The sequence below is a fragment of the Papio anubis genome, chromosome 2 (assembly GCF_008728515.1).
Source record: "Papio anubis isolate 15944 chromosome 2, Panubis1.0, whole genome shotgun sequence".
In the NCBI taxonomy this organism is placed as follows: Eukaryota; Metazoa; Chordata; class Mammalia; order Primates; family Cercopithecidae; genus Papio; species Papio anubis.
In genome coordinates this window covers 94,353,725-94,497,903 of record NC_044977.1, presented here as the reverse complement: position 1 = coordinate 94,497,903, position 144,179 = coordinate 94,353,725, and the positions used below count along the sequence as shown (strand labels likewise).

Sequence of the window (144,179 nt, the reverse complement as noted above, 5' to 3'; positions counted from 1 at the left end):
CTAGGGCCTCCTGGGGTGGTGCTAAGTCTGCCTCTTGCCATGAATCATGGATTTATTACATATCTGGTACCAAACACTTTGCCAGACACCTTGATGGATACAGATAGGAATAAAATGTGGTCCTTGAGAGCACAGAGCTTAGTGGAAAAGACAAGCTGCTCACATGCACACTCATACACACTCAGATACACTTATATGCATATATACTTACGGATTCACATACACTGACATACACACATACATATACACATTCATACATACCATAAAATACAAACACATGTTCATATGCACACTCACAAACACACATATGTATATTCACAAACTTTCATGCATGCACACTCATACACAAATGCACTTTTACTCATTCATACAGCACACACTTACACATACATACACTCATAGATTCACACAAGTTCACACAAGCATCCACATATACATGCTAACACCTATACATATACTGACACACAAATACACACTTACCTGTACACTCATACTGGTACATGTACACAAAGACATTCACACGCACACAGTCACACGAAAGTACAACCATATACATAACACACACTCTTGCACACAATTATACACCTACTCGTACAAAACGCACACATACACACACATCCATACACTCACATGTACATGCACACAGTGGTATGTATTAAGTGGCAAAATAAAGTCAAAGGAATCCGAGGGAGCTTTTAGATAAATAGAAACTAATATTTATTGAACATCTCTTATATTCCAGGAAATTTACATTAATTATCTGTTTTAAATCTTAAAATTGCCCTATGAGATACTGTCACAGGGAAAGGACATTTATAGAGGGGATACTGAGACTCAGAGAGATTGCCTCTGCAGAGTGAGGATTTGAAGCCAGTCTGCTTGATGTCCAAGGCTATGCTCTTTATTCCAGCTGAGTCTGGGGCTGTAGGGGCTGCTGAGGGTGGTGGTGTAGAAGATATTCCACGAGGGTGAGGGAAGAAAATAGGACTCCTATTTATATTTATTTGGATAGAATACTTTTATTTTCCTTTTTTATTTTCGCTTTTTTGGAAGTTAATTTTATTATATGAAAATGGTATGCAAAATATATTCATCATGACTAGAAATATAGTACCAAACCACATCTGTCTTATATCTGTAGCATATATTCTTGGTTTGTATAAAAGTAGCTTTAAAATTTCAGTTTCCTTAGTTATGCACAAATCACACACACACACACACACACACACACACACAGTTGCACCACTGTTGATCAAAGATGCACTCCTCCTTAAATCAATTTAAATGAGGCTAGCGAGTGTCTGTTTGATGTTTGCATTCTTATGGGCTAGGAAACAAGGCACACATCCCTAAAACTAACATCTAGATGTCACTTCTTGGACTGATAAGACACAGACTTGCATATGGTTTCAGCCCCATTCCACTCACACTGTTCCGCGTACATTATCTCAGAAACCCTGAAAGGAAGTGCTTGTTCTTTGTTAGTGCCAACCATTTTTGTCATAAATGGCAAATGATTGGAATATTATCATCAGTTAATTCATGTTTCAATTTTCAGTGCTATTTTAATGAACAAGCACTGTGTAACTAGATAGCTCATTATTACAAACCTCCATTTTTCTTTCTACATGAAGACTCCAGATGGAACCATTCTTTGACTGATGGACTCATGCATGCTACAAACCTGAGTTTGAAGAAGCGAAGTAACAGAATTCTAACAGTTTTTCTTTTCTCTTGGAAAGGAGTATTTATTATGGTCTCTTAATGATTAAGAATTAGATTATTGAAATCAAGACATTATATGAAAAGCTAAGGTTTTCTTTGTTATCACTATTTGCTGGGTTATTATCTGATTTGGAAAAGTAAGTAGAGAATTGCTTGAGGCCTTCTTTTCTCTGTGTTTAACCTCATTCCACTTACCTGATTTATAATACTGCCAGCTGTCACAGGTACTTTTGCGTATGTAAAGATGAGGAAGAACAAAGATTTGTCCCCTCTTCTGGCTCTAGACTGGTTTTGTTTGGAGGCTTTTGTGGAGCCTGCTTAGGAATGTGCTGATGACAGTCCCATCTCTACATACAGAAAGGCTTTAAACAAGAATGTGACACAAAAGAACGGAAACATACATTCTTCGGTTACTCAGAGTTCAGGTTTTAGAGTTCAGTTACATGGGTAAAAGGAAGCATACTCTTCTTCCCTAGAAGCAGCAATCCACTGTTGCTCATCCAGCTTCTGATTGGCTGCAGAAGGTGCAGACATTCTAAATACATAGACCCTAACTTGCATAAGTAGCATCACAGCCAGCTTAGCAATCCAAGGCCCACCCTGAAGAGTAGGCATTCTTTCCTACCCTGTCTCCCTATTCCCATCATGCTCAGACCCCAGGCAAGTTTCAAAGCAGTTGAAAATGGGCTTTTCTTCTCGTGATGGCTCATTACCTAATATCCTGTGTCCCAACTGTAGAAATATCTTGCATAAATTACATACCACCTTTTTTCTCAAGAAGCTTGAAGTGCTTAATATGCATCAGCTAATGCTCTTCCACACCTTTCCAGATTAGTATGAGACAGTGGAATCCCCATACAATGAAAAGGAAAAATGACTGACTTCCTGTGTTTCGGGTCCCAACTGTGTTGGTGAATTGGTTTGGTTGGTATAGAGACGGGGTTTTCCCTCAACCTTATTGACCTTTTTCCTTCATCAGTCCTAATTTTGGTATAGATAAAACCTTCCTTAGGACTGCATTTTCATTCTTCTCAGCTTTCTTTCACAACTAACTGTGCAAAACAGGATAATACCAAGAAATTGAGTTAAGTGTCTGGACTATATATTAATACTTGAAATAGAATGTGACATTTTAAGTGTAAGACCATCATGCCATGAAGACCACATAGCTCTGGATAAGTTTTCAGTGCATCTTACTAGAGGAGCCAAAAGTATGGGCTCAGAGTTGAGCACCACCCTCAGTGCTATAAATCAAATCATGCCACACATGGGAATAGACATAGAACCAGTTCCGTAGGTATAGTTTTAAAATTTGTTTTAACTCCAAAAAAGATGTTTATCCTTTTCTTGTCTCCCAGAATCCAGAAAATGTCCCCTCTTCTCTGTCCTGTCTGCTCCTGGCTGGGCCCTCAAATGTAGAAGGGTCAGAGCTGGGAAGCCTCTGAAATGGCATTGCCCTGTCCCCCTCCCCGCCCACATGGTGCGTCTCAAATTCTTTCTCATGCCTTCTCCCGGTTTCTCTTTTCTCCCTTGTTTTCTGCTTTTTTCCTTTTCCTCCTCACGTGTCTTAGGCCTGCTAGAGGACTCCTGAGCCATTGCTCAGGCCAGCCAGAGATCCCTGGGGCTAAAGGGCTTGTTGCCCTGGGTTTTGGGCTGCAGAACTGGCCCAGTGGAGTCCATGATGCATTGCGTGATCAGTGCAGTTCGTGAATCACACTGGTCCTACATGCCCTGAGGTCTCGGGTGTTGGAGCAGGGAAGTCATTGGGCTTAGAAAGGATTTCTCTAACGCTGAGTAACATGAGGATTTAGCAGTAGTGTTCTTCACTTGTCACTATTTCTCTGTCTGGAGTTAACATTCTTGTTAGTCAAAAAAAAAAAAAAAAAAAGCACTGTTAAAAAATTACAAAAAGCAGCTGGCTCCCATGGAAAGGTAAAGGTGTAAACTTATATATGCATAATACTGGCAAAAGCTAGTTTTCTGGGGGTGTAAATACACATGTGCTTCTAGAAATAAGACTTTGTGTCAAACTCTAGATGAGTGGAATACAAGACCACCGAGTTGTAGCCAACTACAACTCCCAGAGGGGCAGGGAGCAGCACGCCATCTTCCTTTCCAGCTTGGCGTTGTGGTAGGTGAACCTGCGCTTGCCTTCACGGATGTGCCCACTATTGGAATGGCGGAACTGGGCCTGCTGACATCAGAAAGCCCCAACTCCTGACTTTTACTAGTTAGTCTCAAGTCAATCTTGAGCGAGGCCTTGGGTTTGCTGTCAGTCCTGGTGAAGCGCTTCAGCATGGGAAAGTCCAGCAGAGCCCTGCTGTCCCCCTGGTAGTCATCAAACATGGAGGTGGCATTTGGTAAAAGTTCTTCAAAGGTTTTGATTCTTTCCAGGCTCATGAACTTGAAAGTATTTACATATCTGACATCATCAGAGCTTCCTGAATTAAACTTCAGAGCTGAAATACCTTCCTTGAACAAGTCCTCAGAGAAGGCAGGAGTTCAGTATGTAAACCAACTATTTCCTGTCAGTATGGCATTGAGTGGGATGTAGTTTTTACCATCCTGTTATACATTTGCTTGAAGCAAATCACCTGGTTTTTCCACAAGTTCTGCAAACCTTGGCCTTTCTTTTGGGTCTTTGTGCCTGCAGTCCAGCATGATCTGATAGATTTCAGGAGTGGAGTGCTCAGCAGCTCTCATCCTCATGCCTTCCCTCAGGCAAGTGCAGAAGTGCTCATCCATTTGCACTCTTGGGTATGGAGACCCTCCTAAGGAGATTTCCCACAGCAATACTCCGTAAGACCACACGTCGTTCTTGGTGCTGTAGATTTTGTCAAAGATAGATTCAAGAGCCATCCATTTCAGAGGAAGTCAAGTACCTCCTTTTCTCACATAATCAGGGTTCTTACAAATATCCTGGGCAAGGCCAAAATCACAAATCTTCACCACATTTTTCTCAGGTAAAAGAATGTTTCTCGCTGCCAGGTCCCGATGAATGCACTTTCTGGAAGACAGAAACTTCATGCCTCTGGCCACTTGAAAACTGTAAGAAATCAGATCTTCCATAGTGATGAGCCCATCCTCTTCTTCATCAGCATCACTCAGATTTTTACTTCCTGAAACCTGGAGCTCCCAAAGCTCTTGCTGCTGGTGATGCTATCTAGTTTTGGTTTCTTGCCTTGTTCCAGGCCTGGCTCCATTTTTTTCTTTCTTACGCTCCATGTGTAATGCCACATCCTTGTTGAGAAAAAATAAGTCATGTTTGCTCTTGAGGTAGTTGGATAGATTTCCATATTTGCAGTATTCAACAATCACCATCAGAGGCCCTTGGTTTGCTGACCTGACCCCGGTCTGAAGGAAGCAAGAGGGTTGAGAGGGAAGTCCGGCTGCACTGTGGGGCCCGTGTGGTGCCCTGAAGGCCTCCTCTCCCTGCCCTGCATTTCCACTGCATCCCCGGGCTGGGCACACAACCCCTTATCTTCTTTTTTGTGTTTTATGCTACACATAAGATACTACCACAGTAGAACACATCTGTAAAAATAAACAAATGCATATTCATATGTCGGAGGCACCTGTCCAGAACTGTTGTTGACGGCAGCGTGCAACTGAAGGTGCAGAGGCCTTTGCCTCCTACTCCATCCTGCAGCCTCCCTTGTGGGGCAGGGGCGCTGTGCCAAAGGAGGCTCCAGGCAGCACCTGCCTCCCTCCACTGCTTTGGATTTGGCCCACATTGAGCTTTCACTGCCTCTGCTTCCTCTTGGCAGAGATTCTTCCTCTTCTCCTTCGCTCTGCAGGATCTGAAAGGACACAGACTCCTTTCCAAATAATACTATGTATTGAAATGCAGAGAAACAGAAAGCAGATCACAAAATTAACTCTGTGGAAGTGGTTACAGGACATCTCAAGAGGTCTTGGCATCAGCTGTCCCTGGTCTCCACTCAGTTCTGCCCTCCTAGGTCTCCTTCCTTCTGTTCTTTCTTGATGAGACCCACAGAAGTCCTCTTCCTTTTTCCCTTTTGCACACCCATGTACACACCCACGAGCACACCCCAGGCTCCATGACCCATGACCCACCTCTGTGCCCACTACTGCCAGCAGTGATGCCCAGGCCGGGGAACGTTGCATTACTTTGATCTTTATGGCATTGATCTTTGGCTTCCTCAAAGGAGGGGAAGTGGGCACAGCTCAAGAATGCCAGTTAAATTTTTAGTTCTCTTACAGAGATTACTTTATAATTGATTACAGAATAATGTTCTATGCAACATTTACTGCTTAGTCAATTTTGAGGAAGAAAACACAGGTTAGGATCGCTAATGTGAAGGTGAGTGGCAATGGTGAAGTTTCAAATGGATCTTGACAGACTGGGTCACTGAACTGAAAATAACAAGATGAAATTTAAGGAGAAAGAAAGTAAATCTGGGAGTGCTCTGATACTTTAAAAAATAGCCACATACAAAAATGAGATGGTAAGAGCTGTTGATGGATATCAGTTCAAGGGAAATAACTACTTTGTGACTAGGTCATAAGTAAAAAAGGCCTACTTTACAAATAGGCTAATAAGAGCCGATCTTGAGACACTTGCTAGAAAACTGATTGTGAAGAGCTGATTATTCCCAGGCTTAGAAAACAAATGTAGTCTACTCTCCTACCATCTACCCAGCACTTGGGAAGAATCAAAGCCTCACTGTGGATAGGTTATCTTTGGGCGGAATGTACAACTGGTTTTGGAATATATACAATGATCACCACACATGTAATTCAGCAGCCCCATTACACTAAGTAGTTGGCCAACTCTTTTAGATGTGGAGGGTTAGAAATAAGGTCTCAATTCTGATTCTGGTCTTTTTCCAGATGCTTTTATGTCTTCAGTATCTGCTGTTCAGTTATTAGGTCTTGGGCTACTCAGATGTTGGCTGACTCAGAATAAGGGCACCTTGTCCTTGTGAACAAATGGAAAAAAGCGAGGTCCTAGTTACTGAAGGGGAATGTGAAAGGGGCTGAATGACCTTCCGTTGACCCATTGCAGAGGGTATTCCTGCACTAGAATTAACATTCTGCAGAGTGTTTTAGTCTCCAAAGGGGTCAAATGTGGAACCGAAAAATTGAGAGCATTTTGACTCTAGTCTTGTAACGTCTTGCTCAACAGTTGCCAAACAATTCGGAAATGAAATTTTATTTTTCTATTTTTTATTTTTTATTATACTTTAAGTTCTAGGGTACATGTACACAATGTGCAGGTTTGTTACATATGTATACATGTGCCATGTTGGTGTGCTGCACCCATTAACTCATGATTTACATCAGGCATATCTCCTAATGCTATCCCTCCCCACTCTCCCCTCCCCACAATAGGCCCCGATGTGTGATGTTCCCCTTCCTGTGTCCAGGTGTTCTCATTGTTCAATTCCCACCTATGATTGAGAACATGCAGTGTTTGGTCTTCTGTTCTTGCGATAGTTTGCGAGAATGATGGTTTCCAGTTGCCAGGATGTCCCTACAAAGGACATGATCTCCTTTTTTTATGACTGCATATTATTCCATGGTGTATACGTGCCACATTTTCTTAATCCAGTCTGTCACTGATGGACATTTGAGTTGATTCTAAGTCTTTGCTATTGTGAATAGTGCCTCAATAAACATACGTGTGCTTGTGTCTTTATAGCAGCATGATTTATAATCCTTTGGGTATATACCCAGTAATGGGATGGCTGGGTCAAATGGTATTTCTAATTCTAGATCCCTGAGGAATTGCCACACTGTTTTCCACAATCGTTGAACTAATTTACAGTCCCACCAACAGTGTAAAAGTGTTCCTGTTTCTCCACATCCTCTCCAGCACCTGTTGTTTCCTGACTTTTTAATGATTGCCATTCTAACTGGTGTGAGATGGTATCTCATTGTGGTTTTGATTTGCATTTCTCTGATGGCGAGTGATGATGAGCATTTTTTCATGTGTCTGTTGGCAGTATGAATGTCTTCTTTTGAGAAGTGTCTGTTCATATCCTTTGCCCACTTTTTGATGGGGTTGTTTGTTTTTTTCTTGTAAGTTTGTTTGAGTCCTTTGTAGGTTCTGGATATTAGCCCTTTGTCAGATGAGTAGATTGCAAAAATTCAAATTCTTAAAAGAATTTTCAACCCAGAATTTCATATCCAGATAAACTAAGCTTCATAAGTGAAGGAGAAATAAAATCCTTTACAGACAAGCAAATGCTGAGAGATTTTATCACCACCAGGCCTGCTCTAGAAGAGATCCTGAAGGAAGCACTAAACATAGAAAGGAACAACTGGTATCAGCCATTGCAAAAACATGCCAAAATGTAAAGACCATCGATGCTAGGAAGAAACTACGTCAACTAATGAGCAAAATAACCAGCTAATATCATAATGACAGGATCAAGTTCACACATAACAATATTAACCTTAAATGTAAATGGACTAAATGGTCCAATTAAAAGACACAGACTGGCAAATTGGATAAAGAGTCAAGACCCATCAGTGTGCTGTATTCAGGAGACCCATCTCACATGCAGAAACACACATAGGCTCAAAATAAAGGGATGGAAGAAGATCTACCAAGCAAATGCAAAACAAAAAAAAGGCAGGGGTTGCAATCCTAGTCTCTGAAATTTTAAATGCTAAAAAATCAGATGCTGTGAGGACATCGTGGTATCAAGTGTCTGGATGGAAAAAGAGGAGTAAAGCGCTGACTCCTAATAGATTGGATGGCTAGCTCTAGGAAATTGTGACCATGGTGTCTGTATTATTTTCCCATTGCTGCTGTAACAAATTAACACAAATTCAGTGACTTAAATTAGTACAAATGTATTCTCTTACAGTTGTGGAGGCCAGAAGTTTGAAATGAACCTCATGGGACTAAAATCAAGGTGCTGGGAGGGCTGTCTCCTTCTGGATACTCCAGAGGAAAATCTATTCTTTGTCTCTTTCAACTTTTCTTGGCTGATGGCATTCCTTGGCTTGTGGCTGCATCACTCCCATCTCTACTTTTGTTGTCACATTGCCTTTTCTTCATTAGTAGTCAGATCTCCCTCTATCTTCTTCTTATATTCTTGTGATTGTGTTTAAGGCTTAGCAGGATAATCTCCCCATCTCAAGATCCTTGACTTAATCACACCTGCAAGTCCCCTTTTGCTATATAAGTTCACAGGTTCCAGGGATTAGAGCCTGGGTATACTTGGGGGCAAGCATTCAGCCTCCCATAGTGTCTTTATAAGAGGTCTCTTTCCTTTAAGCAGAAGGTGCTCATTCTTGGAAGCACTTGTGGTTGTCTTTCATCTTGAGGGTGGCAGGAGTCTCTAGTGCAGCAGTTGTACACTAAAGCATCTATGGGGGCCAGCAGGGGTACATGTGTGGTTACAGACAACAAAGAGAAGTGGGGCCTATGGCTATATAAGGAGTATAAGGCATCCAAATACGATGGTATTAACATTAAAACAACTCACATCACTGCTGCTAGTCAGACACCATCGTGGACTAAAGTTTAATGGTTTCTTACTTTGTACATGTTCACTTTGTGTTTTCTATTGTATTGAAACTCTTCAAAAAGTCCAGAAAAGAAATTCCTTAAGGAATATTAACCTACATTTCTTTTAATTGAGAGAAGCCAGGGCTGGCTTCTAAAATCTACACACTCATAAGCTCAGATGGAAATAAAAATCAAATTCCAAATACAGGAAATGAGGTTTACCACTAAAAGATCTTAAGTAATTCTTCCATCATTCAGTCATTTATATATTTAAAAAACCCCCACGAGTTCCTTATTAATCAACCACAAGATAACTTTAGTCTTATTTGACCAAGCACATATCAGACCATCTAGAAGGTGTTCACCTTTTGCAGAGCGAGTTCTGTGCTGGGGAGTTCTGAAAAAAGTAAAAGAGAGAGTTGCTGCCCTCTACAAAAGCCGTAATATGACAAGAGGATGCAGTTTTTAAAGATTATACACATGTACCCTTAGCATTTTGGGCTTTACCAATGGGCATGAACAAGTGTGCTCTTGTTGACATTCATGTCCATAATTTGATGACCTTGAGCTCCTGCCTACTTGTCAAAAAGCTACTAAATCTTCTACCAAGTCTTATTTCACAAGATTTCTGGCACTTTCCAGGGAGGTTGCAGGTGTCCATTCATCAGGCCTGGGCTTTGTTCCCTGACACAACCAGCAGAGCAGTAGTCCCCAGACACAACAGCTCTCAGAGCTGCCACTCCAAGCCAAACTTCCACTCCTGGGGGTAGAAATTTGCAGGGCCCAGTGGGGGTACAAAGAGCCCTGATTTATCCACTGGTATGAGTGAGGGAAGGAGGGTTGGATGTGCATGCATGTCAGCTTAGTCATTCAGCAATGTCTGTGGTGATGGGAACAGCTGCCTGCTGGTGCCCTTGACACCTTCCTGGATCATGGTATAACAACAAAACCAATGAAAATCAACCCCCTTGTGGACAAGTTGGCCAAATGGTACAAACTTTCAGTTAAGAGTAAGTTCTGGGGACCTAATGTACAGTATGGTGATGATCATTAGTAATACTGTATTGCAGCAGTTCCCAACCTTTCTGGCACCAGGGACCAGTTTCATGGAAGACAAATTTTCCAAAGACCCAGTGTGGCAGGAACGGTTTTGGGATGAAACTGTTTCACCTCAGATACCAGGCATTAGATTCTCATAAGGAGTGTGCAACCTAGATCCCTCATATGCACAGTTCACGATAGGGTTAAAGGTCCTATGAGAATCTAATGCTGCCACTGATCTGACAGGAGGCGGAGTTCAGGTGGTAATGCTGGCTTGCCCTGCTGCTCACCTCTTGCTGTGCGGCCCAGTTCCTAACAGGGCATGGACAAGTACTGGTCCATGGTCCAGAGGCTAAGGATCCCTGCTGTATTGTATACTTGAAATTCATTAACAGTGTAGATCTTAAGTGTTCCCACCACAGTGATAAGTATGTGAGATGATGCATATGTTGATTAGCTTGATTGTGGAAATCATTCACAATGCATATGTATATCAAAACATCATGCTGTATACCTTAAATATAAACAATTTTTATTTGTCAATCGTACTTCAAAAATCCACTTCGGGGAAAAAAAGAGTACTTTACGGTGAAGAATCTTGAAAAATACTACCTCAGCCAGATGACCAGTTGGTATTAACAGGCGTGAGGGATGTTGATTGTCTGTGCTCTTGATATCATGTGATGAGATGGGCACTGTGCTTTGTGGTCTTCGTCCCCAAAACCCATGCCTCCAGTCTGATTATGAGAAAAACATTAGAGGAATCCCACTTGAGGGATATGCTACAACATACCTGACCAGCACTACCAAAACTGTCAAGTTCACCAATAGAAGGAAGGTCTGAAAAACTGTCACAGCCAAGAAGAGCCGAAAGAGACACAGCTACTAAATGTAATGTGGCATCCTGGATCTAGGGAAAGGAATGCTAGGTAAAAACTAAAGAAATCTCAATAAAGTATGACTTTAATTAATAATAATATGATCAGTGTTGGCTCATTAATTGTAACAAATGTATCATACCAATGTGAGGGGTTAATAATAGGGAAAACTGGGAGTGGTCTTATGGGAACTCTCAATACTATCTTTACACCTTTTTTGTGACTCTAAAATTGTTCTAAAAATAGTTTATTTATTTATTTATTTATTTTTATTTTTTGAGACGGAGTCTCGCTCTGTCGCCCAGGCTGGAGTGCAGTGACACAATTTTGGCTGACTGCAAGCTCTGCCTCCTTGGTTCATGTCATTCTCCTGCCTCAGCCTCCTGAGTAGCTGGTACTACAGGCGCCCGCTACCACGCCCGGCTAATTTTTTATATTTTTAGTAGAGACGGGGTTTCACCGTGTTAGCCAGGATGGTCTCGATCACGTGACCTCGTGATCCGCCCGCCTCGGCCTCCCAAAGTGCTGGGATTACAGGCGTGAGCCACCGTATTTATTTATTTTTTAAAATTAATCCCCAACATGCAGGCTGTGTGTTTGCCTGTTTCTGGACTACTTTCCAGATCGAAGACTAGCTGAGTGATTCATTTGTCAGCGCACAGGAATGGACATTTAGTTGGTGGTTTCAAGGTTTCTTCAAGCTTCATTTTATAATTGGTAACCCTGACCCCAGCACCCCTCTGTGGCTGCCTGGTGGTGCAGGCTTCTATTCTGCACACGTCCTCCCTCTCTGCCCCTCCCTCCAGATTGGCCCGTCTCCTCCCACCTCTCCCCTCCCTCCTGACAGGGTCTGGTCCTTCCTGCTGGAACTCTGTGGGTCATGAAGAACAGGGGATAAAGTGTCAGGCCCCAAAGCAGAGGCTGGATCTGGGGCAACGCTGGGACAGGAAAAGGAATCAAAGACAGAAGCACAGGGTGGCAGAACCGAGGTCCTTCAATAAGGATGGACACATGAGAACTTTTAAGTTGTTTATTCAGTCACTCAAGAAACATTTTTAGGTGTCTACTATGTGCCAAACCCCTAGGCTGGATGCTATAAATACAATAGCAAGCAAATTAAATCTACTCCCAAATAATACAATAATGCTCATTCTGGGTTACCTGGACAACGAGTATATTGGAATTAGGGATACTCCTTCTTCCCAGAGGAGGGGCTGCCCTAGGAGTCTCCTACATTAGAGAAGTAGCATGTTTCTATGGTCTCTGAGGCCTCCAAGTGCCCAGCAGTGGGCATTTCTGGACACTTTCTTTTCTTTTTTTTTTGTTTTTTTTTTTTGTTTTTTGAGACAGAGTCTTGCTCTGTCGCCCAGGCTGGAGTGCAGTGGCACGATCTCCACTCACTGCAACCTCCAATTCAAGCAATTCTCAGGCTCCTGAGTACCTGGGATTAAAGGTACCCGCCACCACACCCGGCTAATTTTTTTTTTTTTTTTTGTATTTTTAGTAGAGACAGGATTTTGCCATGTTGCCCAGGCTGGTCTCGAACTCCTGAGTTCAGGCAATCTGCCTGCTTCGGCCTCCCAAAGTGCTAGGATTACAGGCGTGAGCCACCGCACCCGGCCTTCTGGACACTTTCATAAATAACTGGCATCCACATCCAGACTGCCAGACTCCCATGCATTCTGACCAGCTTGCTCTCCTACCTGCCGCACAGGAAGTGAGAGCAATGGGCAGCATGGTCTTTCTGTGGAATCCTCACTCATGCTGCCCAGCCAATGGCTTGGCCAGGCCTTCTACACAACTCTCTGTGGTATGAGGGAGGTCCAGAGGAGCCACCTGCTCTCTCTTGCTGACACTGGCTTGAATATTTCCCCATTTCCCGATAAAGCCTATTCCTTAACCCTTGCATATGACACTGCAAGCTTTATTTTATGTTTTGCTGCCTGATAGTGGCATGACAGATGGCCACCACAAAGGGATGCATTCTGCAGGACCTGGCTAGGGCCTTCTGGAAACCATGGAAGGGGTCAATTGGACCACTTCAGGAGTAAAAGAGAATCTCCTGGAATTGAGAGCCGGAAAATCAATGGTTGGGAATGGCCAAAGAGTCCACAGGTCACTGCAGCTCCTGAGGGCAGACATTTGGGTAGCTGCTGTCCTGATGGCTGCTTTGTCTGGCTATAAGCTGGAGTGGGTGTCTGGCTAGTAGCTGGATTTTTCAGAGCTCCCAGGGCAGTAGATTTAGAAAGAGAGAAAGCCCAGACCTGAGGGTCCACAGACAGCAACATCTGCATGCCCTCTAGGAGGAAGACCGGGAGTCTGTGGCTTGATCCCTTGGATTCTCCTGCTTGGTCTCTCTCCTGGAATACTAACTACCTCTACTCCCATTATCCTTCAGCTCTCAGCTTAGATGACACTTCCTACAGGAAGTCTCTCCAACCCCACCCATCAGAGCATTTAATCTCCTTGTGCTGTAATGGGCTGTTCATGTCCCACCAGCTACCTGATGGTGGAATACCATGCCCTGTTCCCTGTAGTGTCCTCCAACATTAGTGCTCGGCACACAGTAGGTCCTCTATAAATATTCACCCAATGAGACAGTCAGGGTCCCACTCTAAGACCTCTTGGTTATGCTGTAATGATTCAACTTCCACTTGAAAGCCTGAAATCATGCAAAGGCTGCAACCTTGAACACGGAGTCCGGAGGCCTAGAGTCCATGGGGAAACCAGAAGGCAGGCTGATTGTGGAACCACAGTAGAGAAAGGACAGCAAGCCTTTAAAAGTACATTTCCCGCCTGAACTAGGTCACCAGCGTGTATGGGGCAGCTGGCCTGGACACCTGGACAATCCTGTCACACTCTGAAGGCTGATGGAAGTCTGTTTTGCCTGCTTAGAGGTGGATAGGTAGAAATCAGAAGGTATAGCAGCTCTCTGCACCCTCATCTATGGGGACATTTTAAAATCATCCCAAAGAAAAGCGTTCACAAGGTTCTGGGGACATTTGAAACCCTCCAGGGTCCTGAAATGGGAAGTCATTTTTCTTGAACGGAAAGGGAGACAAGTTCTATAACCAACCCTTGTTCAGAACTCCTGGCTCGCTTCCTAATTTCCTTGTTGCCCGTATGACTAAGTTCAAGAATTTCATATACATGGAATCGAACAGTATATAAACATTTGAGATCAGCTTTTTCACTGCATGTAATTCCCCTGAGATTCACCCAAGTTGTTGCAAGTACCAATGCTTTGCTCCTTTTTATTGCTTAGAAGTATTCCATGGTACGGATGTGCCACAGTTTGTTTAACCATCCATCTATTGAAGAATATTTGGGTTCTTGCTAGTTTGGGGCTATTATAAATAAAACTGCTAAAAATCAATTGGCCATATGTGTATGGGTCTATTCCTGAATTTTCTGTTCTGTTCCATTGGTCCAGGTGTCTGTCCCTCTGCCAGTACTGCACTGTCTTGGTGATCGTAGCAATATAGTGGACCTGAACATTGGGCAGAGTGATTCCTCACACTTTATTTCTCTTTTTCAAAATTGTTTTAGCTACTCTAGGCCCTGTGTCTTTCTATGTAAATTTAACAATAAGCTTCTCTACAATTGTTGTCTGTAATTGTTGTAAAAAAAAAAAAAAAAAAAAAGGCCGGGCGTGGTGGCTCAAGCCTGTAATCCCAGCACTTTGGGAGGCCGAGACGGGCGGATCACGAGGTCAGGAGATCGAGACCATCCTGGCTAACACGGTGAAACCCCGTCTCTACTAAAAAAGTACAAAAAAACTAGCCGGGCGAGGTGGCGGGCGCCTGTAGTCCCAGCTACTCAGGAGGCTGAGGCAGGAGAATGGCATAAACCTGGGAGGTGGAGCTTGCAGTGAGCTGAGATCTGGCCACTGCACTCCCGCCTGGGCAACAGAGCGAGACTTTGTCTCAAAACAAAACAAAACAAAAAAAAGCAAACAAACAAAAAAAAACCTTTTCTAGGATTTTGGTATAAATTGCAGTAACATGAGGCAATTGACATCTTTATAATGTTGAGTCTGTTGTTGAGTTTTCTGACTCATGAATATGACATGTCTCTACATTTCTTTAGGTCTTCTTTGATTTCTTTAATCAGCATTTTGTAATTTTCAGGATATAGATCCTGTACATGTTTTGTTAGATTTTGAGTATTTCATTTTCTTTGGAGCAATTCAAAATTGCATTGTGTGTATGCATGTGTTTTTTAAAGACTTAATTTGTTAAGAACAGTTTTAAATTCACAGCAAAATTGGAAGGAAGGTACAGAGATTCACCATATTACCCCTGCCCTGACACATGCATAACGGTTCCTGTTATCAACATCCTCCACCAGAGTAGTGCATTTTTGACAACTGATGAATCTACACTGACACATCATAATCACCCAAAGTCTACAGTTTACTTTGGTGTTCACTCTTGGTATTCAACAATTTTGGGTTTGAACAAATGTATAATGACATGTATTTGCTATTATAATATCATTCAGAGTATTTTCAATGTCCTAAATTTCTCTTTGCTCTATGTATTCATTCTTTTGTTCCCTGCCAACATATTGTGTTTTAATTTTTTCTTTTTGTATATTTGTTAGTATATTAAAATGCAATTGATTTTTTAAACTTCTATTTTAAATTTAGGGGTACATGTGCAGGATATGCAGGTTTGTTACATAGGTAAGGATGTGTCATGGGGGTTTGTTGTACAGATTATTTCATCACCCCGTTATGAAGCCTAGTATTCATTAGTTATTTTTCCTGATCCTCTCCCTCCTTCCACCCTCTGCCCTCTGGTAGGCCCCAGTGTGTGTTGTTCCCCTTTGTGTGTTCATGTGTTCTCATCATTTGGCTTCCACTTGTAAGTGAGAACATGTGGTATTTGATTTTCTTTTCCCGGGTTATTTTGCTAAGGATAAGGGCCTCTAGCTCCATCCATTCCTTGCAAAGGACATGATCTCATTCCTTTTTATGACTGCATAGTATTCCATGGTATACATGTACCAGATTTTCTTTATCCACTCTATCATTGATGGGCATTTAGGTTGATTCCGTGTCTTTGCTATTGTGAATAGTGCTACAATGAACATACACATGCATGTGTCTTTATAATAGGGAAACATTTATACTTCTCTTGGTATATACCCAGTAATGGGATTGCTGGGTTGAATGGTATTTCTGCCTCTAGGTCTTTGAGAAATCACCACACGTCCTCCAAAATGCCTGAACTAATTTACACTCTCATCAACAGTGTAAAAGTATTCCCTTTTCTCCACAGCCTCACCAGCATGTGTTGTCTTTTGACGTTTTAATAACAGTCATTCTGACTGGTATGAGATGGTATCTCATTATGGTTTTGATTTGCATTTCTCTAATAATCAGTGATGTTGAACTTTTTTTCATATGTTCATTGGCTGCATGTATGTCTTCTTTTGAGAAGTGTCTGTTCATGTGCTTTTCCCACTTTTTAATGAGATTGTTTGTTATTTTCTTGTAAATTTTTAAAAATTCCTTATAGATGCTGTATATTGGACCTCTGTCAGATGCATAGATTGCAAAAGTTTTCTCCCATTCTGTAGATTGTCTGTTTACTCTATTAATAGTTTCTTTTGCTGCACAGAAGCTCTTTAGTTTAATTAGATCCCATTTGTACATTTTTGCTTTTGTTGCAATTGCTTTTGGCATTTTTGTCATGAAATCTTTTCCTGTGCCTATATCCTGAATGGTGTTGCCTAGGTTTTCTTCTAGGGCTTTTATAGTTTTGGGTTTTATGTCAAAGACATTTAGGTTTAAAGGGATTTAGGTCTTTAATCTATCTTGAGTTGATTTTTGTATATGGTGTAAAGAAGGATCCAGTCTCAATTTTCTGCATATGGCTAGCCAGTTCTCCCAGTACCATTTATTAAATAAGGAATCCTTTCCTCATTGCTTGTTTTTGTTAGGTTTGTCAAAGATCAGATGGTTGTAGGTGTGTGGTATTATTTCTGGGCTCTCTATTCTGTTCCATTGATCTAAATATCTGTTCTTGTACCAGTACTATGCTGTTTTGGTTACTGTAGTCCTGTAGTATAGTTTGAAGTTGGGTAGCTTGGTGTCTCCAACTTTGTTCCTTTTGCTTAGGATTGCCTTGGCTATTTGGGCTCTTTTTGGGTTCCATGTGAATTTTAACATAGTTTTTTCTAATTCTGTGAAAAATGTCAGTGATAGTTTAATGGGAATAGCGTGGAATCTATACATTGCTTTGAGTAGTATGGCCATTTTTATAATATTGATTCTTCCTATCCATGAACATGAAATGTTTTTCCATTTGTGTCATCACTGATTGCTTTGAGCAGTGGTTTGTAGTTTTCCTTGTAGAGATCCTTCACTTCCCCTGTTAGCTATGTTCTTAAGTATTTTATTCTTTTTGTGGCAATTATGAATGGAAGTTCATCCATGATTTAGTTCTCTGCTTTGCCTGTTATTGGTGTAGAGGGATGCTAGCAATTTTTTGCACGTTGATTTTTATATCCTGAGACATTGCTGAAGTTGCTTATCAGCTTAAGAAGGTTTTGGGATGAGACAATGGGATTTCTTAGATACAGGATCATGTCATCTGCAAACAAAGATAATTTGACTTCCTTTCTTCCTATCTGAATACTTTCTTTCTCTTGCCTGATTGCTTTGGCCAGAACTTCTCATACTATATTCAACAGGAGTGATGAGAGGGGTATCTTTTTCTTGTGCTGCTTTTCAAGAGGAATGCTTCCAGCTTTTGCCCATTCAGTATGATATTGGCTGTGGGTCTGTTATATATGGTATGTTCTTATCATTTTGAGGTATGTTCTTTTTTTTTGGAGATGGAGTCTCGCTCTGTTGCCCAGGCTGGAGTTCAGTGGCGCAATCTCCACTCACTGCAACCTCCTCTTCCTGGGTTCAAGCAATTCTCCTGCATCAGCCTCCTGAGTAGCTGGGACAATAGGCATATGCCACTACAGCCGGCTAATTTTTTGTATTTTTAGTGGAGACAGGGTTTCACCATGTTGCCCAGGCTGGTCTTAAACTCCTGAGCTCAGCCAATCCACCCGCCTCAGCCTCTGAAAGTGCTAGGATTACAAGCGTGAGCCACTGTGCCCTGACGTCTTTAGTTCTGTTTATGTGATGATAAACAGCATTTGTATATGTTATTGATTTGTATATGTTGAACCAACCTTGCATCTCAGGGACGGAGCCTACTTGATCATTGTGGATAAGCTTTTTGATGTACTGCTAGATTTGTTTTGTCAGTGTTTTGTTGAGGTATTGTTAATTGTATTGGCCTGAAGTTTTCTTTTTTTGTTTTATGTCTTCTAGGTTTCGGTATCAGGATGATGCTGGCCTCATAGAATGAGTTAAGGAGGAGTCCTTCCTTTTTGATTTTTTGGAATAATTTCAGTAGGCATGGTACCAGCTCTTCTTTGTACATCTGGCAGAATTCAGCTGTGAATACTTCTGGTCCTGGGCTTTTTTTGATTGGTAGACTATTATTACTTCAATTTCAGAACTTGTTATTGTTCTGTTCAGGGATTCAATTTCTTCCTGGTTGAGTCTTGGGAGGGTGTATGTGTTCGGGAATTTATTTATTTATTCTAAGTTTTCTAGTTTGTGTGCATGTAGGTGTTCTTAGTAGTTTCTTATGGTTATTTGTATTTCTGTGGGGTCAGTTGTAATATCTCCTTTATCATTCCTGATTGTGTTTATTTGAATCTTTTATCTTCTTTACTAGTCTAGGTAGTGGTCTATTTTATTAATTTTTTTCAAAAAGCCAGCTACTCTATTTGTTTAACTTTTGAAGGTTTTTTGTGTCTCTATCTCCTTCAGTTCAACTCTGATCTTGGTTATTTCTTGTCTTCTGCTACATTTGGAGTTTGTTTTCTCTTGGTTATCTAGTTCTTTTAGTTGTGATGTTACGTTGTTAACTTGAGACGTTTCTAGATTTTTGATGTGGGTAGTGAGTGTTATAAATTTCTCTCTTAACAGTGCCTTAGCTGTGTCCCAGAGATTCTGGTATGTTGTATGTTTTTTCTCATTAGTTTCAAAGAACTTCTTGATTTCTGCCTTAATTTTACTAATTGCCCTAGTCATTCAGGAGCAGGTTGTTCAATTTCCATGTACTTGCATGGTTTTGAGTAGATTTCTTAGTCTGGAATTCTAATTTGATTGCACTGTGGCACAAGAGATTTGTTTGTTATTATTTCAGTTCTTTTGCATTTGCTGAGGAGTGTTTTACTTCCTGATTATTTGATCAGTTTTAGAGAAAGTGCCATGTGGAGATGAGACGATCATGTATTCTGTTGTTTTCAGGTGGAGTGTTCTGTGGGTATTTATCAGATCCATTTGATCCAGAGCTGAGTTTAGGTCCTGAATATCTTTGTTAATTTTCTGTCTCAATGATCTGTCTAATATTGTCAGTGGAGTGCTAAAGTGTCCCACAATTATTGTGTGGGAATCTAAGTCTCTTTCAAGGTCTCTAAGAACTTGCTTTATGAATCTGAGTACTCCTGTGTTGGGTACATATCTATTTAGGATAGTTAGCTCTTTTTGTTGAACTGAACCCTTTACCATTATGTAATACCCTTCTTTGTCTTTTTAAATCTTTTTTAGTTTAAAGTCAATTTGTCAAAAACTAGACTGCGACCCTGGCTTTTTGTGTTTTCCATTTGCTTGGTAAATTTTTCTTCATCCCTTTATTTTGAGCCTATGTATGTCTTTGCATGTGAGATGGGTCTCTTAAAGACAGCATACTAATTCTTTATCCAGCTTGCCACTCTGTCTTTTAATTGGGGTATTTAGCCCATTTACACTTAAGGTTAAGGTTAATATTGTGTGTGTGAATTTGATCCTGTCATCATAATGCTAGCTGGTTGTTTTGCAGACTGGTTTATGTGGTTGCTTCCTAGCGTCACTTGTCTGTGTATTTCAATGTGTTTTTGTAGTGGATGGTAACAATTTTTCCTTTCTATGTTTAGTGCTTCCTTCAGGAGCTCTTGTAAGGCAGGTCTGGTGGTAATGAATTCTTGAAGCATTTGCTTGTCTGAAGAATCTTATTTCTCTTTTGCTTATGAAGCTTAGTTTGGCCACATGTGAAATTCTGGGTTGGAATTTCTTTCCTTTAAGAATGTTGAATATTGGCCTCCAATCTCTTCTGGCTTGCAGGGTTTCCACTGAGAGGTTTGCTGTTAGTCTGATGGACTTCCCTTTGTAGGTGATCTGGCCTTCCTCTCTGGCCGCCCTTAACATTTTTTTTTTTTTTTTCATTTTGACCCTGGAGAACTTTATGATTGTGTCTTGGGGATAATCTTCTTGTGGAGATGAGGTTCTCTGCATTTCCTGAATTTGAATGTTGGCCTGTCTATCTAGGTTGGGGAAGTTCTCCTGGATGATATCCTGAAATATGTTTTCCAAATTGGTTCCATTCTCTCTGTCTGTTTCAGGTACCTTAATCAACCATAGATTCGGTCTCTTTTTACATAATCCCATGTTTCTTGGAGATTTTGTTCATTCCTTTTCCTTCTTTGTTTCTCTATTCTTGCCTGGCTGTCTTATTTCAGAAAGTCAGTCTCCAGGCTCTGAGATTCTTTCCTCTGCTTGGTCTATTCTGCTTTTAATACTTGTGATTGCATTGTGAAGTTCTTGTAGTGTGTTTTTCAGTTCTACCAGGTTGGTTATGCTCCTCTCTATACTGGTTATTTTGGCTGTCAGCTCCTGTATTGTTGTACCATGACTTTTAGCTTCCTTACGTTGGGTTACAACGTGCTTCTTTAGCTCAGTGAAGTTTGTTTTTATCCACATTCTGAAGCCTACTTCTGTCATTTCAGCCATGTCATCCTCAGCCCAGTTCCAAATCCTTGTTGAAGTGTTGTGGTCATTTGGAGGAAAGAGGGCCCGCTGGTTTTTGTAGTTTTCAGTGTTTTTGTCCTGATTCTTTCTCATCTTTGTGGGCTTATCTACCTTGGATCTTTGAAGTTGCTGACCTTTGGATAGAGTTTCTGTGGGTTGTTTGTTTGTTTCTGTTTGTTTGCTCATTTTTCTTTTAACAATCTGGCCACTTTTCCATAGGGCAGCTGTAGTTTGTTCTGAATCTGCTCCAGACCCTAGTCACTTTGGATTTTCCAGTACCTAGAGGTATCACCAGTGAAGGCTGCAAAACAGCAAAGATGGCAGCCTGCCCCTTTCTCTGGGAACTCCATCCCAGGGGCGTATGGATCTGTAGGAGGTGGCTGGAGACCCCAGTTAGAAGGCCTTGCCCAGTCAGGAGGAACAGGATCAGGGACCTGCTTAAAGAAGTAGTTTGGCTGTGTTTTGGTAGAGCAGCTGTGCTTTGTTGGGGGAATCCCTTCAGTCTGCAATCACTTTGGGCTCTCCAAGGCTGAGATGCCCAAACAGGAAAGGTGGTAGCCCACAACCCCCTACCACCCCCCCCAGCCCCTGCTGCTGGGCACTCTGTCCCAGAAAGAAAACAGAAAACTGTCGGCCGTAGAACACTGGTAGGGGTGACCGGAGGCCCTGGCTGGGAGGTCCTGCCCAGCTAGGAGGAATGGGTCAGGGTTCCATTTAAAGAAGCAGTCTGGCCATGCCTTGGCAAAGCAGTCATGCTGTGTGGGGGTGTTGCCTCCTCCCCAGTCTGTTTGCACTCTCCAAAGCCCACAGGCTAGAATACCCGAGTGACACAAACAGCAAAGGGGGCAGCCTTCCCCTCCTAGTGGTCAATATGTCCTAGGGAGAAATCTGAACTCTGTCAGCTATAGGATATGAGTTGGGGTGGCTGAAGGTCCCAGATGGGAGGTCCTGCCCAGTGAGGAGGAATGGATCAGGGTCCTGCTTACAGAAGCAGTCTGGCCACATTTTGGCATACCAGCTGTGGTATGTCGGGAGATCCCTTTCTTGTCTGGACCATTTGTACTCTCCAAAGCCCACAGGTTGGAATGTCTGAGTCATCCAAACAACACAGGTGGTGGCCTGCCCCTCCCCTCAGGCACTCTGTCCCAGGAAGAAATCAGAATTCTTTAAAATATGGGTGAGGGTGGCTGGAGGCCCTGGATGGAAGGTCCAGCCCAGTGAGCAGGAGTGGATCAGGATCCCACTCAAAGAAGGAGTCTGCCCACATTTTGGTAAAGCAGCTGTGTTATGATGGGGGAATCCCTTTCCTGTCTGGTCCATTTGGACCCTCCAAAGCCCGCAGGCTGGAATGGCTGAGTCATCCAAACAACAAAGGTGGAAGCCCATCCCTCCCCTAGGAGCTCTACCCTGTCTCAGGTAGGTGCTACCCTGTTGCTGGTGGCTAGCTGGAATTCCAAGCCAGTTGGTCTTATCCTGTGAGGTCCCTTGGAAGTGGGGCCTACAGACTGATCCTACAGACTGATAGGCATTTAGTGCTATGAAATTCCCTCTTAATAATGCCTTAGCTGTATCCCAGAGATTCTCATATGTTGTGTCTTTGTTTTCATTGGTTTAAAATAACTTCTTGATTTCTGCCTTGATTTTATTACTTACCCAAGAGTCATTCAGGAGCAAGTTCAATTTCCATATAATTGTATGGTTTTGAGCAATTTTCTTGGCCTCAATTTCTATTTTTATTGTGCTGTGGTTCAAGAGTGTAGTTGGTACGATTTAAGTTTTTTTGTTTGCTAAGGATTGTCTTATGTCCAACTAAATGGTCAATTTTAGAGTATGTACCATGTGGCAATGAAAAGAATGCATACTCTGTTGCCTTTGGTGGAGAGTTTCATATATGTCTATTAGGTCCATTTGTTCAAGCATTAAGTTCAGGTCTTGAATCTGTTAATTTTTTGCTTTGATAATCTGTCTAATGCTGTCAGTGAGGTTGAAGTGTCCCATTATTATTGTGTGTGAATCTCAGTCTCTTTGTAACTCTCCAAGAAATTGCTTTATGAATCTGGGCACACCTGTGTTGGATGCATATAGAGTTAGGATAGTTAGATCTTCTTGTTTAATTGACCCCTTTACCATTATGTAATGCCCTTCTTTGTCTTTTTCTTTTTCTTTTTTTTTTTGAGATGGAGTCTCACTGTGTCGCCCAGGCTGGAGTGCAGTGGCACGATCTTGTCTCGCTGCAAGCTCTGCTTCCTAGGTTCCTGCCATTCTCCTGCCTCAGCCTCCTGAGTAGCTGGGACTACAGGTGCCCGCCACTATGCTCAGCGAATTTTTCTGTAATTTTAGTAGAGACAGGGTTTCACTGTGTTAGCCAGGATGGTCTCGATCTCCTGACCTCATGATCCGCCTGCCTCGGCCTTCCAAGGTGCTGGGATTACAGGCGTGAGCCACCGTGCCGGGCCCCTTCTTTGTCTTTTTTGTTCTTTGTTGGTTTAAAGTCTGCTTTGTCTGAAATTAGAATTGCAACACCTGCTTTTTTGTGTTTTCCATTTTCTTGATAGGTTTTTCTCCATCCTTTTATTTTGAGACTATGGGTGTCATTGCATGTGAGTTGGGTCTCTTGAAAACAGCATACTATTGGGTCTAGTTTCTTATCCAGTTTGCCACTCTGTGCCTTTTAATTGGGGCATTTAGCCCATTAACATTCAAGGTAAGTCATTGATATGTGTGGTTTGATCCTGTTATCATGTTGTTAGCTGGTTACTATGCAGACTTCTTTGTGTGGCTGTTTTACAGTCACTGGTCCATGTACTTAAGTATTTTTGCAGTGGCTGGTAATGATCTTTTCTTCCATATTTAGTGCTTCTTTCAGGATCTCTGGTAAGGCAGGTATGATGGTAACAAGTTCCTTTAGCATTTGTTTGTGTGAAAGGAGTCTTATTTCTTCTTTGCTTATGAAACTATTTTGGCCAGATGTGAACAAATCTTGGTTACAATTTCTTTGCTTTAATAATGTTGAATATAGGCACCCAGTCTTTTCTGGCTTATAGGGTTCCTGCTGAGAGTTCTGCTGTTAGTCTGATGGACTTCTATTTGTAGGTGTCCTGTCCTTTTTCTTTAGCTGCCTTTAACATTTTTTCTTTCATGTCAATCTTGGAGAATCTGATGATTATGTGTCTTGGGGAGGATCCAATTGTGAAGTAACTTGTAGAGATTCTCTGCATTTCCTGAATTTGAATCTTGGCCTTTCCATCTAGTTTGGGGAAATCTTTATGGATGATATTCTGAAATGTTTTCCAGGTTGCTTCCTTTCTCCTCATTTCTTTCAGGAATGCCAGTGATTCGTAGATTTAATCGCTACATAATTCCATATTTCTTGAAGGTTTTCTTCATTCCTTTTCATCCTTTTTTCTTTATTCTTGTCTGACTGTCATATTTCAGAAAGCCAGTCTTTAAACTCTGAGATTCTTTCCTTAGCTTGATCTATTCTGCTTTTAATACTAGTGATTGCATTATGAAATTCTTGTAGCATGTTTTTCAGCTCTATCAAGTTGACTACATTCTTTTCTATACTAGCTATTTTGTCTGTCAGCTTTCGTATCATTTTATCATGACTCTTCATTTCCTTGGATTGGGTTTCAATATTCTCCTGAATCTCGATGATCTTGGTTCCTACCCATATTCTGAATTCGATTTCTGTCATTTCTGCAATCTCAGCCTGGTTAAGAACCCTTTCTAGAGAGCTATTGCAGTTGTTTGGAAGAAAGAAGGCACTCTGCCTTTTTGAGTTGCCAGAGTTGTTGCACTGGTTCTTTCTAATGTATGTGGGCTGATGTTCCTTTGGTCTTTGAAGTTGCTGTATTTTGGATGAACTGATTTGCTTTTTTCTTCTTTGATGCCCTTGGAGGTTTGATTATGGTATAAGGTGTGTTTGGTTGACTGGCTTCAATTCTAGTCTGCTCCTGGGTCTTGGAGGAGTCCCCTCTGATTCCTACCTCTGTGTCTGCATTTCTTTCTTGGATATTCTGGTCCACAGGGTTCCCTCAGGTTGAATATGAAGTTGGCCAACAAGCCATTGTTGGCCCTAATCTACTGTCATGTGCTTCCTGGGGAAACACAAGTTTGAATCTGCCTGCAGAGTTCAGGTGGAAGCAGGACTGCTAGGTTGAAAACTCTAGCAGGTGTGGCCTATCTGGCTATGCTGTTGGGGGAGTTGCCAGTCCTGCTATCCAGATGTTTTCAGAACAACAGGCGGCTGCACTCCTTGGTAAATTCAGGCAGATGTAGGACCACTGAGCTGGAAACTGTCAAGCTAGAGTCTTGGGCTCTACTTTTTTATTTCGAAGGGAAGTTTTCCAGGGAGTGTATTCTCCTGGGTTTGGTGATAACTGCAACTCAGTCTTTTATTTTTAACACAATGTTTCTGCTGACTTCTGAAAAATTTTCACTTGAATGTGTAATGAAGGGGCCGCAGCAGCGGCAGTCCTCGTCCCGAGATCCACCGCAGTGCCCAGCAAGTCTTTGGCACTACTTGCCCCACCCTCTTCTTGGTGCCCAGCTCCCTCCCTGGCCCTAGTCCCTGGGTTAGGCCACCCCACCCCTACTTAGCACTGTGTCTGCCCTGGCAACAGCTGGGCCTGCTGGGCTACTGCCTGCCCTCTGGGTAAAGATGGAAGGGGTGGGGGATGTCACTGCATGGCCTGTCCCTGGACACAGTCTCCCCAGGCCTGGCCCTGCCATGTGGAATGGCCCGCAGGCTGGATGTGAGTCTGCAAAGTGCTTGGTGGGAGTCTGCAGCAAGCAGCAGGGCCACAGTAGCTGCTGCAGAAGCTCAGCTTGGCTCAGGCAGTGTGGTGTGAGTGATGCTAAGAATGTTGGTAACAATCACACAAATGAAATAAACCACATTTAATTTTTGTACATTGATTTTGTTCCTGCAAACTTGTTGAACTCATTTATTAGTACTAGAAGATTTTTTGTTAGATTCCCTTGGGATATTCTATGTAGACAATGATACCATCTGCAAGTAGAGACAGTTTTATTTCTTCCTTTCCAATCTATATGCCTTTATCTCAGTTATATGTTGAATAAGAATGGTGAGAATGTACATCCTCCCCATGTTCCTTATTTTAGGGGGAAAGCATTCATTTTTTTCACCATCAAGTATGTTATCTCTAGGCTTTGAGGATGCTCTTTATCATGTTGAGGAAGTACCTGTCTGTTCCTACTTTGCTGAGAGTTTTTCATCATTAACAGATGCTGGATTTTGTCAAATGATTTTCCTGTACCTAATGGTATGATTCTACGGTTTTCTTCTTTAGCCTGTTGATATGGTGAGTTACATTGGTTGACTGTCAAATGTTGAAACAGCCTTTTGTACTTGGAATAAATCCCAGTTTTTGATGGTGTACAATTATTTTATACGTTGTTTTATTACTAATGTTTTGTTGAGGATTTTTGTGTCTAAGTTCATGGCCTTTTGTGTTCTTTGTTTATACTGTCTGCCTCTCTGATTTTGATAACAGGATAATACTAACCTCAAAAAGTGAGTTAGGAAGTGTTCCCTCTTTTAGCTTCTAGAAGATATTATGCAAAATTGGTACTAATTCTTTTTTAAATATTTGGTAGAATTCGCCAATGAAGACTTCTGGTCCTTGAAGATTTCTTTGTGAGGAGCTTTTTATTTACAAATTTATTATCTTTAATGATTATTATACTAGTCACATTATATATCTCATATTGGTTGAGTTTTGGCACTTTGTGGTTTTTAAGGATTCAGTCCATTTTTTATATGTTGTTGAATTTACGACACTAGAGTTATATGTAGTATCCTTTCAGTATTCCTGTTTCATTTCTGATATTGGTTATTCATGTCTTTTTCTCTTTTTTTTTCTTTTTTGAGAAAGATGCTTGCTCTAGTGCCCAGGCTAGATAGTGTGAAGTGGCATAATCAGGACTCAAATGATCCTCCTGCCTCAGCCCCCTGAGTAGCTGAGACTATAGGTATGCACCACCACACCTGGCTAAATTTTTTTGAATTTTAGTAGAGAAGAGATCTCACTATGTTGCCCAGGCTGGTCCTAAATTCCTAAGTTCACACAATCCTCCTGCCTTGGCCTCTCAAAGTGCTGAGATTACAGCACTAGAGATTTATCACTATTATTGATTTTTTTGAAGAAGTAGCTGATTTTTCTCATTGATTTTTTTCTATTGTTTTAATTTTCAATTTCATTGATTCTGTTCTTATCTTTATATTTCCTTATTTTAAAATATTTAATTGACAAATAAAGATTGTATATATTCAAGGTGTACAATGCGATAATTTGATATACATATGCATCATGTAATGATTACCACAATTGCATAAATTACACATTCATCATCACCCATGCTGTACCTCAGACACCTGGAACTTGTTCATTTTGTAACTGAAAGTTTGTACCTTTTGGCCAACATTTCCTTTATCTCCATTACCTTAGCCCTTCATAATAATTTTCTACTCTCTGTTTCTTTGAGTTCAACTTTTAAAAATTCCACATATAAGTGAGATCATACAGTATTTGTCTTTCTGTGTCTGGCTTATTTCACTAATCCTAATGTCTTCCAGCTCACTCATGTTGCTATAAATGGCAGAATTTCCCTATTTTTTTAAGACTGAATAATATTCCATTGTGTTTATATACCACATTGTCTTTATTCGTTCATCTATTGATGGACAATTAGTTTGTTTCTGTGTCTTGGCTATCACGAATAATCCTGCAATGAACACGGGGTTCCCACTACCTCTTTGAGATACTGATTTCTTTTCCTTTGGATATATACCCAGAAGTGAGATTGCTGGATCATGTAGTAGTTCCATTTTTAATTTTTTGAGGATCCTCCATACTGTTTTCCATAACGGCTATACCAATTTACGTTCCCACAAACAGTGTACAAGGGTTCCCTTTTCTATGTACCCTCACCAACACTTGTAATCTCATGTCTTTTTGAGAATAGCCATCCTAACAAGTGTGAGGTGATATCTCATTGTGGTTTTAATTTGCATTTCTCTGATGACTTGTAATATTGAGTGACTTTATATACTCATTGGCCATTTGCATGTCTTCTTTGGAAAAAATGTCTATTCTTGTCCTTTGCCCATTTTTCAGTCAGGTTATTTATGTTTTGCTATTGAGTTGTGTGAGTTCTTCATACATTTTGCATATCAATGTCTTATCAGGTATATGGTTTGCACATTTTCTTCCCATTCCATGGGTTGTCTTTCCATTTGTGTTGATTGTGCTCTTTGCTCTGCAGAAGGTTTTTCATTTGATGTAATCCCCCTTGTTTATTTATTTTTGAGATAGAGTCTCACTTACTCTGTTGCACAGGCTGGAGTGTTTATTTTTGCTTTTGTTGACTATGCTTTTTGTGTCGTATCCAAAAAAATCATTGCCAAGATCAATTTCAAGGAATCTTCCCTATGTTTTCTTCTGGGAGTTTTATGGTTTCAGATCTTACATTTAAGTTTTTAATTCACTTCAAGTTAATTTTGTATATGGTGTAAGACAAGGGTTCAATTTCATTCTGTTAATGTAGTGTATCATATTTATTGATTTGTGTATGTTGTAACACCCTTGCATCCCAGGGATAAATCCAGTTTGGTTATGGTATATGATCCACTCAGTGTGCTGTTGAATCTGGTTTGCAAGCATTTTGTTGAAGATTATTGCATCTATGTTCAGGGATATTGGCCTGTGATTTTCTTTTCTTATAGTTTTCTTATCTGGCTTTGGTATCAGGGTAATGCTGTAATGAAATGAGTTTGAAAATATTCTCGTCTCTTCAATTTTTGGGGACAAGTTTGAGAAGGACTGGTATTAATTCTTCTTTAACTGTAGAATTAACCTGTCAAGACATCTAGTCTTGGGCTTTTTGAGGCTGGGAGGTTGGGAGGTTTGTGGATACTGATCCAATCTTCTTACTTGTTATTGGTTTGCTCAGATTGTCTATTTCTTCATAATTCATGCTTTGTAGGTTGTATTTCTAGGAATTTATTCATCTTTTCTGAGTTACACAGTTTGTGGCATAATTGTTCATAGTAGTCTATTATCATTATTTTTATTTCTGTGATATCAGTTGTAATGTCTCCCCTTTATTTATACTTTCACTTATTTTAGTCCTTTCATTCTTAGTCTAGCTTATTGTCAATTTTGTTCACAAACTCAGTTTCACTGATCTTTTTCTATTATCCTTCTAGTCTCTATGTCACTTATTTCTGCTCAATCTTTATTATTTCCTTCCTTTTTCTGATTTTGGGCTTAGTTTCTTCTTTTTAAAATTTTTATTATTTATAGAGATAGGTCTTGTTCTGTCACTCAGGCTGGAGTGCAGTGACACAATCATAGCTCACTGCAATCTTGAACTCTTGGGCTCAAGCAATCCTCCTGCCTCAGCCTTCCAAGTAAACAAGACTACAGGTGTGAGTCACTGTGCCTGGGTGATTTTTAAATTATTTTTTTGTAGAGATAGGGTCTTCCTATGTTGCCCAGGTTAGTCTTGAAGTCCTGGTCTCAAGTAATCCTCCTGCCTCAGCCTCCTGAGTAGCTGGAATTACAGGTGTGAGCCACCATGCCCAGATAATTTGTTTTTCTTTTTCTAGTCCTTTGAGGTGTGAAGTTAAGTTTTTTATTTGAGATCTTTCTTTTTTCTTAATGTAGGCATACATTGTGATAAACTTCCCTCTTAGCACTGCTTTTGCTGAATCCCATAAGTTTTGGTATGTGGTGTTTCCATTTTCATTTGTCTCAATAAATTTTTGATTTCTTTTTTGATTTTTTTTCTTGATCTATGGGTTGTTCCATAATATGTTGGTTCATTTTCATATATTTGTGAGTTTTCCAAAATTCTTCCTATTATTGTTTTCTAGTCTTATACCACTGTGGACAAAAAAGATACTAGCTAAAATCAAGTATCTTATTATTTCCTTCTTTGTGCATGCTTTAGGTTTATTTTGCTCTTCTTTTTTAGTTTCTTGAAGTAGAAATTTAGACTGTTTATTTGAGACCTTTTTAATTTTTTAATGTGTTCAGTGCTGTAAATTTTCCTGTCAGCAATATTTTAGCTGTCTCACTCATATCTTGATAGACTACTAAATTTTTGTTTTCATTCACTTGTATATTTTGCTTTATTTCTTTCAAAACTTCATCTTTGATCCATACATTATTTTGATCAATCATGGATTGATTCTTTTATTATTATGTCATGTCCCTCTTTATCTCTAGAAGTGTGCTGTTTAATTTCCAAGTGTTTTCCTGTTGTCGTGGTCAAAGAACAAATCTCGTAATCTTATATAATTTCAATTTTTAAAAATATGTTGGGATGTTATTTTTGGCTCAGGATATTGTCAATTTTGGTAAATATTCCATGGGCACTTAAAAAATGTGGGTTCTGCTGTTCTCAGGTGGAATGTCCTATAAATGTCAATAACTGCTGATGGTCGATTGTGTTGTTCATTTCTTCTATATCCTTGCTGTTTTTCTGTCTAATAGTTCTACAAGTTGCTGAGAGTAGGGTGTGGAAGTTCCCATATAAACTTGTGAATTTGTCTATTTTTCCTTTCATGTTTATCACTTTTTGCAGCATGTATTTTTATGCTGTACTGTTTGGTGCATATACCTTTAGGATCATATGTATTCCTCATGGATTGATTCTTTTACTATTATGTCATGTCCCTCTTTGTCTCTAGTAATTTTCTTTGCTCATAAGCCTGCTTTGTATGATATTCACATAGTCACTCCTACTTTGTATCAATTATTATTAAGACTTGCATAGTATATCGTGTCCCATCCTTTTACTTTTGACTTACCTATGCTGCTATATCTAAAGTGAGTTTCTTGTAGCAGCATGTTCTTAAATAATGGTTGTTTTATTCACTTTGCCAATTTTTGCTTTTTAATTGGTATATTTCAACAATTTACATTTAAGGTAATTATTGATATGTCAGGGCATTCTAAGTCTGCCATTTTATTATCTATTTTCTGTTTGTTCCCTGCATTTCTTGTCCCCTGGTTTCTCTTTTCTTATCTTCCTGTGGGTTACTTGGACATTTTTAATAATTTCATCTTGATTTATTTATAGTGTTTTTAGTATGTCGCTTGGTGTATTTATCTTAGGCATCGTTCTATGTATAAGTATGTTCTTAGCATGGATACACATAACTTATCACAGTCTACTGGTATTGATATTTTACCAGTCCAAATGAAGTGTAGAAATTTTATTTCCATTTAGGTCCTTTTATCCTCCTCACTTTTTTTTTCTTTACTCTCTTTCTCTCTCTCTTTTTTTTTTTTTTTTGATGGACTCTTGCTCTGTCGCCCAGGCTGGAGTGCAGTGGCTTGATCTGGCTCACTGAAAGCTTCGCCTCCTGGGTTCACACCATTCTCCTGCCTCAGCCTCCCGAGTAGCTGGGACTACAGGTGCCCGCCACCACAGCTGGCTAATTTTTTGTATTTTTTTAATTTTATTTTAGTAGAGCCGGGGTTTCACCATGTTAGCCAGGATGGTCTCAATCTCCTGACCTCATGATCCGCCTGCCTCAGCCTCCCAAAGTGGGGGGATTACAGGCATGAGCCACCGTGCCCGCCCAGCCCTTCCTCACTTTTCAATAATAATTGTCCTAAGTATTTTCTCTCTGTACATTAAATACTACGTCAGATGGTGCTAAACTTTTTGCTTCAACTGTCAAATGTAATTTTAGAAGCTCATGAAAAGAAGGTCTACAATATTTACCCATGTATATGTGTGTGTGTGTGTGTGTGTGTATATATATATATATTTTTTTTTTTTTTTTTTGAGACAAAGTCTCACTCTGTCACCCAGGCTGGAGTGCAGTGAGGTGATCTCAGTTCACTGCAACCTCCACCTCCTGGGTTCAAGCCATTCTCCTGCCTCAGCCTCCCAAGTAGCTGGGATTATAGGCACCCACCACCACAACAAACTAATTTTTATGTTTTTAGTAGAGATAAGGTTTCACCATGTTGGCCAGGCACATCTCAAACTCCTGACCTCAAGTAATCAGCCCACCTGGGCCTCCCAAAGTGCTGGGATTACAGGTGTGAGCCACTGCACCTGGCCTACCCCTATTTTTAATAATTCCATTCTTATTTTTTTTTCTGAAGTTCCAAGTCTTCTATTATAATTTCCTTTCTGTTTAGATAACCTCTTTAGCTATTTTTACAGGTAGGTTTACTTGCAATAAATTCTCTTGACTTTCCTTTGTTGAGGAATGTCTTTATTTTCTCTTTATTCATAAAGGAGATTTTCATAAGATTTAGAATTCACAGTTAACCTTTATTTTCTTTCAGCCCTTGAAAAATATTGTGCCATTTACTTCTGGTCTCCATGGATTCGTACATCAAATATGCTGTCATTCATGTTGATATTCATCTATCTGTAAGTAATGTGTCATTTCTCTTTGGATGCATTCAAGATTTTTTTGTTTGTTTTTAGTTTTCAGGAATATAAGTATTATGTGTCTTTGCATGGATTTATTTAGGTATATCCTATTTCAGATTTGAGAAGTTTTCAGCCATTATTTCTTTGAACACTTTTTTCATATCAATTCTTTTTCTCCTCTTCTTTTGGGACTTTGATAATATGAATGCTATCCCTTTTGTTATTCTATAGATTCCTGAGACGCTGTTCATTTTTTTCAGTCTATTTTCTCTCTGTTCAGATTGTGTTTTCATCTCTCCTCAAGTTCACTGATTTTTATCCTCTGTCACCTCCATTCTACTATTAAGCCCATCCAGCAAATTTTTTATTTCAGTTATTTTAGTTTTCAGTTATATAATTTTCATTTGATTATTTTGATAAGATCTATGTCTGATGAAATCATTTGTTTAAAAATATTTCAAGCGATCATTAATTTCTTGTTGAAACATTTTTATGATGGCTACTATAAAATCTTTGTCAGATAATTCTAACATCTGATTCATCTCAGTGTTGGCATATGTTGATTGTGTTTTCTTATTAAAGCTGTGATTTTCCTGGTTCTTGCTGTGGCAAATGAGATTTTTACTGTATCTAAACATTTAAATATATTTTAGTAGATTTTAAGTCCTGTTTAACTATCTTTTTTCTTTTATTATTATTATTATTTCGCAAGTAGTCCCTCTGTTGAAGTGTAGTGTGAGGAGCAGATTAGTGTGTGTGTTTATTTTCCAGCTAGGCCCCACTAACATCACTGACAAAAATAGAGGATTGACTCACACTGCCTTTTTAAAGGTGGGTGGGGTGGAAGTTCAACTCCCCATTGGGTCTCCCTGATACCTTGGGTCTTGCTGCTACCTCTGGGTGAAAGTGGGACACCAACAGACACTGCCTCCCTTGAGCGGAGGTGTAAGCTCTGCTCCCTGCTGGGTAGGGGAGGGACTCCCTGACACTGGTAGGGGAGATGGAAAGTTAAGCGGCTAGCCCTACCTCACACTGTTTTATTCAGTCTCGTTTATGCTGGGCAGGGTGGAGGATCAGTTCCTGGTTGGGTCCCCACTGACATCAAGAGGTGGGGAGACAAGACAGCCTACCAGCTCTCCTTCATGCCATCTTGTTCAGACTCTTTGCTGCTGGGTAGTTGGGGAGGTTTAGTTCCCCATTGGGCCCTACTGAGACCAGGCCTGGGGGGAAAGTGGAGCACTTACTAGACCTAATTTGCATTGCTTTGTTCAGTCTCATTAATGCTGGGTGAAGGTGGAGGCTCAGGATACTGCTGAACCCTGCTAACATGGCTACCTTGGTCCTGGCAGGGGATCTCAGGGCACTGCCTGCTTCCACAGAGCAAGATGTGGTAGATCAGCTCTCTGCTCAGCCCCTCTAAACACCACCCAGTGGAAGAATTGGAGCACAGCCTGCTTCTGCCATATGGGGGATGGAAGGTTAGCATCCCGGTGGGCCCTGCTGACACTGGCACCATCGAGCAGAGTAATCAGAGAAGCACTGCTGCCCACTTCCACACATGTGGGCTGGGCAGGATGGAAAGCAGCTTCCTGCTTGGCCGGGTTGAAATTATGTGTGTGTGTGTATGCTGCAGAGGAGGGAAGGTTGTGAGATTTTGCTGTTGGTATTTGGCTGGAGTACCACACATAGTGCCACAAAGGTTTTCTCTAGTTTGGCCACCCCTTTCCCAGGCTTTGGTTAAGGGGAAGAGGCTTTCCTTATAGTTTTTAAAAAATCTGTGCCTATTGGCAGTTTCAGATTGGAGGCTCCTGCAGCTTCCTGTCCAGAATATATGGGAGGAAATAAGGAAACCCAGAGAATTCAGTGCCACATCATTTCTCAAGTCCCAAGGTTCTTTGGAAGTCACCTTTCTCCCCACTGTTCAGTCTTCCTATGCTTTGTAATGTTCAGGGTTTTTTTAAGTTGTAAGAAAAGGGACCTGGGACGAAACAACGCTGCTTCATCTTGGTCACAAGCAGAAGTCATAATTCATAGCGTTTGAATACTTCAAGGAGCACTGGAGATTATCTACAGAATTTATGGAGTTTTATGTCATTCGGTACAACTCTTTAGTCTTAAAAGTAAGAAACATGTAGGTTGGGCACAGTGGCTCACGCCTGTAATCCCAGCACTTTGGGAGGCCAAGGTAGGCGGATTATTTGAAGTCAGGGGTTTGAGACCAGGCTGGCCAACATGATGAAACACCATCTCTACTAAAAATACAAAAATTAACCTAGTGTGGTGGCGGGCACCTGTAATTCCAGCTACTTGGGAGGCTGAGGCAGGAGGATCACTTGAACCTGGGAGGCAGAGGTTGCAGTAAGCTGAGGTTGTGCCACCGCACTCCAGCCTAGGTGACAGAGCAGGACTGTGTCAAAAAAAAAAAAAAAAGAAAAGAAAAAGAAAGAAACATATAAATACCCATTTACAGTTATTCTCTGTTCCCAGCTCCAGTCAACTATTGATCTGCTTTCTGCCTCTATAAATGTATTCTTTTCGGACGCTTCATATAAATGGAATCATACAACATGTGGTTTCTTGTGTCTTACTTATTTTGCTCAGCACTTGCTTTGAGGTTCACTCATCACACAGCATGTGTCAGCGATTCACTCCTTTTTATTGCCCAACAGCATTCCATTGCATGGGTATACATTTTGTCTATTTATTTTCCATCTGATAGATATTTATGTTTCTGCTTTTTGGCTTTTATTAATGTGTTAGTTGGTTCTCATGCTGCTATAAAGATACCACCTGAGACTGGGTAATTTATAAACAAAAGACATTTAACTGACTAACAGTACCACATGGCTGGTGAGGCCTCAGGAAACTTGCAATCCTGGTGGAAGAGGGGAACCAAGGCAAGTCTTACATGGTGGCAGGCAAAGAGAGTACAAGGTGGGAACTGCCAAACACTTTTAAACCCATCAGATCTTGTGAGAACTCACTCACTATCATGAGAACTGCAGGGGGAAACCACCCTCATGATCCAATCACCTCCCACCAGGTCCCTCCCTCCACATGTGAGGATTACAATTTGCGATGAGATTTGGGTGGGGACACGGAGCCAAACCATGTCAATGAATAATGCTGTTGTAAGCATGTGCAAATTTTTTTATGAACATGTTTTCATTTCTCTTGGATATATCCCTAGAAATGGAATTGATAGGTCAGATGAACACTCTATATTTAACCTTTTGAGGAAATGCTAAATTGTCTTCCAAGCAGCTATACCATTGTTTGTCCCCACCAGCAATGCATGAGGGTTTAATTTCTCCACACTCTTCCTAACACTTGCTGTTGTGTGTCTTATTTATTACAGCCCTTCTGGTGTGTGTGAAATGACATCTCATTGTGGCTTTAATTTGCAATTGCATTTCCCTAATGACTAATGATGTTGAGCATCTTTTCATACTTTAATAACCTTTCATGTATCTTCTTTGGTGAAATGTCTGTTAATATTTTTTGCTTATTATTTTTATTTTCATTTTGTAATTGTAAATTGACAAACTATTGTACACAAAGTTTTGTTATAACGTATAAATACAATGTGTAATAATCAAATCAAGCTAATTAACATATCCATCACCTCAAGTACTTATATTTTGTGTTAAAAATATTTGAAATTTACTCTCTTAGCAATTTTGAAATGTACAACATATTATTATTTACTATATTCACCAAGCTGTGCAATATACCTCAAAGAAAGAAAAAATTACTCCACCATGTAATTGAGGCTTTGTGGCTATTTTTTTTCTTTTAACTTTTGTTCTAGGTTCTGGAGTTCATGTGCAGGTTTGTTATGTAGGTAAATTTGTGTCACAGGGGTTTGGTGTACAGATTGTTTCCTCACCCAGGTACTAGGCATAGTACCTGATAAGTATTTTTTTCTGAACTTTTCCCTCTTCCCACCCTCCACCTTCAAGTAGGCCCCGGTGTCTGTTGTTCCCCTCTTTGTGTCCATGTGTTTTTATTATTTAGCTTCCACTTATAAGTGAGAGCGTGCGTCCATTTTTGATTGAGTTGTTTGTTTTTTTACAATTGAGTTGCACAAGCACTCTCTAAATTCTGGTACCAGTTTTTTATCATAAATGTGTTTTGCAAATATTTTCTCCCAGTGTTTTTCCTGTCCTTCCATTTTCTTAATAGTATCTTTTGAAGTGCAAAGGTTTTCAATTTTGATGAGGTCTATTTTATTAATTTTTTTCATTTATGAATCACATTTTTAAAAGAAATCTGTCTGGCCCAAAGTCCTAAAGATTTACTTCCATATTTACTTCTAAAAGTTTAATTGTTTCAACTCTTACATTTAAGTCTATGATTTGTTTTGAGTTAATTTTTGTGCACAGTGTGAGGTGAGGGTCCAAGGTCATTTTTTTTGCATACACATAGTTATATTATGAAATGTTTTTCTATAAGTTTATATGATAACAGCTTAATATTTCATTTTATGAATGTACTGTAAGTGGTGGGGTCCTGGTAAATGTTTGACAATCATCTCTTTAAAAAAAGCCCGGATTTGTAGTATTTGCCAATTTCCCTGTGTAAATATTTCAAAAGTGTTCAATTTAAAGCTACTACATGACATAACATATGGAGTTGGGAAGAAGTCATACCATTGGTTCTTATGAATTGCTACAAGCTGGCTCTAGCTTATCACTAAATCAATTTAACCAGTCTCCTGGGTTTTTGTTTTATTTTGTTTGCTTCTTGTTTTTCTCTCTTTTTACCCCCAATAGACACAAAAGATGCAAAAAAGAAACAAAAAGCAGGAAGAAACAGTCTATTTTATTCACTGCTATAAATGAATGCTGTATCTTTAGGGAGTTTCTAGTTCTCCCTCCTTAGGAACACAGCTGTGGGCAACATCCTTGAAGCCTTTCCGTGGTCACATTTAGTAATGTCTATCACATTTACTTTCAGACAACTCCCCCACCAGCCTTGCTTCCTTTTAATGATAAAGAAAATCAAGTTTTGACAAATAGAGTATAAAGCAGCTTGAACTTCTGCAATTTTGCAAAGACACATATACAAAATGTAAATTATAGCGGTGACTTACCCCCTTTTTTTCTCCCTCTCAAGAACCAAGTATAGAATTAAGCAAATGCTGAGGAGCAAAATAGTTGTCTTGACAGGCAATGGAAGTCAAGTGTGAATGGCCACAATGTGTCAGCTTCCTGAAGGTGTCTTGTACATGAGAGTACTGCAAAGAAATCACTAGAGTGTGACACTGTTTCAGATAAATATATCTGATCTTCCTTTCGAGGAAATCTTGTAAGAAGTGCAAATAAAACTGGGGGGCCACTTTGGAGCAGATGCTTTTTTTTTTGGAGGCAGGATCTAACTCTGGCACCCACGCTGGAGTGCAGTGGTGTAATCATGGTGCACTGCAGCCTTGACTTCCAGGGCTCAAGCAATCCTCCCATCTCAGCCTCCTGAGTAGCTGGGACTACAGGTGTGCACCACCATGCCTGACTCATTCTTCTATTTTTTGTGGAGACAGGGTTTTGCCATGTTGCCCAAGCTCTTCTCAAACTCTTGGGCTCTCAAAATGCTGGGATTATAGGCATGAGCCACAGTGCCTGGCCAATAGATGTTTTTAATAAGTAGTTATTAGATGCCTGTTTGTAGCTCTGTGGAACCCACATAACTTTATTCACATTGTTACAAATGGGAAGCAGCAGAGGCCTGGGATCTGGGAGAGTGGTGAGCCATGGGGGATTTGGAGGAGAAAGGGCACTGAGTTATATGGGGACAAGAGGGTTTTGAGCAACTGTCACTACTTGGCAAGACCTTTATTCAATATAATTATAATTACCATTATTTAAACTACCCCTTTCTATTACTATGAAAAGTGAGGCTCAGAGAGATGTTAAAGCACTTACACAGGGACTCCCGGCTTACAAATACCTGTTTTTCAAACCCTGTGCTCAGAGTGTGGATTGGGAGTCACCTCATGAAGAGGAGACTCAAGCTCAGTGTCTCATCACGACCTCCCGCTCTGGCCCCATGTCTCAGTCAGCCCACTCACTGCCCCATGCTCCCCTTCTCACCCCTGCTCCCCTGCACATGATGAAAGTCATACTAAACTTTGTGCAGGTCCCAGAGAGAGTCACGCTTCTGGTCTTCATTCACGCTACACCCTCACCCTGGAATGCTCATCCCACTGCGTTCTTCTAAGAAGCACCTGCTCATCTTTTTCTTTTCTCTGTCTCCTTCTCACTCTCTTTCCCCAACTTTCCCCCATTAGACTTCTTCTCTTTCATTCCCTTTCCCCTTCCTTTCTTTCTTTTCACAAAGAATAGTTTTTCTTATGATGTGGTCATTTTAAAAGTTGGATAGGCTGGCCCGGTGGCTCACGCCTGTAATCCCAGCACTTTGGGAGGCCAAGGCAGGAGGATCCCTTGAGACCAGGAGTTCAAGAACAGCCTGGAAAACAAAGCGAGATCCTGTCTCTACAAAGGATAAAAATAAAGTATTAGCTGGGTGTGGTGGCATGGTCCTGTGGTCCCAGCTACTGAGGAGGAACTCTTGGGTCCAGGAGTTCAAGACCGCAGTGAACTGTGGTCACCACTGCACTCCAGCCTGGATAACAGAGTGAGACCACCCTGCTCTAAAAAATATATGTATTTTTTTTCAGTTAGATAGCACTGAAAGCGTACAGAAGAAAATTAACATCACTAATTTGCGATGACTTTATACAATGTCAGTCTAAACCGGAACTACATTTCCCAGAATCACTGTCAGTAGGGTTCCAGGTTAGCACAGGCCAGGGGATCTATATACCTAACCTGAGATTCACAAGAGAATGGAGCAACAGCTGTAATGCAACGCTGCGAATGTGCCAGTTGGTTCCGGGGCCCTGTGGTGGCTTGTGCACACTGTAGTCTTATCTGTGGGCTCACCTTGGGGTAGGACAGTACCTGGACCCACTGGACTCCAGCTCCCATGCTCCCCTCTGGAAGTACAAGTCCTGGGCCAGGCGCATGTGAACCTCCATGGTGAAAGCAACAGCTTCCTCTGCAGATTCCTAGTGAGGTAATGGCTGGATGCTGCGAGAGACAGAGGAGCCTCCTGTTTGTCCTCAAGGCAGGTAGTTGTCCGTGTGGGATCTGGCCTGTCCTTACAGGTGCCATCTGATCCTTGCTCACATCTTCAGCTGGCGTTCCTTCCTGACTGCTGTAGTGGCTGACCTGAAGAGACTTCCCACTCAACACTGCAGGCAGAGGGGACGGCACAGAGGAACTTCCCCGCCAGCTCCCACCCTGCATATAATCTCACTCCTAAATAAATCCCTCAGCTCAGGGGTCCCCAAACTTTCTCAGTGTGTGATGCCCTTAATTTCTCAGTACTCTCTTCTTAGTGCACCTGGGCCAAAAGGAATACCAAAAAGTTCCATTAATTAAGTGGTTAGCTCCAAATGATGTAGGTATGTTTGTAATAGCTGTTTGAAAAGAAAATACAAATACATTGAAAGAAAAAATAATATTTGATTTTCTTCTTAAATAAGCAGTGCCAATGGGATATGTGCCTGTTGGACAAGGCCCAACTTCTCCAACGTTGGAATCGGGTTGGACGCTGTTGCCCTCATTTTCTGTCCCACACCACTTTATCTCAAAGCAATCATTGAAAACCCAGCGTTGGAAAGATATGACAACTGTGAAAGGAATATACTGCAATCTAATGTTCAAACTGTGAACTTCCTCAATCGAATAATTCCCAAGGTGTCCAAGAACGGTCAGCTATCAATGTATATCCCCTGAAAATTGGAAATATTCCATGGCACCCCTGTGAACTCACTGTGGTCCCTACAGTTTGAGAACCATGGCCTTGTCTCGTATTGCTTCTGATACACACAGTCCCATGTGGATTTGGATATATTTCTTTCCTGTCTTTGTGCTCTTCACATATATTATAAAATGTGGACCAGAAGAATTCTATATTTCTGTTTTTAAATTTGACAATGTTATGAGTATATTCTCATGTCAATAAAAATTCTTTCAAAAATTATTATATCTGAATCATATCCCAAATTTACCAATATCAAATTTAATCTTCCTCCAGTCATTGAATTTTCCAGCTGTATTCCATTTTGCTATTATCTGTCAATATTCCTTAAAATGGATTTCTAGAAGCAGTATTACCAAATGAACTTCTTAAACAATCTTGATAACTATTATCAAATTACTTTTCAGAAATAATGCACTAATTTATATTCCAATCAAAAATACATGGCAGTGACTATTTTGCCACATTCTTAACTGCATTGGGTATTTCCATTAATAAAATAAAGTCTCCTAACTATTTTTAACAGGCAAAAGAAATATTGCATTGTAATTGGCATTTTGCTTTATTACTAGTATGATTAGTATTAATGGGTATTGCATTTATTCCATGACTGTTTGTATCTTTGTTTATTTAAATAAATAATTGGCCTGTAATCCCAGCAAGGTGGGAGACAGAAGCGGGTGGATTACCTGAGGTTAGGAATTCAAGACCAGCCTGGCCAACATGGCGAAACCACATCTCTACTAAAAATACAAAAATTAGCTGGGTGTGGTGGCACGCACCTGTAATCCCAGCTACTTGGGAGGCTGAGACACGAGAATCACGTGAACCCGGGAGGCAGAGGCTACAGAGAGCCAAGATCATGCCACTGCACACCAACTTGGGGCAATGGAGTGAGACTCTGTCTCAAATAAGTAAATAAATAAATAAGCAAATAAATAATTGGAATATTATTAGTTTTCTTATTGATTCTCAAAATTGCCTTATATGTTAGGAGAGTTGATACTTTGGCATCTTTCTCTTAATCTTTAGTTTATTACACTTTAAAATTTTGGTACAGAATCTTTATAGTTCAGACTGTATAATGTATGTCAGCATACAAGCAAAATTCTCCCCCATTACAATACTTTTTTTTTGAAACTTACTTAGACTGTCTCATCTGATTATTCTACAAATGAATTTTATATTTGCTAAATTAAAAGCCAACACATATGTTTTTGTTCAACACTTTCAAACAAAAGCCATAACCAACCTTTGTTGGTCAAGAGGAGATTCTTGAAAGCTGGGTAAAGTTAGACACAGCAGATATTCTCTACAAGAGAGAGCAGAAGCTCAAACAAATTCACTGGTGTGTGTCCAGGGCCAAACAGCGAGTCCCTGACAGTCTAGGGAATGCCGTGACCTTATTCCAGCAACTCCTCTGGTGGCTCCTGCCCACCATGGCACAGGGAAAGCTTCAGTGCATGGTTCTTCTTCAAGTGGCCTTCATACCGCTGATGTCTGATTCAAGGGGCTTGTACCAAATGAAGGGATGAGTGAAAAAGTGGGTGGATGAGTGACATTTGAATGGATGAATAAACAAATCAATGGATAAGTAAAATTTACAGGAAAATTCTCCTTTTCTCCTTCCAGTGCTTGGCTCCCAGAACTCTGTTTCCTCTTGTTCTCTTGGGGGAACACACTTAGAGGTTTCTATAATTTAGTTGTGTCCAAAAGGTCTGCTGGCAGCTTCAGAACATCACAGTTCCTGGCTTGCAGGTTCCCTGTGCCTTAAGTCATCTCCAAGTCTTGGCACAGGGCAAGCAATCCCACTCACTCATGAGAGTGGGACACTGAGATGCTCCAGGTGGGTGGAGCAGGGCTAAAACTGGATGGAAACTCTAGGTAAGGAAGTGCAGATGGGCAAGGCCTCCAGTTATGGAGGCATAGCAGGGGATCAGGAGCATCCTGGATAGCACCCTGCCTGCTTCCAGGAGTTGCAGCACCCAGGAGTGGGGTCAGAACACAAGCCTGAGGCTCTTCTTAGTCACTACCCTTATTCCTTTCATGCCACCCAAGTTTCAGTCTTCTCACTCTTCCTCAGCTCCTACCACAGAAAGTGAGAATGGGAAATGAAAGGACCAGAAATAAATATTGGGCAACTTCAGAAAAGAATAACCCTGTCAAGCCCAGATTCTTACACAGCATTAGGATTTTATTGTACCGAATAGGTCTGCACAGAGCAACAGCTGTGGAATTAAAAATCAATTTTCTTTTTTCAAAAATGTCCCCAAGAATTTCATGGTAAAAGATGTTACTTATCAATGGGGTTAGTGTATCATTTTAAGTAGCTAATTAAGGGCAGAAATGAATGTGAAGAGAAGGAAATGTAAAATCAGCCGACATCAGGATTTCTTATTGACTTGATGCCGAGTCCTTCCATTCTGGAAAAATCAAAATGTATTTCTTCTGGTTCGTGTTTCTCAAGCTTTAGTTATTAGAATTACTTTTTTGATTTTTGCTATATTTTCACATACTGCATTGTTACTTAAACATTATACTTAAATATATTTATTTTAATTATAATAGCAATCACTTATATGGCACTATGTGCCAGGCAGTCTTCTAAGCACTTTACATGCATTAAGACATTTCATCCTCATGACAACCCCATTAGGTGAGATGCTACTATTACCTCCATTCAATGATGGAGACAATGAATCTCTGAGAAGTGAAGTAACTTGCCATAGTTACACACCAGAATAAAGACCTGAATAAGAAGTGAAATACTATTACGGTAATAGAAGAAAATATAGGACAAAATAGAAAAACAATTGTTCTTAAGGGTGAGAAAGGAGCCTTTAAACTACGTTGAGCTAGTATAAGCCAAAAGACAAAATTTAATGAATTTAAATCTAAGTTTTATTACATCAAAATTAACTATTTCTATTTAATGAAGGTTACCATAAACAAAGTAATATACATATAAGACAATGATGAAAATTATTTGCAATATCTTAAAGCAATAAAAAATTAAAATCCAGAGTATATAAATAACTCTTGCTAATCAACAAGGAAAAGCAGTAAACCCAATAAAAAATGGTCAAAGACATGAACAGGTAATTTATAGGAGAAACTCAAAAGCTTATAAAAAGATGTTCAAACCCATCAGTAATCAGAAAAAAACAAAATGAAGCAACTATGAGAGTCACGTTACTTGTTCAACTAGCAAAGATTAGAGAGCAGCATAATGCCAAGTGTTGGTAAAGATGAGGAGAGAGGAACCTTTGTGCACAGTTAGTGGCTACGTAGATTGAACTCATTTACATCTCCCTGTGATCTAGCATTTCCAGTCCAACTCTGTACAAGAACGCTGCAATTTTATTTGCCAGAGTGGAGAGCTGGTGGCAATCTTGGTTCCCATGCCTAGGAGAATCAGTAAGTAGAACGTGGAAGATATACTCTATCTGTCTTCCACAATGGTTGAACTGTGAAGCAGGTGAAAGAAATGGGTTGAATATTCTAAATAGCAACATAGATGATCTGGTAAGCCAGGTACTATGTAAGAAATGTATATATTTACCTAAATTAAAAATACCACATACAAAACAATACTTATATTTTAGGACACATTAAAAAGAAAATGACACACATTAAAAAATCTTAGAATAGGACTTCTGCTTTTGTCATGACAGAGTAACTGGTGTCAAATTTGCCTTTCCACTGTAAGCAACTACGAAACTGGACAAAGCATGAGTCAACTATTTTCAGGCATTGGGCAACAGGAAATAGAGGACTCTTATCCTTCAGAAAAGGAACAGTTTCCTGTGATAGTGCAGGGAGATGGAGCCCAGGCAGAGCAGAGGGTTCACTGAGCTGAGGAGGCAGAGATTAGACCTGGGCTGCTGAAGCACCCACAGTTTTCAGGGCAGAGGACTGGAGAGAAGGCAGCTCTATAGAGAAGAGGCTCAGAAGTCTCCACAGGGATTTTCTGTTGGGTCCTTGGCTGAAGGAAGGATTGCACTAGAGGAAAGTGAGACTCCTTGAGGCATAAGAGTGTGGCTGCTGAAGAGCTGAGAACTGAAAAATGGGATACCAGGATTTGCACAATGCTGAGAGATGATCCCCAGCCAGGGTGGATAGACTACTCTGCTACCTCTTGTGAGCAAAGGCTATGCCCTACAGCAGTGGTTTTCTTTTATTATTATTATTATTATTATACTTTAAGTTCTAGGGTACACGTGCACAACATGCAAGTTTGTTACATATGTATACCTGTGCATGTTGATGTGCTGCACCCATTAACTCATCATTTACATTAGGTATATCTCCTAATGCTATCCCTTCCCCCTGCCACCACCCCACAACAAGCCCTGGTGTGTGATGTTCCCCTTCCTGTGTCCAAGTGATCTCATTGTTCAATTCCCACTTATAAGTGAGAACATGTGGTGTTTGGCTTTCTGTTCTTGCGATAGTTTGCTGAGAATGATGGTTTCCAGCTGTATCCATGTCCCTACAAAGGACACAAACTCATCCTTTTATGGCTGCATAGTATTCCATGGTGTATATGTGCCATGTTTTCTAATCCGTCCCTGGCCGATGGACATTTGGGTTGGTTCCAAGTCTTGCTATTTAGTCAGTGCCAATAAATATAGTGCATGTGTCTTTATGGCAGCATGATTTATAACCTCTTGGGCATATACTCAGTAATGGGATGGCTAGGTCAATGCATTTAGTTCTAGATCCTGAGGAATCACCTTCACACCGTCTCTCCATAATGGTTGAACTAGCTTGACAGCCCCACTCAACAGTGTAGAAGGTTCCTATTTCTCCCACATCCTCTCCAGCACCTGTTGTTTCCTGACTTTTAATGATCACCATTCTAACTGGTATGAGATAGCATCTCATTGTACTGATTTGCATTTCTGATGGTGAGTGATGATGAGCATTTTTTCATGCCCGTTGGCTGCATAAATGTCTTCTTTTGAGTAGTCTTCGCTCAATATCCTTTTGCCCACTTTTGATGAGTTGTTTGTTTTTTCTCAGAATTTGTTTGAGTTCTTTGTAGGTTCTGGGTATTAGCCCTTGTTAGATGAGTAGATTGCAAAATATTCTCCCATTCTAGGCTGCCTGTTCACTTGATGGTAGTTTCTTTGCTGTGCAGAAGCTCTTGAAGGCTCTAATTAGATCCCAATTTTATTAATTTTGGCTTTTGTTGCCATTGCTGGTGTTTTAGGACATTAAGTCCCTCACCGCATGCCTATGTCCTGATGGTATTAACACGCAGGTTTTCAGGATTTTATGGTTTTAGGTCTAACGTTTAAGTTTCTAATCCATCTTGAATTAATTTTTTGTATAAGGTGTAAGGAAGGAATCCAGTTTCAACTTTCCACATATAGCCAGTTTCCTAGAACCATTTATTAAATAGGGAATCCTTTCCCCATTTTGTTTTGTCAGGTTTGTCAAAGATCAAATGGCTGTAGATGTGGTAATATTTCTGAGGCCTCTGTCTCTCCATTGGTCTATTATATCTCTGTTTTGGTACTGCTGTTTTGCTTACTGTGGCCTTGTATAGTTTGAAGTCAGGTAGCATGATGCCTCCAGCTTTGTTCTCTTGGCTTGTATTGTCTTAGCAATGCAGGCCTTTTTGTTCCATATGAACTTTTAAAGTGTTTTTTCCACCCTGTGTATGGCCATAGCTTAATGGGATGGTATTGAATCTATAAATTGCCCTTGGCAGTATGTATTTTATTTTCATTAAATATTGATTCTTCCTATCCATGAGCATAAATGTTCTTCCATTTGTTTGTGTCTCTTTTATTTCCCACTGAGCAGGGTTTGTAGTTCTTGAAGAGGTCCTTCACATCCCTTGTGTTGGGACTTTTGTATTTTATCTCTTGAAGCAATTGTGAGGGAGTTCACCATGATTTGGCTCCTTTGTTTGTCTGTTATTGGTGTATAAGAATGCTTGTGATTTTGCACACACATTGAGCCTGTATCCTTTGAGATTCTACAAGTTGCTTAATAGCCAAGGAGATTTTGGACTGACACAATGGGGTTTTCTAAATATACAATCATGTCATCTGCAAACAAGGGTAATTTGACTTCCTCTTTTCCTAATTGAATACCCTTTATTTCTTTCTCCTGCCTGATTGCCCTGGCCAGAACTTCCAACACTATGTTGAATAGGAGTGGTGAGAGAGGGCAACCCTGTCTTATGCCAGTTTTCAAGGGGAATGCTTCCAGTGTTTGCCCATTCAGTATGATATTGGCTGTGGGTCTGTCATAACTAGCTCTTATTATTTTGAGATACATTCCATCAATACCCAATTTATTGAGAGATTTTAGCATGAAGGACTGTTGAATTTTGTCAAAGGTCTTTTCTGCATCTATTGAGATAATCATGTGGCTTTTGTCTTTGGTTATGTTTATATGATGGATTATGTTTATTGATTTGCATATGTTGAACCAGCCTTGCATCATGGGGATGAAGCCCACTTGATCATGGTGGATAAGTTTTTTGATGTGCTGCTGGATTTGGTTTGCCAGTATGTTATTGAGGATTTTTGCATCAATGTTCATTGGGGATATTGGCCTAAAATTCTCTTTTTTTGTTGTGTCTCTGCCAGGCTTTGGTATCACAATGATGTTGGCCTCATAAAATGAGTCATGGAGGATTCCCTCTTTTTCTATTGATTGGAATAGTTTCAGAAGGAATGGTACCAGCTCCTCCTTGTACCTCTAGTAGAATTCAGCTGTGAATCCATCTGGTTGTGGACTTTTTTTGGTTGGTAGGCTATTAATTAGTGCCTCAATTTCTGAGTCTGTTATTGGTCTATTCAGGGATTCAACTTCTTCTTGGTTTAGTCTTGGGAGAGTGTATGTGTCCAGGAATTTATCCATTTCTTCTAGGTTTTCTAGTTTATTTGCATAGAGGTGTTTATAGTATTCTCTGTTGGTAGTTTGTATTTCTGTTGGATTGGTGGTGATATCCCCTTTATCATTTTTTATTGTATCTATTTGATTATTCTCTCTTTTCTTCTTTATTAATCTTGCCAGTGGTCTATCAGTTTTGTTGATCTTTTCAAAAAACCAGGATTCATTCATTGATTTTTTGAAGGGTTTTTTTGTGTCTCTATCTCCTTCAGTTCTGCTCTGATCTTAGTTATTTCTTGCCTTCTGCTAGCTTTTGAATGTGTTTGCTCTTGCTTCTCTAGTTCTTTTAATTGTGATGTTAGGGTGTCAGTTTTAGATCTTTCCTGCTTTCTCTTGTGGGCATTTAGTGCTATAAATTTCCCTCTGCACACTGCTTTAAATGTGTCCCAGAGATTCTGGTATGTTGTATCTTTGTTCTCATTGGTTTCAAAGAACATCTTTCTTTCTGCCTTCATTTCGTTATGTACCCAGTAGTCATTCAGGAGCAGGTTGTTCAGTTTCCATGTAGTTGAGTGGTCTTGAGTGATTTTCTTAATCCTGAGTTCTAGTTTGATTGCACTGTGGTCTGAGAGACAGTTTGTTATAATTTCTGTTCTTTTACACTTACTGAGGAGTGTTTTACTTCCAACTATGTGGTCAATTTTGGAATAAGTGCGATGTGGTGCTGAGAAGAATGTATATTCTGTTGATTTGGGGTGGGGAGTTCTGTAGATGTCTATTAGGTCTGCTTGGTGCAGAGCTGAGTTCAATTATTGGATATCCTTGTAAACTTTCTGTCTCATTGGTCTGTCTAATGTCGACAGCGGAGTGTTAAAGTCTCCCATTATTATTGTGTGGGAGTCTAAGTCTCTTTCTAAGTGTCTAAGGACTTGCTTTATGAATCTGGGTGCTCCTGTATTGGGTGCATATATATTTAGGATAGTTAGCTCTTCTTGTTGAATTGATCCCTTTACCATTATGTAACGACCTTCTTTGTCTCTTTTGATCTTTGTTGGTTTAAAGTCTGTTTTATCAGAGACTAGGATTGCAACCCCTGCCTTTTTTGTTTTCCATTTGCTTGGTAGATCTTCTTCCATCCCTTTATTTTGAGCTTATGTGTGTCTCTGCATGTGAGATGGGTCTCCTGAACACAGCACACTGATGGGTCTTGACTCTTTATCCAATTTGCCAGTCAGTGTCTTTTAATTGGAGCATTTAGCCCCTTTATATTTAAGGTTAATATTGTTATGTGTGAACTTGATCCTGTCATTATGATGTTAGCTGTTTATTTTGCTTGTTAGTTGATGCAGTTTCTTCCTAGCATCAATGGTCTTTACATTTTGGCATATTTTTGCAGTGACTTGTACTGGTTGTTTATTTCCATGTTTAGTGCTTCCTTCAGGCACTCTTGTAGGGCAGGCCTGGTGGTGACAAAATCTCTTAGCATTTGCTTGTCTGTAAAGGATTTTATTTCTCTTCACTTATGAAACTTAGTTTGGCTGGATTTGAAATTCTGGGTTGAAAATTCTTTTCTTTAAGAATGTTGAATATTGGCCCCCTTAAAGAATATTCTTTAAGAATGTTGAATATTGACTCTCTTCTGGCTTGTAGAGTTTCTGCTGAGAGATCTGCTGTTAGTCTGATGGTCTTCCTTTTGTGGGTAACCCTACCTTTCTCTCTGGCTGCCCTTAACATCTTTTCCTTCATTTCAACTTTGGTGAATCTGACAATTATATGTCTTGGAGTTGCTCTTCTTGAGAAGTATCTTTGTGGTGTTCTCTGTATTTCCTGAATTTGAATGTTGGCCTGCCTTGCTAGGTTGGGGAAGTTCTCCTGGATGATAACCTGCAGAGTGTTTTCCAACTTGGTTCCATTTTCCCCGTTACTTACAGGTGCACCAATCAGACATAGATTTGGTGTTTTCACAGAGTCCCATATTTCTTGGAGGCTTTGTTCATTTCTTTTTACTCTTTTTTCTCTAAACTTCTCTTCTCACTCATTTCATTCATTTGATCTTCAATTACTGATACCCTTTCTTCCAGTTGATTGAATTGGTTACTGAAGCTTGTGCATTTGTCACACGGTTCTTGTGCCATGTTTTTCAACTCTATCAGGTCATTTAAGGACTTCTCTACATTGGTTATTCTAGTTAGCCATTCATCTAATCTTTTTTCAAGGTGTTTAGCTTCTTTGCAATGGGTTCTAACTTCTTCCTTTAGCTTGGAGAAATTTGATCTTCTGACGCCTTCTTCTCTCAACTCGTCAAAGTCATTGTCCTTCCAGCTTTGTTCCATTGCTGGCGAAGAGCTGCGTTCCTTTGGAGGGAGACAGGCACTCTGATTTTTAGAATTTTCAGCTTTTCTGTTCTGTTTTTTCCCCATCTTTGTGGTTTTATCTACCTTTGGTCTTTGATGATGGTGATGTACAGATGGGGTTTTGGTGTGGATGTCCTTTCTGTTTGTTAGTTTTCCTTCTAATAGTCAGGACCCTCAGCTGCAGGTCTGTTGGAGTCTGCTGGAGGTTCACTCCAGACCCTGTTTGCCTCGGTATCAGCAGCGGAGGCTGCATAAGAGTGAATATTGCTGAACAGCAAATGTTGCTGCCTGATTGTTCCTCTGGAAGCCTCGTCTCAGAGGGGTACCTGGCCATGTGAGGTGTCAGTCTGCTCCTAGTGGGGGTGCCTCCCAGTTAGGCTACTCAGGGGTCAGGGACCCACTTGAGGCAGTCTGTCCATTCTCAGATCTCAAACTCCATGCTGAGAGAACCACTACCTCTCTTCAAAGCTGTCAGACAGGGACATTTAAATCTGCAGAGGTTTCTGCTGCTTTTTGTTTGGCTATGCCCTGTCCCCAGAGGTGGAGTCTACAGGGGCAGGCAGGCCTCCTTGGGCTGTGGTGGGTTCCACCCAGTTCAAGCTTCCTGGCCTCTTTGTTTACCTCCTCAAGCCTCAGCAATGGTGGGCGCCCCTCCCCCAGACTTGCTGTCATCTTGCAGTTAGATCTCAGACTGCTGTGCTTGCAATGAGGTAGGCCCCGTGGGTGTGGGACCCTCTGAGCCAGATGCGGGATAAAATCTGGTGTGCTGTTTGCTAAGACCCTTGGAAAAGTGCAGTATTATGGTGGAAGTGACTCAATTTTCCAGGTGCTGTGTGTCATGGTTTCCCTTGGCTGGGAAAGGGAATTCCCTTATTCCTTGTACTTCCTGGGTGAGGCGATGCCTCGCCCTGCTTCAGCTCTCGCTCATTGGGCTGCATCCACTGTCCTGCACCCACTGTCTGACATGCCCCAGTGAGATGAACCCAGTACCTCAATTGGAAATGCAGAAATCACCCATCTTCTATGTTGCTCACACTGGGAGCTGTAGCCTGGAGCCGTTCCTATTCAGCTATCTTGGAACCCAAGAATCTACAGCAGTGGTTTTCTAACATTAGCATGTACCAGGGTTGCCTCTTGTTAAAATATGGATTGCTGGGTCTCATCCCTGGAATTTCTGATTCAGTAACTCTGAAGTAGGGCCTGAAAGTTTGTATTTTTAGTAAGTTCCCAGGTGATGCAGTAGTCGTTGAAGACCACAGCCCTAGAGTAAAGGCAAGCAAAGGCAAGCCCTAAAACTAAAGCCAAACCTGAAATAGACACATCCTAACAAAACATAAAACTAAGTCTGATGGGACCAAAAGGAAGTACCAATGATTTTACAAGCTTGACAAAATGACACTCAGCACTTTTTAAAGGAAGATAATAGTCCAGACTCCATGCAACATATCACCCGTAATGCTTGACATGCAATAAAAAGTAATTGATATAAAAACAATTATAGCCATAATTCTAAAAAAAAATCCAAGGTAACAGACTCCAAGATGACTGGGAAGTTGTAATTAGCAATTAGGGACTTTAAATCAACTATTATAATCAAGGACTTAAAGAATTAAATCGTCATAATGAATGAACAGATGTGGAATTTCAGTAGAGAAATGGAAACTATATAAAATAACCAAATGGAAATTCTAGAACTGTTAATTACAGTATCTGAAATAAATTGGAGGGTCTTGGGTCTTAACAACATAGTAGAGACAACAGAAGAAAGGTCAAGAAATGAATATAAATTGCTGTAAAAAATGAGTTTTAAAAGGAGTTTTGAAACAAAATTAAGCAGTCTAATAAAGGTAAAGTACCCTTATCCGTGGGTGATAAGTTCTGAAATTCTCAGTGGATGCTTGAAACTGCTAATAGTGCCAAATACCAGTCAAGGAACACCAAGGTCACTTTTTCATTTAAGGAAGCACTTTCAAGTTCCTCTTTGACATATCCAGATTGCCAGCATTACTACTCTTAGGGCCATTACTAAGTTAAAAAAGAGTCCTTTGAACACATGTACTGCAATACCACAAGCGTCAACCTGATAACTGAGACAGCTAAATGACTAAGGGGCAGGTAACAAATAAAGTGTAGGTATGTGGGGAAAAGGGGTGATTCATGTGCAGGCAGGATGAAGCAATACAGTGTAAGATTTCATCATACTACTCAGAATGGTGCATAATTTAAAATGTATGAATTCCTTATTTCTGGAATTTTCAATTTAATATTCTTAGACCGTGGTTGACCAGGGATAACTGAAACTGCAGAAAGCAAAACGGCAGTTAAGGGGGGCCCACTGTAAAACTGGTATATATGAAGGTGAAGAGAAAGAGAGAATTGAGCAGGGAAAAAACGTATTTGAAGAAATCATGACCCCAAATTTCTCAAATTGGGGGAAAATCAACCTAAAATTCAATGTTTCATAAACACCAAGCATAATAGACACAAATAAAGCAAAAAATGCTAAAAAAAAAAAAAAAAAAAAAAAAAAGGCGGGGGGATAGGGACAATATTAAAGGCAGCCAGAGGAAAAAAAAAAACATGTTTCACAGGAGGTAACAATGATACAAGTAATTGCTAACTTTTTATCAGAGATAATGATGTACAGATAACAGTAGAATGATTTATTTAAAGGACTGAGAAAAAATATTGCCAATTCAGAATGCTGTTTCTGGAAAAATACCTTTCAAAAATGAGGGTAAAATAAAGACATTTTCAAATAAGTGAAAACTACCAGATTCTTTGCCAACAGACCCATGCTCAAGATATAGTAAAAGAAGTTATTCAGACTAAGGCAAATTGACACCAGATAGAAACTTGGATAAATATAAAAGATTATATTTTTTGTCTTGATATTTTTAAAAAATGAATTTGTTTAAAATAAAAATAATATCATTGTATTATGAGGTTTTCTATATATGTAAATGTAAAATACATGATAACAATAGAGAGAATGAGAGGAGTTTCTTACATTTTATATGAAGTGGCACAATTTTAATCCTAAATAGTCTGTGATATATGAAGGATGCATACTGAAATCCCTACAGAAAATCACTAAAACAATAATATAAAGAGGTATAGCTTAAAAAGTCAATAGAGGGACTGAAATAGAGTATTAAACATTTTTCAAATAATCAAAAAATAAAAAAAGAGAGAAAACAAAATACAAATAGGACAAATAGGAAACAAAGTGTACCATAGTAGACTTAAACTCAATAATATCAATCATTATATAAAATGTTAATAGACTAAATAATTCAAGTGAAAGGGGTTGCCAGACTGGATAAGAAAGAAGATTAAGCCCCATGCTTTCTATGAGAGATTCCCTTTAAATTAAAAAACAAAAACAATGTATATTTAAAAATAAAAGTGCTGAAAAAGATATACAGTCATGTTCTGCATAACGACCTTTCAGTCAATGATGGATTGATTATCCCAAGGTTGTCCCAGGAGATTATAATGGAATTGAAAAATCCCTATTGCCTGGTGACATCAGAGCTGTTGTAACATCATAGCACAGCTCATTACTCCCGTGTTTGTGGTGATGCTGGTGTAAACAGACTTACTGCACTTCAGCCATATAAAAATAGAGCACATACAATTATATACAATACATAATACTTGATCATAATAAATGACTATGTTATTAGCTTATGTATTCAGTATACTGAACTTTTTATTGTTATTTTAAGATGCACTTCTTCTACTTATAAAAAGAAAGTTAACTGTAAAACAGCCTCAGGCAGGTCCTTCAGGAGGAAGTCCAGATGAAGGTATTGTTATCCTAGGCTATTCCAGCTCCATGCCTGTGATTGCCCCTGAAGGCCTTCCGGTGGGAAAAGATGTGGAGATGGAAGACAGTGATAATGCTGATCCTGATCATGTGTAGGTCTAGACTAAAGTATGTGTTTTTGTCTTGGTTTTTGACAAAAAAGTTTAAAATATAAAAATGTTAAATTTTTTTTAAAATAGAAAAAATCTTATAGAATAAGAATATAAAGAAAAAACATTTTTGTATAACTGTACAATGCGTGTTTTAAGCTAAGTGTTATTACAAAAGAGTCAAAAAGTTTAAAATTAAAACGTTTATAAGTAAAGTTGTGGTAAGCTAAGGTTAATTTACCACTGGAGAAATTGTTTTTTATAAATTCAGTGTAGCCTAAGTGTACAGTTTATAAAGTCTACAGTAATGTACAATAATGTCCTAGGCCTTCACATTCACTCACCACTCACTCAGTAACTCATCCAGAGCAGCTTCCGTCCTGCAACCTCCATTCATGGTAAGTATCCTATGCAGGTGTACCTTTTTAAAATCTTTTATACTGTATTTTAGATGTACCTTTTCTATGTTTAGATACACAGATACTTACCATGGTCTTACAATTGGCTACAGTATTCAGCACAGTAACATGCTATACAAGGTTGTAGTCTGGGAGCAATAGGCTATGCCATGTAGCATAAGTGTGTAGTAGGGTATACCATCTAGGTTTGTGTAAGTATACTCTATAATGTTCACACAATGACAAAATCATCTAAGAGTGCATTTCTCAGAATATATTCTCATCATTAAAGGATGAACAACTGTACCATGCTAAGAATAAGCATTAAAAAGTTAGAATGGTAGTAATATCGGAAAAAGTAAACTTCTAGACAAGAACTATTACCAGGGATAAAGGGATATATTTCTTAATGACAAAGGAGTCAATGAGAAGACAGAACAGTCTTATATGTCTTTCATATAATAGAGTTAGGACAAATATGAAGAAAAAACTGACAGAAATAAAGGAAGATGCAAACAAATCCATAATCATAATTAAATATTTTAACAAGGTAGCTTATTGTTCTATTGAGCTAGCTGATATAACAATGAGGCAAAAAATTAGTATTGAATAGAAGATATGAGCAACACTATTGGCCAACTTGTCCCAATTGACATTTATTAAACATTATAATGCAAGACACATAGTCTTTTCAAGTGCTCATGGAACATTAACCAATCTAGACTACATACACACAGAGCATTTACTAATATAGCTCATTCTCTGAGCCATAAAAGGAACCTCAGTACATTTAGAATTATTCAAATCATGTAAGTCACAGCAGAATTACATTAGAAATTAATAACAAATATATCTGAAAAATCCACAAATCTTTGGAAGCAGACAAACTTTTAAATAACATATAGGCAAATAAATATAAAAGGATATTAAAAATTATTTTGAACTGAATGAGATAAAAAGATAATATATGAAAGTTTGTTGAATGCAGCAAAAGCAGTCTTTAGAGGAACATTTATAGCTCTAGGTGCTGATACTGGAAAAGGAGAAAGGTTTAAATAAATGATCATAGCTGCTTCTACTTTAATAAACTAGACAAAACCAAAATAAAACAAAATCAAATGAACCCAAAGTAAGCAGAAGAAAAGAGATAAGAAAGACCAGAAAAGAAATCAATGAAACAAAAGCTGTTTCTTTGAAAAGGTCAATAAAATCTTTAAATTGTGCCTATGATGTTGGGGTGGGAAGCAGATCGGGGATATGTGGATTTTTTTAAAAGGAAGAAATGAAAAATTTAAGAAGGTAAAAGGTCTCATCCTCACCCTGGTGCCAAGACTGTGTAGAGCAGTTCATATGCTAGAGCCTGAGCCAAAGGACTGACGGGTACTCAACTGGTGTAGAGTCTGTCATCATTGGCAGCAGTTAGGCATTAGGCTGGCCTATTCAGAAGAACTGTGATTACTCACTAAAGGATTATGTAAAAAGAATACATTGACAGCAATGAGAACCAGGTTTCTTGTTGCAAGAGAAGCCAGTTTCAACTATGAAAAGATAGAAGAGGCCGGGCATGGTGGCTCATGCCTGTAATCCCAGCACTTTGGGAGACCAAGGAGGGTGGATCATGAGGTCAGGAGTTCAAAACCAACCTGGCCAAGATGGTGAAACCCTATATCTATTAAAACTACAAAAATTAGCCAGGCATGGTGGCAGGTGCCTGTAATCCCAGCTACATGGGAGGCTGAGGCAGGAGAATTGCTTGATCCGGGAGGCGGAGGTTGTAGTGAACTGAGATGGCACAATTGCACTTCTGCCTGGACAACAGAGTGAGACTCCATGTCAAAAAAAAAAAAAAGTAGAAAACTAGAAAGAACAATGCTATGCAAGATTGTCATTGAAGGTATTGGTGTGAATGCATGGCTTTACATGTGATAGATTAGATAGATAGATATGCTTGTGTGTGTATGTGTGTGTTTTACTGTATTTATGCATACATACATATTTTTCCTAGCTCTGCCCACGGAGAATACCCAAAAACAATAGTACTCCACTAACAATGAGCACATCTAGCTCTCAAATCTTGGTTTCTAAATATTAGTTTCCACTACAGAAAGACAGTCTGCTTGGAGATGTGTCTTTCTGTGACCATGTAGCAGGACAAGCCTCAGACAAAACTCCTCAGACACCGAAATGAAGAAGGAAGGGGTTTATCCGGCCGGGTGCATCAGCAAGACTTCTGACTCAAGAGCCGAGCCCCTCGAGTAAGCAATTCCTGTCCCTTTTAAGGGCTCACAACTCTAAGGGGGTGCATGTGAGAGGGTCGTGATTGATTGAGCAAGCAGGGGGTACGTGACTGGGGACTGCAAGCACCAGTAATTAGATTGGAACAAAACAAGATAGGGATTTTCACAGTGCATTTCTATACGATGTCTGTAATCTATAGATAACAACCAGTTAGGTCAGGGGTCGATCTTTAACTACCAGGCCCAGGGTGCGGTGCCGGGCTGTCTGCCTGTGGATTTCATTTCTGCCTTTTAGTTTTTACTTCTTCTTTCTTTGGAGGCAGAAATTGGGCATAAGACGATATAAGGGGTGGTCTCCTCCCTTAACCGGGGCAGGGAAAATACAAGACAGATGTGGAACCTCTTTGCCAAAGAGGGAGGGATTGCTCAAAGTACAATGGAGACAGAACAAAAGGATATAGGATCCAGCTCTCATTAGATAAATTTGGGGCAATTTGTGCATCAAAATAAAGACAACATTAAACTATATTCCACTGAATTAAAAAGAACTCCATGAGATCCTGCTAATACAAATAATAAATAAGAGGAGGAGAAGAGAAGCTCTCACTTTTCAGAAGGAAGTGAACTAATAATTCTCACTCATTAAGTAATAAGTACAAAATGCTTTACAGTGGCGAAAACTGGTAGACACCTTCTTAAGAAACTGATCAAGTTTAACATCACCAGTTGTGGGGAAGATTGGCATCAGGTGTGTTCTGATATTATGCACTGAGAACACAGCAACCATTCTGTGAGATTTCTGCCCTAGTTTCATAACCTGGAACTAAGGAAACATCAGTCAGTCAAATTGAGGAATCATTGTCTATCAGGTAACTGTAGTGTTGCTCTTAAATGCTGAAGTCTTGAAAGACAAGAAAAGCCTGAGAAACTGCTCTTGAAGGAGACTAGAGGAGCAGACAACTGAGTAAAACAAGCGTTTCTGGACCCTGGGATTATAGAGGACATTATTGGCAAAGTGGGCAAAACTGGAAACAGGGGTACAGATAATATGGTGATATTGTGTCCGTACCAGTTTCCTGTTTCGGTTATGTGGGAGAATATCCTTGTTGGTAGTAAAAACATTCTGAGGGTAATGATGATAATGAGGCATTGTATTTGCAACTTGCTCTCAAATGATTGTGGAGAAAAAAAAATAGCATTGTATGTCTATTTATCTATATCTAGCATCTAGATCTAGATACGTATGCGTGTATGTATCTAATCTATCATCTAGAGAATGATGAATTTAACGCAAACATGGGAAAATGCTGACAACTGGTGAGTCTGGATAGGAGAGAAGGGAGTTCTTTGTGCTCTTCTGGCAGTCTTTCTGTAAGGATGAAATCGAAAAAGCAATGGGGACAACAAGAGCGATGAGTCTGGGGCTGCACCCCATTAGCACAGGACCAGGGCATGGGAGGGGTGGGGGAGGCAGTCAGGAGGAGTTGGAATGTCTTGAGTGACCAAGGAAAGGTGCTGGCAGGAGTCTTATTGGATAATGTTGGAGGAATACTGCCCAATTTCCCTAACTTTATGTTATTTAATCCTCAGAACAGCATGAGGTAGATACCAGGCTCCTCTTCACTTTATAGATGAGGAAATTGGAGCTCAGAAATTGAGCTTCACTTAGCCAGCATTTACTTAGTGCTTACTATGTGTCAAACATTAACGAGGTTACAGGCACACAAAATATTAAGTGTGATTGTCTATGTATGTGTGTGCATTTAGAAAACAGTACTAGAAGGAAATGTACTAAAACAGTAGTATAAGGGAGGTTATATTTGGGGAGGAGAATTGCAGTTGCTTTCATTTTTCTCCTTTGTGTTTTTTAGCTATTTCCAGTTTTCTACAACTAGAAATTCCCTTTGTAATAAGGGGAAAAACAAGTATTACTTCAAAATGGAACTGGAGGATCTTGTGAAATATTCCACATTATGATTTCACTGTGGACTAAATGTTTTCTGATGCAGTTTTATTTTACTAAAGCAGTAGACAAATATGTCTTAATTCAGTTAAGCCTCCTTTCTACACGCTGAGAGAGCTGGTGGGTTTACAACTGGAAAGCTGACATCCACCTGGACCCCATAGCCTGTATTTGTCTATATTTTCTGTGTGGGGGTGTAAGCCCAGGTAGCATGACCTCCTCTATCCCAGACAAAAGTTTTCGAGACCATCATGACACCAGCTTCTTTGTACAGAGACCACATGTGAACATAATTCCCACTAAAGGGGGTGGGTGGTTTGGTAAGAGTACAGCTCTAGTGTCCACAAAGGGGGAAAGTCAGTCCAATGGTGTTACTGTGTTGTAAGGTGGGACACCCGTCAGCTTAGGGTGCCTTCTGACTGATAATTCCTTCTTCCTTTTTACTGCCTTGGCACCCTGAGCTCTGTAGTCCCCCCCAACCCCCTGCCATGCTGCCTGGGCCCTGTTGGCATCCCTGTGTCTGTCTGGCTCACTGAGCTGAGCACCCTGCAAGAACAGACATTCCTCATGCATCAGTGTCTCTCATGGCTCAAGAGCTTGCTTTGAATGGAGCCCACAGTCATCACTGCTGTGTTAAATTGATTTGTGCAAGCAATAGCGTGGAAATGGGTGGAGTAAATTAGGGTGCATCCCTGCCATAGACTTCAGTGCAGGCACCAAAAACCATGCTTTGAAATGATTTATTGACCTGGGAAAGTGATCACAACTTGCTGCTAATTAAAACCAACAACAGAGCAGTGGGTACAATTGAAGCCCATCTTTGTTATTATCATAAATATGCACTGAACAAAAAACAAACTAAAAGAAAATGCACCCAAAAGTGCATAGTGGGCAATTTTGTCTTTGGATAGTGGCAGTGTAGGTAATGTCAGTGTTTGGGACTTTTTCTTTGTATTTTTAAGCTGTTTTAGAAATAAGTTTTGTTATTAGGAAAAATATTTTTAAAGAAATATACATCTGAGGGAAAAAAGAACAAAGGCATGATAAATAGGGTGTCCTTGGTTAGAGATGACGCATCCAGAACATTTTGGATAAATAAGCTCCTTTGAGTTGAGGGCCCTCTCAGACTCCTACATCAGCACAGAATCTCACCCCACCCTCCTGCAAGGGCAGGCATCTTCCTAGTAGACACTTTCCGCCCAACCCCCATCAGCTACAAATACTGTCAGCTTACACAGCAGGTCATTTTTTTTTGCTGACAAGTCCAAGGTGGCAGTCAGAACTCTGACCCATAAAACCAGAAGGCTTAGATGAAGAACAAACAGAAGGGAAACCAACTCTGGTTCCTTTTGCCTGTTACTAATTGCTGCCATAAAGCCGTTAGAATCTACCAATATATGACCCAACTTGAAGAGAAGGGAGATTCAGAAAAATAGTCAGAAAAGAAGGGTAAATGGAAATGATAAGTCCCTCTCCTTTATGGCTATTTTAAGAAGCACATCATGTTATTCATATGGCCCATGCTTAGCCCACTCCCTGAATTGTTTAATTTTAGTGGATATAAAAATTTTTCCTAAGGGATTTCTTAGTTCCACTGCCAACAGTAGTTCCCCATTTCTATTTCTCATTAGGTCTCAATTATTCCATCATTAGTTCTTTGTTCCCCAGGATTCCAAGGGCCCAAATCCTGCAGTGGGAGTGGAGGGGAGGCAGATTCTGGCTACTGATTGGCTCTGGGACTCAGAGTGGAGTCACTGTGGAAATCACTATTTCCAAGATCTTTGGCAGTGGGAGGGTAGGGGGGTGATGGCAGAACAGAAATTCCTCATGCATCAGTGTCTCCCATGGCTCACGAGCTCACTTTGAATGGAGCCCACATTCACCACTACTAGGTTTAATTGGTTTGTGCAAGCAATAGTGGGAAATGGGTGACTTTGTTGACAAATGCTAATGGTCACAAATCTGAAATCTTGCTTGAGTCCAAGCCCTTCTCTGGTATGCTTAGTCCCAGTCTCTGGAATATTTGGTTTTGCTCATTCATCTCCTTTCTACCAGGGAAGTTCATGGAAGAGACTGAAGCCCCAGAAGCCCCAGGCCACCATTACTTTCCCTCTCTATCCCAAGTGGCTGTGACTCCATGCTGTGCCAAGTGTCAGAACCTGGCTGGGAGAGCCAGGCTGCTGGCTCAATGTGCCTGGCAGGTCACTCCTGCTGGTTCTGGGTTGGCCTCCGGTAGTCTGAGTCAGAGTCCAGCAGAGAGTTCATGCTCCCCTGTGGAGGGAGACGTGGAGCTGACCCTCTCCAGCCTGTCCCCGGAGAGGAAGGGGAGCCATTTAACCAGGTGCACGGCCACACGCCTGTGGAACAACTGCCGTAGGTACTTCCGGAACCTCTCACCGGCGAAGGCGTAAATCACTGGGTTGACACAGCAGTGCATGTTGGCGATCACCTCCGTCACTTCCATAGCCAGGTCCAATTGTCTGTTCTGCTCACAAAGATGAGTGAACAAGAATTCTTGGAAAACAGAAATAAGTTCAGTCAAATTGTACGGGGTCCAAAAGAGAAAGAAGATGATCATGATGACAAAAATCAGACGGACAGCTTTGGATTTCTTCTCATTTGGTCGTCTGAGCAGAATCTTTATGATCCCTGTGTAGCAGACAATCATGACCAACAAAGGCAACACCAGCCCAAAGAGGTTCAGTTTCAGAGCCTGAAACAGCTTCCACTGTTGAAAGCTTTCGTAAGGAAAGTGAAGGTTGCAGCTGTGGCGAACGATGTTCCACTGGGTCTTGGAAAAGTACATGAGTGGCGAGGAAGCCAAGATGGCCAGGGCCCAAATGATGATGCTGGTGATGACACCAAAAGTGACGGTCCGTGCCCTCAAGGCAAACACGGCATGGACGATGGCCAGGTACCTGTCAATCGTCAGCAGGATGATGAAAAAGATCTCGCTGTACAAGCCTGTGTAATAAAACCCAGAGAGGATCTTACACATGGCATCACCAAAAATCCAGTCATCCGTCGACTTGTAGTAGATCAGGAAGGGCAGTGTGAACAGGAAGAGCAGGTCAGAAATGGCCAGGTTCAGGAGGTAGATGTTGGTCATGTTTTTGAGCCTCTTGTATTGCACAAGGACCAGGACCACCAGGAGGTTTCCAACCACGCCAATGACAAATACCAAGGAGTACAGAGGGGGCAGCAGTTGGGCCAAAATGGCCCTCTCATTCACCTTGTGGCATGGAGTTGCATCCCCATAGTCAAACTCTGTGATCATGTCATAGTTCTCTGTGGTGTCTGGAGTCTCCATCCCGGCTTCTCCTACAGGTTTAAAAAAAAAAATTGTCTTTACTCTGCTATTAAAGGCAGTGGGCACTGGACAGTAAAGACAAGGGAGTGGGGACATTTCTTCAGCCACTCAATACATGTTTATTGAGTGCCTTCTGTGTACCATGCCTTGGGGAGAAAATGAGTGTTAGAGAAACCTAGGTCCTCTCTGCCTTCTAGGAAACTGCAGTCTAACAGAGAGTGGAAGCAATAAGCAAATGAATGTACAAATCATTGATTCAATCATTTTGGCAAAGTGTTTTGTAAGAGATAAGTTCAGTGGGTGGAAAGCCAGAGGGAGACCTTACCACACTATTCATAACCAACACTTCCTAAGCACCCCCATGGGCTAGGCATTGGACTTAGGGTTAAAGAGCCCTGGAGGGGTCCCATTATTGTTCTCATTTAAGAGGTGATGAAACAGAGGTTCAGAGTGGTTAGGAAACATATTCAAGGACACACCTCTTGTGAGAACAGAGCTGGAGCTCAAACCCAGGTGTGCATCACTCTTATGCCCAGCCCTGACACCACTACGCTTTCCTGTCACTGTCACTGAGCGGTGACTTTGCACTGTGGACTCTGTAAAAGAAAAAAGGACTCTGAGAAAGAAAATGGTCCTGGCTCAGAGTAATATACAAACAGATCTTCATGGCTTTTGGTCTAAAAAGATTCTCAGCCAAGAGTGACCTAGTACCCTTGAGGCACTTGGAAATGTGTGGGCATTTGTTGCTGTTGTCACCAAAACTGGGGGACGCTACTGTCATTTGGTAGGCAGGGCCAAGGATGTCCTACAATGCAGAGATCATTCTACCCCAAACACCAGTGGTGTTGCCATAGTGAAATCCTAGTAGGTCAATCCCATTATTTTGGAGATGAGGAAACTGAGGGCACCAGAGTGGGCTGAGCCTGACCCACATTGCACAGCGCTTAGGTGGGACTAGGTCTAAGGTCACTCTGCAGACCTTCTGAAAGGAGAGGAAAGTGCAGGCAGAGAGGAGGGAGATAACGTGGTCAGAAAAAGAGAAAACTGGGCGTCAGGGGAGGAAGAGTTCAGAATGATCTGGAGCTATGAGGTGATGTTACACAGCGACTAGCTGAATTCTGCTGAGATAAGCTCTTAGATATTTTTACCCAGGGATGCCTTAAAGCAAACAAAAATGAAACAAAAAAGAATCACTCCGTAGGTTGCCTTTGTAGGACTTCTCCCAGTCCCTGCTTTTTCGGCACACTTTTTGAATCCTGTCCAATTGCTTATTAAAGATGCCTCCCCAAATGAAGTATCGGCTTTGGTGTAACCTACGAGCTTTGTGACCTTGGATAAATTATTTTACCTCTCTGAGCTTCATTCCTCATCTGTAATGTGGGAAAGCAACTCTTATCTTGTAGGGCTGCTGTGAAGTAATGTATGAGAAAAGTGCCACCATCATCCCCACCACCACCACCTGGCAAGGGCCAGGCCAGGGCACTTTTCTTGGGGACCTTCCCTGAGAGACCTCCTTCCCTGCAGGAGCCCTTCCCTGAGGCCTGTCACCACCAGTGCGTGCCAGGCACCAATGTCCAGGATGTCCCTGGCTGGCTGGTATACCCTGTCCCCCACCCCCCCTGCCAAATCTCTTTGTAGTTAATCTAGAAAGTGATTTTTCTTGGTAACGGTGGACAATGATGGTCCCTTCCATGTGAATGACATTTGAAATTGTCAATCTATTGCCACCAATCTAAATTGATTTGACTCAAATACCGATCAGTAAAGTAAGTGGCACCTACTTTATAATTTCTATCTTAAACCTGCGTCTCTGGTGTTCTTCCTTCTACTCTCCTTAAGGAATGTTTCCTGCTTACACAATTCACATTTTTTCAATAGCCATTGTAAAGGAGATGAAGGCACATGGAGGGTATAGGTCACCCTGACTGGAAGGGGAGATACTCTATTAGGGTGGGAAGTGAGGAGCTTTAATTTTTCATCAAACCCATCCCCTGGCCCACTCCTCCATCTCCAGAGAGATCCAATCAGCCTTCTTTCTGGAGAGAGTCAGGCTAGCGGTCACTAACAAAGCTGTGTTGGCACTTTCTAATTTCTGTGACCACAGCTATTGCTGATGAGGGCAGACAGTTCAGTTTGGTAGTCAGCACTTTTCCGTGGGCGGGCAGATTAACAGTGGACATAAGCAAACAGCTTGGAAAGCATGAAGAGCAGCTAGTGTGAGGCTGACCCCATGAGTTCAGTTTCTGGGAAGGTTTGGCAAAGTTGAAGGCAAGTGGGGTCAACATTGTCAGGTGGCATTTTAAACCGAGTCACCTCCGTACTCCCCTTACCTCCAACCCATTTGTTATTTCCCCAACTTGTTAAGCACCAGGCAACCACTCCAAGGCATGCTGTTCCTAAAGGGAGGTGATCTGGGGTGCGGCCCCACAAGAGAAAGCAAAGGACCGTGTTGCCATCTAACCTGCTAGCCCTGCTGTATTCTATTGCAGAAGTCTGCCTCAAGGCCACTGCACAGTGGTCAGCTATAGCCCTGGATCCTGGACCCTCCACTGCCAGTGTCCTCCAGCCTGGGAGTTGGTGAAGTCTCTGAGCAGATATAGAGCAATCGGTGATGGTGAAAGACACCCAGGCCGATGGTGTGCTGGCTGGCTTGTACTGGTTCATAAATGCCAATCGCGGGCATCTCTTCCCCACTCCACATTCAGCATGTTGGTAGCTTGAAACTGACCACAGTGGGAGCATTTATACCGTGAAAATCAACAAATGTTATAAAGCAGGGATCTTTTCTTCAAAAGAGTCAGTTGTTGAACATTTACAAGCACATCACTGCCCAGGCCCCACATTCTGAACAGTCCAGCCAGCACTGTCCCACTGCTCGGTGCGGGAACTAAAGGATCAGTGAGTGGCACATAGCCTGGTGGTAGGCTATGCAAACTTCTGGGAGTTTCCATCTCTTCTTTGAAATCTGGGACCCACCAAGATCACCTATGAAGTAGATACCTGTAAGGAGCCACCGTGCCCCTCTATCTTCAGAACAAAATCCTGACCTGTGTCTTTGTTAGTAGAGCAGAACAGATGCCCCCCAAAATCACCTAGCCAGCTCCTTGCCTTTGGGTGAGTGAAAGCCTACTTCCTCCAAAGACAGCAGTGCCGATTTTGAGGATCCTTGGTTCTAGTCTTCTTAAGAGATAGGTTCAGTATCAAATCATCCTTGCATCTGCCAAGATTTTTCTAACTAATATTTCCCTCTTGCTTTAATTTCTTCATACACCATGTTTGGTTTTCCTTTACATGGAGGGATTTGGCAAGTAATTTTTTTTTTTCTTTAGACAGACTCTTGCTCTGTCGCCAGGCTGGAATGCAGTGGCATAGTCTCAGCTCGCTGCAATCTCCACCTCCCGGATTCAACTCTTGACCTCGTGATCCTCCCGCCTCGGCCTCCAAAGTGCTGGGATTACAGGCGTGAGCCACTGCGCCTGCCCAAGCAATTTCTTGTTGGATAGGTTTCCACAGAAAACACCTTTTGTCCCTTAGTACTGACTGACTTTCTTAATCAGTAACCAACAGCCAATCCTTCAAGTAAGCTTCCTTTTTAGCAAAAAAAGCCTATATTTCATCTGAGCACCCAGCTTTATAAATCCATCATTCTCAATATTGCTACAGTATTAATTGCCTTGGAGATGCATCCATGGGCTACTTAGACATTTGCCCGGCCCTCAAAGAACTCCCCTCACCTTTGAGGAGCCCCTAGCTGCATGCATGTCTTTGAACAAGACTGCCCTCCACAGTAACAGATAAGACAGGAAAACAAGTGCCACTTACTCTGGTTCCAAGGGACTTTGTCCGTGAAGTCTTTGTTTCTGGGGCTTTCCGAGTTTTTATGAATTCAAGGTCCTGACTGAGTAGGAAGTGCTCAGGTTCCTGTGTGATGATGGAGAATTGACTCCAGTTTCACAGTCTTTCAAAATGACAAGAAGGGGGACAAAGTTCTTCTTTTTGTGTGGTTGGGTGCTCATGAATGGCCACAACGCCCACCAGTGGCCACTTCCTGGAGGCCAAGTTAACTGCGAGGATTTTCTCTGCTCACTCTGAGGCTCTTGAGTCTTGGCCCTGGGAGCTCAGCCTTAAGGGAATTGGGGGCAGGTGAAACTGAGTTGGGTGAGGTGGGTGGCAGTGAGATGTTCCCAGAATGTTTGGAGCAATTGAAGTGTGGGATGCGTATATGTGGGATGGGGGCAGGGCATAGAGCTCTTGCAGTCAGCGGCAGACTTTTTTTTTCTTCTTCCTTAAAGATTGTGAATGGAAGGATTTAAACTGCAATCCTGAGTCCTGTTCCTCAAAACCAACTGACATGGGTGTACACAGAGGCAGCAGCTTCTCTTTGACACCCCATACCCCTCAGCCTCTGGGAGCTCACTGTCCCTCTGCTCTGTGTTCCCCACGTCCCTCCCCACCAAACCTCAGAGAGTGGTTTTGCCTCAGGAACCTCCAGCATGGAGGGAATATAGGTCTGTTGGTTATGTTTTGATCTTCCCTTTCTGATGCCCCATTCCTGCTTTATGCGATGGTCAAACATGGGCCAAGTTCAAATCCCAGCTCTCCACCTGTGACATGGGCAGATCACTCATCTTTCTAAGTCTCAGTTCCTACTCTGCTAAATGGGAGTACTAAATGCTTACCTCAGAGGAGAAGCATGAGGTCACCTTGTACTTGAAAAATGTCAGAGTGCCTGGAACAGTGAAAAATGTCTGACAAATGATGAGTACTGTGACTCTTCTCACAACTGCCAATACCTACTCTGCCACTGCCCTTGTGTCTTCTGTAATGTGGGGACACCCCTAACCTTCCTCACTGCATTGCTACGAAGCACTGTTTCAGAAACCATCAGTGTGAATGTGCTTTGAAAAGATCACTTGTCCCTTCATGGTTCAGTTTCTTTATCCGTAAAATGAAGAATTCAGACAAGATGGCCTAAGGTTGATGTCTGATCATCACTCAGCTTCACCCCGAAGACGTAAATGGGGGTCTGCATGGGCCTGGCTATTTGCAGCACTTTGCTGGTGGATCAGTTTCCAAAAAGAACAGAGGCTTGTGAGGCCTTCCTTGTCCTTGATCCTGTCTAAAGTGAGGGACATGGTCAGTACCTCATCCTCAACCAGCCTTCTAGCACTGCTGTAGGTTTCATGCCACAGAAGGGATGTACCAGGCAAATCTGCTTGTTCATTGAACAAATATTTATTCAGTACTCACAATGTGCCAGACATTGTATTGGGTGCTTGGGATATCGTGGTGAAGAAAGAGGCTGGATCCATTCTTTGAGAGCTTATAGCTTAGGAAGGATCACAAACAATTAACCAAGTTACCACAATGAGGAACAGCTTTTGTAGTGGCCTGGGAAATACCCTGGGCTAAGGAAGGGTGCATCAAGGGTGAGAAGGGGTGAGGAAGTCCTTTAGAGCAGTGGTTCTCAAAGTGAGGTCCCTGGACCAGCAGCATCCACATTCCCTGGGATGTTGCTAACCATGCAAATTCTGGGGTCCCATGCCGGACATACTGACTCAGAAATCCTGGGGATGAGGCCGAGCAATCCAGGTTTTGACAAAGACTGCCATATGATTCTGATGCATGCTTAAATTTAGGTGGCATGGATCCAGCTTAAATTTGGGGGACATGGATCTAGATTTTCTCAATGCTTTTGGCTCAAAGTCTCATGTGATCTTTCTTCAGAAGATTAGGCTGGACTAGCTGTGAGCTAGGAAGACTTCTTTCTCTCTTTAGCTCAAGGCCTAAACGAGAGGCTGCTCAGTTGCCTGCTCTGTCTCCCCTCCCACACCCTCACCTAGATCTCCTATGGCCTTGCAAACCCCTTAGTGCACACGCCCATCTCACCACAGCAGATGTGTACAATGTGGGGAGCACAGAGAGACAAGGGAGAAACCAGGAAAGAGGGATGATCTTGCCCTGTCCATTTCTCTTAAAATCCCTTTGACTCCTCTCCTTAAAAACTAGTGTTCTCTCAAGGTTGCCATATTGTCCTTGATCCACATCAATGTTCCTCTTCCTTGGAGAGAAGTGGGAGATGTGGGCAGCTTCCTTTGCCCCAGAGAGGTTGCAGTGGAAGCCCAGCACTAGACCAAACCCTGTCCTGGGACAGCCTTCCACCCCAGCCTTGGCACCAATGCTCGGGGAAGAGATGCAGGGGACCCTGCCAGTGGTGGCTGTGGATGATTCTTTATTTTCATTTTTTATTATTTATTTATTTATTATATTTTAAGTTCTAGGGTACATGTGCACAACGTGCAGGTTTGTTACATATGTATACATGTGCCATGTTGTTGTGCTGCACCCATTAACTCGTCATTTACATTAGGTATATCTCCTAATCCTATCCCTCCCCCCGGCCCCACCCCACAACAGGCACTGGTGTGTGATGTTCCCCTTCCTGTGTCCAAATGTTCTCATTGTTCAATTCCCACCTATGAGTGAGAACATGTGGTGTTTGGTTTTCTGTTCTTATGATAGGTTGCTGAGAATGATAGTTTCCAGGGCATCCATGTCCCTAAAAAGGACATGAACTCATCCTTTTTTATGGCTGCATAGTATTCCATGGTGTATATGTGCCACATTTTCTTAATTCTGTCTGTCATTGATGGACATTTGGGTTGGTTCCAAGTCTTTGCTATTGTGAATAGTGCCGCAATAAACATATGTGTGCATGTGTCTTTATAGCAGCAAGATTTATAATCCTTTGGGTATGTACCCAGTAATGGGATGGCTGGGTCAAATGGTACTTCTAGTTCTAGATCCTTGAGGAATCGCCACAGTCTTCCACAATGGTTGAACTAGTTTACAGCCCCACCAACAGTGTAAAAGTGTTCCTATTTCTCCACATCCACTCCAGCACCTGTTGTTTCCTGGCTTTTTAATGATCGTCATTCTAACTGGTGTGAGATGGTATCTCATTGTGGTTTTGATGTGCATTTCTCTGATGGCGAATGATGATGAGCATTTTTTCATGTGTCTGGTGGCTGCATAAATGTCTTCTTTTGAGAAGTGTCTGCTCATATCCTTTGCCCACTTTTTGATGGGGTTGTTTGTTTTTTTCTTGTAAATTTGTTTGAGTTCTTTGTAGGTTCTGGATATTAGCCCTTTGTCAGATGAGTAGATTGCAAAAATATTCTCCCATTCTGTAGGTTGCCTGTTCACTCTGATGGTAGTTTCTTTTGCTGTGCAAAAGCTCTTCAGTTTAATTAGATCCTATTTGTCAATTTTGGCTTTTGTTGCCATTGCTTTTGGTGTTTTAGACATGAAGTCCCTGCCCATGCCTATGTCCTGAATGATATTGCCTAGGTTTTCTTCTAGGGTTTTTATGGTTTTAGGTCTAAGATTTAAGTCTCTAATCCATCTCGAATTAATTTTTGTATAAGGTGTAAGGAAGGGATTCAGTTTCCGCTTTCTACATATGGCTAGCCAGTTTCCCCAGAACCATTTATTAAATAGGGAATCCTTTCCCCATTTCTTGTTTTTGTCAGGTTTGTCAAAGACCAGATGGTTGTAGATGTGTGGTATTATTTCTGAGGGCTCTGTTCTGTTCCATTGGTCTATATCTCTGTTTTGGTACCAGTACCATGCTGTTTTGGTTACCATAGCCTTGTAGCATAGTTTGAAGTCAGGTAGCGTGACGCCTCCAGCTTTGTTCTTTTGACTTAGGATTGTCTTGGCAATGCGGGCTCTTTAAAGTTCATATGGAACCAAAAAAGAGTTTTAATTCTGTGAAAGTCATTGAGTAGGCGTAATGGGGATAATTATTGAATCTATAAATTACCTTGGCGTGTATGGCCATTTTCATGATATTGATTCTTCCTATCCATAGGCATGGTATGTTCTTCCATTTGTTTGTATCTATTTATTTGAGCACTGGTTTGTAGTTCTTCCTTTTTAGTTATACTTTAAGTTCCTGAGGGTATGTGGATAACATGCGGGTTTGATTGCAGCAATATGTATGCCTGTGCCGTAATTGGTGTGCTGCACCCATCAACTCATCAGCACCCAATCAACTCGTCATTAAGATGATGGGTCGGTCGAACGCCAACCGGTGATGTCGCCATATGCATAAAATTCATTTGGTGGTAGTGATGTTTTATAGGGGTCGGTCAGGTGATGTCTCGTCATTTAGTTCCTGTAGGTGAGAACGTAGTACGTTGTTTCTGTTCTTGATGGTTTGAGAAGTGATGATAGACAAATCATGATTAAAACTGCAAGAACAATTCATCATATATCTTTTTGTAATTATGGTATGATTCGTTCGTTGATTATTCAGATTAGGATTTGGATTTGGGTTGATTCCAGAGTCTTTATGATTGATTGAATGATTGCATAATAAATAAATTATTTATATTATTATTATATTCCTAAACTCTACCCAAATATTTGGATGGCTGGAGTCATATGGTACTTCTAGTTCTAGATCATGAGTTATCATAGTTCTTCTTGAAGAGAGTCCTTCACATCACCTTAAGTTGGATTCCTAGGTGTGTATTGTATTCTCTTTGAAGTATTGTGAATGATTCATTCATATGATTTGGTGCTCTGTTTGTCTATTTATTGATATATAAGAATGCTTGTGATTTTTACAATGATTTTATTTAAGGCTTTTACTGCGTTATCAGCTTAGGGAGATTTTTAGAGCTGAGATGATGGGTTTCTAAAATATACCCAGTCATGTCATCTGCAAACAAGGACAATTTGGCTTCCTCTTTTCTAATTGGACCCCGCTATTTCTTTCTCTTGCCTGATTATGCTGTACAGACACAACACTATGTTGAATAGGAGTGAGTGAGAGAGGGCATCCTTGCCAATCTTGTGTGCCAGTTTTCAGGGGAATGCTTCCAGTGTTTGCCATTCGAACCTTCAAACGATATGGCTGTGGAGTTTTGTATAAATAGTTCTTATTATTTTGAGAGACTACCTTCCATCAATACTACCCCGAATTTGAGAGTTTTAGCATAAAGCGGTATTGAATTTTGTCAAAGACCTTTTCTGCATCTATTGAAATAATCATGTAGTTTTTGTCCTTGATTCTATTTTATATGATGGATTACGTTTTATTGATTTGCATATGTTGAACCAGCCGCCCATCCCAAGGGATGAAGCCACTTGATCATGGTGGATGGCTGACTTTTATTCATGCTGCTGGATTCAGTTTTGCCAGTATTTTATTGAATTTTTGCATCGATGTTCATCAAGGGGTATTGGTCTAAAATTCTCTTTTTATTGTTTTTTTGTGTCTCTGCCAGGCTTTGGTATCACAATGATGTTGGCCTCATAAAATGAGTCATGGAGGATTCCCTCTTTTTCTATTGATTGGAATAGTTTCAGAAGGAATGGTACCAGCTCCTCCTTGTACCTCTAGTAGAATTCGGCAGTGAATCCATCTGGTCCTGGACTTTTTGTAGTTGTTAGGCTATTAATTAGTGCCTCAATTTCAGAGTCTGTTATTGGTCTATTCAGGGATTCAACTTCTTCTTGGTTTAGTCTTGGGAGAGTGTATGTGTCCAGGAATTTATCCATTTCTTCTAGGTTTTCTAGTTTATTTGCATAGAGGTGTTTATAGTATTCTCTGTTGGTAGTTTGTATTTCTGTTGGATTGGTGGTGATATCCCCTTTATCATTTTTTATTGTATCTATTTGATTATTCTCTCTTTTCTTCTTTATTAATCTTGCCAGTGGTCTATCAGTTTTGTTGATCTTTTCAAAAAACCAGGATTCATTCATTGATTTTTTGAAGGGTTTTTTTGTGTCTCTGTCTCCTTCAGTTCTGCTCTGATCTTCGTTATTTCTTGCCTTCTGCTAGCTTTTGAATGTGTTTGCTCTTGCTACTCTAGTTCTTTTAATTGTGATGTTAGGGTGTCAGTTTTAGATCTTTCCTGCTTTCTCTTGTGGGCATTTAGTGCTATAAATTTCCCTCTGCACACTGCTTTAAATGTGTCCCAGAGATTCTGGTATGTTGTATCTTTGTTCTCATTGGTTTCAAAGAACATCTTTCTTTCTGCCTTCATTTCGTTATGTACCCAGTAGTCATTCAGGAGCAGGTTGTTCAGTTTCCATGTAGTTGAGTGGTCTTGAGTGATTTTCTTAATCCTGAGTTCTAGTTTGATTGCACTGTGGTCTGAGAGACAGTTTGTTATAATTTCTGTTCTTTTACACTTACTGAGAAGTGCTTTACTTCCAACTATATGGTCCATTTTGGAATAAGTGTGATGTGGTGCTGAGAAGAATGTATATTCTGTTGATTTGGGGTGGAGAGTTCTGTAGATGTCTATTAGGTCTGCTTGGTGCAGAGTTGAGTTCAATTCTTGGATATCCTTGTAAACTTTCTGTCTCATTGATCTGTCTAATGTTGACAGTGGGGTGTTAAAGTCTCCCATTATTACTGTGTGGGAGTCTGAGTCTCTTTCTAAGTGTCTAAGGACTTGCTTTATGAATTTGGGTGCTCTTGTATTGGGTGCATATATATTTAGGATAGTTAGCTCTTCTTGTTGAATTGATCCCTTTACCATTATGTAATGACTTTCTTTGTCTCTTTTGATCTTTGTTGGTTTAAAGTCTGTTTTATCAGAGACTAGGATTGCAACCCCTGCTTTTTTTGTTTTCCATTTGCTTGGTAGATCTTCTTCCATCCCTTTATTTTGAGCTTATGTGTGTCTCTGCATGTGAGATGGGTCTCCTGAACACAGCACACTGATGGATCTTGACTCTTTATCCAATTTGCCAGTCTGTGTCTTTTAATTGGAGCATTTAGCCCATTTACATTTAAGGTTAGTATTGTTATGTGTGAACTTGATCCTGTCATTATGATGTTAGCTGTTTATTTTGCTTGTTAGTTGATGCAGTTTCTTCCTAGCATCAATAGTCTTTACATTTTGGCATGTTTTTGCTGTGGCTGGTACCAGTTGTTCCTTTCCACGTTTAGTGCTTCCTACAGGCGCTCTTGTAGGGCAGGCCTGGTGGCGACAAAATCTCTTAGCATTTGCTTGTCTGTAAAGGATTTTATTTGTCCTTCACTTATGAAACTTAGTTTGTCTGGATATGAAATTCTGGGTTGAAAATTCTTTTCTTTAAGAATGTTGAATATTGGCCCCCACTCTCATCTGGCTTCTAGAGTTTCTGCTGAAAGATCCACTGTTAGTATGATGGGCTTCCCTTTGTGGGTAACCCTACTTTTCTCTCTGGCTGCCCTTAACATCTTTTCCTTCATTTCAACTTTGGTGAATCTGATAATTATGTGTCTTGGAGTTGCTCTTCTTGAGAAGTATCTTTGTGATGTTCTCTGTATTTCCTGAATTTGAATGTTGGCCTGCCTTGCTAGGTTGGGGAAGTTCTCCTGGATGATATCCTTCAGAGTGTTTTCCAACTTGGTTCCATTCTCTCTATCACTTCAGGTACACAATCAGACATAGATTTGGTCTTTTCACAGAGTCCCATATTTCTTGGAGGCTTTGTTCATTTCTTTTTACTCTTTTTTCTCTAAACTTCTCTTCTCACTCATTTCATTCATTTGATCTTCAATCACTGATACCCTTTCTTCCAGTTGATCAAGTCAGTTACTGAAGCCTGTGCATTTTTCACGTAGTTCTCGTGGGATGACTCTCTCTTTAACACCTGCAGAGCCCATGGACCCTGGCTGTCATCAGGTTCAACCTCATATTCAACTGCTGGGCCTTGTCTTCTCACCACACACTCTCTCCAAATCAGCGATGGTGGGGAACTGAGAAGCCAGAAGCCATTGTGGAAGAACTCCAAGAAAAAAAATTTCCAGGTTATCACATCTACAGGCTGAGCAAGATTTGAGGCTGGGAAGAGGTGGATCCCAGAATTAGAAGAAGGTAGGTGAAACCAGTGTTTCTTCTGCTGTGTTAGAGTCACATGTGAAGCTTGAAGGACAATTGACTCCTAGGCCCACCCCCAGATATTCTGATGTGCTTGGTCTAGGGTGCAGCCTGGGCATTGGAATTTTAATAGGTAAAAAAATCTGAGAAGTAGAATCCCTGGCCTAAAGCAATGGTTCTTAAGTTTGAATATCCATCAGAATGTACAGAGGGCTTGTTAAAACAGATTTCTGGACTTGTCTCTGGAGATTACGGTCAGTAAGTCTGCAATGGGGCCTGAGAATTTGCTGCTTTTTTTCTTTTTTTAAATTTATTTATTATTATACTTTAAGTTGTAGGGTACATGTGCATAGCGTCGCGGGTTTATTACATAAATAGCACGCGTGCCATGTTGGTGTGCTGCACCCATCAACTCGTCATTTATCCAGGTTATAACTCCCAATGCAATCCCTCCCCCCTCCCCTCCCCGTGGGCCCGGTGTGTGATGTTCCCTTTACCTGAGTCAAGTGATCTCATTGTTCAGTTCCCACCTATGGTAGGAACCTTAGGGTGTTAGTTTTCTGTTCTTGATAGTCTTGCTCTGTCCTCCAGGCTGGAGTGTAGTAGCATGATCATGGCTCACTGCAGCCTCAACCTTCTGGGCTCAAGTGATCCTCCCACTTCAGTCTCCTGAGTAGCTGGGACCACAGGTGCATGCCACCACACCTGGCTAATTAAAATATATATGTGTGTGTGTGTGTGTGTGTGTGTATATATATATATATATATAGTAGAAATGGGTGTCTTGTCATGTTGCCTAGGTTGGCCTCAAAGTGACCCTCTTGCCCCAGCCTCCCAAAGTGCTGAGATTACATGTGTGACCTGTGATCCCACCATGCCTGACCTAGATTTGCATTTCTAGTAAGTTTTGAGAATCACTGGTCTACAGGAATTCTCTGAAATGTAATTTGTTTATATTTTTAAGTACACAAAATATAAGGTGAAGAGTTAAGTTTGCCTACCCCTGGCCCCTTATTTCCCCTATTTCTCTTCCCAAAAGGAACAACAGTATCAGATTCTCATGTCACTTTGAACATAGAACACACACACACACACACACACTTTTTTTTACACAGGTGAGTGAATACAATACACATTGTCTTCCATTGCTTTTGTCACTGAACCTCATACCCAGGAGATTCTTCTCCACCAGCAAGCACATGGGAATAAGCATTTAGGCAGTGACTGTAGCCTCTCGATGTGGTGGAAACAGAGAAGTATCAATAAGGTGCACACCTGAAGATTCTAACCTTGAGTTTGTCTAAGGCTCTGATTCCTTAATTTGATACCCCCTCCTGTGTCAGCCCCATGACTTGGCCTGCTGGTTCCTTCTCACGTATTTGCCTTTCATGACCTGCACATGTCATCCATGGCATCCAGTTTTGACCAAGACCTGTTTCTGGTTCTCCTTTCCTGACGCAAATTCAACATTCCAGAAATCTTATGCTCTGATTTAACCAAGACAGGGCAGGGCCCAGGCATCTCAACTGCATGGACCCTGGTGGTCACTGACGCAAACCTTTTAGGTTCAGTGGCTACATGAATAAGTTAATTTGGTGGTGCCGTGATCACAGAGATGTCCCTGTTGCCTAATTCTGGGGCACACTGTCTGCATGACAAAAGAGGTTGCTTCTGATCCCAGGCTATTTCCAGAACACCAAAGTCGGATTGGTTAGTGTCTCACAGATGGGCAAAAGTGGTTTTGGGAGACGTAAGAGGGTCTTAGGCAGTAGCACCGCAGGTCCCTCAGCATCACCTCATTTCCCCCACCCTGGCCCCTGTACCCCACTCCTCCTGTCTTGTCTTTCCCCAGCCTCTCTTTCCACCTCCCCTCCTCACTCCATACTTCTATCAAGGTGGTCATTTTTCCTCCTGCATCTCCGCCCTTTTTGCCTGCCGGGCCTCTGGCCTCTCCCAGGCACTCTCTCACCTCCCATTCTACAAACTCCAACATGACAAACCAAGGGGAAAGGGGCCCAGAGTTCTTCGCCCCCTCTGTCCCTTCTCTCTGTCCTGCTCATCCCCACTGTGCTTCATCATGTCCTCCCCAAAGCGAAAGAGGGCATTGGGCACATCTGTGTGAGATCCCTCACCATGGATCATCCAAGAGGCCACCTCTTCCCTGAAGACTTCCCATCCTCCATGGCAGGAAGTCATCAAAGAAAGACTGATGTCACACCTTTGAGGTTTTTAAGCTTCTTCGGGGGAGTAGGGGGAGATCTGTGTTGAAACCTCATTGTATAAATTGGGTACTTTTGACAGCAAATAACAAAGCAATGGACTCAAACTAGCTTAAAAAAGAAAAAGAAAAGAAATCATTATTTTCTCACAAATCTAGATATTAGCTCTGGTTTGAAATTACTCTTTAACATTCTCTTGTCATAATTCTTGATGATTTCACTATTCACATGTTTCTATTTGTCTTTACATCCTAACATACAGCCTCAGAACTCAGGGGCTTGAAATCACAGTGACATTTTTTCCCATGATTCTGTGAGTTAGATGAGTGGTCCAAGGTGCTCTCACTCCCACATCTGGGGTTGGGGCCAGCAGTCAACTGTCAATTCACCTTTATGTGGCTGCTCATCCTCCAATTGGCTAGATAGACATGACATCTCATGTCTATCTCAGGCCAGTTACAAGAGTACAAAATAAAAGCTGTAAAGCATTTTAAAGTATAACCTCAGAAATCACATGATGCTGCTTTTGCAAGTAAGTCACAAAGCCAAGCTGTATTCAAGGAGTCAGGAAATAGAAACTACTTTTTTGGAAGAGCTACAAAGTCACATTGTAAAAGGCTGTGCGTACTAGGCTTGGGGGAGCTTGAGTCCATATTTTACCTTCTACCACAATGCACAAATTTCCTCTAGTTCCAAAGCCAAGTAGTCCCTTGAACTTCATCCCTCTAATAGTCTTGTCTTCCCCACACCTTGGTCACCCATGCCCATGATCATAGCTCCTGAATCTTACTATCACTAATATCTGTAGCTCTTCATACTCCCTGCTGCCAGCATCCAGCCTCTACCACCACCTCCTACATTTACTACTCATTGACTCCAACACCTCAACTCTAACAGTTCTTTGACCCCAGTGGGACCTCCAATCCATTGATATTTTAATTTTCCACTGACCTTCAGTCTCCTCATGCCCTCACTTCCCATCATCTTAAAAACCCATGACCCATCATTACAGTCTCTCCCTTAAGCACACCCTCAATTCCTTTGCATTTTTCTGATCTTATCATGCCCACTTGGCAAAATTCTGGTCCTGGTTAGATCCAGCTCCCCACTTGCATCTGTGAAGTTGAATACAGCCAGAGAAAATCACACAACCACAGTGACTAGGGTGACTCTAAATGATGATAGCTGTATCCAAAGCATCCTTAAATGCCCATCAACTGCATTCCCCTCTTTTAGACATTATTTCACACCTTTTGCCTTTTCCTTAAACCTCCAACACCACCTGTTATCCTCATTCTTAGCTGATGATCTTGTTTCCTATTTCACTGAGAAAATGAAAGCCATCAGAAGAAACTTTCTACAAGCCCCCACCTCCCACCTCCCCTGCTACCTGTCACTTTTTTCCTGGACATATCTCCTCTGCTTCCCACCTGTTACATGACTGGATTCTCCATGTTCCTGTCTAAACCCATCCCTTCCACTTGTGCAGGATCCCAACCTCTCTCACTCACTCAAGGACATTACTCTAGTGATTTTCTCTTATCTTGTCAGTTTTTCCTGCTCTATTGCATTATTCCTATCTGAGTTATTTAATTTAGAAGCTTCATCTGGGACCCAGATTCCTCCCATCTTTCTGCTGTGACATGTTCAGACCAGTTCTGCTCAGGGATATGGCTGCTGGTGTCACACCGAGGTATGAGGACATCTAACAGAGAAAAGGGCTGCTTCTCCTTTTTGCCAATTTATAGAAATAAGGAGCCCTGATGTTCTGTGAGAAAACAGCCACTTGTGAGGCAGATCCTCTGGGGAGACCAGGAGACAGCCCCTCCACCTTTCCTCCCTGGGCAAGCAGAGGGTAATATATGCTGCAGGGCAATGTGGATGATACAGGGAAGCCCCTTCCTTCAGGTCTTCTGGCACAGGGAAGTGCTTAGCAGAAAGCAGACACTGGGGGGCAGGATTTGAGAGTGTATGAATGAACCAAGAGCACAGTATCCCCTCCCAATGTCCCTCCCTGTCCCCAAACACACAAGTTTCTGGGGTGGTTCCTGCTGGCAGAGAGCCCGAGAGCATGGCCATTGAACCTGAAAAGGCTGGTGGCAAGGGCTGACAACTAAAACCTGGTAGGTCTGTAATCTAAGTACTCGCAAGAATGGGGCAGTGGCTCATTGTGGTTTGAACCTGGAAGGTGATTAGGCAGGAATGAAGAGCTAATAATGATTCTTTGTACTCCAAACCTAAGCTGCAGACAGTCACAGGTATGTTCCTGTCACTTCTTACATCCAGTCTGAGTGCTCATGCTGGTATTTGTTCCCTTACACCTCATCCATCACACACCTATTAAGCATGTGTTCTCTCTGTCAAGCATGGAGTGGTTAAGAGTCCTAAAAGTTGAATTAGGTCGGGCCTGGAGGTAGTGTTATGCAAGGTGAGGTATGTGAACCAGCAGCAACTGCGTCACCTGGGAGCTTGTTGGAAATGAAGGTTTTCAGGCCCCATTGAAGGTTAGACCCAGGAATCTGTGTTTTAACAAGTCCTCCAGGTGCTTCTTGTTTATGCTAGAGTTTGAGAATCAGTACTGGACCCTGGTGTTCAAAGTGATGGCAAGACCTGAGAGCTTACCAAAAATGCAGACTCTCAGGCCCCACCACAGGCTTACTGGGTGGCAGTCTGCATTTTTATCAGATTCCCAAGAGATTTGTTTGCACACGACAGTGTGAGACACCCTGTCTAGAGGATCACGGTCTAGTGGGATAGAAGTCTGTGTGGGGTTCAAGAGAGACACAAAGGAAGTTAGCTGGCATCGAAAACACTTTGCAGAGATGTTTACCCTGGGGCTAGAGAAATGAGTTGGAGTCTGCCAGAGGACCAAGAGGGCCAGAGATGAATGAACAGTGCCACAGAACAACCCAGCACATCCCAGCACATTTCAGCTTGTAGATGTTCAGTAACCGTTTTTTGGTTGGTTATGGGCTGTAGGGAGCAGGCTCACTAGGCTGCCCCAGTAGATGGCTACTTCTGAGACCCAACCTGCAGCTTCACTTCATGGGAATAGCCAGAATCTGGGAGTCAGACACCTGACTTCAGATCTAGTTCCAGCACTGAGTTGGTGAAGCTGTGGAGGAAAAGTCATGCCTGCCTATTGCTGATGGGAAGGTAAATTGGGTCCCACTCCATGGAGGGCTGTTTGGCAATAGCTATCAGAATTTGAAGTGTATGCATGTTTTGTTCCAGCAATTGCACTTTTATGAATTTATCTTACAAATATTTACACATATGGCAGAAGATACAGATTACAAGGATGTTCATTGCAATGTAAGGGACTGATTAAGTCCCCCTGGAATACTATGCAACTTTCTGTGTTGACATGAAATGCCCCCCAGGTTGGGGTGCCAAGTGAATGAGCAAGGACCTTGTGCCATATACACACTGCACACATTGGGTGAGCTGTGAAGGCACCTGTGTCTCTGGAAGAATAATTGGTGTGCCTGAGGAAGAAGAGGAATCTAAAAGTTTAGAAAACGTATCTGAGGGAATAATCGAGGAAAATTTCTCCAGTCTTGATAGTGATCTAGAAGTCCAAATACAAGAAGCTCAAAGAACACCTGGAAAATTCATCACAAAAAGATCATCATCTAGGCACATAGTCATCAAGTTATCTAAAGTCAAGATGAAGGAAAGATTCTTAAGAGCTGTGAGGCAAAAGCCTCAGCTTTTCCTTTATAGGTAATCTACAAGGAAAACCTATCAGATTAACAGCAGAATTCTCAGCAGAAACCCTGCAAGTCAGAAGATATTGGGGTCCTATCGTTCGCCTCCTTAAAATAATTATCATCCAAGAGTTTTGGATCCAGTCCAACTAAGCTTCATTAATAAAGGAAGATAAAATATTTTTCAGGTAAACGAATGCTGAGAGAATTCACCACTACCAAGCCAGCACTACAAGAACTGCTAAAAGAAGTCCTAAATTGTGAAATAAAACCTCAAAATATACCAAAATAGAACCTACTTAAAGCAAAAATCTCACAGGACCTATAAAACAATAACACCATGAAAAGAAGTTATTCAGGCAACAACTAGCATGATGAATAGAACAGTATCTCACATCTTAATACTAACATTGAATATAAATGGCCTAGATATAGATAATATAAATGGCTTCACTTAAAAGAAACAGAATGGCAGATAGATAAAAATCCACCAACAAAGTGTCTGCTGTCTTCAAGAGACTCACCTAACACATAAGGAGTCTCATAAACTTAAGGTAAAGTGAGGGGGAGGGAAGATATTCCATGCAAATAGAAACCAAAAGCAAGCAGGAGTAGTTATTCTTATATCGGTCAAAACAGACTTAAAACCAACAACAGTTAAAAAAGACAAAGAGGAACATTATGTAATGATAAAAGTATTAGTCCAGCAGGAAAATATCACAATCCTAAATATATATGCATCTAACACTGGAGCTCCCAAATTTATAAGACAATTACTACTAGACCTGAGAAATGAGATTGATGGCAACACAATAGTCATAGGGGAAGTCAGTACTCTTCTGACAGTACTAAACAGGTCATCAAGACAGAAAGTCAACAAAGAAACAATAGACTTAAACTATACCCTAGAACAAATGGACCTAACAGATGTTTACAGAACATTCTATCCAGCAACTACAGAGTATACATTCCTTTCACCAGCTCATGGAACATTCTCCAAGATGGACTATATGATAGGCCGCAAAACAAGTTTCAATAAATTTAAGAAAATTGAAATTGTATTAAGTACCCTGTCAGACCACAGTGGAATACAACTGGAAATTAACTCTAAAAGTTAAAAGGAACTGCTGAAACTATACAAATACATGGAAATTAAATAATCTGCTCCCAAATGATCCTTGGGTTAACAATAAAATCATGAGGGAAATTTAGCAATTCTTTGAACTGAATGACAATAGTGACACAACTGATCAAAATATCTGGGATACAGCAAAAGCGGTGCTAAGAGGAAAGTTCATAGCATTAACCCTCTACATCAAAAATTCTGAAAGAGCACAAATAGACACTCTAAGGTCACACCTCAAGGAACCAGAGAAACAAGAACAAACCAAACCTGAACCAAGCAGAAGGAAAGAAATAATAAAGATCAGAGCAGAACTAAATAAAATTGAAACAAAAAAATACAAAAGCTAAATGAAACAAAAAGTTGGTTCTTTGAAAAGATAAACAAAATTGATAGACCATTAGCAACATTAACCAAGAAAAGAAGAGAGAAGTTCCAAATAAGCTCAATTAGAAATGAAATGGGAGATATTACAAACAATGCCACAGAAATACAAAAGATTATTCAAGGCCACTATGAGCAACCTTATGTGTACAAACTAGAAAACCTAGAGGAGATGGATAAATTCCTAGAAATATACCACCCTCCTAGGTTAAACCAGGAAGAAATAGAAACTCTGAACAGACCAATAACAAGCAGCAAGATTGAAATGGTAATTTTAAAAATTGCCAACAACAACAAAAAAAGTCCAGGACTAGATGGATTGACAGCTTGAATTCTATCAGGCATTCAAAGAAGAATTGGCACCAATCCTACTGAAACTATTCCAAAAGATAGAGAAAGAGGGAATCCTCCCTAAATCATTCTATGAAGCCAGTATTACTCTAATACCAAAATCAGGAAATGACATAATGAACAAAGAAAACTACTGATCAATATCCCTCATGAATGTGGATGCAAAAATCCTCAACAAAACACTAAGTAACCGAATTCAACAGCATATCAAAAAGGTAATGCACCTTAATCAAGTAGGTTTCATACCAGCAAGGCAGGGCTGATTTAACATATGTAAGTCAATAAATGTGATATACCACATAAAGAGAATTAAAAACAAAAATCATATAATCATCTCAATAGATGCAGAAAAAGTATTTGACAAAATCCAGCATGCATTTATGATTAAAACCCTTAGCAAAATCAGCATAGAAGGGACATACCATAAGGTAATCAAAGCCATCTATGACAAACCCACAGCTAACATTATACTGAAAAGGGAAAAGTTGAAAGCATTTCCTCTGAGAACTGGAACAAGACAAGGATGCCCACTTTCACACTTCTATTCGACATACTACTGAAAGCTCTAGCCAGAGCAATCAGACAAGAGAAAGAAATAAAGGGCATCCGAATTGGTAATAAAGAAGTCAAACTGTCACTGTTTGCCCATGATATGATCATATACCCAGAAAACTCTAAAGACTCATCCAAAAAGCTCCTAGATCTGATAAATGAATTCAGTAAAGTTTTGGGATACAAAATCAATGTACAAAAATCAGTAGCACTGCTATACACCAACAGCAACCAAGCTGAGAATCAAATCAAAACCTCAACCCCTTTTATAACAGCTGCAAAAAATAATATTATAAAATACTTAGGAATATACCTAACCTAAGAGGTGAAAGATCTGTACGGGGAAAACTACCAAACACTGCTGAAAGAAATCATAGATGACACAAATAGAAACACATTCCATGCTCATGGACAGGTAGAATCAATATTATGAAAATGACCATGCTGCCTAAAGCAATCTATAAATTCAATGCAATTCTCATCAAAATGTCATCATCATTCTTCACAGAACTAGAAAAAAACAATCCATATGGAGCAATTCATACAATTCATATGGAGCCAAAAAAGAGCCCACATAACCAAAGCAAGACTAAACAAAAAGAAGAAATCTGGAGGCATCACATTACCCAACTTCAAACTATACTACGAGGCTATAGTTACCAAAACAGCATGATACTGGTATAAAAATAGGCACATAGACCAACGGAATAGAATAGAGAACCCAGAAATAAAACCAAATATTTACAACCAACTGATCTTTGACAAAGCAAACAAAAACATAAAGTGGGGAAAGGACACCCTTTTCAACAAATGGTGCTAGGATAATGTCAAACCACATGTAGAAGAATGAAACTGAATCCTCATCTCTCACCTTAGACAAAAATCATCTCAAGATGGATAAAAGACTTAAATCTAAGACCTGAAACCATAAAAAGTCTAGAAGATAACATCAGAAGAACTCTCCTAGACATTGGCCTAAGCAAAGAGTTCATGTCCAAGAACCCAAAAACAAATGCAACAAAAACAAAGATAAATAGGTGGGACTTAATTAAACTAGAAGGCTTCTGCATAGCAAAAGAAAATAATCAGCAGAGTGAACAGACAACCCACAGAGTGGGAGAAAATCTTTGCAAACTATGCATATGACAAAATGGTGAATATCCAGAATTTACAAGGAACTCAAATCAGCAAGAAAAGAACAAATAATCCCATCAAAAAGTGAGCTAAGGACATGAATAGACAATTCTCAAAAGAAGGTACGTGAGTGGACAACAAACATATGAAAGAATGCTCAACATCACTAATTATCAGGGAGATGCAAATCAAAACCACAGTGCAATACCACCTTACTCCTGCAAGAATGGCCGTAATTTAAAAATCAAAAAATAATAGATAATAATAATAGATGTTGGCAGGGATGTGGTGAAAAGGGAACACTTTTACGCTGCTGGTGGGCATGTAAACTAGTACAACTGCTATGGAAAATGGTACGGAGATTCCTTAAAGAACCAAAAGTAGAACTACCATTTGATTCAGCAATCCCACTACTGGGTATCTACCCAGAGGAAAGGAAGTCATTGTAATGAAAAAGCCACCTGCACGTGCATCTTTACAACAGCACAATTCACAACTGCAAAAATAAGGAACCAAAGTAAATGTCTGTCAACTAACGAGTAGATAAAGAAAATCTAGTATACATACACCATGGAATTCTACTCAGCCACAAAAAGGAACAAAATAATGGCATGCCCAGCAACCTGGATGGAGTTGGAGACCATTATTCCAAGTGAAGTAACTCAGGGGTGGAAAACCAAACATCCTACAGTCTCACCTATAAGTGGGAGCTATGCTATGAAGATATAAAGACATCGGAATGACATAATGAACTCTGGGGACTTAGACAGAAGGGTGGGAAAGAGACAAGGGATTAAAGAATACACACTGGGTGCAGTGTATACTGCTCAGATGATGGGGCACCAAAATCTCAGAAATCACACCTAAAGAACTTACCCAGGTAACCAAACACCACCTGTTCCCCAATAACTATTGAAATAATAAAATAAAATGATGCACATAAAGAGTTTGACAAATAATGTAAACTCAACAAACGCTGTTATTGTGGTTACCTAACCTCTGTTAGACTCAGACTACCCACTTTCACCTTAGTGATACGAAGTTCACAGCTTGAACTTGACCACAGAGAGTTTTTACACCAAGGAAATTGGAAATTGATGCTATTATATCAGGCGTGTTATGCCTGTTTTGATTTTTCCTCCAGAAAGCTGGTTGTTAAACACTTACCAGCACACCATTGCAAAGTACCTATAGGCCATGAATGTACAGGGAAGATGTTTGCATTTCTTTCATCTTAAGTCTTCAAGGACAAATGGATCTGACCACAGCACCAAATATTGTATCTGAGTTTATATAAAATATTTGGTTTCAGCAGAAATAGCTTTTACTTTAATATCTACTCTTCCCACTAGTAACTGGGGCCTGATTCCCTAGTTGTAGGGGTATTCCTGCACACGCAAGATGTACTCCTCACATGCCCCCCGCAGCCCAGTCCTGCTTCACAAAGAGAGGTCCTGGCCTTGCCCCTCAGCCTTCTTGGCTGGGCTATGGTTCAAGACACACAAACAGTTCAAACCACACGGCTCTGCCTTCAGTTGAAGCATCTTGAACCCAATTTGCACTTCCCTTTTCTAGACTTTTAGTCTTATTCCTATCTTCCTTTTCCCTCTGTGGGTTATTTTGGGGGGTGGGTTGGAGTAGGGCTATTTTGTTTTGCTTAAGCCTTCATTTTTGAGCTTGCTCTCCTCCAAGCACCCCTGGCAGGTTTCCAGTCATTGAAATGTGCATTCACTTCTTCCAAAGGATCATCCTGTGTTTTTTTGCCCCTTGCAAACCAGACCTACCCAAGACCACTGAAGACAAAGAAGGGGGTGGGTCCATGAAGGACTGTGTCAGGGCCCCTGACTGACTGCCACCCTGCCCTTAGCTCTGCCTGCCTTTCCTCCTCCCATGTGCCCCCTAGACCCTCCCCAGCCCCTCTCTTGCCACTGCTGTCCACACAATTTCCTACAGGCTTCCTCCACACAGACTGGCACTGAAGATTCCCCCTGAGGCCTGGGTAGGAGCCCTGAAGTTCAGATAGGCAGGCCTCCCAGGCTGTCCCACTCTCTAGGACAATAAGTTGTGATGCTTTCCATGTCGAAGGGCCCATGTCTGAATTCCTGTTTCAGAGCAGTGAGACAGAGGAAGCAGGACCGTGTATCATGCCACACCACCAATCCATATCAACACAGCAGCCACAGAATGTGGTACACCCAGGGCATTCCTGGATGGCCATGGTGGAGGTGGGGAGATGGGAGTTTCATGGGGATAGATGAACTTCTAGCTAGACTGGGCAAGTGATGGGTCCAGTATGATAATCTGGAGAAGTTAGAGGGGCTGACAGGCAGCCTGGTTGCATTACTTTCTCTTATTTAATTTGTCGCCCTCTTGCTGCTGCCTTGCCTCTGAAGCCACCAAACAGGAAGCCCTAGGTTTCTTCTTGAAGGGTACTGCCAGGCTGGTAAAGAACTCAGGAGAAAAACTTCCAGAGTCCCTTACTCTTTCAGGGCCCCACCCCACAGATCTGGTGCCCTAGGTCCTGGGCTCTAACCTCAGACATCACGCATGGCCAGGCATGCTGTGCTCCTCACCTTGTTCAAGCAACAGACAATGGCAGCATCTTGCCACAGGCAGCAAGTCCTCTGGCACACCAGACCTGGCACAGCCCTCAGATGCCAGCCATGCCACCTTGGGCATTTTTCTTTACTGCTTGTCGGAACCTCAGCTTCCCCACCTTTAAAACAGTGAGAGTAATATTTCTTTCTCAGGATTGTTGCAAGAATTAAATAAAATTCAATATGTGTCTGGCACTTGGTAAGTGTTCAGCTGATGGGAGCTCTGTGGCTATTTATTTCCTCATCCTATGCCTCAATCAAACTGGTAAACATCTGTTGAGTGTCTCCTATGTGCAAGAAAACTGTCAAGAAACCCTCCATGCTAAAAAGGGGAAGGAGAGAGTGTATTAAGGAAGTGCTCTAAAAACTCCCTGTCCAGGTCCAGCCCAAGTTAACACTTACAGTCTTGCATGCCAAGTTTTAAAACTCTTTTGAGGCCAAGCGCGGTGGCTCACGCCTGTAATCCTAACACTTTGGGAGGCTGAGGCGGGCGGATCATGAGGTCAGGAGTTTGAGACCAGCATGGCCAATGTGGTGAAACCCTGTCTCTATACTAAAAAGACAAAATTAGTCCAGTGTGGTGGCAGGCACCTGTAATCCCAGCAGAGGGAGGAGAACTGCTTGAGGCCAGGATGTGGAGGTTGCAGCGAGCTGAGATCATGCCACTGCACTCCAGCCTGGGTGACAGAGCAAGACTCTGTCTTGAAAACAGACAAACAAACAAATAAAACCTCTTTTGAGTCTGGGCTTACATACTGTCTAATACACAGCATTTTGTATCATGTCATCTGTATTACATCTTTTCTCTCCAACTAAATTGTAAACTTTTCAGCTGCTGGGCCCATGCCCAATCCTTTTTCATTTGTTTTCCACAGTACCCAGCACTGAGATGCATAGATATAAGAGGTGGTCAGTGTAAGGACTTGCCGATTAAACTTGACGCTCACGTGTGTGCACGCATGTTGTGTGCATGGGTGCAGGTGTGTGTGCACGTATGCATGTGTGACTATTGATAAGCACAGTTTGACATCTTTTATTCAGAGTGACATTATCATATGTCACTTGTATAAATCTGTTTTCCCTTTTCAGCCTGCCTCAGTTTCAGGAAGCAAGAAGTCTTTTGACTACTGAGAAAGAAGGGAGAGAGACATTCTAGATCCCATGGCTTGCCCGAAACTTGGCCAGGGACAGTGTGCTGGTGCAGGTATGGGACGTGGATAGAGGTACTAGAGGACAGTGGATGATGTGAGCAGGTTCAGAAACATAAGCCCAGAGGTGTCGGTAAATAGAATCTCCATCAGGTGTGATTGGGGGTACCAGGAGCTGGGTAGAAAGCAGCATGAGTGCCCACAGCCAGAGACAGCTCAGGGAGACCTTTTTCAAATAAAGGAGTGCATATACAAAATAAATTAAATACTCCTGTCAGTTAATAAGAAAAGGACCAATGGCCTATTTTTTTTTAATAGGCAAAAGACTTGATTAGGCACTTCATAGATGAGGATGTCCAAATAACTAACATGTATGTGAAAAGGTGCTCTGCATCACTAATCATTTGAGAAATGCAAATTAAAACCACTGGTTTTAATGAGACAAACCAATGAGACAGCAGCACATAACCACCAGAATGGCTAAAATGAAAAAAACGCAAAACAACATCAACAAAAAAACAAACCCTGGGCCAGGTGCAGTGGCTCACGCCTGTAATCCCAGCACTTCGGGAGGCTGAGGCAGGCAGATTACCTGAGGCCAGGAGTTCGAGACCAGCCTGGCCAACACCAACATGGTGAAACCTTATCTCTAATAAAAACACAAAAATTAGCTGGGCACGGTGGCACACGCCTGTAATCCCAGCATTTTGGGAGGCCGAGGTGGGTGGATTACCTGAGGTGAGGAGTTTGAGACTATCCTGGCCAACATGGTAAAACCCTGTCTCTACTAAAAATACAAAAATTAGCCAGGAATGGTGGCACACACCTGTAATCCCAGCTACTTCGGAGACTGAGGCAGTAGAATTACTTGAGCCTGGGAGACGGAGGTTGCAGTGAGCCGAGATCGTGCCACTGCACTCCAGCCTGGTGCCAGAGCAAGACTCTGTCAAAAAAAAAAAAAAAAAAAAGCCGACCACAACAAAAAACAAACCCTGACAATAGACAATACCAATTGTTAACCAGGTTATGAGACAACGAGAACTCTCACACGGTTCTGGTGCAAGTATAAATTGGTACAGCCACTTGCAAAACTGTTTGACTGCATGTAAAGCTAAACATGTACTTTCCCTGTGACCCAGCAAGTCTACTTCCAGGTAAATACCCAAGAGAAGTGCATATAAACCCAAAAGATGTGTTCAAGAATGTTGTTAGTAACTTTATTCATAGTAGTCTCAAACTGAAAGCCCAAAATTCTTATCAATAATAAAATGGATAAATTAGTCATATGAGAGAATACTACATATAGTAATATAAAAGACCAAACTATTGCTACTACATGCTACATAACCTCATTTATAATGAATTCAATAATGGTCAAAACTGATCAGCAGTGATAGAAATAAAATAGACATGACCCCTATGGAGGTGGGTACTGACTGGGAAGAAGCACTACAGAACATTCTGGGGTTCTAGTAATGTCTTGACTGGTGGTTACATGGATATGTGCACATGCAAAAACTTAAGATTTAGGCATAACGCTTTAGGCATCTTACCATTTCAATCTTTAAATCTTTGAACATTTTTTAGATAAATTGTCCATGGCATGGTGGCACATGGCTGTAATCCCAGCTACTCGGGATTACTCAGCTACAATTGCCAGGTTATATTATAAGCACGAATTTAGTTTTATGAGAAGGTGCCATACTCTTTTTCATAATGGCTATATTTTTTATCTTTCCAACTGCAAAATATGAGTGATTCATTTTCTCTGCATCCTTGCCAGTGTTTGTTTTACTATTTTTTATTTCAGCCGTTCTGATAGGTATGTAGTAACATCTTATGGTAGTTTTAATTTGCATTTCCCTAAAGACTAATAATATTGAACGTCTCTGCATGTGCCTAGTGGTTATCCGTATATCCTCTTCGGTGATGTGTCTGTGCATATCTTTGACCATTTTCTAATTGGAATTTTCGCTTTTGAGTTTTGAAAACGCTTTATATTCTAAACACAAATATTTTGTTAGATATGTTGTTTGCATTTTGAGTTACTTTTTGTATGAGATGTGAGGTTTAGGCTGAGGATCATTTTGTTTTTTGGTTTATCTATGAATGTACAGTTCCTCAAGAACCATTTTTTGAAGACTATCCTTCCCTTTAATGGCTTTGCACCTTTGTCAAAAAACAGTTAAGCATATTTGTGAGTCTAGTTCTGAGTTCTCTATTTGTTCTTTGATCAGTATGTCTATCCCTCTGCCATTATCACTCTATCTGGATTACGGTAGCTATATAATAAGTCATGCAATCAGGTAAGTGATTCCTCTCACTTTATTGGTTTTCAAAATTATTTTAGCTATTCTGGGTCCTGTGACTTTCCATATAAACTTAAGAATAATAAGCTTACAAATGGCTATACAAATTTCACTGGAACTTTGATAATATAAATTACCTTAAACCTTGGATTAATTTGGGGAGAATTGATGCTTTTACTATGTTGAGTCTTCCAATCTATGGACATAGTATATCTCTATATATTTATTTAGGCCTTCTTTGATTTATTTTATCAGCATTTTGTAGTTTTCAGCATACAAGTCATGTATATACTTTGCTAGAGTTATACCTAAGTATAATCTAAAAGCTTTTTGGAGCAACTGAAAATGGCACAAAAATTTTTAATTTTGGCTTCCACATGTTCCTTAGTACATGAAAATGTGATTGAGTTTTGTTTGCTGGTTTAGTTCGTATAATCTTGCTGACCTTGGGATTTTCTGTGTAGACTGCTATGTCTTTCTTAAATAATAGGGACAGTTTTATTTCCTCCTTTCCAATCTGTATGCCTTTTATTTATTTTTCTTGTCTTGCTGCACTGGCTTAAACTTCCAGTTGAATAGGAGTGGTGAGAGTAGATGTCTTTGCTTTGTTCTTGATCTTAGAGGAAAACATTCATTCTTTCTCCATCAAGTATAATGTTATCTCTAGACATATCTTTGCAAATGCTGTTTATCAAGTTGATGAATTGTCTTTCTATGTTTAGTTTGCTGAGTGTTTATCATGAATGGGTGAAATATATGTAAATATATAGGTAAACATATATATGTAAATATATGTAAACATATATATGTAAATATATACACATATATATTTTTTTAATTGAGATGGAGTCTTGCTCTTTTGCCCACGCTGGAGTGCAGTGGCATGATCTCAGCTCACTGCAACCTCTGCTGCCCAGGTTTAAGTGATTCTCATGCCTCAGCCTCCTGACTACTCAGTCCCAGCTACCTGGGACTACAGGTGTGCGCCACCATGCCTGGCTATTTTTTTTTTTTTTTTTTTGTATTTTTAGTAGAGCCAGGGTTTCGCCATGTTGGCCAGGCTGTTCTCAAACCCCTGACCTCAGGTAATCCACCCGCCTCAACCTCTCAAAGTGCTGGGATTACAGGCCTGAGCCAGCATGCCCAGCTAAAACATTTTGTTAAATCATTCTGTCACAGATATTTTATCTGTGTCAATATTCAACAAACTAGTTTTTCTGAATGGTTGAATTTATAATAAAGTTGTTCATAGTATTCTATTATTATTCCTTTTAATGGCTGAAGAATCTGTAGTAATATCCCCTGTTTTATTTCTGATATTGGTGACTTATGTCTTCTCTTTTTCTCTTGTATGTCTTGCTAGAGGTTTATCACTTTTCTTGATATTTTTTAAAAACCAGCTTTTTGTTTCCTTGACTTTTTTTCTCTTGCATCCCTTGTGATGGAAGTTTCTTTGATTTTTGTCTACTGTTTTTCTGTTTTCAATTTTATTTATATTTTTTCTCCTTTCTACTTATTTTGAGTTAATTTTGCTCTGCATTTTCTGGTTTCTCAAGGAAAGAACTTGGATTATTGATTTGAGACTGTTCTTTTCTAATGGAAGCATTTAGTGCTGCATATTTTCCTCTCAAACTGCTTTAGCTGCAGCCCACATATCTTGATATATTATTATTTTGTTTTCATTTAGTTATATATATTTTGAAATTTCCTTTGAGATTTCCTCTTTGACCCATAAATTACTTAAAAGTGTTTTTAAATTTTCAAGTGTTTAGAGATTTTCCTGTTATCTTTCTGTTATTATATTTTAGTTGGTTCCATTTTGGCTTGAGAACATACTTGGCATAATTTCAATGAAAAAACTAAAATCCTGGATATGGTTTATATCGGTGAATGTTCCATAGGTACTTGAAAAAGTTTATTCGTTGTGAAGGTATCTAAATTTTATGTGAAGCCCCTTCCTGGTCAACATACCTAGAGAAGATTTTTATGACCAAACCCTGACAAATAGGAAAGTAACATCCCACACTATACAGCAAGCCTTCCTGAAAATCCCTGTTTAACATTTCTGTCTTTCTTTCCCAAACTCTTTCTCACCTACTGTCCAGTTTCTGGTCTTTTTTTCCTTCCTCACAGTCCCATATAGCCTTTCCAATCTCACTGGGGATATCCTGGTCTTTCTTCTTAGATCTCACATTGTACCCACAACCCCTCCCACTCTCTCTATCCCTGTTGTTAGAGAGAAAAAAGAGAAAATTTTTTCTCTCTAATTTTAAAATTTGCCTCTTCACCCTTCGTCTCATAAGAATTTTCTCTGAGTCACCCTTCTTTGAATGCAGAGGCTGTAGTAAATAGCGAGTAACTTTTTTTATCTTCTAGTGCTGAATTTGACCCCACCCTTGTATCTGTGGTGCAGGTGTCTTCCTGGCCATCTGCCCTGAGGTCTAAATTGTGAAAACCATCTTCTCTAATCCTTCTGTAATCTTTTGATAATATGACACAATCTTCACCTTCTTGGTACCCAGACTTATTTTGAAATCTGCTGGTGATATTCAAGGCTCTCATGGAAGGCAAAAAAAAAAAAAACCCTACAGTTGATTTATTCTGCCCAATGTTAACAGCACAGGCTTAGGAATTAAAAATACCTGTGTACAAATCTATTCTCTGCCACTCGATAACTGTACAAACATGGTGGGTCATATAATCTTGTGTTGCCTTAATCCTCATCTGTAAACTGGACACCTACAGAGTTGTGAGGCTACATGTGATGATGATAAAACACTTGGCATGTGCTGCTCATCAGATGATAGTTATTCTTTTCATCTGTTCTTTCTCTTGTGTTACATTTGTTATGTGTATTCTTATCATGTGTTTGTTATTTTGTTGTTGTACTTGCTGTTATCAAAGATGGTAATGCTATGTGTCAATGTCTCTTTCTTCTTCCTCTTTCTAGCTTTTCCTTTCCTGCTCAGCTAGCTATATGCATATGTGAGAGCTTTGATAGTTTGTGGGCACATAGGTAGACTATATTTCCAGTCTGTCTTGCATGTGTGTGTGGTCATATCACTGAGTTCCAGCCAATGGTATATAGATAGAAGAGATATGAGCGATTTCCAGGCCAGCCCATAAAGCCCTTTCATGAACATTCTTTCATACTGTCTCCTTCCTTTTGGGTGGTGCAGTTGTGTATGTTGTGATCTCAGATGCTAACTCTCGTGATATCAGAATCACAATATGAAAGGTGCTTAGGAGCCTGTATTAATGTTTACCAATCCTGATTAGCTTTACATAATCAAGGGATACACCCCTAAGTGTTTAAGTCCATTGTACATTTCAGAGTTTGTTTTTTATGTAATTTTCTTAACAAATACAGAAACTGGCACCTTGAAGTGGGATGCTGACATACAAAAACCTAAAATGTACAGCATTGATGATATAAAATGCCTTAAATATTCAGGCAGTGGGTTGCAACGGAACTGAGCTTAAGGACTGGAAAGTCGTGATTGTCTGGAGTTGGCGGTGGAGGGCAGGATGGACTGCAAAGGGACACAAAGAATCTCTGGTGGGAGGAGGTGAGAGAAATATTATGAATCTTGATTATGGAAGTTATTTAACAGATGTGTACAGCTGTCAAGATTCCTCAAATCATAAACATTAAATTGATGCAATTTATTATACATACATTTTATCACAATAAGTTGTTTAAAACAACAACAGAACCCATACATGGTAAACTCCTTGTCTTAGATCATGAGCCTAGATGCTGAGATGAAGATTCATGTGCAAGCAATTTATTAAGAAAATGTGCTCAGAAAAAAAAACAGCATAGGAGTCAGAGAAGCGGGACAGAGAGGGAGGAGGCCAAGCAAGAGCGTGGTCCCAGGCACAGCCCTTAGGGTAGCCCTTATCCCATTGGTGGACCCTGGACTCAGGAGCATTAGGTTATGCCTCAGAGTCTATTCTGACACAAAACAAGGAAGTTGGAGAGATTCCTTTTGGCTTTGTGGGCTAAACCACTTCAGTAGTCAGAGGGCAGGTCTTGATAGAATCATAAGTGCAAACAGCTGGAAGCAAAGAACATGGAAACAGAAAGGGGTGCATAGGAAGGGTAAGAAGGACTCCACAGGGTCCAGCAGAGCCCCACCAATATCCGTGACACTCTCCTTCTAGAAGGAGGACTCATTCTTTTCTGTAATGAAGTCACAATATGCAAGTTTTCTTCAGATTTTCTTTATTAAAGAGAAGTGTAGAGTTAAAGCAGAGATGTTCTGACATAAAATTAAACTCCTGAATCTTGGGCATGGGCCTCTGGAGCGGAATGGAAAGCCTGGAGTGAACAGAAATACTCCACCACCCACCCCTCAGGCCACCTGGTCCTATGTAACCCCTCATGCCACATCAACGGACCTCCAGGAAGGCAGCAGGCAGAGTGGTTAGGGCTGGGTACTAATCTGATAGAGCTGGATTCCAGGACAAGCCTCACCATTTTTTGCTTGTGTGATCTTGGGCCTGTTGCTTAACAAACTCACCTCAGTGCCTCCTCTGTGAACTGGTAAAAAGAAACGCTGTCATCTCCCAGGGTCACTGAAGGGTTTGAACAAGACAGGGTACCTAAAGCCCTTAGCAGAGTGCCCAGCCCCTCTGATGATGTAAATGTAGCCCCTTCATCTACCTCCTTGCCCTGTCCTCCTGATCACTGTCCTAGTTCATGAGCCTGGGTCCATTAATGTTGTCTGGTGTTAAGGACTGAGGCACTTTTCCTCTACCCTCCACATTGGCCCTCTGATCTTTTCCAGGGCAGGGACCTAGGCACATGTTTTTATTCATTCAGGATTTGCACGGCTCAAAACAGGTTTTGATAAGTTTTTTGTTTTTTTGTTTGTTTGTTTTGACGGACTCTCCCTCTGTCACCCAGGTTGGAGTGCAGTGGCGCTATCTCGGCTCACTGCAACCTCTGCCTCCTGGGTTCAACTGATTCTCCTGCCTCAGCCTCTTGAGTAGCTGGGATTACAGGCACGCACCACCAAGCCCAGCTAATTTTTGTATTTTTAGTAGAAACGGGGTTTCAGCATGTCGGCCAGGATAGTCTTGATCTCTTGACCTCGTGATCTGCCCTACTTGGCCTCCCAAAGGGCTGGGATTACAGGCGTAACCCACTGTGCCCGGCCCAGATTTTGATAAGTTTTAAAAGTGCCCAGATGAATCTTATGGATGGGATGCAAAACAGCACTCCATATGAAAATGGACTGTGCACCCCTCCCCACATGACCTTCTGAGAGTCCTGATTGCCACTGCAGTTTATAGAAGCCTCCAAAACACTTTATTACTCAGGCGTGAACTAAGCAGAGATTACATCTTCCCACAATAAGAAACATTTCTGGTTGTTACTTGTAGGAAAAGGAGGAATTAGCTTCAATATCTATTACCTATCTATCTCTATTAGTCAACGAGCACAAAGTTTCAGTTATACAAGATGAGTAAGTCCTAGAGATGTACTGAACACCGTGGTGCCTCTAGCTAACAATACTGTGTCATATACTTAAAAAGGTGTCAAGAGGGTAGATCTCGTGTTAAAGTAATACTCACAATAAAAATAGGACAGGAGGAAACTTTTGCAGTGATAGATATGTTTATGGTATAGATTATGATGAAGGTTTCAAGGGGATATATTTCTCTCCAAACTCATCAAGTTGTATAGATTAAATATGCACAGCTTTTTGTATATTATACCTCAACAAAGTGGTTTTTTAAAAAGATCCATTATTCATCCACCCCTCTTATCTCATTTCTCTTGTCTATTGATCTATCCCATCTCTTTGCTTGCCCCAACTTCTCTCTTACATTTCCAGGGGCCCATGTGACAGTGTGAGGTACCACGGAAATAAGGACTTCACATCTTCTACTTGGGGAACATTATATGAATTTGTTTCTGTTTATTGGAAGTGCATTGTTTTTGCATTTAATTAGGAAGTATTTTCCATATCCTGGAGAAAGAAGTGTATTTTCTGCATCATTTCTAAATCATTGTTCAATTTTTTTCTTCATCATCATATTTATTGACTGAGTTTGATACTAGATTTTTGATATCCTTATAAAAAAAAAGTAAATGAGCAAAATGAAACACACAGAATGGTTAGAGGAACAACAGCAACAACACAATCCCTCACGAGAATGCCCTGAAGGGATCTGAGGAATATTCTGAAGCTAATTTGAACATGCAGGTTACGTCTGTCCAGATCTCCAAAAGTAGCCACCAAGCAGGTTTTACACAGGGAAAGATTTTGTTGGAAAAGCACCTGGGAGGAAAAGTGGGTGGGAGCGGGAAGGTCTGGGAGAGCCGGCAGAACCCCAGTGAGGTAGCAGGGGAGCCAAGGGGGAGCAGACGCATCCTAGACTGCTCTGCAGCCTGAGGAAGGTTTGGCATAGCCACTTGGGAGTCCTTAAGCTAATGTCAGTGCATCTCTCAGGATTGGGCCTGCCTCAGTATCCCATTGGATACATTGGTCTCCATCTGCAGAGGGGTCTTAGGCTTTCTGCAGTGGGAGGGGCATGTTCATGGCTGCACCGGTGGTTTGACCCATCCTTGGTGCCATTCTGGATGTGATGTTGCACTGACGGTAAACATCAAGGCCCAGGTCAATGCTAGACTCTGTTTGCCTGTTATCTTGAAATCACAGGAAGCCCACCACCTCCCCCAATAGCACAGCTTCCACATTCTCACTCCTGTCTCTTTTGCAGAATAGGCTATCTATCGGGGGATAATCCTTTTTTTTTTTTCCGACATGGAGTCTCACTCTGTTGCCCAGGCTGGAGTGCAGTGGCGCAATCTCGGCTCACTGCAACCTCTGCTTCCCAGGTTCAAGCAATTCTCCTGCCTCAGTCTCCCAAGTAGCTGGGATTACAGGCGTGCACCACCACGCCTGGCTAATTTTTGTATTTTTAGTAGAGACGGGGTTTCACCATGTTGACCAGGCTGGTCTGGAACTCCTGACCTCATGATCCACATGTCTTGGCCTCCCAAAGTGCTGGGATTACCGGCGTGAGCCACCGCACCCGGCCCATAGTCCTTTTTGTAAAGGTTTCACAGGAAGGTGGCGTGCTGTCAGTGGAGGGAACACAGAAATACAGAGGACTGCCAACATGCCAGAGAGGGGCCCTGCTGGCCACAAAAGTCTTTCCACTAACTTCACTAGAACACAAGTCTGGCTGGAGCCCCACATTTCTGGCCCTGGTGCCCAGGAAGGAAGGTGGGTGCATTGAAGGAAGCTTTGCACTTCTCCCTGCTGCTCTGGCAATAGTTTCCGTTCACACGCTCAAGGTTGTGGCTTGACCTATGCTCTCCTGCAAAAAATTTCTGGCCCTTTCCTATTTCTGAGGTCCTTTGTTTTTCCCCTCCCATGTTCCCATACTCCTAAGCTATCTTCTGCGTGTGTTGTTGTTGTTGTTTCTTTGGCTTTTTTTTTCTCCCCACCCCCCCCAGAAATGTGTCTGCTTCAGTGTAATGTGGCAGTGAAAATCTGGGAGATTGGAAGAAATTCGTGTTTGGTTGGGTTTTCCCACACTCCTCTGTTTGTCCTGTGAACTAAGAGCCCCAAAAGAAGCACCAAAAATTTCTTTCCCATAGTAGGAAAAGCCAGGACAGAACAAGCCATTCTGGACCTTGGAGAAACCACTTTGGGTTCTGGTTTCCTTCAGGTTTGACGCCATCCTCACATTTGGCTGAAGGGCAACAGGCAACTGTTCTTCAGACGGCAGTACCATACAGAGCACCACGTGGCTAGCCCAGTCCTGGCCAAGCTCTGGGGTAGAACCAGCTCTGCCCTTCACTCTCTGTGGCTTTTGTCAAGTCCCTCATTGAGTCTCAGCTTCCCCATCGGCAACACAGGGGTAAGGTAGCAGGGTTGCAAGAGCGTCCTGCCACTTCCTGGGCTGCAATGGATACCCCGTCAAGATGAGACAATGGACAGGGGGCAGTATGCCCTTGTAGTGCCTGTGCATGCATCAGGCTGGCACTGCTCAGAGTGCTCCTGAGGCATCCTGACCTTGAGAGATGCTAACACTTGTTATTTGAAAAGTGTTTTTTTTTCTAAGTTAAAAATAGGTTTGAGAAATGCTGGATTAGGAATGTTTTAAACAGATTCATCACTACAGGACTTCTCAGGGGCCTTTAATGCACGGTGAGTCTCCAGGAGTGTTTTCTAACAGTGCATGCTTTTATCCTAAGAGACATGAAATGCACTGGGATGGACTCGTTGGTTTAATCAATGGGTAGTTCATGAGAAGCTTCAACCTGAAAGGTCTGAGGGCTCTTGACACCCAAGAAAGCCCAGGGGAGGATCCTTGACATCTGTGAAGCATCAGATCCAAGATCTCCCAGAGTGACCACCTACCCTTTCAGAGTCCACTCGGGCTCCAGATTTTATCTGGAGCCGTATTTCTATCAAGAATTTATGTGGTTGTGCTTATCCTCACATTAATTAAGCCTCGTTTTAACATTCTATAAAGCTTAGTCTTGCAGTTGATGACCACTCATTGCCCTAACTGGAGCACCCCACAAAATGCCCCCTGGTTTCCCTTGTTTGTATGTGGAACACACAGTAGAGTCCCTCCCATGAAGCTCTGAGTCACTGCTGAAATCCATGTTCCTGTCGATAATTTATCCCAAATTTGTGTTTTCTGCCGCAGAACCACCACTTTTTAAGATCCCTTTATTATGGCTTTCCTTCTACCACCATCACCAGCATTTAGCTTGTTTTATGAAGAAATGAATCTCTTTGGTTGTTTAAATCACTTCTGGGGAGTTCTAAGGCTACAGTGAGTGGTGAGGATCGAGTTGATCAGGTTCACTCACCAGGTGGAGGGCTCGCTCCCATGCATAGCCCGCATTCCCACATCCCACTCCTTTTCTCCTGAAGGGAGCTCAAAGGGTCTACACCTGGCTTCTCTCCACCCCTTTACTGGAGGTGGAATGGCTTTTAAATTGGTCATATTTGGAAAGAATAGCTGGGAAGCCTTAGCCCAGCTCTGCTCCTCTTCCTCTTGAAAGAGAGCTGCCTGTGGCTCAGTAGATACATTTGTCCAGTTCTGTGGTTTAATTAACAGGTTTCTTTTTTCCGTCACTCCCCCACCCCCCATGTCTTAACTTGCTCAGACCCCAGACAATAAAGGGGGCAGGGGAGAGGGAAGGGCTTCTTTCTCTCCAGAGGATACTGAGCACCAGAAGACTAAGTAGGCAATAAATGCCACAGGAGTGTGGAAGGGGAGGTGAGTACCAAGGCCTGCTACATTAAGACATAACAACACATGATATCATGGTTAGCATTGGAGGAGCAATTCCTACAAGCCAGGAGCGGGTGAAGTGCTTCTCATAGGCTAGCTCACCCAATTCTCACATCCCTGCAGGTACTGTCATGATCATTTACAGACCAGGAAGTTGAAACTTTCACATTGGTAATAACTCACTGGGATTGGAGTCCATTCTTTCTAAGCAGAAAGAGATACCTTTGTGGAGAAACTGAATCTTGACTGCAGGTCAGTGTGTACAGCGCCCTTGACATAAGTAACTCCATCTTGGAAAAAGACCATTTTACATTTCAAAAGGCATCGAGGACCAGATGTTTTTGCCTGATCAAAACACTGCATTCAAGCAAATAAGGACATAACCAAACATACTCTTCCACTATAAGCCCTCACCAGAGGACTGGCCATAAAAGAGCAGGACTTCAGCAGCTCAAAACAGCCGACTTAACAGATGCTGTCTTGCTGTCATTTGTGATAAGCACACGGCTTCTGCCGCCGAAGGCTCTATGCATGTCAAATACTCTTTCTTGAAAGATGTTGATACTGACTGGCACCTGGGGCATTCCAGAACATTATTTTTGTTCATGTTGCTCTCCCTGAACTGGTTTGTTAACTCTTTTTCCTATCCCTTTTCTCTTGATGTCAAATGTTACTTTGTTTGATGTGGAATATTTAATCTATAACATTTATATATTGATTAAGTATACTATGATGTATGGTTTGCAATACTGACTGACTTGGGGAGTGGCTTGAGCCTGTGTGCCTGTGGCTCTGACTACAGAGTCAATAGGTGGTACCAAGGGGAACTGCCTCCTTGGGAACTCCATGCAGCTCGTGGCTTTTATGACTGAAACAGCACCAGCAAAAGTGTGACCTCGTGGAAAGACGTGAAAACGCATAGACTTCATTATCTCTGACCTTGTGCCCCTCATGATAGTTGAACTCAGAGCAGCAGAGAGAAAAGGGAAGACACCAGCTGCTGAGAGCTGCCCTCACCATGGTGGTGCATGGCAGGTAGAAAGCCACATGGGCTCTGCTCCACCAGCCCCATAGACAGGCTCCCAGGACGGCTCACCTTTCAGGAAGTCCTGCTGACACTGTTGTTGTTGCATTGGATAGAAGTTTGCCTCCATGTAACCTCTCCACCCTGGGCTGCGTCAAACTGCCCACAGGAAATGTCACCTCTATAATAACAAAAACCAACTAGAGGACTTCTTATCTTCTCTTTTGCAGACCAGAGGCTTCCAGTTCCTCTAATGCTTCTCCACTGGTTCTGCTGGCCCTCTTGGGACTGCTGGTTGTCAAGCTCCCTCACACTGTGGTCCCGAGGATGCCCAGAGTTTCCCAGCAGCATTGGAGAGAGGCAGCACACAGTGGGGCAGCACACAGTGGGACCCTAGTGGGAGGGGAGGCAGCAGGCTCAGAAGAGTTCAAAACCTCAGTCCCAAGAGTCTGGACTTCAGCTAAGATGCAATAGCACATGGCTGAAGATTCTTCATCAGGGGAGGAAGAGGGGAGTGGGTGTGAGGCCAGGGATCCTGGAAAGTTGTTCTGCAGGCAGCTCTAAGGGGAGACCTGAGGAGAGAAAGGAGGCAGCTGCCTCTCAGTCAATTCAAATTACCTCTTGTGAATTTGTCTTTCTATGCCTGGCTTATTTCACTTAACATAATGACCTCCAGTTCCAGCCATGTTGCTGCAAATAACATGATTTCATTCATTTATGGCTGAATAATGTTTCATTGTGCATATAGACCACATTTTCTTTATCTATTCATCCATTGATGAACACTTAGGTTGATTCCATATCTTAACTAGGGTGAACAGTGCTACAATAAACACGGTGGTGCAGTATCCCTTTGATACACTGATTTCCTTTCCTTTGTAAAAATACCCAATAATGGGACTGCTGGAGGTACCTTTGTTCCATATTTAGCTTTTTGATAGATCTCCAGTTGTTTTGTTGAGTTGCTTGAGGTCCTTGTACATATTCTGGATATTAGTTCTTTGGTGAATGGTTTATGTGTCTGTTTTAATACCAACACCATGCTGTTTGGGTTACAATATAAGCTGTTACATTTTAAGATCATTTGATATGAAGCTACAGTAACCATTCACCAGTAAAGGGGTGGAGAGAAGCCAGGTGTAGACACTTTGAGCTCCCTTCAGGAGAAAAGGAGTGGGATATGGGAATGGGGGCTATGCATGGGAGCGAGCCCTCCACCTGGTGAGTGAACCTGGTCAACTCGATCCTCACCATTCACTGTAGCCTTTCTATATGCAAACCATTCTATAGATTGTCTCCCATTCTATAGATTGTCTCTTCACTCCGTTGGTTGTTTCCTTCACTATGCAGAAGCTTTTTCATTTAATACCGTCCCATTTGTCTATTTTTGTTTTTGTTGCCTGTGCTTTTGAAGTGTTAGCCACAAGAGCTTTGCCTAGATTAACGTCTTGAAGCATTTTCCCTATGCTTTCATCTGGTAGTTTTATAGTTTTAGGTTTTACGTTTAAATTTTTAATCCATTATGAGTAGGTTTTTGTGACAGATAGGGGTCCAGTTTCATTCTGCATGTGGCTATTCAGTTTTCCCAGAAGCACGTATTGAAGAGGTTGTCCTTTCCTCGATGTATGTTTTTGGCACCTTTGTTGAAAATAAGTTGGCTGTAAGTGCGTTAATTTATTTCCGGGCTCCTATTTCATTCCATTGGTTTATGTGTCTGTTTTAATACCAACACCATGCTGTTTGGGTTACAATATAAGCTGTTACATTTTAAGATCATTTGGTATGAAGCTACAGTAACCAGAATACTGTTTTTCATAATCCAGGTGCCTGATTTTGATCTTCTTACCACCTTCAAGATTGAGAGAATAATTTCTACACATTTGAAAGAAACCAAGATCTGCTTACGTTTCCTAGTTGGTTAAACACATAGTTTCAGATCTTTTCTCTATTTCAATTACATATTCCTGAGAACCAAACTGCTTTACTTGAAAGTTGCTCCAATGTTCTGACAGACTGACACTTTTAGTTCTTTAAACACATAATGAGCTGCTTTGAATTGTAGTGCATTTTATAAGAAACTGCCTTATTTTCAGAGTGGCTATACCGTTTTTGCATTCCCACTGGCTATGTATGAAAACACTAGTTTTAGTGTTCTGTATTCTTGTCAGCACTTGATATTGTCAATTAAAAAAAAAAGGTATTCTAGTAAGTATGTAGTTGTATCTCATTGCAATTTTAATTTGCATTTTCCTAATGACTAACAATGTTGACAATCTTATGTGCTTATTTGCCATCTATACTTTTTTTTTTTTTTTTTTGATGGAGTGTCTATTCAGATCTTTTTTATTGGGCTGGTTTCTTAATGTTGAGTACAGTGTATTTGCTAGGGAAACTTCACAAAGTGTTGCAGCAGTTCTCATGACAGACAGTGAGAAAAAGAGATGTTCTACTTAGCTATGTCCGCCACGAAGGGATCAGGGTATGGAGTTTATATGAGGGTTTACAGAATTTGGCTCAGGGCTGGGGATCACTTCTTTTAGTGCTTTAGCAATAACCTGAATACCTTTATTAGTGCCTGGAAGTCTTCAAGTCCCCAGCCTGAGTTCAAGCCACAGAAGACAACACAAAGCTGGCCAAGTCACAGGGTAGTCAAGGTACTCTCTATTTCTCAGGTGAGACAGAGAAAAAAGTGGGGGGACCTGGGGGACCCTACAATCACTGGTACGTGGAATGACACAAATGAATCTCAAACTCATTATGCTGAGAAAAAAGCTACACACAAAGGAGTAGATATGGCATGATGCCATTTATATACGATATTCTAGAACAAGCAAAACTAAGCTAGAGCAACATAACGCAGATCAGCGGTTGCCTGGGACAGGGGATAAGGGAGTCATTGACTGAAATGGGGCATAAGGTACTTTTTGAGGTGTGAAGATGTCCTATATTTGATTATGATGGTGATTCAGAGAGGTATGCAATTGTTGAATTTCTTGACCTGTACACTTAAAATGGGTGCAAGCAAATGACTCTTCAATACGTTGTTAACTGAAAAACTAATGAGGGAAATCATAGAGATTCTTACAAGAATCTTCCGTATTGCAAAATGTCAGAAAAAAATTCTGTCCCCTGTCCTCTTTGTTTTTCTCCAAGGTCTAGAAATGGAAGTGAATGAATTTTTACAATCTCTTATGAATTAGCTGTTAAAAATCTTTTGCATGTAGCTTCTTTACAGAAATTTCCAAATACTTTTTAAATCTTTGTAACCTTCTAGGAAATACTAAAATTTGTTGATTTCAGATGAAGAATGCTTTGTTATAGTTTCAACTCTGCAGAGATGTCATTTGGTAATTGTGATTATTTATCAAGCTCCTACCATGTGTTTTATCTCAGCCAAAATTTCCACTGTAGATGGTGAAATTAGGGCTCAGGAAGGCTAAATGATTCATCTGTATGAGCCGTAAATGGGTGAAGTGAACCCGGTCTGTTTGGTGCTAAATCCCGGGTACCTTCTATTTCACCACTGGTGAGAACACAGAGTGCTAATTAAGGAGGCTGGAGTTGGAGTTCCTGCTCCATCATTTAGTCACGTGTGACCTTGGACAGATCACTTGACCTCAATTCCCTTATCCACAAGTTAGGTGATTACCTGTATTGCTCCTCCTTCTGGTCTACTGCATAGTCTCAGGGGGAGCAGTTTGCATTGATTACACTGTGAATGGCACCCAATGGAGGCAGCTCTGGGATGACAATCTCCCTGTTAACTTTAAAGGTCATTGTGGGATTTCCACCCAGAAAATTTATGTGGAATATTCTGAAAACCCTCAAGCACTGATCTCAAATCAGGTAGTACTGGTACTATCACTCAAAATCCTTTAATAGCTCCCACATTTCCATGGAATCTACTGTGAACTCCTCACCTCTTTATAATCTAGCCAAAACCAGCAATCGTATCTCCCTCCACTCTTTGCTCCATGCCCACTACCTCTGCCAGGCCCACGGCTTTCCTGTCTTCAGATGTCATCAACCACCTGTTGGCATGTCATGTGATCTAGGGATAAAACTCCCCAGATAAAGTGAAAGGAGTGGAAGCCAGATGCACCATAATGGGCCCACAAAATTCCACCCTCTGCCAGAGACCTGTGGGTGGCTCTGAATGCTCTACAGGGCTGGAGCTTCTGAATGTGTGTCACCCTAACAGATGTATATAATGTATTACACATTTTAAAATGTGCATGTGTGTATATGTATTAATCTCCCTGGCTCTTGGCTCCTGGTATTAGGACGCAAGCATATCTGTTCCCTAATTTCATTCCTGCCTACCCCTGCACAGGGACCAAGCTCACCTCACCTCTTGGTTTTGGTAGCTCTACTTCCTTTTTCCTGGAAACTCTCCCTACCCCTTCCACATGGCCAAATTCTATTCATCCCTCAGGCCCTTTCTCTTCCACGAAGCCGTTCCCAGTCGCTTCAACCCACATGGTCCTGTTTTCTAAACCCCATAGAACTTGCATTTGACATCCCACATGCTGAATCAGAGCACAAGATATTATGCTATATTTCAGGCCACCCTGAGTGAATGCCTTTTTCTCAATGAGAGGATCTGTCATGACAACCATGATAAATATTTTCATGACATTGTCCACATGTCACGCACTGGTCTCCACTTAGTCCTAATTTATTTACTCCTCACACAGATCCTACAAGCTAGGCATTGCTACATTATTTTGCAGTAGCACACGCTGAGGCACACAGAGGTTATGTAGCTTGCCCAAGGTGATATCCCTATTAAGCGGTAAAGGTAGGTTTTGTACTCAAGTGTCCAGCAGCAAAGTCTAGGCTGTTACCACCACTCCAAAATTTTGTTTTAGCCAATTTGAATATGCTATATTGAATATGCTGTGGATTAAATAGTGAAATGTTTCACTGGTTATGCTTTAACTATATTTGAGCATTCTTGATATTTTATCAGGTCTCTGTTGTCTCTGATCACCAACACTCTGATTGAGGTAGAAACTGAGCCCCTTACTCCCTTTCTTCTCTCTCTCTCTCTCTCTCAAATTCTCTCCCTATTCTTTCTTCACATCATGCTTAGTCAGAGTTTTTCCCACAAATATTGGGTGAATACATGCTCTGTGCCCAGTACCATGCTAGGTCCCAAGGGACACATCAGTGCATACAGTAGGCACATGGCTCTGCCCTGTGACACTTATGTCACAGTGGCATTCTACCCATGCTTTACATTTGCTTAGCCCTGTATATTCTGCAGACTTTTCACATACTTATCTTAGCTAGTTTCATGGCAATGCTATGACTTAAATATCATTATTTCCAGTTTAGAGATGAGGAAGCTGAGGTACAGCGAGTTTAAATTACTACCTCCAGGTTATGCAGCTGTGTGTGTCACAACTGAAACTCAGACTCAAGTCTTTTAGACTTGTCTAAACCTTTGCAGCCACATTTTGCCCTATCCAAGTATCTAAGGGACCCTGCAGAATAATTAGTTTATTCCTTTGCTGGGAAATTCTTATTTCATTCTTCATCCTGTCTCCTGATGGGTCAAATCAATGCTTATTCAAGAATTAGAAATCCCAGCATTTTAGGAGGCAGAGACAGGCAGATCACTTGAGGTCAGAAGTTTGAGACCAGCCTGGCTAATATGGTGAAACCCTGTCTCTACTAAAAATACAAAAATTAGCCAGGCATGATGGCGTGTGCCTCTAATACCAATTATTCCAGAGGCTGAGGCAGGAAAATCCCATGAACCCAGGAGGTGGAGGTTGCAGTGAGCTGAGATCATGCCACTGCACTCCAGCCTGGGTGACAGAGTAAAATACTGTCTTAAAAAAAAAATTATAACAACCCCCCACCACCAAAAATGAGCAATGCCAATGGGGTGAAGAGCCCCTAAAGCAGCACTCATTGCAAGGATTTCTTAGGCGAGTGGTTAGTATGCGGTGTCAATCATGAAAAAGAAGAACTGCATCAAAGTAAGTATCTTTCTGAAAACCTGCAAAACTGAGAAGCTAGTCTGTTTAAAACAGGAAGTTATATACTTACATTGTTTACTACTTTACTAATGTCTGTGATCTGATGGTATCTCTGTTTCAGGAATGATGACATCTAAGCTATCACTGGGCATATCAAGGACTTCACTAAATTAGCAGGTGCCACTGGTCTTCTTGTGCTTATCTGGGCAAGAACTTACTGAAATACAACAGAAGTTTTTACTTAGAAGAGATTTTCAGGTAGGTGTCGCTTTTCCAGGAAAAGGGAGGTGGAACAAGGAGGGGTCCAGGCAGGTGGAAGTAATAACTTCCAGCAGTGCTCTTGGATTTAGGGGGGAGGAAAAGGAAGGTACACAGCAATTTAGAGGTAGTATGGGGCCAGAGTGGGAGAAGATATGGCCACATATCTCCATTTTCTTCTTGTTTTTTCTAATTTCCCCTTTCTGTCCCCCATTCACACAATGATATGTTTGCGTGTAGCACTCACCCAAACTTGGCCCTTTATACCTCTTTAGTCAACATCTGTGCCCATGTTACCCTCCTATACTTTCACAAATTCTCAACTATTGTGCATAGGACTACTCCAAAGAGCTTACACTTAATAGCTTGTGTTTCTTTATATTGACTTGTAAGAAATAGTCAGTGAAAATATAATTTAGATATGTGTATATGTATACATACATTTTTATATATATACAGACCTCCCTTGATATCTGTGAGGGATTTGTTCCAGGACCCTTGCAGATACCAGATTCCATAGATGCTCAAGTTCCTTTTATAAAATGATGTAGTATTTGCTGATAACCTATGAATATCCTCTAGTACCCTTTAAATCATACCTAGATTACTTGTAATACCTAATACAATGTGTACACAGCACTTCATTCATGTGGAGTCGACATAGCACTTGCTGCGTGGCAAATTCAAGGCTTGGTTTTTGCAACTTTGTGGAGTTTTTTCTCAGGTATTTTTGATCCGTGATTGGTTGAATACACAAATGTGGAACCCATGGATACAGAGGGCTGATTGTAACACATATGTGTGTGTGCATTAAGTATGTATGTGTGGAAATATATGTATTTATTTGAAGTTTTCATTGAAAATCCACACTAAGTCAAGCTACTAGATGAGTCAGTTGATTGATTTGATGTCTTTTCTTCTGGGTGAACGAGGTTGTCTGTGTTAGAGGGTAGAGCTAGAAAGCCTCACCAATTCTTCTGGAAATGCCTGGATTGACAGAGGATGAGTGCTAACTTTGACAAGTACTTCAAGTGAGAGTGGTGGGAATATGGGGTCTTCCACATGGTTGTGGTATAAGTTGAAGTATATTTTTGAAGTGCAGGTGTTTCCAGAAAGTGGTGATGATTACATTGAACCAGGCAGGCTGAGTTAGCTCTTCTGGGAGAAGAAAGGTGAGCCCTGTGTATGACTTAATAAGAAAAAAGCAGATCTGTACAGCAGAATAAATTGGGTGAAGGGCAGAAAGAGATAATTCACAGAAAAGGAAATATGAATGACTAATACTTGTAGTTAAAAAAAATCAGTAATGAAATAAATGTTAATTACGACAATAATGGCATCCCTTTTGCCCATCTAACTGGCCAAGTAATTTTTTCTTTCTTTTAGATCTTCTCTATATTGATGGATGCTTGCTGAAACGGGCACCATCACCTACTAGTGCAAAGAGTATATATATTGTTACACACTTTCTGGAAGCAATTTAAGAAAATGTGTCAAGAGACTTAGAAATCTAATTCAGTGTAGAAATTGTGATTTGTGTAATATACCTTAAGGAAATAATTTTAAAATGCACACAAATATGTTTATTGCAGTATTATTTATAGCAGAGCAAACTGTGAACAACTTAATCACACAATGAAAAGGTTGATTAAATAACCATGATTATCTATACAATATGTTGGAATCATTACAAATTATATTTTCATGTAACTTTTAGCCACATGGAACTAGGTGAAAGATAAATAAATTAAGATATCAGAATACGGAATGATATGCAAAATCATATACAAAATGATTTACACACTTTCTGGAAGCAATTTGACAAAATGCATCAAGAGACTTCGAAATATAATTCAATGTAGACATTGTGATTTGTGTAATATACCTTAAGGAAATAATTTTAAAATGCACACAAATATGTTTATTGCAGTATTATCTATAGCAGAGCAAATTGTGAACAACTTAATCACACAACAAAAAGGCAATGATTAAATAACCATGATTATCTATACAATATGTTGGAGTCATTACTAATTACATTTTTAAGTAATGTTTAGCCACATGGAACTAGGTGAAAGATAAAGAAGGTATGAGAATACAAAATGATATACAAGTGTGCTATCAATTATAACATACATGGTACCTGGAAAGGCTCTCTCTCCATAGCACAGTTGGAGGTGGAAGCACTGGGTCCCAGAAAGCTGAACATTCTGGTCATGCTGAATACCTCACAACCATGTTATTTGGAATGTATACGCATACTTTTCCTATGAAAACATATTCTTCATGACCAACTCCTTCAACTAAATAACATATCAGCCCGTATTGGAAACTAAAAATCGGCCACATTTGAAACACCTGTTACTAAAATGTAATGAACAAGTCTAATATTTGATCAAGGAGATTGGTAAAAAGAATCCAAAATCATTTGGCTATTGGGTGAAACTCTGTCACTTAAGATGAACTGACTGCACTCAGACACAATTCTGAAAGAAACAAGCATGAGGTGTAACTTTGAACCAGTAACTAGTACTAATGATTGGAAACTTTGGAAATCCATGTGCTGCCCTAAAATACCGATGCTGGGAAATGTTTGTGGCTGGAAAGAGAAGACTGCACTCATTCACGATTTGAACTTTGAGAGGCTCTTCTTGTGTATTTCCAGGGAAGAAGCTCACGGGTTCCCTCATTCTGTTCCTGCACTGTTCTCAGAAAGTTCGTCCCCGTGTGTGGGTGAATCTAGTTTCCTCCAAGGTCATCAAATTTCTGCTCTATGAGAGTCTACTTCCTCTTCTACAGGAAAAACTATCATATCATAGACTTTTCTATCTTATGTGGGCCTAAAACATTGCCTAATCCAACCCTTTAATTAAAAAAAATAAAAATAAAAATAAAAACCTTTGATCCAGACCAAAGGCATACAAAAAAGAAAAACAAAACTAAAATGAATCCAAATATGATGATTTTCCTTTTTTAACTTTTATTTTAGGTTTGGGGGTACATGTGAAGGTTTGTTATATAGGTAAACTCGTGCCATGGGAGTTCGTTGTACAGATTATTTCATCACCCAGGTATTAAGCCTAGTAGTCAATAGTTGTTTTTCTGCTCCTCTCCCTCCTCCCACTCTCAAGTAGACTCCGGTGTCTGTTGTTCCCTTCTTTGTGTTCGTGAGTTCTCATCATTTAGCTCCCACTTATAAGTGAGAACATGTGGTATTTGATTTTTTGTCCTTGCATTAGTTTGCTAAGGATAATAGCTTCCAGCTCCATCCATGTTCCTGCAAAAGACATTATCTGTTTTGTTTTTATGGCTGCATAGTATTCCATGTGTATATGTACCACATTTTCTTTATCCAACCTGTCATTGATGGGCATTTAGGCTGATTTCATGCAAAGACTATTATTTTTCATACAAAACATTCCAAGTTCTGCCAACTGTGGCTGATGTTTTGGGACTCTTATCATCCTACCTCCTTCTATATTCTAGGTTGATAGAATTTAAAATTTGGTGCCTGGAACAGAACATAATATTTCAGATGTGTATTCCGGACAGTGCAAAGCTGAGTAAAAATTATTCTACTCCATCCTTTCATACACTGAAGAAGAGTTTATTAAGCAGCTTTCATTTGTCAGGCATCATGCTGGACACTAGGCCTGTACTGTCCACTACTTGCTACATGTGGCTATTTAAATTAAATAAAATAAAAAGTTCAGTTTCTCAATTGCACTAGCCACATTTCAAGTGCTCAATAGCCATGAGGCTAGTGTCTGTCTTTTTTTTTTTTTTTTTTTTTTTGAGACAAGGTCTCACTCTGTCTCCCAGACTGGAATGCAGTGGCACGATCTTGGTTCACAGCAAACTGCACCTCCTGGCTCAAGAGATTCTCCTGCCTCAGCCTCCCAAGTAGCTGGGATTACAGGGGTGCACCACTAATGCCTGGCTAATTTTTTGTTTTTTGAAGTAGAGACAAGGTTTCACCATGTTGGCCAAGCTGGTCTTGAACTCCTGACCTTAAATGATCCACCCACCTTGGCCTCCCAAGATGCTGGGATTGTAAGCATGAGCCACAGTGCCCGGCCAAGTGTCTCTCTTATCGGACAGCACAGACACAGAACATTTCCACTAATACAGAAAAGTTCTATCGGACTACTGCACAGATAACTAACTTTTCTGGATACTCCAGGTTTTTTGAGAAAAGAAACAAAGGAAGGAAAGGAAGTGGGAGGGGTTGGGAGGGGATCAACTTAATTGCCTAGATGGGAAGCAAGCTGAATATCTAGATGGGTAATTGGATGAAAACATGAAGGGATAGCTGGTGGAGAGGTGGATGGAAAGTCAGGTGGTAGATTTCATTTGTTCTGGATAACATAGCAATATAGACTACCATTAAATTGGCTCTTGTGTTTGCCATTCACGGTGTTAGCTTCTAAAGAACTTGCAACTGAGGATATTCTTTATTCTACCCCTAAGTTTCCCCTTTTCTTTTCACTACACTTAAAGTAGGTTGAAGGGTTATATGACTCAGGGATTAAAAAAAAAAAAAAAGTTCAAATTTAGGAGGGACTTCATGTCATGTAGTGCAGGAGCTGTCAGCCTTGGCTGCACAAGGGAATCACCAGGAGAGCATTAAGAACCACTGAGAGCCAGGTCCCATCTCCAGAGACTCTGATTTAACTGTTCAGAGGTGTAAGCTGGGGATTTTCAAGAGCTCATCTGTGACTCCCACATGCAGCCAGGGCTGAGAAACGCTGCTCTAGCCAACCTGCCTCCTTCTGGGGGAATCCCTCCTACCCTGTCCCTGATAGGAAGTCACTGAGCCTCATGAATTCCTCCAGTCGCAGCTCACTCAAGACCTCACGTGGCACCCATTTCATCGCTGGATAATTCTACTCAAGGTGTTCTTGAGTGGTGGTTGAATTTGCATCTTTGAACTACTTCTTGCAGGTTCTGGGAGGCTTTGCTGTGAGTCACACATAATTCTGATTCTCATCTGCCCAGCCAGTATCCTACTCTCTCCCCTCCCTATAGTGGCTTTTCTCCAGGATGGATACCCACAGCTTCTTCAACTCATCTTTACTGGGTAAGGCTTCCTCTTGACTGCATTTCAGTTGGTGAATGTTTGCATTAAATGAGCCCTGGACATATTTGGACCACTTTCGGATGCTGTGAAATGATCCTTTCCACTATCTGCATACAACACTTTTATTAATTTAGATTAAATTAAGATTAAATTTAACGAAGTTTACACGCAGGAAGTTTCTTTATTAACCCCATCACGTGTTAACCTCAAGGGAAACTAGAATTACAGGATTTGGGGGGAGTATATTTGTTCTACTTTTATTTTAGGTTCGAGAGTAAATGTGCAGGTTTGTTATACTGGTAAATTTTGTGTTGATGCCCAGTGTGGGTAATCTAAATTCTGTTCATAGAAAACTGTTTAAATTCCACACAGTGGAATACCATCTCACGATTAGAAGGAATGAGGCAGTTCTACAAGTGTTCATATAGAAGGATTTCCAAGATGTAAGGTTTAAAAACTCTCAGAAAACTTGATATTTCTTACTCTGATTTATGTACCAAAGAATGAGACAGTTCTACAAGTATTGATATAGAAAGATTTCCAAGAAGTAAAGTTTAAAAAGTCACAGAAAACTTGATATTTCTTACTCAGATTTATGTCCTGATTTATGCACCAAAAAGCCACTTATAATTATGTATATAAATTCAACCACCACTCAAGAACACCCTGAATAGAATTATCCAGCAATGAAATGGGTGCCATGTGAGGTCCTGATTTATGTACCAAAAAGCCACTTATAATTATGTGTATAAATACATAAACAAATACAAGAGGGCTCAACAACAATCTCCCCTCTGAGGAGGAGAAGAAATTGAGAAAGGGGAGAGTAAAGGAAATTTTACATTTGTCAAAAATAAAATCAGATCAAAATTTCAAGTTGCAGACGTTTATTGTGCACACAAAAGAACAGTTTGAGAGCGAGGAGACATAGATCTGAAAGTGTAGGGATTCCCACTTAGAGCACTTACAGCATAGTTTATAAAGCATAAAGGAGGAAGTACTTTTCCCCTCTGGGTTCAAAGTTCTTTTTTGTTAAAAAAAAAAAAAAAACAATAGGTTTTAGGGGAACAGGTGGTGTTTGGTTACACGGATAATTTCTTTAGGGGTGATTTCTGAGATTTTGGTGCACCTATCACCTGAGCAGTGTGTACACTGTACTCAAAGTGTAGTCTTTTATCCCTCACTCCCCTCCCACCCTTCCCCCTGAGTCCCCCAAGTTCATTGTGTCTTTCTTATGCCTTTGCTTCCTCATAGCCTAACTCTCACTTATGAGTGACACTGTACAATGTTTGGTTTTCCATTCCTGAGTTACTTAACTGAGGATCTCTAATTCCATCCAGGTTGCTGCAGATTGGCATTATTTCATTCTTTTTCATGGCTGAGTAGTATACCATGGTGTTGCTATAAACGTGTGTGCAAGTATCTTTCTCATATAGTGACTTATTTTCCTCTGGGTAGATACCCAGGAGTAGGATTGCTGGATCAAATGATAGATCAACTTTTAATTATTCAAGGAATCACCACACTGTTTTCTATAGGGGTTGCGCTAGTTTACATTCCCATCAACAGCATAAAGTGTTCTCTTCACCACAACCACGCCAACGTCTATTTTTTTTTTTAATTATTATAGCCATTCTTGCAAGACTAGGCAGTATCACATTGTGGTTTTGATTTGCATTTCCCTGATAATTAGTGCTGTTGAGCATTTTTGCATATGTTCATTGGCTATTTGTATATCCTCTTTTGAGAATTGTCTATTCATGTCCTTAGCCCACTTTTTGATGGGATCGTTTGTTTTTTTCTTGATGATTTGTTTGAATTCCTTGTAGATTCTGGATATTAGACCTTTATCGGATGCATAGATTGCAAAGATTTTCTTCCACTCTATTGGTTGTCTGTTTACTCTGCTGATTATTTCTTTTGCTGTGCAGAAGCTTTTTAGTTTAATTGAGTTCCATCTATTTATCTCTGTTTTTGTTGTATTTGCTTTTGGGTTCTTGGTCAAGAACTCTTTGCCTAAGCCAATGTCTAGAACAGTTATTTTGAGGTTATCTTCTAAAATTTTTATGGTTTTGGGTCTTAGATTTAAGTCTTTGATCCATCTTGGGTTGATTTTTGTCTACAGTGAGAGATGAGGATCCAGTTTCATTCTTCTACAGGTGGCTAGCCAATTATCCCAGCACCATTTGTTGAATAGGGTGTCCTTTCCCCACTTTATGTTTTTGTTTGCTTTGTTGAAGGTCAGTTGGCCTTAAGTATTTGGGTTTATTTCTGGGTTCTCTATTCTGTTCCACTGGTCTATATGCCTGTTTTTATACCAGTACTATGCTGTTTGGATGGCTATGGCCTTATATTAACAGTACAGTCTGAAGTTGGGTAACGTGGTGCCTCCAGATTTGTTCTTTTTGCTGTCTTGCTTTGGTTATATGGGCTCTTTTGGTTCCATGTGAGTTTTAGGATTTTTTTCTAATTCTGTGAAGAATAAAAGTGCTATTGTGATGGAAATTGCATTGAATTTGTAGGTTGCTTTTTGCAGTATGGTTATTTTCACAATATTGATTCTACCCATTCATGAGCATGGGATGTGTTTCCATTTTTTGGGTCATCTAAGATTTCTTTCATCAGTGTTTTGTAGTTTTCCTTGTAGAGATCTTTCAGTATTTTGATCTTTTTTTGTGATTTGTTTGTACATTAACAATGGTGTTGAAACAAGAACTTTTAAAGCTGATTTGTCTATAGCAGATTGGTTTAATTTCACTGAATCATGCTGACAATGACATAAACTTTATATTTTGTGTTTCATTTATTATTACAGTTGGCTTTTCAGGGAAATCAGGATGCCTTCAGTCTTGGCTATGTGGCCACGGGTGGTTGGCCTTGAGGAGTTTGGGCTATAATCCTGAAAGACACAATCCTGAATGCCATAATTCCAAATGTTGAAATCTAGAAAGACTAAAATTTTAAATCCAAAAACCACGATCCCAAAATATTAAAATCCCGAAAATATAACTCTGAAAACAATAATTTAAAAGACATTTATTTATATTCCTAAAGGAGGATTTATCTTGAAAAACTTATTAAAACACAACAGAACACTTCATAATAGGGAATAATATCATATATATTTTTGCAAGCATAAACACTCAGGTATACTAACAATAGTCACAAGGGTATAACAGTTATGAGCAGATGAATTTACTCATAAATACATAGGTCAAAAATCACAATATATAAATGCATATCACTATAGTTGGTAATTGTGTGCACCCAGCTTTATAAACTGTGGTCATCTGAAATACTGTGATGGACATCCTCAGTCTTTGAATGAGATCAGTCAACAACCATGATGGGTCACCACCACATTTGCCAGTTGCCCAAAGAGCCAAGACCTCGAGAAATTGTATCTTTCACAAACACAGAGGCACAAAAAGGACATCTGTTTATTTATGAAGGAGGTCTTGACATTTGTGTGCACACACACAATGCTTACACACAAAGTTATAATAGTAATGCACTTTCAGGAGTCAAATTTGCAAAAAAAAAAAAAAAACGCATAAAACATAATAGAACTCTCTAAATGTCTTTACACAGTTTATACCTCCACTACTGAAAATGACGCAAAGATTAAATACATAGCATAGTGAATTGGCACTAGGTGTGAAGGGACAGAAGTGATACACAATTGAGTAACTTGGCAAGGGAAATTTCTTGCATTTTTCCCCTGTGTTTTCTCTTCTAGGTTCTTCAAAGCACTTGCTGCACTTGTATTTGGAGAGTCGTTGTGGTCTACACATTGCCTAAGTATATGCTGTCCATTTAAAAGTCTGCTTATTGCTTGGCTGTTGCAATTAAGGATTGGTGCTTTTGTAGCATCAATAATAATTAACTTAAAAATTTTTATCTTTCACCATTAAAGTAACCTCATACACTTAGCTTGTCACAGGCTTTTTTTTTTTTTCCTGGGAAAAACGTTCACCAACAATTTCTTCCATTGAGAATAAAGGAAGAGTAATGGAATATTGTGATGCTCATTAGACATTTAAGATGAGATTTTGAGTAGGAGTTTGGGTCAGGGCTTAAGACATCAATTTGAGAGTCCTTAGCATGTATTAGTATTTAAAACCACAATGGCATATCATTCCAGTAAGAAGGATGATACTCAGCTTCCTCAATACCAAATCTATATTAGTCTGGGTTCTCCAGAGACAGAACCAATAGGATATGTATGTAGATATAGGAGATGGGATTTATTAGGATAATTGGCTCCCAATTATGGTGGCTAAGAAGTCCCACAACAAACCATCTGCAAGCTGGAGACCCTGGAATACTGGTAGTGTGGCTCAGTGTAAGTCTGCAGGCCTCAGAAACAGAGAAGCCACTCTTGTAACTCTCGGTCCTAGGCTGAAATCCGCTGAGTTGGGGAAGGTGGGTAGTTGTATAGTTCAAAGGCCGGTGAGCCTGGATTTCTCATGTCTAAAGCAACAGAAGAACAGTCTGTTCCAGCTCTCAAAGACAGACCAATTCGCCTTCTGTAATTGTTCACTTCAGGCCCCCAGCTGATTGGATGGTGCCTGTCAACACTGAAAGCAGATCTTTCCCACCTAATCCACTGAGACTCACACAGTAATCTCTGGAAACACTTTCACAGACACACTCAATACAATGCTTCACCAAGTTTCTAGTTATTCCTTTACCCAGTCATGTTGACATCTAAAATTAAGTCCACAAATCCACCCTTTGTCAAGTTGATGTGCATACACATCTCCTTAAACCATACTTAATTTTCAAATAAAGATAATAGCAAGTAATAGTTCCTCTTAACACAATGCAACTAACATTATGCAACTACAGTGTGTACAACCAGAAATGCACTAATCCTTCCCCAGAATTCAGCTTTCAGGATTTCAACATTAGGAATTTTAATCTTTTAGGATTGTGATTTTGATATTTTGGGATTTCAACATTATGGTATTTGGGATTGTGTTTTTCAAGAATATGATTAGCACTGGGTCTTGGGATGTATCTAAAGTGTGGCCTTCATTTTTATTTTTCTTTAACAGTTCCCCACTTTTGATCATTCTCTCACTTGAACTGAGAATGTGACTGGCTATTACCCTTGATTACTACATGTTGTTTTCCTTTCTGCAGACATTTATGGGTCACAAACTAGAATCTCAGTAGGTTATTTTGATGACTCTTGTTCATATGGTTTTGGTTTTCAATCTTCACGGAGATCAACTGTTGAGTTAGTGGCCGCTGACAAGCACTTAAGACCCTTGTGAGACTACATTGCATAAGGGATATTATCAATATGACTAATAGGAGGATAATACCAAGAGTCTGAAAAATACCCCAAAACCAACCAAACCAACCTGCTTAAAAGAGCCAAGATTTAGTCAATCGATTGTGCTTCTCTGATCTGGTAGAATAGTAGGATCTCATCTCTTAGATCTCTAAGATTTAGGGCTATAATTCCTGACTCAATGACATAGAAACAGCATTTTTAAAAATATGACTGTTTCACTTTAATAGATTTTCTTGGCTTGCAGTTTGAATGTCTCTGGTGGTGTCATTGGTGGTCCAGGGAACTTTCTGAGCAGCCATGCAGCAACATGCACAAAAGATGTTCATATACCAGCTGTTGTGGTGATTTCTCTGGAGTTTATTTTAGGTAATTCAACTTCAGCTTGCAGGACTGTAAGGCTGGAAACAACCCTAGTTCAAAACTGTCAGAAACCTATAAGTGTCAGAGTCTTTCTATGAATTTCATGTCATTTTGTACCATAAGGTATTTGCAAAAGCTTTCAGGAAAGCACCAGAGTAAAACAATAACTGCTGTGGATGAACAATGGTTTAAAATGCCCCTGAGAATTTACTATAATGCAGTTAAAGAAGAAATTTGGTTATTTCTGTGATATACAACATTTTGGCTGATGAAATATATACAACATATGGCTGATATACAACACATGGCTGATAAAATTATACCAGGACACATCTGATATGTAGGAATTTCATATAATTTCTGAAACACATATTAATAATATGTATCTATACAAATATAACATAAAGAAGATTTAACATTATTTTTTATTTGGCAGTGCTTCCCATACAATGTAATATGTTAAATAATTAGTCTAACATCTCTCTTTTTATAATATAAGGAGAGAATAAATTCCTTTGAGGATTTTCCAGAGGCTCTCTGCAAAATTCCAAAGTTAGCTTAAGGTCAAAAAGACTGTATGTAGAATTGATTTAGGAAGGTTGTCAAAAATGCGAAAGGTTTAAAGCACTTGATTAACTAGGATCACAGTTCACTCTGAAACAACACTTAGGTATCCATTTAGCCAAAGTGACAAGTAAAAGATTTAAAAGGCAAATACAGAAAGTTACATAGTTGTATTAGTCCATTTTCATGCTGCTGATAAAGACATACCTGAGACTGGGCAATTTACAAAAGAAAGAGTTTTATTGGACTTCCAGTTCCATGTGGCTGGGGAGGCCTGACAATCATGGGGGAACTTGAGAGGCACGTCTCATGGCGGCAGACAAGAGAAGAAAAGTTTGTGCAGGGAAACTCCCCTTTTTAAAGCCATCAGATCCCATGAGACTCATTCACTATCCTGAGAACAGTGCAGGAAAGACCCACCCCTATAATTCAATCGTCTCCCATGACATATGGGGATTGCAGAAGATACAATTCAAGATGAGATTTGGGTGGGAACACAGCCAAACCATATCATTCTACCCTGACCCCTCCCAAATCTCATGTCCTCACATTTCAAAACCAATCATACCTTCCCAACAGTTGCCCAAAGTCTTAACTCATTTCAGCATTAACTCAAAAGTCCACGGTCCAACATCTCATCTGAGACAAGGCAAGTCCCTTCTGCCTATGAGCTTGTAAAATCAAAAGCAAGTTAGTTACTTCCTCAATACAATGAGGGTATAGGCATTGGGTAAATACAGCCATTCTAAATGGGAGAAATTGGCCAAAACAATGGGGTTACAGTCCCCATGCAAATTCGAAATCCAGCAGGGCAGTCAAAACTTAAAGCTCCAAAATGATCTCCTTTGACTCCATGCAGTCAAAGGTTATGCAGTCAAAGGTTATTACTCCATGCAGTCAAAGGTTATGCAGATGCAAGAGGTGGGTTCCAATGGTCTTGGCAATAGTTAAGTTATGCAGATGCAAGAGGTGGGTTCCAATGGTCTTGGCAATAGTTAACTTATGCAGATGCAAGAGGTGGGTTCCAATGGTCTTGGCAATAGTTAAGTTATGCAGATGCAAGAGGTGGGTTCCAATGGTCTTGGGCAATAGTTAAGAAAACAAAAACGAAAAATCTTAGTTCTTGTAACACAAATAACTATTTTCATAAGTAATCAAAGATCTTGATAAAGACAACTTTGTGGTTTTTAACAGAAAGAAGACCAAATTCTAGTTTTGCATCAGTGTACTTTGATATTGAAAGCCCATTTTAAAATCTTTGTAATAAATTCATTCAATTTTATCCAGTTTAACCACATAAGATTCTCTGTCTCATTCTCTTTCTCTCCCTCCTACTTTCTATGTTCATTTAGCTTTTGTTTTTTATTATCCTCTTTTTTCATGTTGAAATAATCTTTAAATAACCTTCAAAGTAGAACAAAATCACGTTCCCAGGTATAAAACCTTGATATTGTAAAGTTATCAATTCTTCCTAAATTTATTTACAAATGTAACACAATTCCACCCAAGCTTGAGTTTTTATAGGTAATTGACTAGATGATCCTAAAGTTTAATGAAACAAATGGCTCTAATATGTAAGACATTTGGAAATATATAATGAAAGGGAGTTGCATAATAATATCATCTATATAAATCATCTTATAAATCTACAGTAAGAAGAGTGTCCCTAGCACAGAAATAAAATATCAATAGAATATAAAGTACAAAATCAGAATCAGGAACATTAAAGAATATATGACAAAGGTGATATTTCAAGCCCAAAGGGGAGAGGACAGTTATTCAACACATACTGTTTCAAAATTTGTCAGATAAGAATGGAGAGGAGGAGGCTCCTCTCCTCTGACCCCAGGGAATGTGAGAAGAGACACAGTGGTTATGACAGGAAGCAGTCACACCTGTGAGTCCCTACCTTCCCCATCAGAGCTAGGGGGCATGGAGCACTCTCTGCTAAGATGGGGACCCCCAAGGAATGTCTCCCTGCAGGGCACTTCCTTACCAGATGGAATGGCCAGTGCGGTTAAGTTGGTGGTCAGGCAGAAAAAAAAGATCTAGTTTGTACTCTTGAGAGTTCCTCAGTTTGTTCATGGCATGGGCGGGAGTCAAGGAGCAGCAGCCTTGCCTCAGTGCCTACCAGTGCAGGAAAAGCTACATAGCCTGGGCCAGGGCCCTGGTGGAGACATAGTGGTAACAGAGAGGGCTCTCCATTGCAGACCAAGGAAGACTAAGAATGAATACCTCATGAGTCTATTAGCTACAAACCACCACAGCAGGTTCCAGAAAAAGGCTCAGGGTTGGGACCACATCACCCCCACTCAGCAGACACCAGTCATATAAATCAAGGACCAAGAGGAGACAGAAACACCCCCTTCCCACTCTGCCCCGTGTCTCAAGTTGTACTGGCCTTTCCTCCAGATCTCTGCCACCGTCTTAGAAAGGACCACTGAGAGAAGAAACTGAAATTATAAGCTGACAGCATAAAGAGGATGAGTAAAATCTAAAATCATTGTTCAAATGAATGAATCAAGAGAAGTTTAAACCACTTTGGACTAAAATGTGTGAATCCTTTTTCCTGCTACCCAGCAGATGAGAAGCTGGTAACAGAGACCAAAATAGTTTGGAGACTAAAGAATCATTGCACATTTTACTGCTGAGTTGTATTGTGAGTAATTTTAGTTGACCTCACTTTCTTAAATCTTGCACATAGGCATCCGTATCTGCACAGAGAAATGTTAACAGTGGGAAATGCTGCATGAGGAGATTGGGTGATTTTTACTTTTGTTTTTGTGCTCTTCTTTTTGGTTGTTCTTACTTATGTACTATTACCCCATCATTTTCCAAAATGCAAAAGGCCATTTTGAAAGCCTAGTTCAAACCTCTTGAGTATTTTATACCTAAACATTCACCTTGATTGAGACTGGGTAGACAGATGAAAACCATATCAGGTTTTTAATTTTTTAATTTTTGAGACAGGGTCTCATTCTGTCACCCAGGCTGGAGTACAGTGGTGTGATCACAGTTCACTGCAGCCTCAACCTCCTAAGCTCAAGTGATTCTCCCACCTCAGCCCCCCAAGTAGTTGGGACCACAGGTATATGCCACCATGCCTGGCTAATTTTTTATTTTTATTTTTTGTAGAGACGGGGTCTCACTACATTTTCCAGGCTGGTCTTGAATTCCTGGGCTCAGGTGAACCTCCCACCTGGGCCTTCCAAAGTACTGGGGTTACAGGCATGAGCCAAAGTCCCCTGCCCATATGAGATTTTCTATCTCTGATCCCATGCAGCTAGTAATCAAGGACTTGGTTGCTGACTCTGGAGGACCTGTATGCTTTCTTGAGCTTTGAACTTTAGTGCTAAAAGCTCACAGGCAGCCCTGAAACCCAAACCAAAAGGTTCTATGGTTTATCATCCTGAGCATGTTGATTTTATAGAAATAACATATGAATTAAAGATACTACCCTCAAATTGAGCAAAACTTAAGTAATTTTTTTAAAGTTTGACCTGTTTTTAAATCACTCTTGGAGAAAAGGAAAATAAATACAAATAATTAATGGTGAGTACAGGCTACTATACCTTTGTTCTCCAGAATAAGCAGTTCTGTTCCTTTCTTGCTTTAGATGCTGAAGTGTAGGACACTCTCTGTGATTGTACATGTGTAACTGACAAAATGTGTATTTTTTTTCTCAGCTGCTATGGATTGGATTATGCTATTAGGAGTAAGAATGCTGATAGGAGCACACACAAACTATTTGTTCCTCAAGTCCATTTTCCTCCTCAAAAGCCTGGAGCGTGCCGTTGATCAGTGGGAGATGTACCTGGATAGACCCATGAAAAGAGATCAGCAAGTTCCACCCAAGGGACCCTATTTTTCCTAATTTCATTTGAAATAGCTTCTAATTGTCCTTCTTTCATTCCTGGTTCCTACCAGTTTTACAGCTTTTTCTGGTTTCAAATGTGAACTCACATACACTCTCATTTATCCTCATAACAACCCCTAGTGACCCAATGGTCGTCAATTTGGATATAAGAAAAGGAGGCTCTGCGTTAAGGGCTTGTCCAAGGCATCCAGCTGAGAGGTGCTAAGACTGGCTCCATTTCCATCTCTATTCTCACTGACTTTGACCACACAGAACCCCAACATGTGGGGCCCCGGTATTTGATCAATTATTCTATTAAGAAGCAAAAGCAATTCCTCGCATTGGCCCCAGGTATTAAGCATTTCTCAGATTTACCTCGAGAAACGCTCATCAGCCTGTATATTCACATCTTCACCCTTGTCCCTTCCTCCTAGAAAGAAGAAAGTCAGTTGGATGCCCTTTGAGGAACCAGTGCAAGGCTTAACTGTCCTTCCACGACTCCTGCCTTATCTGTTTTCTATTTTCCTCCTTCTCCACCGAAGTCTGTAATCTCAAGAAAAGCAGGCATTGGCCTTAGGGCTCCTGGCCTAAGAAATATCGAGTCCAATAAGAAATCCCATTGACTGACCCCTCCTGCTTACCCCTTTGTGATGGAGAAGCTGTTTGCTTCTGGCACATTACCAGCCTAACTCAGCATCACTAGGAGCAGGAAAAGGAAAGTAACCTAAACTAATACTGCTTATAATTGTAATTATTGTAATAGTTAATTACTGTATTTGTACAGGTGTAACAGACAAAAGGTGTATTTTTTTTCACAGCTGTTATGGATTGGATTATGCCATTTGGAATAAGAATGCTGTTAAGAGCACACAAACCAGTTGTTCCTCAAGTCTGTAGCAAATTTTTCAAAAGTTAAATTTAAAAATCACTACATTTGAATTTAGTGACAGGAGAAATGGACATAGATAGAGACTAAAGATCTAGCCCAAATTTTATATTTACTTGTTAGAGGATTTTGAACAAATTACTAAATTTCTTCAAGGGTTCAATTTCCCCATTAACTTTAATGAATGGCACATCATTATGGGGCCCCAGAGAAGCACAGTTACTTGTAATTGTAATCATCATTGTTATTATTATTATTATACATATTTTGCTTTTAAATGGATAAGGATTTTGAAAGTATATATAAACTGTAAAACATAAAATGCAAAACACCGTAAGAGACAGTAGTAATAATAATGATTATTATATTGTTATCATTATCCAGCCTGTTTTTTCCTGTTTTGTATTTCTTCCTTCAAATGCTTTCAGAAATCAGTATTCCCATTCATCACCACCATCCCACATTTCTGTTTCTTTTCCCATCTCGGATCATGCTGACTTTGAAAGCTTCAGCTCTTTCCTTCCTGAACCCCTCTCCTGGTACCTCTGATATGCCTTTTGAAATTCCTGTTAAAGAATCCCTAGGCTGCTATCACATGTGGCATCTTTGTTGAGTACATGAATAAATCAACTGCTGTGTTTTACAAAGGGTGATTATGCTTAATTGTGGGATTGTATTTTTCTTCTTCTATCACAGGGAGAAGTGAAATGACAACCTCACTAGATACGGTTGAGACCTTTGGTCCCACATCGTACGATGATGACATGGGCCTGCTCTGTGAAAAAGCCGATGTCGGAGCACTGATAGCCCAGTTCGTGCCCCCGCTGTATTCCCTGGTGTTCATAGTGGGCCTCTTGGGCAACGTGGTGGTGGTGATGATCCTCATAAAATACAGGAGGCTCCGAATTATGACCAACATCTACCTGCTCAACCTGGCCATTTCGGACCTGCTCTTCCTCTTCACCCTTCCGTTCTGGATCCACTATGTCAGGGAGCATAACTGGGTCTTCAGCCATGGCATGTGTAAGGTCCTCTCGGGGTTTTATCACACAGGCTTGTACAGCGAAATCTTTTTCATAATCCTCCTGACGATTGACAGGTACCTGGCCATTGTCCATGCTGTGTTTGCCCTTCGAGCCAGGACTGTCACTTTTGGTGTCATCACTAGCATCGTCACCTGGGGCCTGGCAGTGCTAGCAGCTCTTCCTGAATTTATTTTCTATGGGACTGAAGAGTTGTTTCCAGAGACTCTTTGCAGTGCTATTTACCCACAGGATACAGTAGATAGCTGGAGGCATTTCCACACTCTGAGAATGACCATCTTGTGTCTCGCTCTCCCTCTGCTCGTTATGGCCATCTGCTACACAGGAATCATCAAAACGCTGCTGAGGTGCCCCAGTAAAAAAAAGTACAAGGCCATCCGGCTCATTTTTGTCATCATGGCTGTGTTTTTCATTTTCTGGACACCCTACAATGTGGCTATCCTTATCTCTACCTATCAATCCGTCTTATTTGGACTTGACTGTGAACGGAGCAAGCATCTGGACCTGTTCGTGCTGGCGACGGAGGTGATCGCCTACTCCCACTGCTGCGTGAACCCAGTGATCTACGCCTTTGTTGGAGAGAGGTTCCGGAAGTACCTGCGCCACTTCTTCCACAGGCACGTGCTCATGCACCTGGGCAAATACATCCCATTCCTTCCTAGTGAGAAGCTGGAAAGAACCAGCTCTGTCTCTCCGTCCACAGCAGAGCCGGAACTCTCTATTGTGTTTTAGGTCAGATGCAGAAAATTGCCTAACGAGGAAGGACCAAGCAGATGAAGCAAACACATTAAGCCTTCCACACTCACCTCTTGAACAGTCCTTCAAACTTCCAGTGCAGCACCAAAGCTCTTGAAGACACTGAAATATACACACAGCAGTAGCAGTAGATGCATGTACCCTAAGGTCATTATCACAGGCCAGGGGTTGGGTGGTGTACTCATCATCAACCCTAAAAAGCAGAGCTTTGCTTCTCTGAAGAGTTACCTACATTTTAATGCACCTGACTGTTAAATAGCTACAAAAACGTAAAAGTTTTTATATTTTATACGTTAACTTCAGCCAGCTCTTGACATAAATAAAACATTTTCACACAATACAATAAGTTAACTATTTTATTTTCTAGTGTGCCTAGTTCTTTCCCTGCTTAATGAAAGGCTTGTTTTTTTAGTGTGAATAAATAATCTTAAGCAACATAACGGCATGCCATTCCTGTTCTAAATATTCTTAAAAGTTTGTTGATTTCCTGTTCACACTGAATGGCAAAATTTCCCATGGGTGACTCACAGAGCCCTGAGAAGTGTGCACTGTCCTCTTAATGCCAATCTTGCATTGCTGAGGAGGCCAGGGGCCTCCTCTAAATATGAAGTAGCCTGGGTATGGAGTGGGGAGGTGTTGGGCCTGCAGAGACTCTTGACACCTGTAGCTCAGTGGCTCTCAAACTTATCGTCAGAAGCACCTGGAAGGTGTGTGAAAACGTGGATGGCTGGGCCCCACCCCAGAGTTTCTGATTCAGCGGATCTAGAATGAGACACAAGAATGTGCCTAGCATCACTAGCAAGTTTTCAGGTGATGCTGATGATGCTGGTCCTGGAACCACACTTTTAGAACAACTGCCCTAGCTAAAATGTCTGGATGTTCCAGAGTCATCCTTGAAATTGCAGATTTTAGGTGTCAGAAGGAAATGTAAAATACCCTTGTGATCTAGGCTCTGCCAAGAATAATCACCACCCAGGGCAGCATATATATGTCAGTTCATCGTAAACCAATTTGTTTAGTAGGACTTTCTACTCCATCGTTTTTATTCAGTTGAGCTTTTCTTGAGAGCCTGCATTTAATACCCTGCCCTAGAAGCTATGATAGATACAAAGATGAGTAAGACTTTGTGTGAGCTACATCCTAAGGAGGAAAACATGCAACTTATGATGTAAAAGTATCTCCCCCCAAAAAAGTAAGAGTGGCCCAGGTCCCCATTCCCTTTAGTTCTCCCTAGTTATGGCTTCTGTGGGAAGTGAGTTCTAAGCTTCTGATTAACTTGTGCCTCTCAGTAGAGATCATATGACTGTGCAATGTGAGCCTTGCCAGCTGTCTGTCCAATAGCTCTTCCTGCTCTTCCTCTTCACCCTTCACCTATCTGTTAGGTGATCTGGACAGGATGCACAAACACTGCTTCAGGTTAAGTGAAAGATGCAAAACTGTGTAAGACAAGCACAATCCCTGCCCCTATGAAACCTTCAGTCTAGTAGGGGTTATAAGATGGAAACAAACAACTGTGGTGCAAAGAGGTAGACACTCAATGCTAGGCCTGGACCAGGAAGGGAAAAACTGCTTCTTGCTGGAACCTGAGGGGAGGAAGATTTCATGGAGGAAGTAGCTTTTGAGCAGTTATCTGAAAGAAAGGCAGGATTTAGAAAGGGAGAGGATTTGGGAGAAGCCACCTTTAACCCAAGAGAATGCCCCATCCAAAGATGAGAAAGGAGGGCATGCACATTTGTGGACAGGAGGGTGGCATGGACAGGGTAGGGTGGGCCATAAATTTCACACAAGGAGAGCTATGGAAGGGTTTAGAGCAGGGGAGAAAAACAATGTAGGAAGATATGTCTGGTAACACATAGAGCATGGAGTGGAGGCCCCAGAACCATGCAGGAGGGAGTTAGGAGGTGAGTGCAAGTGTGGAGGCAAGGAAAGATCAGCAGCTGGTAAGAGAAGTTCCAGGAGCACTCAGGAGAATTTGACCAAGAGACAGCGTGGATCACGAGATGAGGAGATAGAGACCATCCTGGCCAACACGGCAAAACCCTGTCTTTACTAAAGTACAAAAATTAGCCAGGTGTGGTGGTGGGTACCTGTAATCGCAGCTATTCAGGAGGCTGAGGCAGGAGAATCACTTGAACCCGGGAGGCGAGGTTGCAATGAGCCGAGACGGCACCAGTGCATTTCAGCCTGAGTGACAAGAGCGAGACGTCGTCAAAACAAACAAACAACAACAACCAAAAAAAAAAAAAAAAAAAAAAAAGGGCAAAGCAGTGTATCATATGCTTAAAAAAAAAAAAAAAAAAAAAAGACACACATTTCACTTTGTACGTAGATGTATAGACCTTCTCTCTAAGGATACAAAAGAAACCAGTACCAATATGGGGTGGCTGGAGAACAGGAAAAGAAGTTTGACTTTTTGTGCCCTCTGGATTTTCAGTCATGGGAACATACTACTCATTCAAAAAATAAATACAACCTTAGAATGATATAAAAAATAAAAGACTAGGCTGCTATGCAGATGTTCAGAAGTAGGCATCTGTCCTACCAGCCATAAGGAGATTAGAAGCCTCCTGCCGTGAATTAATCCTGTGACCTGGCACAAATTATTTGGCCTCTTTAGCCTTGATTTCCTCATCCATATAATAAAAAAAGTTGAATTAAATCATCTCCAAGGCCCCTCTGTGGCCCAAGTAGACTCTAATCTTGCTAAAATGTTAGGAGCTGGAGGCTCTAAGTTTACAAAATAGATGATAACAGAAAGGAGAAGAGGAGTGGTGGACAAGCCCACAGCATTACCTCCACTGGTCGTGAGGCCAGGCATGGTTCCCACTGTTCACTAAGGGGTACTCAAGTCTTGTTCATTCATTTGGTCATTTACTATTCAGCAAACATTTGCTGAGCATCCACCATGTTCTTAGTTAAGTTCTGAGAAAACAAACGAGGGCACATCCACAGGTGTCCAATTCAGTCTGATGGTGAGCTCCCTGGGGATGTCCAATTCAGTCTCAACTTGGATGCTGCCCACAGGGGGCTCACCATCAGACTGAATTGAATACTGCTCTTGTCCTCCACTGCCAGAGTTCATGACTATGCCTTATAAAGGAATTACCAATGCTTAAATTTAACCCAGATGAGAGTTCCACGCAAAGACGAGAAGACATTTTCTACTTCCCAATTCAATGCTTGGAGAAAGGGAGTGCATTCTCTTGGCCATCATTCCATCCATCCTCACCCTCTGGTGAGTGGCCTGGCCTTTTGTCACTGTTATGCCTATCTGAGAGCTCTGCATGGCCGACACAGGATGTGAACTCTGGAACACTCTAAACCACACAACACGAATCTCAATTTGGCTAGGACACTTTGAAGTACTTCTCCCTTTTTTGTGGTTCAGCCAAAATGTAAATAAAACAATCATTTAAAAACTGAATTATACATCACTGATTCTCTCTCGCATTATGAAGTTGCATCTGCCCTTAGGTAACCACAAGCGCAGGATAGAGTTTCTTGTTCACACCATACTCCTCTTACCCTTGAAAGCTTTTCGGAGTTTTTTGATTCACTTAAACTTCACCTAACCAAATCATGAATTGGTGTGTGCTGCTTTGTTCACCAGCCCAGCTCTGTTCAAGAATGATAGAAATACACCGAGGGAAATGTTCTGTATCTGCACTGTCCAATATGATCGCCACCTGCCACATGCAACTATTGAGCACTTGAGCATTGAAATGTGGCTTAGGTGGCTAAGGCACTGAATTTTTAAATTTTATTCAATTTAAATTACTTAGGATTTAAATTTCAAGGGCCACATGTGGTAGTGGTGCAGCACTAACCCCTTCAAATCTGCCTCTCAAATCTGCCTCTTGGCCCCTCCTCTACCTATGCATCCAGCATCCTGTAGCCTTCAAACACATGCCCTGAACACTGCACAACAATAGGGAAAATGCTGGTGATGCAATATGAATGAGATCCATTTCTAGAACACTCACTCACCATTCAGTGGAGGAGACCGACCTGATTCCTGTGGCTGTAATGAAACGTGAGGGGTGCCTGAAGGACACTGCTGCAGATAGTAGGAGGGAGACATTGAAGAAAGGTGCACAGAGAAGGTGTCTTTCTGCTTAGATGGGGTTCCTCCAGGCACAGACCCTGAGCAAGGATTTGAGGGAAAAAAGTTTATTTACAAAGTGCAGGAAACTCCAGTAGGAAAGTGAGGAAGTAAAATAGGGAGAGAGGAGAAGATGCGAACAAGGGTACATTATCCAGCCATTTTTCACAGGGGGTGACTGGAGTTAAAGCCACTTGGAAATTCTGCGAGACAGCACAACACACTTCTCCTGATTTGAGGGGTGAGGGAGTTGGGGTATTTACAATCCATTCCCGCCAGTCATTGGCCGAGGATTGCTCCTGGGGAATGTTAATCCCCAGCACTTCCCGCTGGCCTTGCTAGGGCAGGAGGCCTTCCCAGCTTTGGAGAACATTCCTGGGGCAACAAGATGTAGATGCCGGATATTGGAAGACAGTTGGGCATGTTTGGTTAAGGCTTGACAGATAAAGCATTTACTACACATTTGAACTAGTGTTAGAACAGTTTTTTCATGAAGCAGAGGGTGGGAGTGAGAGTAGCATCCAGGCAGGTGGATCAGTTTGTTGGAAGGCACCGTGGCACAAAAGTGACCCACAGATGCCTGCTGTGGTGATGCCTAGTGTGACATTGGGCAATGACCGATGCCCTTTATTGTGCCTCTCTGTTTTCTTCCCTGTTTGCTTTACTCCTCCTCCTTTTGTTCAGCATAATAATCTGCTGTTTCAGAAGATGGTCCTTTCCAGCTTGAGTTCCTGAAGTGTTCTACAGATTCCAGAGCTAAAATTCTAAAGGCTTCACATCTCCTGAACAAAGCAGTTTCTGGTCCTTTGTAGCCTATGGACTATAAAAAAAGCTTTACTGAGGTTTTTGTCCACTTCTTCCCAGGTAAATCCCAAGTGTAGTTAGGGTCATCATTCTTCTTTTGCTAGTCTCTGACCTAATCCAGGGCTCGGACAAGGGCCTGCAGGACAAACCTGGCCCACTGCCTGTTTGTAAATAGAGTGTCACTGGAACACTGCCAGGCTCATTTTTTTATGCATTGTCTGTGGCTGCTTTTGCACTACTATGAAAGTTGAATAGTTGCAACGGAGACTGTATAGCCCACAAATCCTAAAATATTTACTTTTTTGTCCTTTACAGAAGAAGTTTCTGACTCCTGATAATCCACAGGACTTGGCTCTCCTCAGCCATGAGGAGGAGAGGAGGAGAAAGAACGGGTTGTCAGGGGGAGAACTTGGGGTGTGAAGTGGTCAAGCCACTTAAGTCCCCAGGTTAGTTTTTCCTTGAGTCTGGATGCAATACAAAGCAAACAAAATAGGGTTCAATTGTGTATTAGTCAAATGCTTCTCACTAATGCAAAACACTAACAGTATGCACCAAGATATCATATTGGAAGTTTTTATTGAGGCAGTAGGATTCCTTAGATGCTGTATCCCAAAGTAGACTATAAGGTAATTTCCAAAGGAATTGTAAAAACAGATTTCACAACTCTTGAGACTCGCTTATAAGGGGGACAAAGGGATTGGATTGATTGATGAAATTAAGGAGGTATTTGAAAAGTTCTTTGTAGAGGGCTACTGGTATTCAGGGGTGCCTTCTTCTCACCTTAAGCCTGGTAAGAGTGATGCCAGTGGCATCACCTGAGAGCTCAGTAGGAGTCACCAGAGTTAAAGAAGCACCATGCATGAGGATCTGACTCACACCCAGGAAATCTGGAGACAAGGAACAGGCCAGCCAGTTGCACTGGGGGTGGGGTGGAGGAGAACTGCCATTACTTTGGGAGGGATCTATACTTCTAGAGATGATTTTGGCCAAGAATGTAGAATTCTTTTCATGGGCCAGATACCAGAGAGCTGACTGGAGGATTTCCAGTCCTGCCCAGTGGACCCCAACAGCATATGTGTATGCAGTGGCCTGCCAAAACGACGGGATGATGGGAGGTTGACAGCCAGGGAAAACGCTTTTCTTTTTTTTTTAGACAAAGTCTGGCTCTATCACCCAGGCTGCAGTGCAGTGGCGCAATATCGCCTCACTACAAGCTCTGCCTCCCGGGTTCATTGCCATTCTCCCACCTCAACCTCCGGAGTAGCTGGGACTACAGGCACCCGCCACCACGCCCGGCTAATTTTTTGTATCTTTTAGTAGAGACGGAGTTTCACCGTGTTAGCCAGGATGGTCTTGATCTCCTGACCTCGTGATCCACCCGCCTTGGCCTCCCAAAGTGCTGGGATTACAGGCGTGAGCCACCGTGCCCAGTCGGAAAATGCATTTTTTAAAAACTCACAGGAGTTATGTTGAATATTCCGAGGAATGACGCCAATGACTCTACTGAAGCAGCCCATGAGAGAAATGATTAACTTGTAAACATCCACCAGCGCCAGAAAAGGTGACATCATCTTATGGCAGGACCAGTCAAACAAAAACTTTCCTAATACCAACCCTTTTTCCCTTCCCAGCTCCCACACAGTGAGAGGGTGAGCATCCATGCTTAGCAAGCTGGGGAGGGGTCAAAATGCAGGACAGAGAGAAAGATAGACAATGTTGTGCCCCGCTCCTCTCTCCCACAAGTGGTTATTCCTCAGCCAGCTGGGTGAGTTGGGAAAGTGGGGAAGATTTAAGTGTCAAATCAAATGGAGTTTTGATTATTATATAGGGATCAACTTTTTAATTTTTGAATTGAAATTGTCCTTTTGTGACCTCAAATGATCCTGGGACTTTTTTCTGCCTAAGCATAATGACGAAAGCCATGGGACTGCCGGAATTTTCATTCAGGAATTCAAGTATAGACGAACTTCAGCCTCTAATTTGGTTTAAAGAGATAGTGAGGCACAAAAGTAAAGTTTACATCCCATGAATTCTGTCAGTTTAGTATAGTGCTGTCAAATCCAAGCCCTCAAGTTTCAGCTCTCTGAGGTCCACATAGGCTTACATGAATTGACAGGACTGAACCACAGGTCTTAAATGGACAAAGAGACATGAAAAACACTTCAAGGTTAAGAAGTTGAGAAGTTTTGGGGGGCAGAGCAAGATGGCCGAATAGGAACAGCTCCAGTCTCCAACTCCCAGCGTGAGCGACACAGAAGACAGGTGATTTCTGCATTTTCAGCTGAGGTACTGGGTTCATCTCACTAGGGAGTGCAGGACAATCGGTGCTGGTCAGCTGCTGCAGCCCGTCCAGCAAGAGCTGAAGCAGGGCGAGGCATCGCCTCCCTGGGAAGCGCAAGGGGGAAGGGAATCCCTTTTCCTAGCCAGGGGAACTGAGACACACAACACCTGGAAAATCGGGTAACTCCCACCCCCAATACTGCGCTTTACCAAGGATCTTAGCAAATGGGCACACTAGGAGATTATATCCCACACCTGGCCAGGAGGGTCCCATGCCCACGGAGCCTCCCTCATTGCTAGCACAGCAGTCTGTGATCTACCGGCAAGGCAGCAGCCAGGCTGGGAGAGGGGCTCCCACCATTGCTGGGGCTTAAGTAGGTAAACAAAGCAGCTGGGAAGCTCGAACTGGGTGGAGCTCACAGCAGCTCAAGGAGTCCTGCCTGTCTCTGTAGACTCCACCTCTGGGGACAGGGCACAGCTAAACAACAACAACAACAACAAAAAGCAGCTGAAACCTCTGCAGATGCAAATAACTCTGTCTGACAGCTTTGAAGAGAGCAGTGGATCTCCCAAAACGGAGGCTGAGATCTGAGAATGGACAGACTGTCTGCTCAAGTGGGTCCCTGACCCCTGAGTAGCCTAACTGGGAGACATCCCCTACTAGGGGAAGACTGACACCCCACACCTCACACAATGGAGTACACCCCTGAGAGGAAGCTTCCAAAGCAAGAATCAGACAGGTACACTCGCTGTTCAGCAATATTCTATCTTCTGCAGCCTCTGCTGCTGATACCCAGGCAAACAGGGTCTGGAGTGGACCTCAAGCAATCTCCAACAGACCTACAGCTGAGGGTCCTGACTGTTAGAAGGAAAACTAACAAACAGGAAGGACACCCACACCAAAACCCCATCAGTACGTCACCATCATCAAAGACCAGAGGCAGATAAAACCAAAAAGATGGGGAAAAAGCAGGGCAGAAAAGCTGGAAATTCAAAAAATAAGAGCGCATCTCCCCCTGCAAAGGAACGCAACTCATTGCCAGCAATAGATCAAAGCTGGACAGAGAATGACTTTGACGAGATGAGAGAAGAAGTCTCCAGTCCATCAAACTTCTCGGAGCTAAAGGAGGAATTACCCAGTGCAAAGAAACTAAAAATCTTGAAAAAAGAGTGGAAGAATTGATAACTAGAATAATTAATGCAGAGAAGGCCGTAAACGAACTGACAGAGATGAAAACCATGACATGAGAAATACGTGACAAATGCACAAGCTTCAGTAACCGACTCGATCAACTAGAAGAAAGAGTATCAGCGATTGAGGATCAAATGAATGAAATGAAGCGAGAAGAGAAATCTAAAGAAAACAGAAGAAAAAGAAATGAACAAAGCCTGCAAGAAGTATGGGATTATGTAAAAAGACCAAATCTATGTCTGATTGGGGTGCCTGAAAGTGAGGGGGAAAATGGAACCAAGTTGGAAAACACTTCAGGATATCATCCAGGAGAACTTCCCCAACCTAGTAGGGCAGGCCAACATTCAAATTCAGGAAATACAGAGAACGCCACAAAGATACTCCTCGAGAAGAGCAACTCCAAGACACATAATTGCCAGATTCACCAAAGTTGAAATGAAGGAAAAAATCTTAAGGGCAGCCAGAGAGAAAAGTCGGGTTACCCACAAAGGGAAGCCCATCAGACTAAGAGCAGATCTCTTGGCAGAAACTCTACAAGTCAGAAGAGAGTGGGGGCCAATATTCAACATTCTTAAAGAAAAGAATTTTAAACCCAGAATTTCATATCCAGCCAAACTAAGTTTCATAAGTGAAGGAGAAATAAAATCCTTTACAGATAAGCAAATGCTTAGAGATTTTGTCACCACCAGGCCTGCCTTACAAGAGACCCTGAAGGAAGCACTAAACATGGAAAGGAACAACTGGTACCAGCCATCACAAAAACATGCCAAAATGTAAAGACCATCGAGGCTAGGAAGAAACTGCATCAACTAACGAGCAAAATAACCAGTTAATATCATAATGGCAGGATCAAGTTCACACATAACAATATTAACCTTAAATGTAAATAGACTAAATGCTCCAATTAAAAGACACAGACTGGCAAATTGGATAAAGAGTCAAGACCCATCAGTTTGCTGTATTCAGGAGACCCATCTCACATGCAGAGACATACATAGGCTTAAAATAAAGGGATGGAGGAAGATCTACCAAGCAAATGGAGAACAAAAGAAAGCAGGGGTTGCAATACTAGTCTCTGATAAAACAGACTTTAAACCAACAAAGATCAAAAGAGACAAAGAAGGCCATTACATAATGGTAAAGGGATCAATTCAACAGGAAGAGCTAACTATCCTAAATATATATGCACCCAATACAGGAGCACCCAGATTCATAAAGCAAGTCCTTAGAGACTTACAAAGAGACTTAGACTCCCATACAATAATAATGGGAGACTTCAACACCCCACTGTCAACATTAGACAGATCAATGAGACAGAAAGTGAACAAGGATATCCAGGAATTGAACTCATCTCTGCAGCAAGCAGACCTAATAGACATCTACAGAACTCTCCAACCCAAATCAACAGAATATACATTCTACTCAGCACCACATCACACTTATTCCAAAATTGACCACATAATTGGAAGTAAAGTACTCCTCAGCAAATGTACAAGAACAGAAATTATAACAAACTGTCTCTCAGACCACAGTGCAATCAAACTAGAACTCAGGACTAAGAAACTCAATCAAAACTGCTCAACTACATGGAAACTGAATAACCTGCTCCTGAATGACTACTAGGTACATAACAAAATGAAGGCAGAAATAAAGATGTTCTTTCAAACCAATGAGAACAAAGACACAACATACCAGAATCTCTGGGACACATTTAAAGCAGTGTGCAGAGGGAAATTTATAGCACTAAATGCCCACAAGAGAAAACTGGAAAGATCTAAAATTGACACTCTAACATCACAATTAAAAGAACTAGAGAAGCAAGAGCAAACACATTCAAAAGCTAGCAGAAGGCAAGAAATAACTAAGATCAGAGCAGAATTGAAGGAGATAGAGACACAAAAAAAAACTCCAAAAAATCAATGAATCCAGGAGTTGGTTATTTGAAAAGATCAACAACATTGATAGATCGCTAGCAAGACTAATAAAGAAGAAAAGAGAGAAGAATCAAATAGATGCAATAAAAAATGATAAAGGGGATATCACCACCAACCCCACAGAAATACAAACTACCATCAGAGAATACTATAAACACCTTTATGCAAATAAACTAGAAAATCTAGAAGAAATGGATAATTTCCTGGACACTTACACTCTCCCAAGATTAAACCAGGAAGAAGCTGAATTCCTGAATAGACCAATAGCAGGCTCTGAAACTGAGGCAATAGTTAGTAGCCTACCAACCAAAAAAAGCCCAGGACCAGATGGATTCACAGCTGAATTCTACCAGAGGTACAAGGAGGAGCTGATACCATTCCTTCTGAAACTATTCCAGTCAATAGAAAAAGAGGGAATCCTCCCTAATTCATTTTATGAGGCCAACATCATCCTGATACCAAAGCCTGGCAGAGACACAACAAAAAAAGAGAATTTTAGACCAATATCCCTGGTGAACATCGATGCAAAAATCCTCAATAAAATACTGGCAAACCGGATCCAGCAGCACATCAAAAAGCTTATCCACCATGAACAAGTGGGCTTCATCCCTGGGATGCAAGGCTGGTTCAACATATGCAAATGAATAAACGTAATCCAGCATATAAACAGAACCAAAGACAAAAACCACATGATTATCTCAATAGATGCAGAAAAGACCTTTGACAAAATTCAACAGCCCTTCATGCTAAAAATGCTCAATAAATTCAGTATTGATGGAACGTATCTCAAAATAATAAGAGCTATTTATGACAAACCCACAGCCAATATCATACTGAATAGGCAAAAACTGGAAAAATTCCCTTTGAAAACTGGCACAAGACAGGGATGCCCTCTCTCACCACTCTTATTCAACATAGTGTTGGAAGTTCTGGCCAGGGCAATCAGGCAAGAGAAAGAAATAAAGGGTATTCATTTAGGAAAAGAAGAAGTCAAATTGTCCCTGTTTGCAGATGACATGATTGTATATTTAGAAAACCCCATTGTCTCAGCCCAAAATCTCCTTAAGCTGATAAGCAACTTCAGCAAAGTCTCAGGATACAAAATCAATGTGCAAAAATCACGAGCATTCTTATACACCAGTAACAGACAAACAGAGAGCCAAATCATGAATGAACTTCCATTCACAATTGCTTCGAAGAGAATAAAATACCTAGGAATCCAACTTAAAACGGATGTAAAGGACCTCTTCAAGGAGAACTACAAACCACTGCTCAGTGAAATAAAAGAGGACACAAACAAATGGAAGAACATACCATGCTCATGGATAGGAAGAATCAATATGGTGAAAATGGCCATACTGCCCAAGGTAATTTATAGATTCAATGCCATCCCCATTAAGCTACCAATGACTTTCTTCACAGAATTGGAAAAAACTGCTTTAAAGTTCATATGGAACCAAAAAAGAGCCCGCATTGCCAAGACAATCCTAAGTCAAAAGAACAAAGCTGGAGGCATCACACTACCTGACTTCATACTACACTACAAGGTGACAGTAACCAAAACAGCATGGTACTGGTACCAAAACAGATATATAGACCAATGAAACAGAACAGAGCCCTCAGAAATAATACCACACATTTACAGCCATCTGATCTTTGACAAACCTGACAAAAACAAGAAATGGGGAAAGGATTCCCTATTTAATAAATGGTGCTGGGAAAATTGGCTAGCCATAAGTAGAAAGCTGAAACTGGATCCTTTCCTTACTCCTTATACAAAAATTAATTCAAGATGGATTAAAGACTTAAATGTAAGACCTAATACCATAAAAACCCTAGAAGAAAACCTAGGTAATACCATTCAGGACATAGGCATGGGCAAGGACTTTATGTCTAAAACACCAAAAGCAACGGCAACAAAAGCCAAAATTGACAAATGGGATCTCATTAAACTAAAGAGCTTCTGCACAGCAAAAGAAACTACCATCAGAGTGAACAGGCAACCTACAGAATGGGAGAAAATTTTTGCAATCTACTCATCTGACAAAGGGCTAATATCCAGAACCTACAAAGAACTCAAACAAATTTACAAGAAAAAAACAAACAACCCCATCAAAAAGTGGGCAAAGGATATGAACAGACATTTCTCAAAAGAAGACATTCATACAGCCAACAGACACATGAAAAGATGCTCATCATCACTGGCCATCAGAGAAATGCAAATCAAAACCACAATGAGATACCATCTCGCACCAGTTAGAATGGCAATCATTAAAAAGTCAGGAAACAACAGGTGCTGGAGAGGATGTGGAGAAATAGGAACACTTTTACACTGTTGGTGGGATTGTAAACTAGTTCAACCATTATGGAAAACAGTATGGCGATTCCTCAAGGATCTAGAACTAGAAGTACCATATGACCCAGCCATCCAAATATTTGGGTAGATATTTGGGTATCTACCCAAAGGATTATAAATCATGCTGCTGTAAAGACACATGCACACGTATGTTTATTGTGGCACTATTCACAATAGCAAAGACTTGGAATCAACCCAAGTGTCCATCAGTGACAGACTGGATTAAGAAAATGTGGCACATATACACCATGGAATATTATGCAGCCATAAAAAAGGATGAGTTTGTGTCCTTTGTAGGGACATGGATGCAGCTGGAAACCATCATTCTCAGCAAACTATCACAAGAACAGAAAACCAAACACCGCATGTTCTCACTCATAGGTGGGAACTGAACAATGAGATCACCTGGACTCGGGAAGGGGAACATCACACACCGGGGCCTATCATGGGGGTAGGGGGAGGGATTGCATTGGGAGTTATACCTGATGTAAATGACGAGTTGATGGGTGCTGACGAGTTGATGGGTGCAGCACACCAACATGGCACAGGTATACATATGTAACAAACCTGCACGTTATGCACATGTACCCTAGAACTTAAAGTATAATAATAATTAAAAAAAAAAGAAGAAGAAGAAGACTTCAAAAAAATCAATGAATCCAGGCACTGGTTTTTTGAAAAGATCAACAAAATAGACCACTAGCCAGACTAATAAAGAAAAAAAAGAGAGAAGAATCAAATAGACACAATAAAAATTGATAAAGGGGAGACCACCACTGATCCCACAGAAATACAAACTACCATTAGAGAATACCGTAAACGCCTCTACACAAATAAACTAGAAAATCTAGAAGAAATGCATAAATTCCTGGGCACATACATCCTACCAACACTGAACCAGGAAGAAGTCGAATCCCTGAATAGACCAATAACAAGTTCTGAAATTGAGGAAGTAATTAATAGCCTACCAACCAAAAAAAGCCCAGGACTAGACAGATTCACAGCCAAATTCTACCAGAAGTACAAAGAGGAGCTGGTACCATTCCTTCTGAAACTATTCCAATCAATAGAAAAAGAGGGAATTCTCCCTAACTCATTTTATGAGGCCAGCATCATTCTGATACCAAAACCTGGCAGAGGCACACCAAAAAAAGAAAATTTCAGGCAATATCTCTGATGAATATAGATGCAAGAATCCTCAATAAAATACTGGCAAACCGAATCCAGCATCACATCAAAAAGCTTATCCATCATGATCAAGTTGGCTTCATCCCTGGGATGCAAGGCTGCTTCAACATACACAAATCATTAAACATAATCCATCACATAAACAGAACCAATGACAAAAACCACATGATTCTCTCGATAGATGCAGAAAAGGCCTTCAATAAAATTCAACACCCTTCATGCTAAAAACTCTCAATAAACTAGGTATTGATGGAATGTCTCAAAATAATAACAGCTCAATATATTACAAAATATATATTACAAAATAATAACAGTTCAATATATTACAACCAATATATTGAACAGGCAAAAGTTGGAAGCATTCCCTTTGAAAGCTGGCACAAGACAAGGATGCCCTCTCTCACTGCTCCTGTTCAACATAGTGTTGGAAGTTCTGGCCAAGGCAATCAGGCAAGAGAAAGAAATAAAGGATACTCAAATAGGAAGAGAGGAAGTCAAATTGTCTCTGTTTGCAGATGACATGATTTTCTATTTAGAAAACCCCATCGTCTCAGCCCAAAATCTCCTTACAAAATCTCCTTAAGCTGATAAGCAATTTAAGCAAAGTCTTAGGATATAAAATCAATGTGCAAAAATCACAAGCATTCCTATACACCAATAATAGACTATATACCAATAATAGACAAACAGAGAGCCAAATCATGAGTGAACTCCCATTCAAAATTGCTACAAAGAGAATAAAATACCTAGGAATACAACTTACAAGGGATGTGAAGGACCTCTTCAAGGAGAACTACAAACTACTGTTCAAGGAAATAAGCGAGGACACAAACAAATGGAAAAACATTCCATGCTCATGTATATGAAGAATCAATATTGTGAAAATGGCCATACTGCCCAAAGTAATTTATAGATTCAATGCTATCCCCATCAAGCTACCACTGACTTTCTTTACAGAATTAGAAAAACCTACTTTGAATTTCATCTGGAACCAAAAAAGAGCCTCTATAGCCAACACAATCCTAAGCAAAAAGAAGGATGGAGGCTGGAGGCATCATGCCACCTGAATTCAAACTATACTACAAGGCTACAGTAACCAAAACAGCATGGTACTGGTACCAAAACACATATATAGACCAATGGAACAGAACAGAGGCTTCAGAAGTAATGCCACACATCTACAACCATCTGATCTTTGACAAACCTGACAAGAACAAGCAATGGGGAAAGTATTCCCTATTTAATAAATGGTGTTGGGAAAACTGGCTAGCCATACGCAGAAAACTAAAACTGGACCCCTTCCTTACACCTTATACAAAAATTAACTCAAGATAGATTAAAGACATAAATATAAGAGCTAAAACCACAAAAACCCTGGAAGAAAACCTAGGCAACACCATTCAGGACATAGGCATGGGCAAAGACTTCATGACTAAAACACCAGAAGCAATGGCAACAAAAGCCAAAATAAATGGGATCTATTAAACTAAAGAGCTTTTGCAGAGAAAAAGAAACTATCATTAGAGTGAACAGGCAACCTAGAGAATGGGAGAAAATTTTTGCAATCTATCCATCTGACAAAGGGCTAATATCCAGAATCTACAAGGAACTTTAATAATTTACAAGACAAAAACAAACAATCCCATCAAAAAGTAGGGGAAGGATACGAACAGACACTTCTCAAAAGAAGAAGTTTATGCTGCCAACAAACATATGAAGAAAAGCTCATCATCACTGGTCATTAGAGAAATGCAAATCAAAACAACAATGAGATACCATCTCATGCCAGTTAGAATGATGATCATTAAAAAGTCATAAAACAACAGATGCTGGAGAGGATGTGGAGAAATAGGAATGCTTTTACACTGTTGGTGGGAGTGTAAATTAGTTGAACCATTGTGGAAGCCAGTGTGGCGATTCCTCAAGGATCTAGAACCAGAAATACCATTTAACCCAGCAATCCCATTTCTGGGTATATACTCAAAAGATTATAAATCATTCTATTATAAAGACACATGCACAAGTATGTTTATTGCAGCACTGTTCACAACAGCAAAGACTTGGAATCAACCCAAATGCCCATCAATGATAGACTGGATAAAGAAAATGTGGCACATATACACCATGGAATACTGTGCAGTCATAAAAACGGATGAGTTCATATCCTTTGCAGGGACATGGATGAAGCTGGAAACCATCACTCTCAGCAAACTAACACAAGAACAGAAAACCAAACACTGCATGTTCTCACTGATAAATGGGAGCTGAACAATGAGAACACATGGACACAGGGAGGGGAACATCACACACTGGGGCCCATTGGGGCGGGGGGCCTAGGGGAGGGATAGTGTTAGGAGAAATACCTAATACGGGTTGATGGGTGCAGCAAACCACCATGGCACGTGTATACCTATGTAACAAACCTGCACGTTCTACACATGTATCCCAGAACTTAAAAAGGCTTTGATATTAATGGTACATAGGCCAGGCGTGGTGGCTCATGCCTGTGAGCCCAACACCTTAGGAGGCTGAGAGCAGCCTGGGCAACATGGCAAGATCTAGGTCTCTAAAAAAATAAACAAAAATTAGCTGGGTGTAGGGGTGCATGGCTATAGTCCTAGCTACTAGGGAGACTGAGACAAGAGGATCACTTGAGACTAGGAGTGCAGTGAGCTGAGATCCCACTACTGCACTACATCCTGGGTGATAGAGCAAAACTGTGTCTCAATAAAAAATACATATATAGATATAGATTTAGAAATGGATATAAATACGGATATAGATATGGGCTTGAATATGAAAATACCTAATGATGCCTTTAAAATCCCGTATACTTGAATTTTGCCTACTTCAAGGTTAACCTCTCCTAGCTAAGCAAGAACTAGTCCACTGGGCGCTGTCCAGTGCCCATGAGAAGAGCTGCCCCTTGAAGTCAAGACTTCCTTTCACTGAGGGAGCCCTCTCAATTTTTTCAGACAGGACAACCTTCTCCCTGGCTCAGTTCCAGGTCCTGGTCAGATGAGCCCCACCTCAGATGAGTCCTTCACTTGCTGGCATCAGCGTCCCAGACAGTTGCAGTGGGGGAACCTGAACACCAGGGGGTGTTGGCCAGTGGCAGAGAGGAGCTAGCTCTGCACAGTTCTTCAGTCAGCAGAGGGTATGCCCGAGGGCTAGAGGGAGGTGAGGTTTGATATTACAGCAAGAAACTCAGGAATGCCTAAATCTGATATTGTCCAACTGTGTTGCAAAATGTGTGGGGGATGCCGTCTGTATCCCCAGGAACTGTGCGAGGCTGTGACCACAGGAAGAAAGCAACAGAAGATAGGAAACAGGGTACACCTTGTCGTTATCTGGGAGAATTCCTAGCTCCTTTGGATGGAGGGCTTTGGTAAAGCTGCGTGTGGCTCAAGGTCTACCTATTCCCCTGCATCCCATTAAACCAAAATTCAAATTATATTCCGGAAGACCACGGCCAAGCCCACAGCAGTGGGCATGCTAAAAACACATGTGAATATAAGAGAACAAAGCAAAGCAAGAGAGCAGCACCTGCGCCTGTGAGCCACAGCCTGGTTCAACCCACCACTGCCTGGAGGGGAAAGCAGTAGACTTGCTAGTGCTTGTGTGGGACCTTTTAACACAGAGACCCCAACCACTCGTAAATGTGGCCCAGTCCATGTTCTGAAACCCGACGATCAGAATAGCAACTCCTCTGACCTGGGACAAGTGAGAATGGATGAAGAGGCCGACATCTTCCTCATCCTATGTTGTTCAATCCAGATGCTGTTCAAACCCCAATTGATCTCATGTATGGAGCACACCTCCTCCCACCCTTTTCCCCTTCAGACCCTGGGCTGGTAATAAATCCCTGCTGTTACTCACCTCATGGGATGGTATTCTCACTTTACCCTACTAGTCCCTATGTAAATAGCCCCTTTATTAAAGTGTCCTCAAATTGCCCAGTTCCAGTGTCAGTTGTTTGCTGCTGGGACTCTGAGTGACACAAGGAGACCACATACAGCACAGGAAAAGAAACTGGTCATTAAAAAATTTTTAGTAAATGTCAATTGAGTGTTCAGGGAAGACTTCCTGTAGGAGGAGAGACCAGACTGGGTCTTAAAAGACAGGAAGCGACACCCCTGAGGAGAGCCGTGGCAGAGAGCTAAGCAAAGGCAGAGTTGGGAACGAACAAAGAATGTTTAGAACAGATAAATTGGGCAAGTGGGAGAGAGTTATGGAAGCAAGGGCACTTTGATGCCAGAACTAAGAACCTTAAATGCCAAGACTTTGAAACCTATCAGCAGCAGGGAGTGATTCTACTATAGACACAGGCTGGGGAGTTTGCCTGGCTTGCATTGATCCCTGCAGTGGCCACCACCAGGCTCCTCCCACAGCCCCTTCTCTTATTTAATCCAAGAGGGAATTGATGGTAACCTGACCTAAGCTAGGCCAACTGGATTTGAAAACTCAAATGAAGACACACAGAGATGGGTGGGACTAATTGATCCTATGTCTAAAGAAAGGCTACATGGGAGAAATAGGAACACTTTTACACTGTTGGTGGGACTGTAAACCAGTTCAACCATTGTGGAAAACAGTGTGGCAATTCCTCAAGGATCTAGAACTAGAAATACCATTTGACCCAGCCATCCCATTACTGGGTATATACCCAAAGGATTATAAATCATGCTGCTATAAAGACACATGCACACGTATGTTTATTGCAGCACTTTTCACAATAGCAAAGACTTGGAATCAACCCAAGTGTCCATCAGTGACAGACTGGATTAAGAAAATGTGGCACATATACACCATGGAATACTATGCAGCCATAAAAAAGGATGAGTTCATGTCCTTTGTAGGGACATGGATGCAGCTGGAAACCATCATTCTCAGCAAACTATCACAAGAACAGAAAACCAAACACTGCATGTTCTCACTTATAGGTGGGAATTGAACAATGAGATCACTTGGACACAGGAAGGGGAACATCACACATTGGGGCCTATTGTGGGGAGGGGGAAGAAGGGAGGGATAGCGTTAGGAGATATACCTAATGTAAATGACGAGTTAATGGGTGCAGCACACCAACATGGCACATGTATACATATGTAACAGATGTGCACGTTGTGCACATGTATCCTAGAACTTAAAGTATAACTTAAAAAAAAAAAAAAAAGGCTACATGGGGCTGGGCGCAGTGGCACATGACTGTAATCCCAGCACTTTGGGAGGCCAAGGCGGGCAGATCACCTGAGGTCAGGAGTTTGAGATCAGCCTGACCAACATGGATAAACCCCACCTCTACTAAAAATACAAAATTAGCTGGTGTGGTGGTGCATGCGTGTAATCGCAGCTACTCGGGAGGCTTAGGCAGGAGAATCGCTTGAACCTGGGAGTTGGAGGTTGTGGTGAGCCGAGATCTCACCATTGCCCTCCAGCCTGGGCAACAAGAGTGAAACTTCGTCTCAAAAAAAAAAAAAGAAAAGAAAAACAGAAAAAAGAAACGCTATGTGGGCCAGAGGCAGTAGCTCACACCTGTAATTGCAGTACTTTGGGAGACCGAGGCGGGTGGATTACCTGAGGTCAGCAGTTGAGACTAGCCTGACTAACATGGTGAAACTCCATCTCTACTAAAAAATACAAAAATTAGCCTGGCATGGTGGTGGGTACCTGTAATCCTAGCTAATCAGTAGGCTTAGGCAGGAAAATTGCTTGAAACCAGGAGGCGGAGGTTGCAGTGAGCCAAGATGGCACCATTACACTCCAGCCCGGGGACTGAGCAAGACTCCATCTCAAAAAAAAAAAAAAAGAAAAGAAAGAAAAAAAGAAAGGCTACATGAACTTCCAGGGCTGAGGTTCCTGTCCTCTCTGAGGGGCTCCTGTCCTCTCTGAGGGCTAAAGGTCCTTCTTTCTTCCATTCTGTGAGCCATCCAAACCCTGTCCATACAGTTATTCTTGGCTGAAGCTGGAATTGTTTATAAATCAAAAAGGTTAACTGATATGGAAATGTGTGCTAAAAAGCGGGTTGCAGACATCAGCCTTCCAAGGAGGTGATGAGTGTTTAAATTAGTTTGCAGGAAGTAAGACTCCCCTCCAACTCCAAGAGGGGAAAATAGCACCCATGTGATAGAGTAGCTAAACAACTAGTCAAGTTATCACCTCAGACCATGTGCCTATTGAGGATAAAGCCTGGTGGGATGAGGGTGGGGAGTTGGCAGGAAGGTGATGCTATCCACCAATCTAAAGAGGATGAAGAAGGCCAGAACTAGAGGATAGGATGGCTGCTTCTGAAGGCACTGAGAAACTTAAAGCAAGACCATTCAAATGCTGAAACTTTCATTTTCAAGTTAGAGTGAAACTTAGAGCCTTTCTGTGACCACGTTGGAAAAAAAAAAAAAAAAAGTCTCTTTTTACTTGCAGCTGCCAGGTTAAGACTGTTGGAAATTAATTCAGAGCATGAAGTGTCTTAATTATAATAGGAGTTGTATTTGCAAATTTGCTAAAAAGCCTGTATGAATGTTAAGGCATTGATAAGATAGACTGAGGATTGGTGCGAATGGGGATATCTGGGAGGATGCACAGGACCTGGGGAACACTGTTCCTCCATCCCCTCTGGCACACTGTCATCTCTACCTCTCCTTCTAAGGAAGCTGTTTTTCCTTAGCATGAGAAAGGTAACAGTTGGTTCTTCATTGTTGCTCACCTAATAAACAGGATTTGAATTCAACCTGGCCCAGAGGGTAAAATGCAGAATCAGGGTAGGGGAAAAAAATCCATAAAGAATTACAGAAAGTGGTCAATGAACATTATTGAAAAACTGAGTTTGGCTTTTAAGAGTGCTTAATAAAAATTGCAGAATAGAAATTTGGATTGGGCTGAATTAATTGACATGTACACTCATCGAAAATATTGCACTCAATGGTTAAGGTCCTAAGAGTTGTTGATTGGTCTAACACAAACCTGGACCAAATGCTGGTCCATCCTAGATGAGTGTGAAAAGCCAGAGATCCCTAGGAATCATCTAGAGGAAGACAGGAACATTATACTTCCATCAAGTATAATGTCAGTCTACCACTGACACTCTTTTTCTTGTCATAAAGATAAGATTGGAGAGGGAAGCTCATTAGGAATGATAGTGGGAAGGGCTGTAATTGAAATGCAATCTTTGGCCTCAGGTGGGTGGGGAGTATGTTAAGTGCGGAATTTGTACCTCCAAGAAACAA

The 144,179-nt window shown here is 41.1% G+C and overlaps 2 protein-coding genes and 1 pseudogene across 11 annotated transcripts; 1 reads left to right on the top strand and 2 right to left on the bottom strand.

The window, feature by feature from the left end:
- Nucleotides 1-1,780: 1,780 nt before the first annotated feature.
- LOC110742586 lies at nucleotides 1,781-6,824 on the bottom strand (annotated as a pseudogene). Its single transcript, XR_002520407.2, has one exon. The product of XR_002520407.2 is annotated as a vascular endothelial growth factor receptor 1 pseudogene (transcript).
- Nucleotides 6,825-32,100: 25,276 nt separating this feature from the next.
- Nucleotides 32,101-123,451, top strand: CCR3 (C-C motif chemokine receptor 3). Of its 9 annotated transcripts, none has more exons than XM_021934483.2 (5): nucleotides 32,131-32,422; nucleotides 72,955-73,172; nucleotides 105,114-105,250; nucleotides 118,972-119,218; nucleotides 121,998-123,440. In XM_021934483.2, exon 5 carries the CDS (start codon nucleotides 122,009-122,011, stop codon nucleotides 123,074-123,076), a length of 1,068 nt encoding a protein of 355 aa, XP_021790175.1. In that variant the 5' UTR covers nucleotides 32,131-32,422; nucleotides 72,955-73,172; nucleotides 105,114-105,250; nucleotides 118,972-119,218; nucleotides 121,998-122,008; the 3' UTR covers nucleotides 123,077-123,440. The 9 variants fall into 9 exon arrangements, 7 of the variants coding, with proteins under 7 accessions (XP_021790175.1, XP_017810985.1, XP_017810990.1 ...); XM_017955496.3 differs by lacking the exon at nucleotides 118,972-119,218 and adding an exon at nucleotides 110,195-110,330; XM_031663408.1 differs by lacking the exons at nucleotides 32,131-32,422; nucleotides 118,972-119,218 and adding exons at nucleotides 42,670-44,389; nucleotides 110,195-110,330.
- Nucleotides 58,702-65,434, bottom strand: CCR1 (C-C motif chemokine receptor 1). The gene is made up of 2 exons (XM_003894540.5): nucleotides 65,110-65,434; nucleotides 58,702-61,298 (listed from the first exon to the last, which is right to left on the bottom strand). The coding sequence occupies exon 2, from the start codon at nucleotides 61,285-61,287 to the stop codon at nucleotides 60,220-60,222; it is 1,068 nt and encodes a 355-aa protein (XP_003894589.1). The 5' UTR covers nucleotides 61,288-61,298; nucleotides 65,110-65,434; the 3' UTR covers nucleotides 58,702-60,219.
- Nucleotides 123,452-144,179: the final 20,728 nt, after the last annotated feature.

What these genes read in the sequence shown, in the direction of transcription:
- CCR1 (XM_003894540.5), bottom strand. Translation starts at nt 61,287, where the DNA reads ATGGAGACTCCAGACACCACAGAGAACTATGACATGATCACAGAGTTT.
- CCR3 (XM_017955503.2), top strand. Translation starts at nt 121,239, where the DNA reads ATGGATTGGATTATGCCATTTGGAATAAGAATGCTGTTAAGAGCACAC.